The sequence below is a fragment of the Pongo abelii genome, chromosome 3 (assembly GCF_028885655.2).
Source record: "Pongo abelii isolate AG06213 chromosome 3, NHGRI_mPonAbe1-v2.0_pri, whole genome shotgun sequence".
Lineage (NCBI taxonomy): Eukaryota > Metazoa > Chordata > Mammalia > Primates > Hominidae > Pongo > Pongo abelii.
In genome coordinates this window covers 66,618,955-66,763,133 of record NC_071988.2, presented here as the reverse complement: position 1 = coordinate 66,763,133, position 144,179 = coordinate 66,618,955, and the positions used below count along the sequence as shown (strand labels likewise).

At 39.9% G+C, this 144,179-nt stretch overlaps 1 long non-coding RNA gene across 4 annotated transcripts; it reads right to left on the bottom strand.

Annotated features, from left to right (window-relative positions):
• Window positions 1-58,725: 58,725 nt before the first annotated feature.
• Window positions 58,726-121,004, bottom strand: LOC129058995 (uncharacterized). 4 transcript variants are annotated; one of them, XR_008524541.1, is made up of 4 exons: window positions 120,901-120,990; window positions 115,409-115,574; window positions 113,093-113,294; window positions 58,726-60,131 (listed from the first exon to the last, which is right to left on the bottom strand). It is a non-coding gene; the product is annotated as an uncharacterized LOC129058995 (long non-coding RNA). The 4 variants fall into 4 exon arrangements; XR_008524540.1 differs by lacking the exon at window positions 58,726-60,131 and adding an exon at window positions 77,915-77,971; XR_008524538.1 differs by lacking the exon at window positions 58,726-60,131 and adding an exon at window positions 80,573-80,978.
• Window positions 121,005-144,179: the final 23,175 nt, after the last annotated feature.

Here is a 144,179-nt window from a genome sequence, read left to right as displayed (position 1 = left end):
TAAATAAAAATTTTCTTAAAAAAAGAAAATCAATTATTATCTCCTAGAAGACAGGGGCAGAGATTATATCTTATTCCTCTTTGTACTTGCCATATCGTAATGTTGTCTGACACATAATAGTGTTAAACAAAGTAAGTGCTTTTGTGTGAATAAAGAAGTACCAGAAAGTGAGCTTCTATGAAGCCCACAGTGATATGTGGTTAGATAGCTGTAGGCTAAGGACAGATTGATCAGGTTTTAAAAATACACTTAGCAATTGTTTAAACTGAGTCCACAAGAAGCTGGTCAATAGAAAAATACATGAAAATGTCCCAATTTCAAGATGAAGGCAAAATTATAGGCCTGGAAGATTAGCTAAGGACAGCACAGCTTACATGCCATGAACCACGTATGCACAGAACATTCAGACAACATGCAACATTTAAGATCACCTGGTCCAATTCTTCTCAAATATTTGCATTGACATATCCCTATTGGCCAAAGATAGTGAACACATACTTTGAGAGAGGTCTATAGGAGAAGTCTAGCTGGCCAAATACCAACAGGGAGCTTCATTGAAGTTTTATATTTTATTCCAAAAGAAAAAAATCAGTTATATAATTGTTCCATAATATTCCTGAGTTTAACATAAAAATAATATTTTACATGTATTAGTTGACTGGCACAGTACTTCTGTTTGAGATCCAAAGCCTATTCCAACTCCTCCATTTAACAGTGGGAAAACTAACATCCACAGAGAGAAAGTGACTTTTTCAGGATCACACAGCAAATCTCTGGCAAATCTCATCTGGCCTCCTGACAGCCAGTTCTGACCTCTTTCATGGCTGGATGCAGCTCTCCCACCCCACGCAAGACTCACAAAATGGAAATTGACTCAGTAATTCCACTCCTAGGTACTAATCCTAAAGAAATGATTGCAGACACAAAGAAAAATCCAAAGATGTTGCTTACATTAGCATTAAACTGGAAAGGCTCTAGATTTCTAATAATGGGAACATGGCTAAATAAAATCCATGTGATAGAATATTTTGGAACCATTAAAATGATGCTTATAGGGAGTTTATACAGTATTAAATTTAAAAATATGAAAACAGGCTTTCCTACTCTGTAATATATATAATAACTATCTACTACTTTTCTATCTCAAATACAATGCTCAAAATATTACAAGTGACCATTGTTGAGCAGTGGAGAAATGGATGATTTAAATTTTCTTATTTATACTTTTCTGTTTTTCACATTCTCAGCAATGAAAACACAACTTTTATAATTAGAATTAAGTAGAGTATTATTTTAAATTTATTTGTAATTTAAAAAATATTGATGGGAAGATAAACACAATGCTTGGCTATTTTAGCTATCTGATGCTGAGTTTCTTTCCAGACCCTTCTTTCTCTGGAAGAGCTACCACAAGTTGCGTGTTGGTTGCACTGTTTTCACCCAAAGGTTCTGAGCCCACTGGTAAACCCTGGGAAGAAGATAATAGAGAATACCCTCCACAAATGTCTGAGCTGCCAGGATGAACCTTGGACAGAAATCCCCTTGCGTGGCTGGCTTTGTCCTGATACTTCTCTTTTCCACCTTTCTTCCCTGTTCCCTTGTTGGATTTTTACTCTAGAAAGAGACAGCATGCAAGTCGTGCCCAACCTGTGAGCACCTGGACAGTTCTTGCTCAATGTAGCATTTGTCAGTGAGAAAACATCATCCTTGGAGGCTGCAGACACTTGTGTAATGCCATCAAATGAAGCTGGACTCTTGTTTCCAAAGTGGAGGAACACAGTATCCCGAAAGGAAAATGTCTTGAAATAAACCAGGATAACACATCATTCTAGCACAGTGGTTCTCAAACTCTTGAGTGTGGGTTAGAATAACGTGGAGGGCTTGTGAAAACATCCAGCTGGGTCCCACCCTCAGATATTCTGATTCTGTATATGCAAAAGGTGGCTGGGGAGATGAAAATTTGCCTTTCTGCCAAGTTCCCAAATAATGCTGATGTTGCTGGTCTGGGGGCCACTCTTTGAGAACCACTGCTCAGGCAGAATCAGAGGCCTGTTTAAAACCAGAGAAAGGAGGGTCCCTGTGGCTGTGGACCTAAGGCTCTTAGCAGAGGAAACATTTGATTCATGAACTTCTTTCCTTTCTTTAGCCTAATTATTCTCTCCTTCTGTGCCTATTTAGGAGCTGTTCATGTGCTCATCCAGCAACTTAAAGAGCACCTAGAATACACTAGACAATAAAGACGGAGCAGTTACCAGGACAGATAAGGTCTAACTTGGGGGAGCCTCTAACCCAATGGGAATGGTCAGAATTGATCCAATTCTGATGTGCATTTCCAGTGTTATTTGAGAATGTTCTACTCTATTACAGTAGATGTGAAACTCATGCAATATGTTAACTATAGATAATGAGTAAGCAAGCATGTTGTGAGACAGTCAGGATTCATAAGATAAGTAAATATAAGTAAGTAGAGCACATCAAGAGAAATCTGATATTCCTGAGGCACCAAATATTTGTGAAACGCTAAATACACATGAGGCATCTGAGGCATTTAATATACAGTGTTAATTCAACCACCCTTGGTGATACTCTGGCCCCATGTGTCCTCTGCCCAAGAAACACAAGTAAAACCCAAAGGTACTCATCATGCTAGTTGGCCAAAGGTACTTGTTCCTGCATCTTCCATACAGCAGGTATATGGTCGGGGTTCCAGGTATCTTCCACTTTGAGGGGGCCTTAGTCAAATCTCAACTCTGGTCTTGTAACCATACCATCCATGTGAAAGGCTGAGGTGGCAGAGAGAGAAACAGAGCATGTGCACTTGGCTTAACCCAGGACTCTGGTGGTAGTGTGGTCCTTCCACCCTACTTGCACCCATCCTTTGTGTGTTATTCTGTTCCATCCCTTTCCCCTCACTTCTTGCCGTATGTTTTAAATTGGTTCAAACATTTTAGTTTTATCTGTGAGACCTTCTGTTCCATGACCTCTGGGATAGCTTGCCTTGTAATATACAGCATCGATGTAATTTCCTACAATACCCTAATAATCATGCAAACACAGTACAAGCACATCTTACTACATTTTCTCTCTGCTTTTGGCATTCCCTCTACCCTTTACCACAGCTTAACCCTTAAGCTTGTCTTTGGAAAGAGAATGGACACAAAACAGACTTGGGTAACAACTATTTGGCAGGCTTACTGCAAAAATCAGAATAAGTATGTATGAGTGTCTGGGGAAGAGTCTGGTTTGCAGTGTGTTCCCCACAAAAGTAGCTATTAGTATTACGCTTCTACCCTCTACAAGATAATACTGCCTTCTAAAAAACAATACAAAATCTTAAAAGCCTTCTTCAATTCTTAAAGGATTTTTTTTTTACAAAGCGGTACTAAATTATGCAGCAAAGTCACATCATCTAATGAGCTTGGTCGCAGCTTTATTTCTGTTTCTTTCCCCAGAACACAGGGTCTCCCTCACTCTCTGTTTTAAGGGACTGTTTCTCACATTGCTTGGGTATAATTACTCTGCAACTCACAAAACAAAGACCATGTCTGGGGTTCATCCATTGACGCTATCACTTTGTCCCCTGCTTGCAACTCCTATCACTTAATGACAAACATCATATATTTCTTCTGTAAAATCAATGCTTTGTAATTCATCAACCCCCAACAAAGCAAGCTCTCTTCTCATTTACTGAGAAATCATGGGAACCCCCTTCCTATTTGAAACGTTCTATAGCACTGGCTTCCATGAACTCCACAAAACAGCTGTCCGTATCAAGACAGGAAAAGCTGGGACACATTTAGTAAGATTTTGTTTAGGATTTTTAAAATGTAGCCTGGAGGGATCTCCCTTCTGCTAGAGCTGAGAAATTAAGCTGCAGAACCTGGCTGAAAGCAGCCATTCAGAGGAGCAGCTGAAAGTTATTTCACCATGAAGCCGGCCTTGGCAGGCCTCCGACACTCCATATGGTTGCAACTCTGGCCTCCAGGAAGCCCCCAGATCATTCTCTCCCCTTGGTTTGCATTGTTTATAATCCCAGCATGTGTGTTTGAAAGGCAATTATATAGAAAAGATGCCTCACTCTGAGTTTTTTTTCCCTATTAACTTTTATGTAAATAATCCACTGAGCTGTAATTTAATATTTCTTCCATGTATGTATTCTCTGTTCACCTAAGTTTTAAGACAATTAAACATGACTTGAACCAAGAAGGACTCAAGGAAGTAAATGAAGTTGTTACCCTCAAGGGGCTAAAGTGTGAAAAATATGTATACTGTCTTAGTCAGTTTGGGCTGCTATAACAAACTACTATAGACTAGGTAGCTTATTAACAATAGACATGTATTTCTCACAGTTCGAGAGGCTGGCAGTCTGAGATCAAGGTGGAGCATGGTTGGGTTGTGGTGAGGGCTCTCTCTTCTGGATTGCAGACAGCTGACTTGCTCCTGTGTCCTCACATGGCAGAAAGAGGGCTAGTGAGCTCTCGGAGTCTCTTGGATAAGGGCACTAATCCCATTCGTGAGGGCTCCACTGCCATGATGCAATTTCCTCTCAAGGCCACACTTCCTATATCATCACCTTGAGGGTTAGGATTTCAACATATGAATTTGGGGAGGACACATTCAGTCCATAACATCTATCTCTCTGTGCACTCTAGAGGCCTTAGAAACACCAAGTCCTCCTTCATTCCCCAGCTCTCCATTCTGCTTCCCTAGAAAGCTGCACACAGACTTCTCCTTCGGCCCCAAATCCAAAGCTTTTATGCATAAAGAGGTCAGCTCTGTGACCACATCAGACCCCACAGAAACAAGACAGTTTCTCTCCTGGCTCAGCCATGTGAAAGGCACCCTGCTAGCGAAATGCTGATACCATGAATTTGCTTAGAGTGAGAATCTGCTGTCACTTTTTATCACTTGATGGAAAAGCAGAGAAATTTTATTCCTCCTTCCCTGCTGAGCTCAAGAGTAAGGTTCATGCTGTCCAACAGAAATATAATACAAGCCACAAATGCTTGCCATCTTCAGACATATGCAATTTAAGATATGCTAGTAGCCACATTTTAAAAAAAAGAATTATAATAATAAATTTTATTTAACCCAATATATCCCAATTCTATCATTTCAACATGTAATCAATATAAAAATTATTAATAAAAAATTAAGTTATCTTTTTATAGCAAATCTTCAAAGCCTACTGTGCATTTTGTATTTACAGCACATCTCAATTTGAACTGGTCCCATTTCAAGGGCTCAATTGCCACATGTGACCAGTGGCTACAATATGGGACTATGCAGGTTTAGAGGCTCAAAAACAAAGTGAGTGGCATAAAGAGAACCTCTGAGTGAGAAATTTCCATGGAAATCACATGCTGTTTCACATTTTTGGGAATTTCCTTCTGTCTGATGAGTGCTACTGAAGAACACTTCCTCTGGAAGAGGCTCACCTGTATCTGTACCAAGAAAGCTTCCTTCTTTACCTGCTCCCTCTTCTCCAGAGCATTGCTATACCCACTCTCTGTGCACACAGATCCTCTGGTGCTGATTCAATAGATCTAGAGTCTCCCCTCCTCATTCCTCTCCAATCATGCCCTTCTAATAAGCTCCCTAGTGACTCTGCTCCTGCTGGTCCTTGAATCCCACTTTGAATAGTGAGGTGCTGGATACTGATGCTCTCCAGAGCTGTGCACATTTGATCCAATGGAGGCAGTAGATGTCATGGTGGGAAGAATGTGAACTTGTACTCAGACCACTAGGGCATAAGCTTCAGCCCACCATGTGCTAGCTGTGAGCTGGGCAAGCTACTCAACCTCTCTAGGCCTCAGTCTCCTTTTGTATTAAAATGGAGGCAATAGTAGGGCTACCACATTGGGTGGTGCTAGCACATAAGAAATGGTCAGCAAAGCTCAGCCATTTTAGCTTTACAACATTCAATTCAGCCTAAATTCAGACATTGAGAAAAGGAAGGAATTACATTTTCTTGATTTAAACAGAAATGTGTCTAGCTTAATCACTTCCTCAAGGAAGCCTTCCCTAACTGTCTAGTTTGAAGTAGATGTACAGCCATGCATTGTTTAATGGTGGGGATATGTTCTGATAAATGTGTCATTAAGCAATTTTGTCGTTGTGCAAATATCATAGGATGTACTTACCAAACCTGGATGGTATAGCCTACTACACACCTAAGCTAATAGTATTGCTCCTAGGCAATAAACCTGCACAGCATGTAAGTGTACTAAATACTATAGGCAATTGTAACTCAGTAAGTATTTGTGCATCTAAACATGTTTAAACATAGAAAAGGTAAAGTAAAAACATGATATAAAGATAAAATAGGATAGTACTGTGTAGGGCACTTACCGTGAATGGAGCTTGCAACACTGGAAGTTGCTCTGGGTCTGGCAGTGAGTGAGTGGTGAGTGAATGTGAAGGCTAGGACAGTACTGCACACTAGTGCAGACCTTATAAACACTGTACACTTAGGCTACACTAAATTTATAAGAAGATTTTTTTCTTTCTTCAATAATAAATTAACCTTGGCTTACTGTAAATTTTTTACTTTATGAACTTTTCAACTTTTAAAAACTTTTTGACTGTTTTGTAATAATGCTTAGCATAAAACACAAACACATTGTATAGCTATCCAAAAGTATTTTCTGTTGATATCCTTATTCTATAAGCTTTTTTCCCATTTTTTAATCTTTTTTAACTTTTAAAACTTTTTTGTTAAAACTAAAACACATTAGTCTAGGCCTACATAGGGGCAGGATCATCAGTATCACTGTCTTCCCCTTCCACATCAGGTCCCACTGGAAGGTCTTCAGGGACAATAACACTCATGGAGCTGTCATCTCCAATGACAACAATGCCTTCTTCTGAGGGACACCTGCCTAAGGCTGTTTTACAGTTAACTTAAAAAAAATAAGTAAAAGGAGTATCATCCAAAATAATGACAAAAAGCATAGGCTAGTAAATATATAAACCAGTAAGATAGTCATTTGTTATCGTTATGAAACATTATGTAACTGGTAAAGTGGTAGGTTTTTTTACACCAGCATCACCACAAACACATGAGTAATGTGTTGTGCTGTAATGCTGTGACAGCTATGATAGCACTGGTTGATAAGGATTTTTCAGCCTCATTATAACCTTATGGGACCACTATTGTATATGCAGTCCATCATTCACTGAAACATAGTTATGTGCATGACTGTGGATGCATCCCCTGTTCTCAGATGTGTATATCTCCAGCATAGCCTTTATCACAAATTACCAGTCTTAGTCCATTTGGGCTGCTATAACAGATTACTATAGACTAAGTGACTTATAAACCACATATATTTGCTTCTTATAGTTCTGGGGGCTGAGATGTCCAAGATCAAGATGCTGGCAGATTTGGTGTCTGGTGGCGGCCCATTTCCTGGCTCATAGGTGGAGCCTTCTCACTGTGTCCTCACAAGGTGGAAGGAGAGAGGTGGCTCTCTGGGGCCTCTTTTATAAGGTTGCTAATTCCATTCATGAGGGCTCTGCCCTTATGATCTAATTACCTCTCCAAAGGCCTCACTACCTAATACCATTGTCTTGGGGGTTAGGATTTCAATATACACATTTTAGGGGGACACAACATTCAGACCACAGCAGTACTATAATTATTAACTTATTTCTCTGTCTCCCCCATAGGAATTTCAGTAGTTTGAAGGCAGCAAGGGCAGCATCTCACTCATTGCTTTCTTATTGCTGGAGAGCCAATGATGGCTTGGCTGCGTAACAATCACTTGGGGAATTTGTTAATGATATCGATTCGTAGGCTACACCTCCAGATAGTCTGGTTCAGTGGGTCTCATTTGGACCCAGAAATCCATATTTTTTTAAAAGGCACCTAAGAGATTCTGCTGCGTAGTCAGGTTTGGAGACCAGTGGATTTTTCCTCTTTGTATCCGTGGTACCCACCAGTGCCTGGCATGTAGTCAGATCCAAATAAAATGTTTGCTGAATGAACACATCCACATCAGCCTTTCCATTGATACAGCAAGTCATAATCTCCAAAGGGCTTGCTTATATATAATCTTATCTGCAGGGGTGGATCAAGTTTTGTGGAATCCAACCCTTAGCCAATCTGAGGAGCCTCCTTAAAAAAGAAATACAAAATTAGAAGTGAACATTAATATTTATTTAAAATGAAAAAAATCACAACAAATTACAAACTGAAAAAATGACAAATGCTACATTACAAAAACCACTTACTACCTTTGCTAATTAATTGCCTGATATGCCTCTGTAGTACTTTTTAGCTTTTTTTTTGGAAAGGGAAGAAATACTATTTTATCACCTCTGTATGTATTAATGATTTTATTACGTTATTGATAACAAAATTTTCAATAGAGAAATAATGACATTTAGTTATTTCTCTAACGTAGTTCATCACATTTTGTTTCCCTTAAAATCTGTAGTTTTTTACACACTTGCTATTTGTAGTATTTCTACTAGTGTATGTTCTACAAACACAGAAATCTTAAAAATTATATTTTTTGTAACTGCCCTAAAAATATGTGTGGATAATGTGTATTTGTGTATTCTCCATTATCAAGTATAATCCTAGCAGAATCTTTCTTAACTAGGTGTTGATGAACTGAATTATCCAATCACAACATCATACAGCGGTGATTAGAATTTTCCACAAATCACCTTCTGGCTGCAAATAGTCCAAACCTTGTTTTTCCTCTTCTACCCACATATTTCCAGTGTCGGGGCTGTAGCAGGCCTCATATCACAGTGTAGCTTCTGTCCCACACTTTTTGGTCACAACACCACATGAGTCAACACAGTGACTACTATAGGGTAATAGGATGATCCCTGGAAGCCTTTTTTAAACTGGAACAACTTGCAATAACTTTACTGTATCTGAAAATGACTGACAAATCTAATGATTTCATTACACCCAAACTAAATGTATCTCCAACTCAGCTTTCTCTAAGCTGGATTCTCAAAATGCCTTTGTCCAGTCCATTGACAACCAATACAAGGGGAAATGCAATAAAGGGAAATACAAACTAGAAAGAAGCAGCAGTCTTAAACAATAGCTGTTAAAATCTTACTTTTGCAATGTAATTTAAAGATATGACCATGTGAACACATTGCCTGAACTCCTCCCAGGGTCGTGTAAGGGACTTATGCACGTAAAGGTCTCAATATCCAAGCTCAGAGAGCTTCACAGTCAATCTACCTCTGCCCATTTGATCCTCACAATCCCCGCATTAGACAGAGTTCCCTGGTTGTGTGCAACAGAAAAAACTCTGGGTCAGCAGGAAGGCATTTACTGGAAACATATCAGTCCCCAGAACAGAAGGAAAAGCTGAAAAACCATTTCTCTGAAAGCAGTTCTTGGATCCAGGAAGCAAAAACACATCAATAGGCTTTTCAGATTTTCCCCCTTAGGATAAGTGGGATTCAAATGTTTTTCAGCCATTACTTCAATAGTTCAAAAATGTGATTCCAGGGACATAATGAGCATGGCTCATGGGCCCACCCCCTTGTCTAGGGAGGAGATGGGTGGCTTAATTGACATTTTCACCAAGACTGGGTCCAATGGGAAGAGGCCTGGTTACCCAACACTGGATCAGGTGCTGCTATCAGAATAAGGGGAACATGGAGCCAGCCTCTCACTCAGAGAGAGTGAAGCCCACAGTCTTCTCTGCTATGAGAAGCTCATCAGCCAAAAAACCTAATCAAAACTGAGTGTGTGCCAGCTGGCAGCATTGCTCCCTCCAGGTGGTTCTCAGTAAGGAGTCTTGTAATAGGAGGTCTAAGTCATAATGACATTTGCTTTCTGCAGCTAGGAGTTGCCTAAGCTCCTTGAACCATGGCAGAGCTAACAGGGAGAGCCCTGGGATAAAAATCTTGCCAGGAGTTCCCACAGCTGGACCCAAACTAATGCTTTTTCCAAGTGCAGAACAGCAAAATCTGAGTTGTGGCTATCATTGGCAATGGTTCTCAAACAACGGCATGCGCTCGAGTCCCTGGAAGGGCTTCTTATGATGCCGATTGCTGGGCCCCATGACTTCAGCACGTCTAGGGTGGGATTTCAGACTCTGCATGTTTATCATGCTCCCAGAGGATGCTGAATATGCTGGTCTGAGGACCACATCTTGGAACCTACTGGTTTTAGAGCCTTCTCTATCTTCTCCACATGATTACTGCAAGGGATTCCACACTCTCTACCTGGCTCAGCTATCAAGGAGAAGCTTTCAAGTTTGGCATCAAAGGATAAGCAGCATATCAAGTCATCCAACAACTGATCACTGGCTTTAAGACACGGCGTATAAGCTTGTGTACACACCAGGGGTTCTCATTTTGGACCAGATAATTCTTTCATGTGAGCGGTGTCCTGTGCACTGTAGAATGTTTAGAAGCATCTCTGGCCTCTACCCTCTAGATGCCAGTAGTAACCTGTCCCTCTACCCATGGCCAGCTGTGACAATCAAAACTGTCTCTAGACATTGCCAAATGTCACTTGGGGAGTGGGGGGAGCAAAATTGCCTCTAGTTGAGAACCACTAAGATATATGAGAACCACTAATATGTATGAGAACATGCTTCTGCAGCATGAGTGGGTTCTAGGGGAGAGCATTCAAGATTTCTCCAGCTGGGCTCTATGCAGTCCCCTAGAGCAAACTGTAAGTTGACATAAATCATAATGATGCCTTTCCTTTGGCGCACACATTTTTAGGGCTATTTCACTTACTCAAGTTCCTCTGATTCCTAACCTGTGTGATTGGTACAACAAATATTACCATCTTCCCCATTTTAAGAATTTCATGCTCTGCTGACTGAGTGAGCTAGCCAGGCGCTCTGTTGTCTCTCTAAAACTCAGAAAGTCTCAAAGAGGTTTCAGATTTGCCCAAGTTTACACAGATAACAAATCTCGGAAAATGACCAGAATATATGCCTTCTAATTTCAGTCTCAAAGAAGTTTCAGATTTGCCCAAGTTTACACAGATAACAAATCTCGGAAAATGACCAGAATATATGACTTCTAATTTCTAGGCTGATGATTTGTCCATCACATGATGCAATCTGCATTCATTCTATAAACATTTCATAAATAGCACCAGGTAACAGATTTTCATAATTTTTGGTGGTCAAAAAGCCAGAAAAGACATGAAAACATTTGTTTGTACAGATGGTGGGCTTTGAAAATCCCAACCAGGGCCAATGAAATCTATGCATTACAGGTTAGTTGTTGTTGTTGTTGTTGTTGTTGTTTTGAGACAGAGTCTTACTCTGTAGTCCAGGCTGGAGCACAGTGGTGAGATCCTGGTTCACTGCAACCTCTGTCTCCCGGGTTCAAGTGATTCTCCTGCCTCAACCTCCTGAGTAGCTGGGATTACAGGCACCCACCACCACGCCCTGCTAATTGTTGTATTTTTAGTAGAGACGGGGTTTCACCATGTTGGTCAGGCTGGTCCCAACTCCTGACCTCAGGTGATCTGCCCACCTCGGCCTCCCAAAGTGCTGGGATTACAGGTGTGAGCCACCATGTCCGGCCTACAGCTTAGTTCTAAAGCTCCTCCTAAGGACAAGTTGATAGCCACGGAGACTTCTTGGTATATAGGATCAGGTAAACCTAAAGTTCCCTCGGAAATGTACCTGATCAAGCCAATGAGATTCTTCTGATGGCTAGTCTAGGCCCTGTAGCCATAAGCAGGGCAGGGACACCTTGTCTCAGATTTATCCAAGTTACCTCTACCCTTTCTAATATGTCAAATAATATTTTCAGTGGATAACATCCAGGCCTAAGTCATCACCTATGTAACAATCTCTCTCTCTCTCTCTCTCTCTCTCTCTCACTCTGAATTTATTCCAGAGAGGAGCTGAAGCCAAAGCTCATAGCGAAACATCAAACCACATAGAGAGTTCAATAAATGCTAGAAATTCAGGGTGAAGGCATCTCCACATGTACACAGTATATTGCCACCTCCCATCATATCTACCAGCTTGCACTGCAGTGTGTGACTCTGGTTTGTTGGAATGAGTGGTTGGGCAAAGACAAACCCCCAGGGGCTACGTGTATCTACAGGAAATATTTTTCCTATTACTTTAATTTAGCCTCCCTGCCTTTCTAATTTCCTTGTTTACTGTCCTAAAGAGAAAGCAATATCTACTTGAGTTTCAGCATACAACATGTCAAGAAACTACAGACAAGAACAAACCCAGGAAATTAAGAAGATAGCCCAGTAAAATGTAAGTATGGGAAACAACCCTTAGCCTTTATGTTTTTATGCTAATTTGAAAGCATCCCTAGTAAGGGGGTGTGTGTGTGTGTGTGTGTGTGTGTGTGTGTGTGTACGTGTGTGACCATTATCAGGGTCTTACCAGTGAGAAGACTAATAAATGCAACACAATTTGTCCGGTTTTCAAAGCTGGTTGTCATTTATGTCTTCTGCCTCTTAGGCTCAAAAAAACCTTTTAATATGAAGTTAACACGGTTGAGGGTTGCTGAGTGAGCCAGCAGGGCTATCCCAGAGAGGGCAACGGACTTCACTCCTAGTGAGATCAAAACAGAGCTCTTGGCTGGAAAGAACTCCCTAAATAAGCCTTAAAGTAAACTAATAATGAAAGCTTGGATTCTGCCAATCCCACCCTCCCTCTCAGTGTGAGATTGTCTCAACGTTCCAGCATGCTGTTGGAGGCTCTGGTGATGCCAGGCAGATGGAGTTACAAAAATAATCGCCCAGCCAGAATGCTCACTGCCATGTGGCAATGAATTCATGTCATGACTGCACATGCCCAAGTGATTTCACCATCCAAACAAGATGAACTTACTCTAATGGCTCCCACTAGCTCCATATGGCCTCTCGATGTTCTATTCCCTGCGGTGGGATTTTCTTTGGTCTTATTTCTTGCTATGAAATTTATTAAGAGGAAGAAAGGGAATAATAATGAAACACAAAACCCTTACTTACCCGAGTCTGTCTGAAGAAAAGGAAATTCTATGGAAAATATATGGAAAGAAAGACCAAATGAAACTGTAGCACCTTTTCAGTCTTTGACCACATCTTCAATAAAATAAGAACTTCTTGAACTAAAATTTTATGACTCTATTTTGTTCTGGGTATATTGTGTGTTTCCATTAATACTTTTGAAGATGGTTGTGTCAACATGTATAGAGATTTGAGGTAATTAACAATATCTATTTCATAAAAAATATTCAAATAATTGAATAGAAAGTTAAAAGCATGGGTATTGGGTTATCGGTTTATTACTTTCTAGCTGTGGAAGCTTGGGCAAATTACTTAATAGCTCCACTTCATTTTTCTCATTTTTAAATTTGCCATAAAAATGATGGTCTTGTTGAGTTTTATGAAAATTCTATATGTAAAGGGAAAACTAAAGCATGTTATCAAAAGTTGGTGAAAAAAAGTAGGGATGTAGAGTTATAAAGGTAACTATTAGAGACTAAAATTGTTAGTATAAATATCAAGCTTTAGGAGGGCAGGAGGAAGAGGTATAGTGTGTGAGAACTTAATCCTCATCTTTTTATTGAAAAATTAACAAAATGTCATTTGTAGGTGATAGGTTTAAAAATGGGAAGTATATAAATATTAACTAAATTTAGTGCAAACTACCAGAAAAGCAAAGGACAGCAATGTTAAAGGTTGATTCTGGGGAGTGGGGCAGGGATGAGTGAGTGTTGTATGCAAGACTATTACTTTTTATCATAGTCTCTTCCGTATTCTTTGATCTGCTTCCAAATGCAAATATATGCTTCTATTTAATAAAAAAAAGCATCTTAAAATTAATAAGAATTAAAAACATAAAAAGGTTTACATTAAAATAATACTGTGAAAAAATTAACAAATGATTTCTTTCTTTTTTTACAAGTCTAATATTTTATTAATTGTACACTATAAGAAAACTTTTCAATCATTTTTGATGTGTTAAAATTAACAATAGCACATAATTTAAAATATTAATCAAATATAAGGGAAAATACTTCCATCAGATATACATCCACTTAATGCCTACCATTTGATGTCTAAGGAGACATATTTCTTCAGATCTATTTTGAAGCATATTTAATATACATTGATTCAGGGAAGTACAAATATAACTATTTCAGTAAACATAATACACATAGTTATGCAACATTATCTTAAAAATTGTCTTTTTCTCTGGGCAAGAGAAACTTTTCCAATTATCCTTTAAATTTATAGTCTTAAAACAAGACAAAGTGTTTATTATCTAATGTTGTAATAGTACAGGTATATTATAGGTATATAAGTAGGAGGATGTGATCTGGAACCAGGCTGCATAGCTTCAAAACTTAGCCCCCTATGTGTTTCTGAACAAGCTATTTAGACTCTCTTAGAAACAGTTTTCTTTTCTGTAAAATGAAAATAATATTGACTACCTAATAGAATTTTCATGAGAATTAAATATATTTAATACCTGAAAGCTCCTAGAACATTGCCTCTCCCTATGCCATTGGCAGGTATCAATAAATGTTAGCTATTATTATTACTACCCACTATTTTCAGCAAAATTTATTTATTTATTTTTTTAAATTATACTTTAAGTTCTAGGGTACATGTGCACAACGTGCATGTTTGTTACATATGTATACATGTGCCTTGTTGGTTTGCTGCACCCATTAACTTGTCATTTACATTAGATATTTCTCCTAATGCTGTCCCTCCCCTATCCCCTCATCCCACAACAGGCCCCAGTGTGTGATGTTTCCCGCCCTGTGTCCAAGTGTTCTGATTTTTCAATTGCCACCTATGAGTGAGAACATGCGGTGTTTAGTTTTCTGTCATTGCAATAGTTTGCTCAGAATAATGGTTTCCAGCTTCATCCATGTCACTACAAAGGACATGAATTAATCTTTTTTGTGGCTGCATAGTATTCCATGGTGTATATGTGCCACATTTTCTTAATCCAGTCTATCAGTGTTGGACATTTGGGTTGGTTCCAAGTCTTTGCTATTCTGAATGGCGCCGCAATAAACATACATGTGCATATGTCTTTATAGTAGCATGATTTATAATCCTTTGGGTATATACCCAGTAATGGGATTGCTGGGTCAAATGGTATTTCTAGCTCTGGATCCTTGAGGAACCGCCACACTGTCTTCCATAATGGTTGAACTAGTTTACACTCCCACCAACAGTGTAAAACCGTTCCTATTTCTCCACATCCGTTCCAGCACCTGTTGTTTCCTGACTTTTTAATGACTGCCATTCTAACTGTTGTGAGATGGTATCTCACTGTGGTTTTCATTTACATTTCTCTGATGACCAGTAGTCCTAAGCTGAGCCAGAGTACATGAGGACTCTAAACCCTCACCCCTCCAACACTCACCCTGTGTGCAGTTTCTGTGGGTACCTGGGGTGAGAAGCCAGCTTAGTATGTGTGCCCCAGGCCTGTACCCTGGGAACAGAGAAGACAAAAAAATCTAGAAGATATTCCTCTGGAGTAATTTCTGGGCCATTTTGGGATCCACATATCATAGCTGAATGGGAAATGAGGGAAGGGGCATGCTGCCATTGCTTTGAAGAATTCCATAAGGCCCCAGCTCAGGAAGCGCCAGAGCCTGGAGGAGGATGGTGGGGGGGTGGGGGGCAGGATTTACTGTTTGGTGAGCAGTGGGAGTCACACCTTAAAGTGGGAAAGTGATGTTCCCATGGAGGGTAGAACCACAGTGGCACATTCTGGAGGGCTCACAGGCCACAGTGGGGTACATGGGACACAGCCCTGCATTACCTGAAATATTTGGGACAACTTTAAGGGTGGTGTTGAAGTTCTGAAGGTTTGTAGGTAGGGCTCTGAAATAACAAAATTTAAGAAACCATTTTAACATGAGCCCATTAGTGTCCACAGGCCTGATGAAAGGTGTATTTTATAAGTACTCCTGACTGAGATAATTATGGAAGCTGAAGCTTGTTCTTCATCCTTCCAACTACAGATGGATTCATATCATCTAATGATGGTTTAAGAGTGCACCTGCCTAGAGACATTGCTGGACAATAACTTCCCACATTCACTAATAGTTTCTGTTTCTATAATTATGTGGCAACTTCTCCTTTTAAAATGTCTCACAGCCTCTCTTTAAAATGTTGTTGGCCGGGCATGGTGGCTCATGTCTGTAATCTTAGCACTTTGGGAAGCCGAGGCAGGTGGATCATGAGGTCAAGAGATCAAGATCATCCTGACCAACATGGTGAAACCCCATATCTACTAAAAATACAAAAATTAGCTGGGCATGGTGGCGTGTGCCTGTAGTCCCAGTTACTCGGGAGGCTGAGGAAGGAAAATCACTTGAACCCAGCCAGGAGGCAGAGGTTGCAGGGAGCTGAGATCGTGCCACTGCCCTCCAGCCTGGCAACAGAGCGAGACTCTGTCTCAAAAAAAATAATAAAAATAAAATAAAACAAAATAAAATATTATTTTTCCTGTGTGTTAAGTATAAAATGTTTGACAATTATCTAGTCAATAATTGCAGTAAAACTATATATATATATATATATATATACACATATATATATATATCTAACTAATAATTATAGTAAGGCTATACATATCAAGAATCCACAATGCATGCCTACATTTTAAACGTCTTAAAATATGACCTAAACTTTGATTTGCCCTATATATTTATCAAATTACTCAGGGAATTCTAACAAAATATTTGTTAAGGCAGAAAAGCTATAGTATGTCATTTCAGGAGATAAGAAATCTGATCCCATTGATAGAAAATATTATAAATTGCATTTTAAATTTCTTAATACCTGTTAAAAATAAGGAAGTTATGCTTATTTTATTATTATCATTTGGATATATGACAAATTCCCTCAGAGATACGCAGATCAAGTTTGAAGTATATATATTTCCGAAAAAATCAGATTATGTGGCCTTAAGTAAGTTATTTAACCTGTCTTAGCCCCAGTTACCTAAACTAGGCATTCATTTATTCATTTATTTGTTCATTCAACAGATATTGATTGGGTTCCTACTGTGTGCTGAGCACTATTTTGAGTATCCTCAGTGAGTACTGAGTACTGAGCATATACTGAGTACTGATGATACAGTCTTTCAAGAAAGACAAGCTCCTTGCTCTCATGGAGTTGACATTTCTAATAGGAAAGAGAGACAATTAAAATATTGAAAATTCAATAAATCAAAAATAATGCCTGCTATTGAATAATACTAATAGCTCTTTCTGGCATCCAGATCACAGCTAAAATGTCACCCCCTTAGAAGAACGCCTTGTCCATTCAATCCTTCCCTTTGTATTTAATCTAACTACATTTGACTCAATACAAATAGAAGGATTGAATGACAAGAAAAAGCAAGCCATGAAAATGTTAGGGGAAGAGCATTTGAAATGGAGTGAATGAAAACTACAAAGCTACTTCAATGGAGGAGAGCTTGGTGTGTTCAAGAAAGAAAAAAGTTCTGCCTGGCTGGAGCCTGATAAGGAGGGAAGAGTGTGGTGCCGGAGTTGGCTGGCTGGATAGGTAGATAAACGAGAATTTGAAAGGCTATGATAAAATAAATTAATTAATTAAAGAAATAAAACCATTAGAGGTTTTATTCTGAATGTGATGGAAAGTTCATCTATTGCTGTGTAACAAATTAAAGATTGCTGCCAAAGATTTGATGTTTGTCGCAAAGCCATTTCTTAATCTTATCATCCTTTGCCATTAGAAGAAGCTGAGAACTTTCAGAACCTCCAAGTCTAGGCTCCTTTTGTTTAAAAGTCTTTCTTTAATCTTATCTCTTTCCTCTTGCTTTTTAATGTAGGCAGGAAGAAGAAATCAGGAGTCACCTTCAACACTCTGCTTGCAAATCTATCTTACCTAGGAAACCTAGCCCATTAGGCACATTTTCTGCTTTCTACATTATCAGCCAGGCACGATGGCTCACACCTATAGTCGTAGCACTTTGGGAGGCCAAGGCGGGAAGGTCACTTGAGCTTAAGAGTTCGAGGTTACAGTGAGCTATGATTCCACCACTGTACTCCAGCCTGGGTGACAGATACATTAGCACAGCTTAGTGTTGCTAAACTTTCTGCCCCTATATGCAAAGATGATCCTCTGTCCTCTAATTTCCCATACCATTTTCTTTTTGAGTCTTCACCAGTACCTCTTTGAAAGCCATTGGGCTTCTGCTAACACTTAGTCAAAACACCTTATGCTTTCACTAACACACTTTCTTAAAAGTTCTTTATACTTACACCCACTGCTGGATTCCAAAGCTACTCCCACAGTTTAAGTTTCTGTTATGGTAGCACCCAGTGTTCAGGTACCAACATCTATATTAGTTACCAATTGCCATGTAACAAATTGACCCAAAACTTAGTGGCATAAAGCAACAAATATTTTTAATTTCTGAGAGTCAGGTTCCTGGGAATAGTTTAGCTGGGTGGTGTTACCCTGAGTAACTCATGAGGTTTTAATCGAGGTGTTAGCTAGTAGGGTGGTAGTCATCTGAAGGCTTGACTGAAACTAAAGTATCCAGTTCCAAGATGTTTCATGTAAATAGGTGGCAAGTCTGTGTTGCTGGTTTGCCATGATTGGTTGTCATGCAGTCCTCTACACAGGGCTGCTTGAGTGTCATGACATGACAGCTAGCTTCTTTCAGAGTGTGTGACGTAGGAAGACCAAGATTAAAGCCACAATGTCTTTAATGTTTGAGCACTGAAATTTTCAAATAATGAGTTCTATGATATCCTAGTGTTTGTACAGTTCCAACCCATTTAGGGCAGGATGGGAATACACAAGGGGATGAATACAACGAGGCAGATATTGGGACCATCTTTTTCTTAAGATTCAGGGGGTTCGTGTGGAGGTATGTTACATGAATATATTGCATAATGGTGAAGTTTGGGTTTCTAGTGTACCAGTCACTCAAATAGTAAACATTGTTCCCAATAGATAATTTTCCAACCATCACCCCACTTCCATTCTGTTCCCTTTTGAAGTCCCCTGTGCCTATTATTTCCATCTTTATGCCCATGTGTACCCATTGTTTAACTCCTGCCTATTAAGTGAGAACATTCAGTATTTGATTTTCTGTTTCTGAGTTATTTCACTTAAGATAATGAGCTCCAACTCCATCCATGTTGCTGCAAATGACATGATTTCATTCTTTTTATGGCTGCATAGCATTCCATGGTTTATATATCCCACATTTTCTTTATCCAATAAACGGTTGATAGACAACTTAGGTTGATATCATCACTTTACTATTATGAATATTGCTGTAATAAACATACAAGTGCAGGTATCTTCTTTAAAAAATGGTTTCTTTTCCTTTGGCATATACCCAGTAGTGGGATTTCTGGGTTGAATGATAGTTCTATTTTTAGTCCTTTGAGAAATCTTCACACTGTTTTCCATAGACATTGTGCTAATTTACACTCCCATCAACAGTGTATATGCATTTTCTTTTCCCTGCATCCATGCGAACATCTGTTATTTTTTTTTTTACTCTTCAATAATCCATTCTGCTTGATGTAAGATGATATCTCATTATGGTTTTAATTCATATTTCTCTGATGATCAGTGATGTTGAGCATTGTTTTCATATGTTTGTTGGTCACTTATAGATTTTCTTTTGAGAAATGTTTATGTCCTTAGCCTACCTTTTAATGAGGCTATTTGTTTCTTTCTTGTTGAATTTTTAAGTTCCTTGTAGATTCTGGATATTAGTCTCTTGTCAGAGGCATAATTTATAAATATTTTCTCCCATTCTTCAGGTTGTCTATTCACTCTGATGATTATTTATTTTGCTGTGCAGAAGCTTTTTAGTTTAAGTCCCATTTGTCTATTTTTGTTTTTGTTGCATTTGCTTTGGGATATTAGTCATAAATGCTTTGCCTGAACCAATGTCCAGAAGAGTTTTTTTCTAGGTTTTTTTTCTAGGACTTCTATAGTTTCAGGTCTTATTTAAATCTCTAATCCTTCTTGAGTTAATTTTTGTATACGTTGAGAAATATGGGTTCAGTTTCTGCATATGGCTAGCCAATTTTCCCAGCACCGTGTATTGAAAAACATGGGTGCATGTTTTTGTTGACTTTGTTGAAGACCAGCTGGTTCTAGGTATGTGGCTTTATTATGAGGTTCTCTGTTCTGTTCCATTGATCTATGTGTTTGTCTTTGTACCAGTACCATGCTGTTTTAGTTACTATAGCCTTGTAGTATAATTTGAAGTTAGAGAATGTGATGCCTCCAGCTTCATTCTTTTTGCTTAGGATTGCTTTGGCTCTTCAGGTTATTTTTTTGGTTCCATATGAACTTTGGGATTGTTTTTCTAACTCTGTGAAGGATGACATTGGCAATTAGATAGGAATTCTATTGAATCTGCAGATTTCTTTGTGCAGTATGTTCATTTTAACAGTATCAATTCTTCCAATCCATGAGCATGGAATGTTTTTCCATTTGTTTGTGTCATCCATAATTTCCTTCATCAGTATTTTGTAGTTCTCCTTGTAGAGATCTTTCATCTCCTTAGTTAAATGCATTCCTAGGGGTGTGTGTGTGTGTGTGTGTGTACTGTAAATGGGATTGAGGTTTTTTGTTTTTTGGGGTTTATTTTTAAGCACAGTTTCACTCTGTGACCCAGGCTAGAGTGCAGTGGTGCAATAATGGCTCACTGTAGCCTCAACCTCCCAGGCACAAGTGATCTTCCTACCTCAGCCCCCTGAGTAGCTGGGCCTACCGGCACTCACCACCACACCCAACTAATTTTCTTCTGGTAGAGATGGAAGTCTCACTATGTTGCCCAGGCTGGTCTCAAACTCCTGGGTTCAAGCAATCCTCCACCTTAGCCTCCCAAAATGTTGAGATTACAGACAAGAGTCACCGTGCCCAGCAGAATTGAGTTTTTGAGTTGGTTCTCAGCTTGAATGTTATTAGTATATGGAAATGCTACTGATTTTTATACATTGATTTCTTATCCTGAAACTTGACTGAGGTTGTCTATCAAGTCTAGGAGTCTTTTGAAAGAGTCTTTGGGGTTTTCTAGGTATTAAATTATATCATCAGTAAACAGAGATAATTTGACTTCTTCCTTTCCCATCTGGAAGTCTTTTATTTCTTTCTCTTGCCTGATTGTTCTGGCTAGCATTTTCATTACTATGTTGAATAGAAGTGGTGAGAGTGGACATCCTTATGTCATTCCAACTTGTAGGAGAAATGCTTTCAACTTTTCCTCATTCAATATGATGTTGGCTATAAGATTGTCATATATAGCTCTTATTATTTTGAAGTATGTTCCTTGAATGCCTAGGTTGGTGAGGGTTTTTATCATAAAAGGATGTTCGATTTTATAGAATGCTTTTTCTGCATGTATTGAGATGATCATATGGTTTTTGTCTTCATTCTGTTTATATGGTGAAACACATTTATTGATTTGCATATGTTGAAACATCCTTGCGCCCTTGGAATTAACCACAGTTTATTGTGATGTCTTATCTTTTTGATGTGCTGTTGGATTTGGTTTGCTAGCATTTTGATGTGAATTTTTGCATCTATGTTCATCAGGGATATTTGCCTGTATTTTTTTTTTGGTCATGTCCTTTTTTTGCTTGTGTACTGGCTTATTGTCTAGTCTTCTGCCTTCTACTCTTGCCCCTCTACAATCAATTCTCCCCACAGCAGCAGGTGAACTTTTAAAGACTCATGTCACTCTCTTGCTTATAAACCTAATGGCTTTTTGTAGTAGCCAGCCTTTAAGATGGCTCCAAGGAAGGCCTATGTTTAGCCTCCTTAAGGAAAAGCAATGGGCTGGGTGCAGTGGCTCACAAGTATAATCACAGCACTTTGCAAGGCTGAGACAGGAGTATGACTTGAGCTCAGGAGTACAAGACCAGCCTGGGCAACAAAGTAAGACCCCTGTCTCTACCAAAAAAAAAAAAAAAAAAAAAGCCAATCAGGCAAGAATTTTATGTTCTGCCAAACTAAGCTTTAGAAATGAAGAAGTAAAGTCTTTGCAAGGCCAGAAAATATTAAGAGAATTCATCATCATAAGACCAGCCCTACAAGAAATGCTCAAAGTTATTCTAAACATGGAAACAAAAGGACAATACTCACCAACACAAAAGCACACATGAGTAGAAAGCTCACAGATCCTGTAAAGCAATTATACAATTGAGACTCCAAGGCAACCAGCTAACAACACTATGACAGAAACAAAATCTCACATATTAATATTAACCTTGACTCTTACATTGATTTGGGTAATATTTTTACCTTAACAATATATTTAGTGGTCTAATCCATGAACATTAGATTAGATGTTTTCTAATTACTTAGGTCTTCTTTAGTTGATTTCCACAATATTTTGTAGTTTTCATGTTAAAAGTCTCACATTTGTTTTATTAAGCTTATTTCTAATTATTTTTTAAATTTTTGACACCATTATAAATGGGATTGTTTTCTTAATTTTATTTTTGGACTTTTCGATGTTAGTGCATAGGAATAAAATTTATCTTTGTATGTCAGTCTTTTTTCCCGCAACCTTGCTGAGCTCATAAGTTCTTTTGTGGGTTTATTAGAATTTTCTACATATAAGATAATGCTGTCTGAGAATAGCTAGCACTTTCAACATTATGTTGAATTAGTGGTGACAGCAGACATCCTTGCCTTGTTCCTGATCTTAGCAGAACATCATTCTTTGTTTACCATTAAGTATGATGTTAGCTGTCAATTTTTTGTAAATGCCTTGTCAGTTTGAGGAAGTCCCCTTATTTCTAGTTCGATACATGTGTTTATTATGAAAGGGTGCTAGATTTCATCAGATACTTTTTCTTCATCTTTTAAGATGATCATGTGATTATTGTCCTTTATCCTATTAATATGGTATATTACATTAATTTATTTTTCTGATGTTAAAAAAACAAACTTGTAGGGGGGTTTTTTGTTTGTTAAATCCTACATGGTCAAGTTGTGTAATCCTTGTTTAAATATGTTCTTGAATTCACTTGACTAGAGTTTTCTTGAGGAATGTTGCATGTATGTTTATAGGGAGATTGAGCCATAGTTTTTTGTGATTTCTCTGTGTGGCTTTGGTCACAGGATAATATTGGCCTTATAGAATATGATAGAGAGTATTTCCTTCTCTTCTACTCTTTGGAAGAACTTATGAAGTGTTGGAATTAATCTTTTTAAAATGGCTAGAATTTGATGGAACATCTCATCTGGGCCTGAGGTTTCTTTTTATGTAAGGTTTCAAAATTACTAAGTCAATCTTTTTTTCTTGTTATAAGTCTATGTATTAATACATGTTCTAATTGTTATTCAGTCAGTTTAGGTAGTTTGTATTTTGTAGAAATTTCTCCAGTTTATACAGCTAATCTATAGATAATCAGTTATTCACAATATTTCTTTGCAATCCTCTTTATTTCTCTAAGGTCATTATTAACGTTCTCTCTTTCATTCCTGACTTTAGTAATTTGAGTCTTCACCCTTTTGTTCTTGCCAATCTAGCTAAAGTTTTTCAATTTTGTAGACCTTTCCAAAAAGCTAACTTTTGGTTTGTTAGTTTTTTTCTATTTTTGTGTTCTCATTGGGAGAAGCTCAGAGACTCCAAACTTTGCCCTTCAAGAGAGATCCAAATATACAACATCACAATGTATATAGCACTAGAGAATTAGCAATCAATCTATTATGGTTACTCCTCACATCTTGTATATGAGGTGAAATCTAAAGAATTTGTTTTGATCTGCTCAGAGGTCAAAAAAGATTTTTTAGAAGTCAATGGGAGAAATGGATTTCCATTCCTAACTTCATTTCATGCATCCTGAATGCTCCCAGTTTGTAACAGTTAAATATTTCCAGTGGGAATCCTTGTTCACTTCAAAGTAATAATTTCTCCAGACAATGGCTATAAAACTCCTCCTAATAAAAATGTAGTCCCATCCAACATTTAAGATAAATTTAACATGAGACAAAGTTTTAATTTAAGATTACCAGGTGCATATTTTAACAGTAGGAGCCAATACACAAAATCTGTGGTGCTGAGAAAATAACTGAAACTGTGATTACCCTTGAAAAAATATCAGCATGGTCACACTTTTTTGCATAGCAGGTGTTTTTAATTATCTTACCCATTCACAGACTGTCTCTCTGCAGAGTTCATAAGAATTTTTATGACAAAATGCTATCATACTTGCACCTACAGCTTTTGACTTGCTCTCCTACTCTAATTCCTGAATTGTTAATTAAAACTCTGAAATTTTGTCAGGAGACTGGAACATTTATTCAGCATTTACTGTATGCATATAGGATATTGGATTAGGCACAATAAGAAAGAAACTTTAAATAAATCAAACACTTCAACAATAAAGGTAGTGTTTTGGGGAGATGGTGTACTGGAGGATGGATTCAAGATGTGCTTCTCTCCAACTACAGAAAAGGAAAAAGTTTGTAATCCATGGAAGCATCCTAGAACTGTCAAAAGTATATTAAATCTATGAATGCTGTGATACATAAGGACTTGTTTTATTTGTTTCTTCAACAACATGAAAAATGCAAATTGTTCTTGGAAATAGAATAAAAACGCAAGGAAACTAGTTGTACTTTGCTATGACAACTGACAATGAAACTTCTTTTGAAACACATTGTAAAAATAACTAGCATTACAACTTCTGACAAGGCTGTATCCCCTAGTACTTATTGGCTCCTTCCCTAATCTCCAAATATTTTCTTCTCCTGTGCCCAGGATTGACCCTAGTGTCAACACACATCCCTGGGAGAACTTATTTACAATGCACATTCTTGCTTCAATGCTGTAAATATGATCCCAGATTCTGCATTTTAAACAAGTATCCATATTTTTTCTTTTTGCTGGTAGAACCAGGACCACACTTTCAGAAGCTTGGACCCATTGTGTTTCTGCTCTGTGCAAGGCATAATCTATCCTGGGGAAGCTTAAAATTTAGTCAGAGTCAAAACACAGTAACAAAACAAAACAAACTTTGAAGAAAGAGATAGCAATATTCATTCATTCAACACAATTTATCAAGTGCCTACTATGAATCTAGGAGTTTACCAGAAAAATAACAGGGTGTTTAAACTTTTCTTGTTTCCAGTTTGAGGTTTCAAGATATGGATACCACATTTTAAAGTGAGACCTGAAACCATCAGGCAGGACTTGCAATAGAAGGTTGTGGGAAACTGGAATTTTCCCATAGCTGATTGCCAATCTTCAGCCTTTGAGGCTGAGGAAAGATTTGGAGGTGTGAGAAAGAGTGTCCAAGAGAATAGCTGGTGGGCTGTGTGTCCCACCCTCTTTTATGGGAATGGAAAGGGAATCTTCCTTTTTTACTGAAAATCAACACAGAGTGACTCTAAGGTAGGTTAATATGGGTCCCCTACAGTTGGGGGACAAGATGGACTAGTTTCTGACTAATGACTGAGGAATCCACAGGGTGGGAGGGGAATATCTGGTTTGCCAGAGGGCTTTTCCCATCATACTGCTCTGCCTTTTCTGCCAAGGGGGGTTCTCTGTCCTGACTGAGTTTCATGACATTTTTCAACTAAGGGCCACAAAGTGATTAATTGTTGAACTCCTCAACACCCTGATGAGGCAGTTAGGTATCATTATCCCTAATGTCCAGCTAGACAAACAGAGAAGTTTGGCTGCACTGACCTAGATCACACAGGGGGTACGTTTAGGAAGAGATATGAGCTGTAGCCTCCTGAAGCTGGAGTGAGAACTTGGTCTGATCTCCCTAGGAAGATTCCCAGTTGGCCGAAATGTTCAGCATGCCTCCTTGAAGTGCAACAATGTGTGGGGCATTTTGCAATTGTCAGTGTCTATGAACTGAGAGCAGCTGTGTGATAAAATATGAGGGAGGGAAAATTTTTCTAAAATATCCAGTTTCCAATTTGTGCCTGACTGGCAGTCAGAGAAAATTGTGCTGATTTAATTGGCAAGGGAAATGTGCACCCAAGGCGCTTGCTGGGGTTTCCTTGCAAAGAAGGAAACCCCAGAAAGATAGTATATATACATATATATATATATATATATATATATGATTATCATGGTATTAATATATTAACATATTATATAAATATTTAATATTTTAATTAAAAAATATATGTTTTGAATGAGCTCTACACACCTTAGCATGCAAGCCTTTGGCAGCAACAAACTGTTCTCAGAGCTCTCTAGAAATGCTGCCCTATGCAACAGATGCTTAATAACCACAAAACCATTCAATTGAACAGACACTGAATTAGCCTGGGAGCAGATTTGGGAGATAGGTGGACAAAGAGATAAATATAATACAGCCCCCACCCTCTGGAAGATTACAACCTATCCTGAGACGTGGAGCTAGAAGGTAAAACACACAACCAAATAAACAAAATGCAAAACAGAAGTTTACAACCTAAGCATTGATAAATATAACAGAGTACCACTTTAATTGGGGTTAGGTTCTAAAATCAGAGAATAAATAGAAAATCTCATTTATTCAAAATTACCCTTGAAAGTTTCATTAACTTGTCCATAAAGTGTTACATATATGGGTCATAAATATAAGTCTGTGCAATAATTCTTATGTCCTTTAAAATTTTAAGAACAACTGGAGTTAAAATGTAAGGAGCATAAACAAAGGGCATGTGCTTTGTGTGAACATTCAAACTTGCCTACCAATGAGATAATTATCAAAGACCTAGCTGGGAATGGAGGTTGGAGTGTAAAATCATACAGTGCATCTGCTTGGTTTTTCTGCATCAGAAACAACCCCAAAACTCAGTGGCTTAATATAACAATCTTGCCTGGGCTTGGCTGGGACAGTTCAGCTTTGCTCCACAGTTTCCCCATTCTCCCTGTAATACTATTGAGCTATCCTGGGCATGTTTTTTTCCATGGCAATTACAGAAGCTCAAAATCCCAAGCCTGGCCGGGCACGGTGGCTCATTCCTATAATCCCAGCACTTTGAGAGGCTAGGGCGGGAGGATCATTTGAGGTCAGGAGTTCCAGACCAGCCTGGCTAACCCCGTCTCTACTAAAGATGTAAAATTAGTTGGGCTTGGTGGCAGTTGCCTGAAATCAACTCAGGAGGCTGAGGCATGAGGATTGCTTGAACCCAGGAGGCGGAGGTTGCAGTGAGCCGAGATCATGCCACTGCACTCCAGCTTGGGCAACAAAGTGAAACCCTGTCAAAAAGTAAAAATTAAAAAAAAGCCAACAAAACCTCAAGACCTTTCACTCAAGCACCTTTTAAGACTTTGCTTGGTTGGGCGCAGTGGCTCAGGCCTATGATCCCAGCACTTTGGGAGGCCGAGGCAGGCAGATCATGAGGTCAGGAGTTTGAGACCAGCATGGTGAAACTCTGTCTCTACCAAAAATACAAAAATTTGCCAGGTGTGATGGTGGGCACCTGTAATCCCAGCTACTCAGGAGGCTGAGGCAGGAAAATCACTTGGACCCGGAAGGCAGAGGTTGCAGTGAGCCAGGATCGTGCCACTGCACTCAAGCCTGGGCAACGAGCAAGACTCTGTCTCAAAAAAAAAAAAAAAAAAAAAAAAAAAAGACTTTGCTTACCTCACACTGGCTATGACTAAAGGAAGTCACCTGACAAAGACCAAAATCAAGTGATGGGGAGATAACTTCTACATCTTTAGTGATTGGAACTGTAAAATCACATGGCAAGCTGTATAGACACAAAGGAGGGTGGATTCAGTCCATCACTGGAATTTATTTCATTTTGCATTTCAGAGTTTGGTCTCTAGTCTTCTTATTCATAAAATGAGCTACTTTCCCAAAAGTTCCTTTTCTGCTTGAGTTGTAAACAGTGTTAGTTTCTCTTTGCAACCATGTATCCCACAAATAAAAATTAAATGTGCATAGCAAGTGTAGGGGCAAAGGGGATTTCCTTTCACCCCTAGCAGATTTGAGTCTTTAAGTCTGCTGAAAAAGCAGGAGGAAAAGCATACAAATTTATTACCATGCATCAGGACATCACAAGGAGGTGAGCACCCAGTAACACAATGAAGTTCAGAAGCTTAGAGACCCTTCTTCATAGGAGAGATGGAAGTGGGAAATGTAGGCAATAATCAATTGTAGAGGTGTAATAAATGATTTTTAGGGTAGATAATGGGCCCACAAAACAGACAGTGGCCTCAGACAAAGTTTGTCTGGGCTCTAGGTATAGTGTTTGGTTTTTACTCTCTTCTTCCGTGACTTGTATTTAATCTTCCCTGGTTAATGAAATTGCAGTTAGAAGGTTGAAGGTAATTCTGTTCCTTTTTAGCAGATTTGGTCTTTAGGTTGATAAGAGAATGCCAGAGAACAGACTCATGCAGCATCTACTGATCCCCATGTGCCTTTAATTTTAAATTGTCAGCATACCTGGTTGCTATATTTTGGGGTGACTTTCCTAGGACTTCTTCAGAAGCAGCTCCTCTGCCAGTCAGACTGTGAGATACACATAAAGTGAAATGGAGAGACATTAATTTTAGCAGGGAGAGGACATCCAAGAAGACTTTTTGGAAAAGTTGGGATTTGTCTTGAATTGTGGGGAATGGGTAGGATTTGGATATTCCAGGCTGAAGGGAGGTTTCAGAGAGAAGGTGAAAAGCTCACTCTTCTGTTTGGAAAGCAAGTCCTTTTTTGTTGTTGTTGTTATCTATAAAATCACCTGTAGCTCTGGTCTCAAATTATTTCTATAGATAGAAAATAAGAGCTTTAGAAATCACTAGTGTGTGCATATAAAGTATCACATGTCACCTACAAACATGCCAGAGCTCAGTTCAATCAAGCTTTCCTCTCAAAGCACAGTCAGAGCAGACATCAGGAAGGATCCAATGTGGGACTGAAGGAAAGTAAAGCTGGCTTCATTGTAGTTAGCTTATGCTGCCCTGAAACACAGTTCAGCTTTAACAGAGCCTCAGTTTCCATGTCTATGTGCTTGACAGTGTTGGCTAAGCTTGGTTCATGAGGAGATTGGTTCCCAGAGAGAAACTTGACATCCACCTTCACATCAGAATGGGACCATCTCCAGTTCACAATACTAAGAGTGGAACTAAACTTTGATGACTACAGAATTTAGCTAGACTTTAAACAAGAAGAGGAAAGGGATGATGGCTTTGGGAGATGGGGAGAATTAGAATAAAAGGATTCTTTTTCACTCAAACGGTGAAAAAGAGTAGATAAGGGAGGAAAATTCTAAAGAATTAATACTTAGAAAGTCAGTAGTGGGAATTCATGAAGGTTTTGGAGAAGGGGAGACTAAGTTTTATGAAGATCCAAATTATCTGTTTTGTTCATTGTTATTTTCCTAGTGTCTGGTATATGATACAATTATACAATGCAATAATGCAATATATGAATGAAAACAATTATACAGATAGACACATACATACACATACAAATACATATGTTCATATATGTATATAAACATAGTTCAAAATTTTTACTTATCTCAATGGTATGCAAATTGATTCTTGTGTAAAAGTCAAACAATTAAAAAGTATGTAAAGCAATGGTGAAAGCTGTTTTTCACTAATCCTGCAATTTCACTCTCTTCCCCGGAAGTAGTTGCAGCTATGAATTTGATATGTGACCTTTCAGATAGTTTTCTCTGACTAGATGGCCTAGAATGTGAAATGTAACTCACCCTCTACTGGATTGATCTAAATTACTGCTTAAATAATGTTAAAAGCAGTACATTTACTTGTAATCTACATTCATTCTTTCTTCACTCATTACATGAAACTTTTCATTCTAAGTGGAGTGCTATGCCGAATTCTAAGAAAGTTGTCTAACTTAAGGTGTTCAATCCCCATTTAAAAGGCCATACCAAACCATAAACATTTTCCTTTCCCTTGGATATACACTCAGTAATGGAACTGTTGGGTCATATGGTAATTCTATTTTTAATTTTTTGAGGAACGTGCATACTGTTGTCATAATGGCTGCACTAATTTACATTCCTACTGATGGTGTATAAGAGTTCCCCTTTCTCTACATCCTTCCCAGCATTTTTAATGTTTTTGCCTTTCTGATAATACCCATTCTAACTGGGGTGAGGTGATATCTCATTGTGGTTTTGGTTTGCAATTCCCTGATGATTAGTGATGTTCAGCATTTTTCCATTATATCTGTTGGCCATTTGTATGTCCTCTTTTGAGAACTGTCTATTTAGATTTTTTGCCTGTTTTTTAAATTGGATTATTTCTTTGTTGCTATTGACTTGAGTTTCTTATACATTCTGGATATTAACCTCTTGTCAGATGCACAGTTTGCAAATATTTTCTCCTGTTCTCCTGTTCTACAGGTTGTCTACTCCATTGACTGTTTCCGTTGCTGTGCAGAAGATTTTTTGTGTGATGTAATCCCATTTGTCAATATTTCCTTTCCTTGCCTGTGTTTTTGAGGTGCTATCCAAAAATTCCTCACTCAGACCAGTCTCATAAAGTGATGTTTCCTCTGTTTTTTTTTTTTCAGCAGTTTCATAGTTTGGGGGTTTTAAATTTGTCTTTAATCTATTTTGAGTTGATTTTGTACATGGTGAGAAACAGGGGTCTAGTCTTATTCTTCTGCATGTGGATACCCAGTTTTTCTAGCATCCTTTATTGAAGAGACTGTCCTTTCCCCAATGTTTTGGTGCCTTTCTCAAAAATAAGTTCGCTGTAAATACCTGGATTTATTTCTGGGTTCTCTATCTCTTCCATTCATCTGTGTGTCTGTTTTTGTGCCAGGACCATCTCTTTTGGTTACTATAGCTTTGTAGTATATTTTGAAGTCAGCTAGTGTGATGCCTATAGCTTTGTCGTTTTTGCTCAAGATTGTTTTGGCTATTTGGGTAATTTTTTTGTTTCATACAAATTTTAGAATAGCTTTATCTATTTCTGTGAAGAATGCCATTAGTATTTTGATAGGGATTGCACTGATTTGGTAGATCACTTTGGATAGTATTAATATATATGTTTTAACAATATTCTTCCAATTCATGAACATAAAATACCTTGCCATTTGTGTCCTTGTCAATTTCTTTCATCAATATTTTATGGTTTTCATTGTAGAAATTTTTCACATTCTTAATTAAATTTATTCCTGCTTGTTTTGGTAGCTATTGTGAATGGGTTTATTTTCTTGATTGCCTTTTTAGATAGTTCACTGTTAGCATACAGAAATGCTACTGATTTTTGCATGTAGATTTTGTATCCTGCAAGTTTACCAAATTTATTAGTTTCATTAGTTTTTTTGGTAAAGTCTCTAGGGTTTTTTATATATAAGATCATGTTGTCCAAAAACAGGGCTAATTTGACTTCCTCCTTTCCAATTTGGTTGTTCCTTACTGTTTTTTTCTTGCCTAATGGCTCTGGCTAACAGTGTCAGTACAATGTTGACTAGGTAGTAAAAGTTGGCATCCTTTTCTAGATTTATATCTTACAGAAACCTTTCAGCTTTTATCCATTCAGTATGATGTTAGCTGTGGGTTTGTCATATATAGACTTTATTGTTAAGAAGTACATTTCTTCTATACCTAGTTAATTGAGGGTTTTTAATTATTAAAGGGTGTTGAATTATCAAATGCCTTTTCTGCCTCTAATAAAATGATCTTATGGTGTTTTCCTTCATTCTCTTAATGTAATGTACCATGTTTATTGACGCATGCATGTTGAGCTATCCTTGCCTCCCTGGGATGAATCCCATTTGGATGTGGTGAATGCTCTTTTTAATGTGCTGTTGAATTTGGTTTGGTAGTATTTTATTGAAGATTTTTGCATGTATATTCATCGAGGGTATTGGCTTCTGGTTTACTTTTTTTGTTGTGTTTTTTTCTGGTTTTGTCATCAGGGCAATGCTGGCCTCAAACAATGAGTTTGGAAGAATTCTTTCCCCTTCAATTTTGTTGAATAGTTTGAGATGAATTTGTGTTAGTTCTTCTTTAAATGTTGGGTAGAATTCAGCCGTAAAGCTGTCAGGTCCTGGACTCTTCTTTGATGGGAGACTTTTTATTACTGATTCAATCTTATTACACATTTTTGATCTATTCAGATTTTCTATTTCTTCATACTTCAATCTTGGTAGGTTGTATGTGTCCAGAAATTTATTATCCATTTCCTCTAGATTTTCTAATTTGTCAGTATATAGTTTTTCATAATAGTCTTTTATGATCTTTTGTATTTCTGTGGTATCCATTGTAATGTCTCCTTTTTTATCTCTTATTTTAATTCTCTCTCTTATTTTTAGTCTAGCTAAAGATTTGTTAATTTTGTTTATCTTTTCAAAAATCCAACGTTTTATTTGTTTATTTTTTGTATTTTTTTAGTCTCTATATTGTTTATTTCTGCTCTGATCTTTAGCATTTCTTTCTGACTACTAATTTTTGATTATTTTTCCTTGTTTTTCTAGCTCCCTGAGGTACTACTTTAGGTTATTTAGTTGAGATCTTTCTACTTTTTTGATGTTGGCATTTACTGCTTTAAACTTCCCTCTTACAACTGCTTTTGCGTATTCTCTAGGTTCTGGTTTGCCATGTTTCCATTTTCATTTGTTTCAAGAATTTTAAAAATCTCCTTCTTAATTTTTTTATTGAGAAATATTCAGGAGAATGTTGTTTCATTTCATTTATTTGTACAGTTTTGAAAGTTTCTCCTGTTATTGATTTCTAGGTTTATTCTACTGTGGTCATAAAAGACATTTGATATTATTTTGATTTGAAAAAAAATTGTTGAGTATTGTTTTGTCACCTAAAATGTGCTCTATCCTGAAGAATGTCTCATGTGCTGTTGAGAAGAACGTGTATTCTACACTGTTGGATGGAATGTTCTGTAAACGTCTTTGGTCCGTTTGGTCTAGAGTCTGGTTTATTTCTGATGTTTCTTTGTTAATTTTCTGTCTGGATAATCCATTCATTGCTGAAAGTGGGATGGTGAAATCCCCTACTATAATTGTATTGCAGTATCTCTCTCCCTTTAGGTCTACTAAAATTTGCTTTTATATTTAGGTGCTCCAATGTTGGGTGTATATATATTTATAATTGTTGAATGCTCTTGCTGTATTCACCCCTGTATCATTATATGGCATTCTTCTTTGTCTGTTTTTACAGTTTTGGCTTAAAGTATATTTTATCTTATGTAAATATAGTGGCACCTGCTCTTTTTTTGGTTTCCATTTGTATGGAATATCTTTTTCCATCCCTTCCCTTTCAGTCTGTGAGTATCCTTACAGACGAAGTGAGTCTCTTATAGGCAGCATATAATTGGTGCCTTTTGAAAAAAATCCACTTAGCCACCTTATGTCTTTTAATTGGAGAATTTAATCCATTTACATTGAAGGTAAGTATTGTTAGGCAAGGGCTTCTTACTGCCATTTTGTTACTTGTTTTCCAGTTGTTTTATAGATTCTTTCTTCCTTTCTTCTTTTCTAACTCTTTTTCTTTGTAGTTAAGTGATTTTCTCTAATAATATGTTTTGATTCCTTTCTTTTTATTTTTAATTAATTTAATTATTTTATATATAATTATTTATGATTATTTTAATGATAGATTTTTGTTTTGTGGTTACCACCAGCTTACTAAGAATATCTTATAGTTATAACAAGTTATTTTAAACTGACTAGAGCTTAACTTTGGTAACAGATAAAAGAAACATAAAACCCTGTACAGTTTGCCTTCATTCTCCTTCCACATTTTGAGTGTTTGGCATCACAGTTTGCATCTTTTAGTATTGCCTATGTCTTAACAAATTGTCTTAGCTATTATTACTTTTAACAATTTTATACTTTAATCTTCATACTAAAGATATAAGTGATTTACACACCAAAAATTATGGTGTTAGAGTATTCTGAATTTTTCTGTATGTACACTTTTACCAGTGAGTTTTATACTTTCAAATGTTTTCTTGTTACACATCAGTATCTTTTTCATTCAGTATGAAGAACTAGCTTCAGCATATCTTATAAGACAGGTCTGGTCATGACAAATTCTCTTATCCTTTGTTTGGGAAATTCTTTGCCTCACCTTCATTTCTGAATGACAGCTTTGCTGAGTACAGTATTCTTGGTTGACAGTTTGTGTTTTTTTTGGTACTCTAATTATATTATTCCAATTTCCTCCTGGCCTGCAAGGTTTCTGCTGGGAAGTCTGTTGCCAGACGCATTGGAATTTCCTTATATGTTATTTGCTTCTTTTCTCTCACTGATTCCAGCATCCTTTCTTGGTCTTTGACCTTTACAATTTTGATTATAACATGTATTGGGGTAGCTTTATTTGGAATAACTCTGATTAGTGACCTTTAACCTTCTCTACCTGGATATTTATACCTTATTTTAGGTTTGGAAAGTTTTCTGTTATTTCTTTGAGTAAGACTTCTACCCTTTTGTCTTTTCCTGCTCCCACTTGAATTCTAGTGACCCAAATATTTGCTCTGTTAATGCAATACCATAGATCCTGTAAGCTTTCTTTGTTCCTTTTCATTATTTTTTCTTTTTTTCATCTCACTATGTATTTTCAAATAGTCTATCTTCAAGCTCACTGATTCTTCTGCTTGATTAATTCTGCTTGTGATGCTCGCTATTGCATTTTTTAATTTCATTCTTTGTATTTTTCAGCTCCCAAATTTTTGTTTCATTTTTTAACACTTTAATCTCTCTGTTAAGTTTTTAAAATAAAATTCTGAATCTTTTCTCTGTTTTCTTGAGGTTCACTGAATTTTCTTAATGTAGCTATCTTGAATTTTTTGTCTCCATCTCTTTAGGGTCTGTCACTGGCACCTTGTTTTGTTCATGTAGTGAAATCCTAATTCCCTGATTGTTCTTATTTTTGTGGACATATGTTCTTATTTTTGTGGGCTTATTTTGTGTGACATATGTCAATGTCTGTGCACTGAAGAGTTGGGTATTTATTCCAGTTTTGAAGTTTGCCTTTGTGTTGCTCTTTCTTCAGTAGGCCTGTCCAGAAATCTAAGCAGACTGACTGTTATCAGAGCCCATAATCACTGAAGCCATTTCAGCACTAAGTGGGTATCCTGAGCCCATGTTTGCTGTGAGTCTTGCAAGGGCTCTAAGATTGATGCAGCACCTTGGCCTAGATGGACATGGGGAAGACCCAAAGGGTGTACCCAGGCTGTGTAGGAAAACGCCCAGGGGTCCAAGTGTGAAAGCCTGTACTATTGGCCCAGACAGGCATGCATTTCATGGCAGGTCTCTGAACAGGTGGGACAGTTCTTTGAGTGTACCCTCACGATAAACTGTGGAATGGGAACCAGTGGGCTTAGCCTAGTGGCCCTGATGTGTATGCTTGTGAGCATTCTTCTGCTCAGGCAAGTTCTCCTTGATTGTGTCAAGAGAGTGGAAACTGGCCCCTTAAGATCTGCTGTGGGACAGACAACTGTGAGGCTTCTCCAGTAGCCCAGGCAACTATGCATTCCCCAGCAGTTCCCCACAAAGTTGGGCAAGCTCCCTGAGTGCAGCAAGCTGAGACTGGCCCCCTCAGTCTCTACTTTTGGATGGAGACCAGAAGGTACATTATGGAGGCTTAGATGGATGTGAAATATGAGTGAGTCTTGCTCTGGGTCCTTGTATGTGCAGTAATAAGTAGGAACCATGCTGAGGAAGCTGAGCCAAGTTATAGGGGAACTATCAGATCCAGTCTTGAGAATGATGGCAGGCAGAAAAGCTTTTCTGCTGAGGCAGTAGTGTGCATGATTCCTTCTAAACCTTTGGCAGATGGTTTTGGTGACAGGATTAAGGCCAAACGGGGCCGTAGCCAAGCCCAGTGGGCAATGGGTTTGAACCTAGGAGCACAATTGGCAGTTCTGCTACCTGGTTATTGGTCTGCTCTCTCAAATCAGCCTTCCTCGGTTTTTGGCTCCACCAGGATCTCAAAATCTCCTACTTGAATTCTGAGGCTCTCACAGAGAGACTTTTGTCTGTAGATGGGTGTGGAATTCTTGTTGTTGTTGGGGGATATGAGCACATTATATTCTATTCTGCCATCTTGCCAATGTCACTATAGCCCAACCCAAGTTTTAAGAGAGCATATGTCTACCCATCTAAAGACTACAATTCACAGGCCTTTCGAAGCTAGGCCATATGACTGTGTTCTGGTCAATCAGGTGTATGAAAACAAGTATACAGCTTCTGCATATAGGAGCCACATCTCTAGTAATGAGGATGTGAGGTAAGAAAGAGATCTGAGAGAAGCAGGCAAGAGGTTGGAGGTATAGCCAAATGGACTGCACTAAGGTTAGTCCCCAGGGAAAAATTTTAGCTCCAGTGTGGGAAACTGGTGTACTATTAGCAAATCAAGGCAGAAGCCAGATCATAGGCAAGTTCTGGAATAGTAAAACCAATATAATCAGACTAATACAGTTCAGAATAATTGAATTTAGAAGGCACACAAAGCTAAAGACAGTAAGATTAATTTCAACACTATGTAGTAGTAGTTCTTGATGCTGGCTTTCATAGGGACTGTCAGACTCTGAATGAGGATGAAATTGTAGTTCAAAGATGCTCAGGAGAATTGCGTGAGCAACGCTGGGGAGTTAGGGATTGGAAGCACAGGTGAGACTAAAACACAAAGGGAAAAAGTCACCAAAGCCTTCAAAACACTTCTAATGCATTCTATAAGGTTTTATCACCATAAATGCCACTATTGTAAAAAAATAAATAAATAAATAAATAAAATGGTTTAAACTAATATTTATTCTTTTTAAAAAGTAGATGGAGCCAGGTGCAGTGGCTCACACCTGTAATCCAAGCACTTTAGGAGGCTGAAGCAGGTGGATCACTTGAGGTCAGGAGTTCAAGACCAGCCTGGCCAATGGGGCAAAACCCCGTCTATACCAAAAATACAAAAATTAGACAGGCATGGTGATGCATGCTTGTAATCCCAGCTACTTGGAAGGCTGAGGCAGGAGAATCACTTGAACCTGGGATGCAGAGGCTGCAGTGAGCCGAGCTCATTCTACTGCACTCCAGCCTGGGTAACAGAGTGAGACTTCATCTCAAAATAAAAACAAAAATAAATTTAAAAAAAGAAAAGTAAATGGAAGTGATTTTCATGTGTTAAGTTAATATCTGATGGAACACTACCATTGCCTTTTCCCTCATCTCAGGTTTGCTGCCTCATCTGTTTTTCTTTGTGTGAGGTTCAAGTCCTATTACTGGCTCAGAGTGTGTGAAATTTCATCAGGTAAAGTGCAAAATCATTACACCCTCTGAAAGAACCTAAGCATTGAAGAAAATAATCTATGATCCATATTACAGATCAGCAGGCCCCAAATCAACTTTCCTCAGTCTCCCAGGGAAGGGAAACCTTGCTATGAGTCTTGCGTTTTGTAATTGAAAGTAACACATACTTTCTGTTTCCAATGGTTTTAAATCTTAATGAATATTGTGTGTGTGTGTGTATACACACTTTGTTTTAATCTGATGTTCTTCCCCAACTATATTATCATGTGAATCAAGAACACATCTGTTTGAGAAACGGAGTCTTGCTCTGTCACCCAGGATGGAGTGCAGTGGCACAACCTTGGCTCATTGCAACCTCCGCCTCCTGGGTTTGAGTGATTCTCCTGCCTCAGCCTCCCAAGTAGCTGGGATTACAGGTGCCTGCCACCACACCCGGCTAATTTTGTATTTTTAGTAGAGACAGGGTTTTGCCATGTTGGCCGGCCTGCTCTTGAACTCCTGACCTCAGGTGATCTGCCTGCCTTGGCCTTGCAAAGTGCTAGGATTACAGGCATGAGCCACTGCGCCTGTCCACTTCTCTACTTATACATAGAATTTTAATACTAAAATATGTATGCAGGTTTTCCAGAATTAATTATTATGTTAATTTAGAAAACTAAAGCCAAAAATAGTGAATGGATTCAGCCCAAATATGAAATATTACAGTGTCATACAAAACCAATAACTTTGCAGAAGAGTTTATAATAAAAAAATAGGCCAGACATGGTGGCTCACGCCTATAATCCCAGCACTTTGGGAGGCTGAAGCGGGCAGATCACCTGAGGTTGGGAGTTCAAGACCAGCCTGACCAACACAGAGAAACCCCATCTCTACCAAAAATACAAAATTAGCCAGACATGGTGGCACATGCCTATAATCCCAGCTACGCGGGAGGCTGAGGCAGGAGAATTGCTTGAATCCGGTAGGTGGAGGTTCCAGTGAGCCCAGATCGTGCCATTGCACTCCAGCCTGGGCAACAAGAGTGAAACTCCATCTAAAAAAATAAAAGTAAATAAATAAATAAAGTTTCTAAGCAACTAAATTAATCCAAATAAAAACAATAAGCCTATTAGAAAGTTTTTGAGAGAAAAATAAGTTTAGAAATGTAGTAAATGGAATCAAAATAAACCAAACTGTTTTAGTCTCATGTTTGGAAAACATTTTTAATTGTAAAAGTAAGACAATACATCCTTAAAATCACCAGAACCAGATGGTTCTACAGGTGACAATTTTTCAAAAGTTCAAAGAATGTGTAAGTCCTCTGTTACAAAAACTTATCAGAATATTAAAAAGAAATAAAACATATTAGCTCAATGTTAAAACTAGCCTAACACTAACTTAAAAACCAGACTCAGTTGGTACAAAGAAAGAAAATAGTTGGGAGGCCAAGGCAGGTGGATCGTGAGGTCAGGAGATCAAGACCATCCTGGCTAACATGGGGAAACCCCATCTCTACTAAAAATACAAAAAATTAGCCGGGTGTGGTGGCAGGTGCCTGTAGTCCCAGCTACTCGGGAGGCTGAGGCAGGAGGATGATATGAACCTGGGAGGCGGAGCTTGCAGTGAGCCCAGATCATGCCACTGCACTCCAGCCTGGGCGACAGGGTAAGACTCAGTCTCAAAAAAAAGAAAATAGCAAGTTAATCTTACTTTAAATACAGATGCAAAAGTTCTAAATAAAATGTCAGAAAATCCCTATCATAAATAAAGTGTTAGCAAATCAAATTCAGTAGTGTTCTGAAGGAATACTACATCATAGCTACATAGAATTTAGTCTAAAACTGCAAAAATATGGTTTAAAATGTTAAAAAAAAAAACTACCAATTGTGATAATAAAGAATAAAGGCCATATGATTATCTTAATCACTGCTAAAAAGTATTTACTAAAATTCAGCACTCATTCCTCATTTTAAACTAACACAGACACGTAACAACAAAGCACAAACTAAGAGCAGCAGGAACCACTGAAAAACAGCAGAAAGTCCCATGATGAAATATGAAATATACAAATCAATGATTTTCCTATGTAGCAACAGTAACCAGTTAGAAGGAAAATGATCCCAATAATAACAACAACAACAATACATGTACAAGATGTACATGAAGGAAACCATTAACTTCAGTTAACTTCAATGAAAATTCAATAAGTGAAGTAATATATCATGTTTCTAGAATGGAACATACAATATTATAAGTATGTCAATACTCTGAATTAATTTACAAATTTAATGCATTTCCATTGAAAATATTAACAGGATTTTTTTAACAGAAGTTAAAAAACTAATTCTCAATTTCATAATAGAGTTTTGGAAAACAGTAATGTGAGAAAACCTGGACTACCAGATATCAAAATACACTATCAGCGCATCAAATTCAAGACAAAATTAAGACACAAATACACAAATAGATTATTGGCCAGACAAAAAGTAAGAAAAACAGATTTGCATATACATGAAAGTGATATACCTATTCAATGACCAAAAATTAGACTCCATCATATGGTGTTGCAACAATTGGCTATCCTCTTGGAGAAAAAGGAAAGTAGGTCCTTAGTCTATCCCACTTACAGAAGTAAATTACAGATAATTAAACAATCAAGGTATCAAAGTGTAGCCACAGTCACCTCAAGGATCAATTGGAGAAAAACCCGTATTCAAGATCACGCACATCGTTTGTAGCAGGATGTGGCTTCCTGTGGACTGCTGGGATGAGGTCCTCAGTTCCTTATTAGCTGTCTTTGCCACTTGGGCCTTTCCAAAAGGCAGCTCACAGCATGGCAGCAGGCCTCATCATAGTGAGCAAATGAGAGACAGCCAGAGAGAGCTCCAGCAAGATGTCACATTTTTGTAATCTAATCTCAGAAATGAAATCCCATCATTTTGTAAATATTCTGTTTGTTAGAGGTAAATCCTTAGGTTCATCCCAGATTCAAGGGGAGGTGATTAGACTAGGGTGTGGATACTGGGAGGAAAGGATCATTAAGTTCTATTTTAGGAGGCAGGCTGCCACAATAAGCAATAGTTACAAATGGGGGATTCATAGAAGAGGGAAATGAAAGCCCAGCAAACTTAAAACACGGTAGAGGAGCTCAGATTGTCCAGAGAATTCAAATAGAAACAACATTTCATTTTTCTTCCATTTGACTGGCAGAAGGTAAGCTCTGGGGTCATGTTGCCTGAGTTAGCATTCCAGCTTCACCATTTGCTAACCATGTTACTTTGAGCATTTGCTTAATTTCCCTGGCCTCTATTTCCTCACCTGTAAACAGAAGATAAAAATAGTACCTACCACACAGCAGTGTTTTGATGAATAAGTAAGTTGATATATGCAGAGCACTTAGTGCCTGAGACATAGTAAGTGCTCAATAAACACTTTAAAAATATCATTGTTATCCAAGGCATAGAAAAATCACATACATTGCTGGTTAAGAATATGAATTTGTGAAGTATTTTTGGCTATGATTTGAGAGACTCTTTTATTACACTAGTTAATAGTATATAGTAAACCCTCACTTAACATCATGGACAAATTCCTGGAAATGGTGACTTTAAGTGAAACAACATATAGCAAGTCGTTGAATAAGATTTCCTTCAATGATGTTACATTATAACACTGATGAGAAAAAAATTGGTTTTGTTATATGTTGTTTCACTTAAAGTTGAAGTTTCCAAGAACCTATCAATGACACTGAGGACTTAACTGTATTCCCTTCCAACCAGCAATTCTACTTGTCTAGAGTTATAGTCACACAGTTGCTTGAAAATACATGTTTAAGAACTTTTGTTTGTAATAAAGAAAAATTTTTTATCAAAATGTTCATCAGTAGAGAAAGGGCAAATATAATCTGATACAATTTCATACTTTGCAATTCTTTACAGCAGTTAAAACCTTTTTTAATGTAGCAATCAAAGGCCTAAAGTTACAAAATATACAGCAAACACTGAAACCTGTCATCAAAGTGCTTAACATTTGTTGAATGAATGAATTATTACATTAAAAAGTAATTCTATCCATAGTGAAATGGAAAGGCTGCTAAGAAATATCATTACTGAAAAAATGAAGTGCAGAATAGTGTTCAGTGTGGTACTATACATACAAATGACCACAATTAACCCATGTGTAGATAAATGGCTTAAACGAGGATCTGGAAAGATTCATGCCAAACTGATAAGGAATATTAGCTCTGAGGAAAAAACTAAGATCTTTGGTGAAGGGAGCCTGTCTATTCATTTATTGTTTGATATTTTACAAATGTTTATGTATTCTATATTGTATAATTTCTAAGTAAATACATATGTTTATTTAAAATGTAGAAAATTATCAAAAAAATTAAAATGTCCATAGACCACTGCACAGAGACTTAGCATTTAGTGATATAGTCTAGCTTTCTTTACACATATAACTGTATGTGTGTTTGTAACTATATATGTATGCATGCATATAAGAAGAATCTTATAATTTCAAGAAAAGGTATAAAAGCTCCATTACCACTTTGCTACAGACTGAATGTGTTCCTCCAAAATTCATATGTGAAACCCTAATCCCCAATATGATGGTATTTAGAGACAGGGACTTTGGGAGGTGCAATGGTTTGAATGTGTCCCCTCCAAAATTTAGGTAGTGCCAATGTGACAGTATTAAGTGAAAAGTCATTAGGTCATGAGGGCTTCTCCCTTGTGAGTGGGATTAGGTTCCCTTATAAAGGAGCTTGACGGAGGGAGTTGGCCCTCTCTTGCTCTTTTGTCATCGGCCATGTGAGGATGTTGGCATCTTTGTCTTGGACTTAGCCTCAAGAACTATAAGAAATAAATTTCTGTTAATTGTAAATCACCCAATCTGTGGTATCCTGTTATAGTAGCACAAAACAGATTAAGGCAGAAATTGGTACATAGGGTGTTGCTATAATGCATACCTAAAACTGTGTTAGCAGCTTTGGAATTGGGTAATAACTAGAAGCAGGAACAATTTTGAAGTGAACATAAGGAAAAGCTGTCTTGCTGTGAACACAGCATTAAGGGTTATTCTGGTGAAGGCTCAGAAGAAGAAAGCTCTAAGGAAAGCCTCATTCTTTTTAGAGATGAGTTAAATTATTATAAACACAATGTTGGTAGAAATATGGACAGTAAAGGCCATTCTGATGAGGTCTCAGAAATGAGGAACAAGGTATTGGAAACTGCAAGAAAGCTCATTCTTGTTATAAAGTGGCTAAGAAATTGGCTGAATTTGTCTATGTCCTAGGACTTTATGGAAGGCAAAACTTAGCAATAAACTAGGATATTTGGCAAAAGAAAACGTTAAGCACTCAAGTGTTCAGGATGCTGTGTGGCTTCTCTTAACCACTTATAGTGAAATGTGAGAAGAAAGAAACAACTTAAAGACAAAATGTATAATCAAAAGGGAAGCAGAATGTAAACCTTTGGAAAATTATCCTGGCCATGTAAAGAATAAAAAACATGTTTGGGCCAAGGATGTGGCCCAAGTGACCATTTTGTAAAGAAAGCAGTATAGATATAAGGAAGCCACGTGCTATTCCTCAAGTCAATGGGAGAACGACCCTTAAGGCATTTTAGAGAGCTTCAAGACTGCTGCTCCCATCACAGGCCAGAGTGCTAGGTCCTTGAGGGAAGAATGGCTTAAAGGGAGGGGCCCAGGAACAACTGGAGCCTCAGGGCTCACTGCCCAGGGCCACCTCAGTCTCTGTTCCCTGAATTCTTGTGCAGTGCTCCTCAGCTGCCAGACCTAGATGCTGCTCGGGTCACTTCTCTGGAGTGTGCAAGTGGTGAACCTTGGAAGCATCTACATGGTGCAAATTCTGCAGCCCCAAAGAGCAAAACAGCTGTGGAGTCATGGCTTCCTCCACTTAGATTTCAAAAGATACCTTGGACAGTTTCGGGGCCTAGGCTGAGACATAGCACCGTGGCAGAGCTGCCACAGAAAATCCCCATTAGGGTAATGCCTAGTAGAGTTATAAGCAGGGTTGTCCCTGTACCCCAGACCTGTAGAGATACCAGCATGCAGCAACAACCTGAGAAAGCTGTAGGCATGCAATTTCAATGCATGAGATCTGAAGCATTAGCTGTACTCAGCAAAACTATGAGGATGGGGAGGGGCTACCCTGGGGACTTGGGGCCCAACCCCTGCCCCAGAGTTTCTAGAAGGTAGGATATGAAGTCTAAGAAGATTATTCTAAGCTTTAAGATTTAATGTTGCCTGCTCTGTTGTGTTTTGGACTTACTTGGGATGTGTTACTCCTTTCTTCTTTTCTATTCTCAATTTTGGAATGGAAACGTCTTTCCTATGCCTGTCCCACCACAGTATTTTGGAAACACATAACTTGTTTGATTGCACAGGCTCACAGTTGGAGGGAAATTTGCCTCCAAATTTCCAAATTTTCCATCACCATATAAGGATGAATCACACCTTCAGTCTCACCCATATGATGTTTAGATGAAACTTTGAACTACGTTTTAAAGTTGATGCCGGAATGAATTAAGAATTTTGGGAGCTATTGGGATGAAATGAATGTATTTTGTATATGAGAAGAACATGAATTTTGGTGGGTCAGAGATAGAATGCTATGACTTAAATGAATCTTCTCCAAAATTCAGGTTTTGCCAGTGTGATAGTATTAAGAAGTGGGACTTTAAGAGGTGATTAGGCCATGAGGACTCCTCTGTTGTGAATGGGATTAGGTTCCCTTATAAAGGAGCTTGATGGAGGGAGTTGGCTCTCTCTTGCTCTTCTGTCTTCTGCCATGTGAGAATGCTGCATCTTGATTTTGGACTTCTCAGCCTCAAACACTATGAGAAATAAATTTTTATTATTTATAAATCACCCATTCTATGGTATTCTGTTATAGCAGCACAAAACGTGTTAAGACAGGAAAAATTAGAAGTATGGAGCCCTCCTGATGGGATTAGTGACCATATAAGAAAAGGCAGAGAGAGATTGCTTTTTCCCCCTCTCCTCTTCACCATGTGTAGCCACAATAAGAAAGTGACCATCTGCAAACCAGGAAGGGAGGCCCTCACTGGACATCTGATCTGATGGCAACTTGATCTTGGACTTCTTAAGCCTCCAAAACTGTGCAAAATAAGTGTTTGTTGTTTAAGCCACCCGGTCTATGGTATTTTTTTACAGAAGGCTGAACAGACAAAGACATACTCTGAACCAATATGTCTTTCACCTTCTCACTGATGTTTCTTTTGCCTAGAATCATGTTAATTTCCACCATTATTTAAAAATCCCTCCTTATACATGATCCCAGCTATTCTCTCCTTCACTCCTTATCTTTGCTGTCACTTGTCATTCTGCTAATTAAATTATTTTAAACAAAACTTGCCACATTTCAGAAGTTAGCCCTCTCAACAATATTTTGATAGAAACATGCCCCACTTTTTGTATTTGTCCAAGCTTACATGACCCACATATCATCTGTTACACATTTATTTAAAAGTTAAATTTGGAGACTTCCTCATGGAGCCAGAAAGGCTTTCTTTACTTTGCTCCTGCTACATCCTCAATCTTGATGTCTTCTTCATCAAGATTCTTCATGGCTATCTTGTGATAGGGAAGGTGTCTGAATTAGTCCATTTTCACACTGCTGAAAATGAAAGAACTACCTGAGACTGGGTAATTTATGAAGAAAAGAGGTTTAATTGACTCACAGTTCTGCAGGTTTAACAGGAAGTATGACTGGGAGGCATCAGGAAACTTACAATCATGGTGAAAGAAGAAGGGGAAGCAAGCACATCTAACCATGGCACAAGCATGTCTTATCATGGCAGAGCAGGAAGGAAACAGATAATACAAAGTGGGGAAGTTCCACACACTTTCCAACAACCAGATCTCATGAGGACTCACTATCATGAGAAAAGCAAGGGGGAAGCCTGCCCCAGTGATTCAATCCCTCTCACCACGTCCCTCCCCTAACATGTGGGGATTACAATTTGAGATGAGACTTGAGTGGGGACACAAAGACAAACCATATCATTCTGCCCCAGCCCCTCCAAAATCTCATGTCCTTCTCACATTTCAAAACACAATCATGCCTTCCCAACAGTCCCCCAAAGTCTTAATTCATTCCAGAGTTAACCCAAAATCTCAAGTCCAAAGTTTCATCTGAGACAAGGCAAGTCTCTTCTTCCTATGAGCCTGTAAAATAAAATAAAATTAAAAAAACAAGTTAGTGACTTCCAAGATACAATGGGGGCACAGGCATTGAGTAAATACTCCCATTCCAAATGGGAGAAATTAGCCAAAACAAAGGGGCTACAGGCCCCATGCAGGTGTGAAAGCCAGCAGGGCGGTCATTAAATCTTAAAGCTCTGAAATAATCTCCTTTGACTCCATGCCTCACATCCAGGCCCCACTCATGTAGGGGGTGGGCTCCAAGGCCTTAGGCTGCTCTGCCCCTATGGCTCTTCAGGGTACAGTCCCTACAGCTGTTTGTATGGGCTGACATTGATTGCCTGCAGGCACATGGTGCAAGCTGTCAGTGGATCTACCATTCTGGGACCTGGAGGGCAGTGGCCCTCTTCCCACAGCTCCACTAGGCAGTGCTCCAGTGGTGGGGACTCTGTGTGGGGGATCCAACCCCACATTTCCCCTCCACACTGCCCTAGTAGAGGTTTCTCATGAGGGCTCTGCCCCTGCAGCAGACTTCTGCCTGGACATCCAGGTATTTCCATACATCCTCTGAAATCTAGGTGGAGATTCCCCAAACTCAGTGCTAGCTTTCTGCACACACACACACACACACACACACACACACACACACACACACAGAGCCAACAGCACATGGAAGCCACCAAGTCTTGGGGCTTGCATCCCCTGAATCAATGAACTAAGTTGTACCTTGGCCCCTTTTAGCTACGGTGGGAGCTGGAGCAGCTGGGATACAGGGTGTCACATCCTGAGGCTTCACAGAGCAGCTGGGCTCTGGGACTGGACCATGAAGGTAATTTTTTCCCCAGGCCTCAGGGCTTGTGATGGGAGGAGCTCAGCAGAGGTCTCTGAAATATCCTGGAGACATTTTCCCTATTGTCTTGGCTATTAACATTCAGCTTCTCTTTAGTTATGTAAATTTCTGCAGCCACCTGAATTTCTCCTCAGCAAATGGGTTTTTCTTTTCTACCACATGGTCAGGCTGCAAATTTTCCAAACTGTTATGCTCTGCTTTCCTTTTAAGCATAAGTTCTAATTTCAGACCATCTCTTTGTAAACACGTATGACTATGTGAACCCTGAGTACCTGAGACAGGTCTCAGTTAATTTAGAAAGTTTATTTTGCCAAGGTTGAGAACACAGCCTCAGGAGGTCCTGATGACATGTGCCCAAGGTGGTCGGGACACAGCTTGTTTTTATACATTTTATGGAGACATGAGATATCAATCAATATATGTAAAATGTACATTGGTTCAGTCCAGAAGGGCAGAATAACTCAAGCAGGGAGGGTGCTTCCAGGTCACAGGTAGATGAGAGACAAATGGTTGTATTATTTTGTTTCTGATTAGCCTTTCCAAAAGAGGCAATCAGATATGCATTTATCTCAGTGAGCAGAGAGATGACTTTGAATAGAATGGGAGTCAGGTTTGCCCTAAGTAGTTCCCAGCTGGACTTTTCCCTTTAACTTAGTAATTTTGGGGCCCCAAGATTTACCTTCCTTTCACAACTTATACTGTTAGGGGCAGTCAGGCCACATCTTCAATGCCTTGCTGCCTAGAAATTTCTCTTGCCAGATATCCTAAATCATCTCTCTCAAGTTCAAAGTTCCACAGATCTCTAGGATAAGGGCAATATGCCACCAGTCTCTTTGCTAAAGCAAAGCAAGAGTGACCTTTACTACAGTTCTCAATAAGTTCCTTATCTCCATATGAGACCACCTCACCCTGGATTTCACTGTCCACATGAGTGTTATCATTTTGGTCACAACCATTCAGCAAGTCTCTAGGAAGTTCCAAACTTTCCCACATCTTCCGGCTTCTGAGTGCTCCAAACTGTTCCAACCTCTGCCCATTACCCAGTTCTAAAGTCGTTTCCACATTTTCAGGTATCTTTATAATAATGTCCCACTTTCCTTGTACCAATTTTTTGTATAGTCTATTTTCACACTGCTATAAAGAACTACATGAGACTGGGTAATTTATGAAGAATAGAAGTTTAATTGACTCAAAATTCTGCAGGCTTAACAGGAAGCCTGTTAAGAGGCCTCAGGAAACTTACAATTATGGTGGAAGGAGAAAGGGAAGCAAGGCACATCTTCCCATGATGGAGCAGGAGAGTGCAAGCAAAGGGGAAGTGCCACCCACTTTCAAACAACCAGATTTCATGAGAACTCACTCACTATCACAAGAAATGCAAGGGGGAAGTCTACTCCCATGATTCAATCACCTCCACCATACCCCTCTCCTGACATGTGGGGATTATAATTTGAGATGAGATTTGGATGGGAACACAGAGCCAAACCATATCAGCTCCCATCCTCCCTGAGCTGGATTTTTTTCTTTTCCTTTCTGTTTAGTATGTGACTGATATAGTTTGGATATATTTGTCCAAGCCCAAATCTTGTGTTGAAATAGAATCCCCAGTGTTGGAGGTGGGGCAGGCCTGGTGGCAGGTGTTTGGAACAAGGGGGTGGAACTGTCATGAATAGCTCTTGGTGATAATTGAGCTCTGTCTGAGTTCTCACAAGATCCAGCCATTTTAAATGTGTGGTGCCTATCCCTGCCCCACTCTCTCTTGCTCACTCCTGCCCCCCTTCACCTTCTACATGAGTAAAAGCTCCCTGAGGCCTCCCCAGAAGCCACATAGATGTCATTACCGTGATTCCTACAGAACATGTTCTGCATGCAGAACAGTGAGCCAATTAAACCTCTTTTCTTTATTTCCCAATCTGTGGTATTTCTTTATAACAATATAAATAATTGCCTAATACATTGACTGTGTTATTATAGTTATTAGTTCTTTGAGTTTCTAGAGTCTGTGTATACTAGTATATAATCAATATTCCCTTCATTATTATTATTATTCCAAGATACAGGATTGTTTTCTTTCCAGACTCACTTTTACTTCCATGGTCACTTTTAAATTTTTGATTGGCACCAAGTGCACAGTTACCATTTCCCTGATTATTCCTGACTTCTGAGAGAGTTCACATTTTCAACATGGTAATCAAGAATTTGCCTAGTAATCTTTGAGCAGACCAAGACTTCCTGCAGGGATCTGCATAGCTGAGGACCCCCATCACCACTCCTTCTTGCTAATTGTGTTTGTGCATGTGTATGTGCTTCATTTGCATTATAATATCTCATTCATTCTGCTATTTAGTTGGATATCAGCAGTAAACTTCCACAATTGAACCATTGGGTTTGCTCTCCCCTCATAGCCTCTTTTGAAAAATGACCATTGAACTTACAATTTCATATTCATGGATTTACATCCAGATGTACATCTTATTGGCATGCAATGCTGATCTCTGTTCTCCTACTATACATGTTTCTTTTGAAGAATGTACTCAGTCATTCTTCAAAATGGACAATGAAATGTCCTACCCATGGTAGGAAAATGAAATCCTAAGGCCCCCAACAAACTGAATGAACACCATGTTGGCCAAAGGGACCCCAGAGAAACCTTGAAAACTGAGTTTCCAGCCATGATGGGATGGGAGGTCAGACATACCTCATTATATTTTCTCCTTGGGTCTTCCCTAAGAGTTAAAACGAAAGAAACCAGCCCTTTGGAAAGACTTGCTGCATCTCTGATATCAACCAACTGTCTAATGCTACCTCTCCCTTTTGCAGTTTTAACAAAACAACTGACCAGCATTCCTTCCTGATAGGAGGCCAACGACCAGGAATGTTTCTGGCTGGTTAATGGAGGATGTGCAGTGAGGATTTTTGTGTCCTCTGCTTCACCCTTTGATGTCAGAGGGCTGAAAACACCTCCCTTGGATCATGCTACAACTGCCATTTTTTTTTTTAACGTGGGTCCCAAGGAGAGGCTTCAGCTCAGTTGTAAATACACACATTTCTCCTTTCACAAATATTCATGATTCATCATGTAACTAATTGAATAGGTATATTTGCCCACCTGATTCAGCATAAATCTCTGTCTTATTCTTCTCACCTTTGAGGTGTCTGTTTCTGGCTTCTGGCCAGAGGCTACACCACCCAGCCTGTCAGAATGGCCACCCTGTAGGCTCAAACCCTTATTGAGAAATAAAGTTCTTTTTTCCAAATGTATAAACCTCATTCTTCAAGTGACAGTCATATTATAGTTATTGTTTTGGTCCTTAATACAGATCATACCTATTTCCTTGTGTTAAGACTTTAATGTCATTTTGTCATGTTATGCCACTTATTTCCAATTTGCTTTATATAATGATACACATAGCACATGATACTCATTTATAATACACAAGAACGGGAGCATATCGAGATTCTGACTCAACACCTCACTTTTGTGGGAGAAGTAGAAGCCTGTAACAATTTATAATTGTTGTAACTCTTAAAAGAAAGGGGTCCCAATCCAGACCCCAAGAAAGGGTTCTTGGATCTTATGCGAGAAAGAATTCAGGGCAAGTCCGCAGTGCAAAGCAAAAGCAAGTTTATGAAGAAAGTACAGTGGTGAAAGGACAGCTACTTCATAGACAGAGTAGGACGTACGTGAAAGTAAAAGGAAGAACAAATCCACCATAGGTACAATGCTTGTATATATGGGGAGATGTGCTCTGCTACAAGGGTTTGTGATAAAAAAATTAGTTTTCTTAATTACTATATTTTGCAAGAATTGATATTATTATCTTTAAAGCAAAATTAGTAATGCCTTTGTTCTGAAGATATTGGGATATTAGGACACTCCCAAGTCCGGGTCTATTTAGTAAACATTATTAATCTGCTCCCTTAACCATAAACATCTAGAGGCTAGGAATACTTTTCTTTCTGAGAATGCAGCCCAGGAAGTGTCAGCCTCATTTTCCTAGCCCTCACTCAAAATGGAGTCACTCTGGTTTGAATGCCTCTGACATATCTCCCACTCCCTTTACAAGAGGATCCTTAATCCTAAGGGTTGCAGAGGGATGAAGATCCATCTTCTGTAATTTCTTCAGGCTGAATAGGGGCGATGATATTCCTGACTAACTATTAGGGTCTCTTGCATTCAGGGTAGAGAGAAGCTCAATCAGAGAGTGTTGGTATGGTGAAGGTCATTCATAACTCCAAGTTCCGAAAAATGGTGATATCTGAAAGATTAATAAGTGTCCAATTTAAGAAAGCATTGAGTGAGTGTGTCTTGCATTCCTACACAAAGAATACAACTGCAATATATTCCACAACAGCAAAGCAAAATAAGTAAAATCATTCCAAGTAAACTAAACAGAAAGGCTTTCCAAGAACTGGGCAGTTGTTGGAACCAAGCATATACAGGGTCAACTGATAGTGCATCAGTGGCAGAGATATGAGTGTCTACAGCTTTCATAGCCTGGGTAATATTATGTGAATAGTTTGGAGCATACACACAACATTCAGTTTTGATCAAAGCACAAGTTCCCCCTTGGGCCGCTGTTAAAATGTCCACATACCCAACAGTTTGTTTGATTATGTAGAGAGGCTAAAGTCTATGCCCATCAGTAAATAAGTTACTGTCTGCATGATTCCAAGTTATATCCAAAGGTGGAATGCCAAACCATATCTTTATGTTACCCATCCCTTTCATTTTTTCTGAACAGGAGTCAGAGATCACTGATTGGCTCACAGGAATAAACAGAATCGGTCTCTTGTGTTCTGTTGGCCTGTGGGACTTCATAAGAGACAGGTTTAATTTGAGTTAAGTGGACCCAGCTGTTTATTCCCAGAAGTTTAACTGCAGTTGGGATGCTAAGGAGAACTTGCTGGGCTCACTTACATTTTGGGGAAAGCTGATCTACTGGCATCCTTTCTTCCAAGTTTTTAATAGGACGCAGTCTCCCAGCTGGGTTGTAACCACCACCTTAGTTCTTCCTTAGTGGGAAAGAGAGTCTTTGATTTCCATATTCAAGGAGCGCATTTTTCACTTGTCCTAAGTTGATCACATAATTCTGTAGCTTGAAAATATCTATGTCTATTAAGAGGTCTGTAGTTAAGAAAGGCCTTCCATACATTACTTCGAAAGGGCTGAGCTGCAGATTTCCCTTAATGGCCACTCGAACCTATGATAAGGCTACAGGTAATAAAGACAGTCTGGTTTCTGATGTCTCTTGGCATAGTTTAGCAAGAGTCCTTTTTAGAGTTTGATTAGCTCTTTCTACTTTTCCCAAAGACTGTGGCCTCCATGGTGAGTGAAGGTGGTACTGAATTCCTAGGGCTGAAGAGATGTTTTGGGTAATTGTCACTGTGAAAGATATGCCATTATCACTCTGTAAGCTCCTAGGCAGCCCAAATCTAGGAATTATTTCCTTTAGTAGGAGTTTAGAAACCTCATTTGCCTTTTCAGACCGGGTAGGAAAAGCTTTGATCCAACCCATAAAGGTGTCAACAAATATTAATAAATATTTAAACCCTTTACATTGGGACATCTGAGTATAGTCTGTTTACCAATCTTCATCAGGGTATGTTCCCCTATGCAGAGCAGGCCTTACTAGAGGAGGAAGTAAAGACTGATTATTTAGGTTATTCTGGGCACACAGTTCACAGGCCTGAGTTACTCACTTTACTGTTTTAAGTAAGCCTTTTCTTACAAAAAGCTGGGACATTAATTGAAACAGGGAATCTCTTCCCAAATGAGTACAGTCATGCAAATGTTGACTATTTTTCACTGACGAGCACCTGGTATTAACCGTTTGTTGTCATTGATAAGCCAGCCAGAAGGATCTTGCATTAAACCCTGGCCTTTAGCCCATTCTTGTTCCTCTTTAGTATACCTAGGTTCTGTCATTATCCTGGCTTAGGGCATTAGCATGCGGACAAGTCCAACTAGCTCCTTTAATGCTGCTGCCTTAGCAGCTGCATCTGCAAAAGAATTTCCCTTAGCCACACTGGAGTCTCCTTTTTGATGTCCTCTGCAATGGATTACAACTTCTTCCTTGGGCAGCAAAACAGCACCCAATAGATTTAGAATTTCTAAGTGATGTTTTATAGGAGAACCCTTAGCAGTTAGGAGTCCCTGTTCCTTCCAGATAGCAGCATGAGCATGAAGTACCAGAAAAGCATACTTAGAATTAGTGTAAATGTTAATTCTTAAGCCCTTTCCCAATTGCAGGGCTCTAATAACAGCTATTAATTCTGCCTTTTGAGCTGAGGTAGAAGCTGGTAAGGCCTGAGATTCAGTTACCTGTTATTGCCTGACAACAACATACCCAGCTTTCCTGTTTCCCTAGTGCACAAAGCTACTTCCATCTGTAAACCATTCTACCTCAGGATTATCTAGAGGCTCATCCTTTAAATCTGGATGGCTGGAGCAAACTTGCTCCATAACTTGTATACAAGAATGATCTAGGGTGCCTGTGGGTTCAGGCAAATAGGTAGCTGGATTCAAAGTTTGACATACTTTAAGTCTTATATCAGAAGCATCTAGCAATAAAGCCTGATATTTATTCACAGGAAAGGAGAAGGAGGAATTTCTTGTCTGCCTCGTGATTTCCAAAAGATACCACTGTTTGCAGTTGAGTCAACAAATCCCTTCCCAACAAGGGAATGGGGCATTCAGGAGAAAACCAAACTCCCTGAAGATCAGCTTAGAGGATAGGTAAAATGACTTCTATGGGCTTGTCCATCTATCCCCTTGACCATACAGTTTTGGGGTGACAGAAACCCATTATAATGGGTCAAAACAGAGCAAGCAGTCCAAAAGGAAGTTAATGTTCTTACCTGCCATGTCAAGGGTTACCAAGGCTCCTCTGGATATATGTTGTCTGACAGGAACTGTGATGGAAGGTCTTGGGCCCTGTTACTCTTGGGCTTGCCTGGCTATTTCAGCCATCATTGGTTTGGGTGCCGATGGCTCCCTTCAGAATGCTGGGTAACCCCTCTTCCAGTGGCCAGTTTTTTTACAGTGTGTACACTGATTTATGCTCAAGGTGCAGTGACTTAGATGCCCAGCTTTGGGCTTCCCACCTTTCAGCTCCCCTTGTTCAAGCCAAGAGCCAGGAGGGTAACCGCATGTAGGAAGTGAGCTTAAGGCTGCAGCCAAGAGCTGCACCTTGTGGGAAGTCCTTCTTTCTCTTTCGGCTTCCTCTGCTTTGTCTCTGTCATTAAAAACTAAAAATGCCATATCCAAAAGTTGTCCTATAGGAGTTTGGGGACCCATAGCTGCTTTTTGTTATTTCCTATGAATATCAGGGGCAGACTAGGTTCTAAAAATGTGCTCCCAAAAGGGTCTGTCCTTCCCTTGAGGCAAGATCAGTGTTAGTATATTTCCTGATGGCCTCAACTAAACGCCCTTGAAACAAAGCTGGATTCTCATCTTTGCCCTGAGAAACTTCCTTAACCTTTTGATAGTTAATAGGCTTTTTCATACATTTCTTCATCTCTTCCAACAAATAAGTGACCCTACGATTTCTCCTCGCCAAGTCCTCACTGCTCCGTTAACAGTGCCAGTCTGGATCTTGATCTAGAACTCCTGTACCTCCTGCTTAATATATCATATAGTTTGGGTTGCAAGCCAATACCTCATCTGTGTGGGTCCTAGCTGTCCCCAAAATGCATTGTTTCCCTTCCACTGTACAACACAGAGACAACAAAACATGCAGATCCTGCCAAATTAAACTATAGGTCAGAGTTAATTTTTCAAACTTATATATGAATTTTCTTGGATCTTCAAATAAATGACCAAACTTCTCTTTACATAGAGCCAAATCAGACATGGAAAAGAGAACACGTACTCTCACAGTGCCTTCTTCCCCATTTGCCACCTCTAAGTGGACAAAGGTTTCGCTTTGGAGGTTGATAGGAGGCTCCACTATGAGTAGTACTCACTGGGTTAAGTTCCTTAGGGAGTGGTGGGTGTAGAGTGGGACTACGTGGGTAAGAAGGAGGAGACGAATGGTTCTCAATACAACTTTCAAGTGGACTAGAGGGAGAAAGGACCAACACATCTGAACCTTCAGAGTTGATGGAAGTGTTGCTCCACCCGAAACTGCCTGCCAATTCCGGGGTGGGGGGTGGGAGGGGGCACGGGATGGCATTGCATTAAAGGATCATCTAGTATGTCTAGCTCTTTTTCTTCTTTTCCTCTCATCAAACATGATTCACATTATCCATATAATATTAGTGAGCTGCGACATGAATCTTAAATAAATCACAAGGTCTTTGAAAAAATGCTGAATAAGGCAAAGGAAATGAAGAGGATTTAGATGGGAATGACCAGAGCAAGCAAGTTCTGGCCAATAGTAGCAGTGTGGATTGGACAGTAAAGCTGGTTTGCCCGAATCCAGGAAAGGAAAGAAGTTTTTTCATGTGCAAAATGAGGCAAAACAGCAAAGAGAAAAATCCCCTGATTTCCATCCTAGTGCTTCTCAATCACACATAGTCTGCATAGCAGCAACAAAACACAGCTACATCTATCTAATCTTATTGCTCATAGCTGTTAAATATCGATCTCAATCAGCAATTTTAGAGATGGAGCCTTCAATTATTTTTTTTCCCAATGTTTCACAAGCGAGTGGACAGAAATCGGGAGGCACATAGGAAATGAGTAAGGTAAAATCCCTAAGACTAGTTAAATAAAGTCTCCTGAAAATGACAGTGAAACAGACAACAACCAAGAAATTGATTTATGCAGTAAGGAGGACAAGGCAGATTAATATGAAGAGCATAGCCTGTGGTGCCAAACCCATTTTCAGCCAAGAAGGACTTTACTGAGAGGAGCCTCTAACCCCCTAAATCTTAGAAGGGACTCTAACCCTCCTAAGTTGGGCCTCTAATCTGAGATCAGTCAAGCGTCCCTGCCTTTTTTATTAAGAGGGGCCTCTAACCCATTCTGTCTTAGGAGAGACTCTACCTCCCCTAAGTTGGGCCTCTAACCCCATCCCATTCTTTACCCAGGTACCCCTGCACTTATCCAAAGTCGTCCAATCAGTGCTGCAGTCTATTTCCTTTGGGTTGGGGGGGTTTCTTCAGTATCATCTCTTCTGTGGTCTCCAGAAATACGTTACAGAAAAGGGGTCCCAGTCCAGACTCCAAGAGAGAGTTCTAAGATGTCGTGCAAGAAAGAATTCAGGGAGAGTCCAGTGTGCAAAGCAAAAGCAAGTTTATTAAGAAAGTACAGTGGTGAAAGGACAGCTACTCCATAGACAGAGTAGGACATTCCTGAAAGTAGGAGGAGGAACGCATCCACCCTAGATACAATACTTGTATATATGAGGAGATGTGCTCTGCTACAAGGGTTTGTGATAAAAAATTAATTTTCATAATTACTATATTTTGCAAGAATTGATGTTATTATCTTCAAAGCAAAATTAGGAATGCCTTTGTTCTCCAGATATTGGGATATTAGGACACTCCCAAGTCTGGGTCTGTTTAGTAAACATTATTAATCTGTTCCCTTAACGATAAACATCTAGAGGCTAGGAATACCTTTCTTTCTGAGAATGCAGCCCAGCAAGTCTCAGCCTCATTTTCCTTGCCCTCACTCAAAATGGAGTCGCTCTGGTTCGAACACCTCTGACATAACTATTAGCAATACATTTCAGACATAGAAGCTCATAACTGGCCCTAGTATAGATAATATCAGCCCTAGGCTTTATAAAATAGCTTGAACTCTATCTCTATATGCCTCACAGAAATGACTTAATTGACTTGATATGGATAACTTGAAACCAATGTAACTTAAAAAAAACTCACAAAATTTATATTGTATTGAAACCACCTTTGCAAAATTATGACTGAGACAGTGAAAAAGATCTAAGTTAATCAACTCCATCTTGCTTCCAATCTCCAAGTTGTCCTTGTTCATTCCTGGGTGTATGCTGACCTAACTTTGGGAGAAACTTAGTTTATAGTTTAAACAAAGACGGTAACAGCCCTTTCTCAAAGCAGACCTCCTTCTTGCCTGGAGACTAGATTGCCTTTGTAGGACCAACACTAGCCACAAGATTTGAATTTATGGTTTAGGAGGCAGGCAGTTGGAGGCTACAAGATTCTGACCCTCCCTAAACTGCTCCTAAGATCAGTGCTTAAGATATTTTGCAGATCCTGAACTTGACGGATGAGCTGGCACCACCCAGATTGGCTCATTTGATCTCGTGAGCCCACCCAGGAACTGACTTAGTGCCAGAAGACAGCTTAAACTCCCTATGATTTCATCCCTGACCAATCAGCACTCCTGGCTCACAGGCTTCCCCCATCCACCAAGTTGTCCTTAAAAACTGTGCTCCCTGAATACTCGTGGAGACTGATTTGAGTAATATTAGAACTCTGATCTCCCACACAACTGACTCTGCGTGAATTACTCTTTCTCTATTGCAATTCCCCTGTCTTGATAAATCAGCTCTCTCCATGCAGTGGGCAAGGTGAACCCATTGGGCATTACAGTATTATTAGTAACAAAATATAACTTACCTCATGATAAATTAAGATATACTGATGTATCACTGAAGAACTGCTCTGTGCCTTGGTATGCAAAACCATGAATATTATTCTTGACCTACTTCCTTATTAGTTTCACCTGAAAATTATGAGCACTTCCTCCTTTTTCACTTGTTCTTCTTGTATGCCACTGATTACCCCTGCCTTCATTATCCATTACCCTCTTTTCAATGTTAGTAATATAATGTCCTCCAAGATTTCAGCTGGGCACATGGCTGCTCAGCTGGACTACATTTCCCAACCTCCTATGCAGCTAGGTGTGGTCATGTGACTGGGTACTGGCCAATTACATGTGAGCAGAAGTTATGTTACCAACTTCTATGCCAAATTTCAAAAAAAGGAATTATTTGCATTTGGTACCACTTTTAGACCCAGGCAACAGGATTGCCTTCCATGAGGCCTGTACTTTTCAAGGCCCTATTCTGGATGTGTCCCTCCCTATAGGGTGAGAATTCTTCAGGACCAAAGGGACCTGCTCACCTCCACATTGTTCTTCTAGACCAAGCTTTAAGTCCATGGAACCTTAGAATTCCTTGCCCAAATGTCTCTAACCTGCTTCCAGAGCCTGCGTGAGCTTCTTCTGTGGATCTATCCTCCTGAGTGTAAACCATGCCACCAGTTCGTTCACTCCTAGGATGAAGGCTCACTGAGGAACAGCTGTATAGCGGGGAGGTGTACAGACAAAAGAGTGTCTATACCTTGTACACAAGGATGCTGGCTGTGCAGGATGGAGCTGGAGTGGGGGAGAAAATGTGGTCAGCCATAGGCTCAGGGTCAGGTGTGAATTCTCCCTACACTGTCCTGTCCAGCTCAGAATTCCAAGAGGTCTGAGAATCCTAAATTTGCCCCTGGATTTCCAGGCAGTTAAGAAGGTGTATCTGTCAAAATAGTAGGTTCGTTGGCACTGTTTTTGCTTGTTTAATAATTTGGAAATATTTAGACAAATAGCATGTGGGCCTATAATTGTATCTCTGTCCTGGTCTCCTGAGTGCAGAAAAAGGCCTGCTTACACCTTTCTTCCTTTTTTCCTTAGGCTGGAATACAGATGCGTTGCTGACCAGCAAGCTCTGACCTTGTATGAACAAATACAGTATTTAAAGGGATGGCAGAGCAACCCAGTCAAAGGAACTGACTTCCTGAATGAGCCTGCATCCTAGAGCCACCCCAGCTCTGGAATGCTCATACCTAACTGTTCCCTGGAGAAATGCCAACTTCTCTCTTGTTTGAAACACTGTATTTTGGAATTTTTTTTTAATCAGTATGATCTGTATTCTAACCAACACAATGAGTTTCAGTCTCTTCTTCCCACTCTGCACACCACTGGTTCTATTTGAAGACCTTCTTTATAAGATGAATAGATTCCTAGTGAAGCACACTCTTTCTACTAAATATAAGATTCACTTTGTCTCATACTGGGTGCTCTGCAGCCAGACTGCTTGAGTTTGTGTCTCAGCTGTCCTTTTACTTTCTATATGTGACCTTGACAATGTTAGTCAACTTCTCTGTGTCTCATGTTTCTCATTTGTAAGATGGAGATTAAAATAGTTTCTTCCTTCTCAGGTTGTTGGGAGATTAGATGAGAATCTTAGTCTGTTCAGGTATAACAAAATAATATCAACTGGGTGGCTTATAAACAGTAGAAATTTATTTCTCATAGATCTGGAGGCTGTAAGTCCAAGATTAAGGCAACAGCAGATTCAGTATCTGGTAAAGACTGGCTTTCTGGATCATAAATGACAATCATCTCACTGCATTTTCACATGGTGGAAGAGCAGAGTAAGCTCTCTGAGGTCCCTTTCCTAAGGGCACTAATCCCATTCATGAGGGCTTTACCACCATGACATAATCACCTCCAAGAATCCCACCTCCAAATGCTATCACATTAGACATTAAGAATTAGCACGAATTTTGGGGGAAACAAACATTCTGTCTATACATACACAAGACCAAGAACAATATCTGGCAAAAGTAGGCTATCAATAAATTTCAAATTTTTTATTATTATTTGTTTCAATTGGCTTTCATTTTTTATTAGATTGTGCTACAGTAACAAACAGTTCCCAAATCTCAGTGGCTTACAACAGAAAAGCTTATCTCCTTGCTCACCTTGCATGGGAGCTACAGCTCTGTTTCAAATATCTCCATCTTCCCATGATCAGGCTGTTTGAGACACTGGTGTTTGTTCTTGTGGAAGAGGTAAAAAATATATAGATATAGCAGAACAACGCAATAGCTTCCAAGAGACCTACAGAACTTCTGCTCACATTTCACTGGACAAAGCAAGTCACATGGCCAATCTTGATATCGCTAGGGTAGAGAAGCATAACCCACTCACATAGAGGGGCAGTGAAAAGTGGGAAATAATAATGCAGTCTACCACATTCTCAATCTAGTGCCAAAGCTGTGGTGCATAAAACCACATTCTTTGACAGCTGCGATTTTGCTGGCTCAACACCACACCTTCTTAACTTCCAAAGTGACAAATGGAAAGGGAAATGTTTGATCCATCTGGCCCCTGATTTTCCACATCCCTGATTTTTCTACCCCTGATTTAAGTGACCACAACAGCATTTTATATTTTCCCTTTCTTAATCCTTCCTTCTCCTACAACTAGGGAGGCAGGAGAAATGGGTTTGATGGTTTTTAGGCTCCAAGGCCACAGAAAAACTTTGGGGTTAGATTGTGTTATTGCTCTCAACTCTTTACTCTCCCTTTGTACAAAAGATGTATGTATCCTGCCTGTTGCCATGAATATTCAGTGTCTTTTATGAGAAAAAGAATATACAGCCCGGTCCTATTGACATAGGGCTTGGCCATGTAACTTGCTTTGTCCAATAAAGTGGAAATAGATATAACTTATGCCACATTTAAACAGAAGCCCTTTGCCGTAAGAGTAGCACGTTGTTAACAGGGGTTCCTTCAGCCTGTATCCCAAGCAAAGTCACATCCAACAGAAGCGAAGCTTTGTTGCCGCATACCACAGAGCATTGGGCATCATTTGTTACCATGGCAGAGAGAATCAATGTGCCTTTTGATTTAGCACCACCTGTCATCACACACCCACCTCAATACTTTGAAGATGGGAAGTGCAGAGCTCTATTTCTTGTCCCTCCCTCCCTTAATGGGCATCAGGATTCTTCACAGGGAAAATGTTCCACAGAGCATGGGAGCTTAGTTCTTCTGAGTGGCCAGTTTTGCCTCCTGTAGAAATAGGCTCTTGTGAATAACACCAGCAGTAGTGTCTTCTTTTCTTCCCCTCCAGTATCATACATTCATATTCAATCCTTGATATCAAATTTGATTCTCCCTTGATTTCTTGACATACTAATTTTTTTTCTGTTTCCTGCTTGGATAACTTATCTCATGCTCTCCAGAAATACTTCATGAACTAGAGCAAAGAAAGGCAGGTAAGAGGGTACAATAGTGACAAACAGGCAAGATCCTGCCCTCATAGAGCTTACATTCTAGTAGGAAAGACAGACAAGAAATGATAAACAAAAATGCAATGTCAGATGGTGAAGAGTGCTATGTAAGAAAAATAAATCAAATAAGGGGAATAAGAATGACAGAGAGTTTTACCTTAGCCTGGGTGGGCTGGAGCAACTACATGTGTTAACACGCTTTAGCATGGTACCACTCTGTCCACACACTGTAGACCATGTCTTTGGCTAAACCATAGGATGTCGCTAGCAAAAATCCTGAGTGCTTACCATTTTCAGTATCTTTAGCACATACGGTATCAGTCACACTTGAGAATATCCCACTGTGTTCTACTTGCTGCTTTGAGAACCCCAATGCTGTCTTCTTTCTTAATTGTAGACCAATGTGTTGATGACTCACCTCAGGTTTGCGTATTGCATTGTTTTAAAATATTTCTCTTTGTGCCTCAAATTGAGAAGGGAACTCAAGACGTGAGGGAACAAGAAATAGGAGAAAATATTTGTTTGCATTTGGCAAAAGAAAAGCCGAAAAAGAGCCTGGGCTGTTACACTTTACAACTTTGCTGCCTTCTTCCACCCCTCGAATTGAGGTTCATTTATAACAGAGAAGCAGCTTGACAAGAAGCAAATATGACTTATCTGTAATATTTTATTTATTTTAAAAAAGAAAGAAAGACTAGAACCAAATCTGACTAAACTTAAAACTTACTAATTTTGCATGGTAGAAAGATGAATGTTTGTCATGTGGGTCTTTATTCCCTTCTATGTTTAAAATGTATCTTTAAAAAAAGATTCTAAAGGAAAAAGAAGAACAGAAGATTCAACATTTGGTCAGAACATTTGGTACCAGCCCTTGCATTACCATGTCAGTCTATGTGTCCCTGAGCAAGTTATTGAAGTTCTCCAAGCCTTGTGATCATAAGACCTGTCTTTTAGGATGTGGTTAATATTAAATCAGAACATGTATGCAGAACACCCAGCATTGGACCTAGATTCATATGTTCTTAATTCATGGCGGCCTCTATGGCTACTTCCTGATTTCCCAAAATGTGTCTGCTACAGTTTTAAATGTATATTCTCTCCGAAATTCCTGTTGAAACTTAATCCCCACTGTGGTGGTGTGTTAGTCTGTCCTTATACTGCTAATAAAGACATACCCAAGATTGGGTAATTTATAAAAGAAAGAGATTTAATGGACTCACTCCTCCAGATGGCTGGGGAGGCCTCACAATCATGGCAGAAGACAAAGGAAGAGTAAAGGAACATCTTATGTGGTGACAGGAAAGAGAGCTTGTGTAGGGAAACTCTCCTTTATAAAACCATCAGATCTCATGAGACTTATTCACTATCATGAGAACAGCACAGGAAAGACCCGTCCAATGATTCACTTACCTCCCACTGGGTCCCTCCCATGACACGTGGGAATTATGGGAGCTACAGTTAAAGATGAGATTTGAGTGGAGACACAGTCAAACCTTATCAGGTGGTATTAAGAGACAGGGCCTTTGTGGGATGAATTCAAGCGCTTATAAAAGAGGCTTCAGAGAAAGTCTTCCCTCTCTTTTCCTTCCATCCCCTCTGCCATGTCAGGACACAGCATCCCTTCCCTCCTAAGGATCCAGCCACAAGATGCCATCTTGGAAGCAGAGAGACAGGACCCTCACCAGCCAGCACCTTGATCTTGGACTTCTCAGACTCCAGGACTATGAGAAATAAATTTCTTTTGTTCATAAATTACCCAGTCTGTGGTATTTTGTTATAGCAGCATGAACAGACTGAAGCAGTGTCTATGGAGCAATAATACCACAAAAGGTTCCCAGGTATTCTGAGGTCAAGAAAGTTTAAGAAACTCTACACATTACATTTCCTTCTTGAAGATTCAGAGTGACAACAAGATATTAATGACACAGAGAATTTTGACAGTTAAGAAATCTGTTTTGTTTATCTTTGTTTTTTCATTTACATCAGTGTTTCCCAGGTTTTGAACATGAGACACGGGCCTACAGTACTTTTGCCTAAAAAGAAGAAATGAAGCTACACTTGGGGTTCCTAAACTTTGTGAGAAAGGCTTTTAATTTCTTTCCCTCGAAAAACATGATGCAGAAGTTGGAGGGGCAGCTACAAAGTGACCATATTCTTCTCACTACTGGGACATGTGGCAATCTGTAGAGAGGGAGAGCTCAAAGCTGCACCTGACATGGGGCCAACCAATAAAGCCCTGAAGTCCACTGCTGGGTACTCATTAACTGGTTGGAAAGCTAACCCTGTTATCCTTTACAATTAGAAGATTATGGGCCTGGCCAGGTGGCTCACGTCTCTAATCCCAGCACTTTGGGAGGCTGAGGAGGGCAGATCACCTGAGGTCAGGAGTTCAAGACCAGCCTGGCCAGCATAGTGAAACCCCGTATCTACTAAAAATACGAAAATTAGCCAGGCACAGTGGTGCGCGCCTGTAATCCCAGCTATTCAGGAGGCTGAGGAGGGAGAACTGCTTGAACCTGGGAGGCAGAGGTTGTAGTGGGCTGAGATCGTGCCTCTGCACTCCAGCCTGAGTGAAAAAGCAAGACTCTGTCTCGAAGAAAAAAGAAAAAGAGAAAAAAGAAAATTATGTAAAATTTTGATGATTTCACAAAACAAACAAGCAAACACATTTTCAATGACTAGGTTTTGTTAGCTGCTAATAATTACCCAACGGGCAAAAATCTGCTTCACCCTAAAGTATATCGTGCCCTGTTTTGCAGGGAAGAGACTGTTAATAACAGCCCCATCACAAATCCTATTGGCAGATTGTCCCTCAGCATGAAAAGGCCAAATATAGACGAGTTTCATGCTTGAAATTAATGTTTAAGATCTGTTCGAGCACTTAAGCATTTTACCATGAGGACGATATGTACCCCCTACGCTAGGCTACATATTCAAGAAGAGCTTAGCCAGAGACGCTGGGAAGAGGCTGAGCAGGGGCTGGAGAAAGTCTGCATTATTACTGGCAGTGTGTCCTGGGGTCTGTCAGCTGGGTGTGACCACGGAGGATGCAGACAGACCTTTAAAATCGATGACAGCATGTCTCCAAAGAGGATGAGCGGCCAAGGAGAAAAGCAGCCCGCCCAGCAACCCAGGCAGGAGCCGAGGTGATGCAGGCAATATCTCCTTCCTAGAGAACACGGCTTCTCTATCGTTGTGTTTCTTTTCCATACATTCATGTTTTCTAAACAAGGCAGGATTGAGAGTGAGAAGAGGTGGAGGGGTCTTACTGGGTGAGCTGAGGGGGCCTTTTCAGGGTCACGAATTTATTAATTCAGCTCTCCAAGGCCAGATTTCCAACTATAAAATAGGGACAGTAATAGTATTTACCTAATGGTGCAGATCAGATGAGAGTCTTATCACAGTACATGGCCTGTAGGAGGAGCTCTGTTAATGTTGCCTTAATTTAGACAATGATAGTACAGTGTTTACCTCCTTGAGCTCATGTCATATGCTGACCATATTTCACTTCCTTCTCCTAAGAGGGCCTGTGTCCCAGCAGGCGCTTGGCTGAAGCATGCTCATGGTAATTGAATCTAAGTTCTGGTGGTGTTGTGTAAAGAATAACTGATATGCAGAGATTCTGAAGGGAGCTTTGGGAATGGAACATCTGGTTTGGAAGGAAGCCTTATAGGCCAACCCCCTGTAGGCCAGGGTAGGAGAGGAAAACAGGAAGTTTTATTCATCTTACTTTCTTGGTTTTTCAAGTTACAGTCTCCAGCTGTTTACATCAACTTTGTGTTTCCTAAAGAGCACAGAGAGTATAAAGCACTGTTAAGTCACAGCCTTTCCATGAAGTAGCCCTTTGTGGAAAATCGGAGTTATTCTTTGACTTGGCTAGTTCATCTTTTATTTTTCTTTTCTTCGCCCAAAGCAAATATCTTTTCCCTGGCTTCTTTTCAGGCCCAAATAAGTTGTAGAGAAGGACGAGAGGAAAGAAGTTTGGGAAGAAGAAGGTGGGGAGGATCAGGAAGGTGGAAGAAACAGGAGAAAAACCCAGGGGAAGAGGAAAGAAAGGAAAAGAGTTCATACCCCAGAAATTTAAGATACCAACATGTTTCCAGGGTTGGAGGGTCTGCACATGGATCAGTATGAATTCAGTGGGGCACCACAGATGGGGATCATTGTCCTCAGAACTGAAGAAGAACAACAGGAAACAAACCCTCAAAATGAAGACTATATGTTCCTCGAAAATAAATTATATTCAACTTATTGACAAGTATAACTGCAAACACTTAACATGACATTTTCTAATCTTCCTGTTGCCCTCATATCTCTTCCCTCTAAGGTAGGGGTGAATGAATAGTCTCTGGTGCTAGACTACAAGGGTTCAGACCCCAACAGGGCTACTCGCCAGTCAGGTGACCTTGGAAACCACTTAACTCTCTGGGCCACAGTTGACTCATTTGTAAATGGGGATGATGATGATGATGATGATGATGGTGATGGTGATACCTAACCTGTAGCCTAGGCTATCCTGAGGATTAAATGAGTTAACATATGTAAAGTGCCTAGGCACAGGGTAACTGCTATGTGAATGTTAACTATGATTATTCTGGCCACTCTGTTGAGATACTTGAATCCTACAACACAAAGTGGCATGCACTGTTTTTTCATAGCACTTACTGCATGCTTTGAACACTTCATATATAAGACACTATTTTATGCCCTAGGAGGCAGGTACATTATGAATATGACCCATATTATAGATGAGGAAACTGAGGCACAAAGATTAAGTAACATGCTTAATTTCCTGTATCTCATAAATGACAGAGTTGACTTAAACCTAGGTAGTTTAGCTCTAGAGAAGGGTTCAGCAAAAGAGGGCCTGCCACCTGGCTTTGTAAATAAAGCTTTATTGAACCAAGGTTATTCCCAATCATTTACATATCATCTAGCTGCTTTTGCATTAAAATGGCAAATTTGAAAATATTTGTTATCTCGTCTTGTTACACTAAACCTTTGCTGACTCCTGATCTACAGTCTAACTACACTTATAACTATTAAGGTAGGGTTGCCAGATTTAGTAAATTAAAATATGAGATGATCAGCTAGATTTAAACTGCAGATAAACAATGAAGAGTTTTTTTCAGTATAAGCGTATCCCATGTAATGTTTGGCAACTCTACATTAAGGTAACCTGCCTCTCTGATCTACCTTTGAATACATGGCCAACATTTTTCAGAAACCAAGTTCCCTTTGTCTCTCCTGAATCATGGTGAGCTAGAGCTGCAAGGGACCTAAGATGGTCAATAACTTGCCCAGCATCCACTCAGGAGTTCATGACAGAGCTGGCCTGGAGCTGTCTCTTTGTAAAACAGGTGGCCTTGTTAAAGTTTTTAAAGTGTGGTGGTGGTGGAGAAGTATGGCATTTGTGGAAAAGACCTGGACCAGAAGCATGGCTGAGCCTAGGAAAAATCATGACACAGAAAGTCATCTCTGTTAAGCACAGACAGACAAAACCACATGATCTCACTTATATATGCAGTGTAAAAAAGTTGAACTCACTGAAACAGAGAGCAGAATGGTGGTTACCAGAGACTGGGAGTGGCAGTGGCTAGGAAGATGTAGATGTTGGTCAAGGGATACAAAATTTGAGTTAGACAAGCAGAATGAGTTCTAGAGATCCATTGCACAATGTGGTGACTACAGTTAATAACAATATATCATATACTTGAAAATTGCTAAGAAAGTAGATTTTAATTGTTCTCGCCACAAATAAATAAGTGTATAATGTAACACATATGTCAATTAGTTTGATTTAACCATTCCACAATGTATCTGATATGGTTTGGCTATATGACCCTGCCAAATCTCCTGTTGAATTGTAATCCCCAATGTTGGAGGTGGGGCCTGATGAGAGACGTTTAGGTCGTGGGGCCAGATCCCTCATGGCTCGGTGCTATCCTCATGATAGTGAGTGGGTTTTCCTGAGATCTCGTTTTTGTAAAGTGTGGCACCTCCCCATCCCCCAACTCTCTCTTCCTTCTCCTCTGCCATGTGAGATGCTGGCTCCCCCTTTGCCTTCTGCCATGAGTAAAAGTTTCCTGAGGCCTACCCAGAAGCCAAGCAGATGCCAAGCACCATGCTTCCTGTACAGCCTGTGGAACGGAGAGCCAATTAAACCTCTTTTCTTTATTAATTACTCAGTCTCAGGTATTTCTTTATAGCAATGCAAGAATGGCCTAATATAGCATCTCTGTTTCAAAACGTGATGTTTTACGCTATAAATATATACAATTTTTGTCAATTTAAAAATATATTTTAAAAAGAGGGAAAAAAGAGAAAGTCATCTCGTGACTTCCTGTCCACTGGTCACCTCACCAGCCTCAGTTTCCCCCATCAGCAGACTTGATGTACATCTTTACAGCTGACATTGCCTGAAACCATATTAACTGCTTCCTTTCAGCTTCTGTGAAGTATAATAAAACCAGCAGTGCTCTTCCCAGGTGAACTGAGACTTCTCTTCTCCCTCCTGTGACCTGGAAAAAGTCTTGGAGATTGGAAAGAAGCAATTCAGAGTCAGACTAATTTGTTGTCAGGGGTAATGACAGCTAATATGCAGCCTGTCTGGGCTGGAAGAGGGAAATGCCTCCTGTCGCCCAGGCCTTGCCCTCAGAGGGATGAATCTTGTCCTCTGTATATTCAGGAGAATGAGGAGATCAGGATCCCATGCCTGATTCCTTGTCTTCCACTTCTAGCTCTGTATAACTTTGAAGCAATTACCTAAATCCATCCACATGCAGATATTCATGCCAGAGTTCAGTAGATATTCTATTCTTGTATTCAGGCGAGGTGGTACTTTAAAGGTTTATTCCCTTCATGTTCCTCTCTTCAGAGGACAGTCAGAGACACACACCCTGGGCCTGAAAGGCAGGGGCCTACCCTGTATGTTAAATTACCAACCTACCTCCTATTTCCTGAGAATACATTGATTCATGCCTCTTAGGAGTTTCAAAATCTCAAGACATGCATGCAAAATAAAAGTCAAGATCGATTGGTTTTAAAATACGGGCACAAATTCTTCAATGCTCTTCCCATCAAGAGGTGGGTGAGGGTCTATATATACTCTTTAATCTGTGTAAGGTTATGTCTGCTTTGACCTATAAAGTGTGGTGGAAGTAATGCTATATAGTTTTCAAGGGTAAGTTACAGAAGGTCATGCAGCTTTTTAATCTCTAAGATTGTTTACTAGAATACCTACTCTTATAGCCATGCCACGCCATGTGAGAAATCCATTGACCCTGAGAGGCCCTAAAGGGAGGAAACCCAGCCACATGGAGAGACCACATGTAGATGCTCTGGTCAACAGTCAGCTGAGCTAGCCTTCAACTTAGAGATACAAGGCATTTGTGTGCAGAAGCTTCCATAGGTACCAACACCCAAACTTTCATGTCACTTCAGGCTGTCTGAGTCTTCAGAGCTGAGACCTCAGATGTCATAGAGCAAAACATCCCCTATTGTGTCTTGCCTAAATTCCCTATCATCGAACCTATAAATCTAACAAAATGGCTACCCCTTATGCCGCTAAGTTGGAGTGGTTTGTTATGCAGCAACAGATAAACTGAAACAATCATAAACTTGAGAGAGAGAGATAGCATTGTATTATAAGCCTTTGGGGTCTATATTAAAATTTACATTTTAGGATCTTAAAACTGTGAGGAAAAGTAGATAAATAGATGTATCACTGATCAAAACATGAAAATAATTTTTACAACTCAAGATGGCTCATTTAATATTGGCCAATTATCTTCAAAGAGGTTTGCTCAAGTATGACACCACAACTTGGAACAGCTCATTCGTGAAAAGGTAGCATCATGGGGTTTTCAATACCCAAGATTTATTTTCCAGGGGGATGTTTACTTTTACTTTTACTTCCCCATAGGCCCCAACTCCCTATTATTCTTTTATTCTTCCCTCCTTATATATAACCTTTCAGCAAAAGATCAAACTCTGGCCCTATTTCCCCTGACACCAATGGAGAAAAGAAAAAGGGAAAAATTTGGATCTAAAGAAGTCCATGGAGACCCTATGTAACTGGGAAATGTGCCATTTGCATTTATTTATTTTATATATTGTTTCAAATTCTTTGAGATCCTCAAGGACTTTGGTTTGCCTGACTTTGGGGCAAAAGTAAGTCTGTGTAGTCCAGCATTTAGTTGGCTGCCTCTCTTGATCTATGCTTTGCTCCAGTAGCATAGCAAAGACTTGCTTTGTGTTGTAGACAAACAGAAGTAGATGTTTGGAAATTTGGCATCAGGGTGGAGCCCAGAAAGTAGGTAAAAATTAAAACAGACAAAAAGTTGAAAAGATGAACTATTAATCTTGATAGCAGGCATATAAGCTCACTAAAGAAGAAAGTACTTTATATATGAAACCACTGCATAGCAAGGAAGACCCAATACCTGAAGATTAAATTAAATTAAAGCATAATTGCTTCTAAAAATAGTAATAATGAGAAAGCTATTGGAGTTGTATATTAAATTATAGATATTTGGCATAAACCTTGTAACCAGATGAGTTTTCAGTGTCTCTGTAGGCTCTTTCTCCTCTCAAACCATTTTGCGCACTGTCATTATATTAATCTTCCAAAAAGTTTATTTGCATCAAAAAGTGCCAGAAAATATTTTCTCCTACTGTCCTATTTTGGATTTGAGAAATTGAAAGCCAGAAAGGTGATTTATCCAAGGTACACAACGGCTTCATGAACTGGGGCCCAGATCATCTAATTCCCAACTAAAACTATATACTTTCTTAAGGCACAGACATTGAAAGGCAGTAGAGAAGATATAAGAGAGGTGGCGAGGAAGCAGCAGCCAAGAGACTTGGGTTATCACCCAGGGAAACAGAAAGAAACTCACAAAAACTGTGAATGCTGTTCATCGAAAGTGAGTATAGGTGATTAAAACAGAACTGCAATTACTCTTGTAACTTTCTGTTTCAACAATCATAATAAAAGAATTCATGATTGAAATAACCCACATTAAGCATCCTATATGTGCACTTACACCCCATGTACATCAGTATTTATGACCAAATGGATTTGCTTCTTGCAGAATAATTTATGTCATCTATGTAAGATTGATTAAAAAATCCTCACAGAGAATAATATATATCTAAATAGTTTATATATTTTGACTTCATGGCACTCGTATTAGAGAAACTAATCTCACAGAGGTATGTTGATAGGAATAAAAGAAAATAGGCTGGGCACGGTGGCTCACGCCTGTAATCCCAGCACTTTGGGAGGCCGAGGCGGGTGAATCACGAGGTCAGGAGATCGAGACCATCCTGGCTTACATGGTGAAACCCCGTCTCTACTAAAAATACAAAAAATTAGCCGGGCATGGTGGCAGGTGCCTGTAGTCCCAGCTACTCAGGAGGCTGAGGCAGGAGAATGGCGTGAACCTGGGAGGCAGAGCTTGCAGTGAGCCAAGATTGCACCACTGCACTACAGTCTGGGCGACAGAGCAAGACTCCATCTCACAAAAAAAAAAAAAAAAAAAAGATATATATATATGTAATTTGACTTCACAGCACTCAGAAACACCAGGGCCGAGCATAGGCATGGTGGTTCATGCCTATAATCCCAACACTTTGGGAGGCTGAGTTGGGCAGATCACCTGAGGTCAGGAGCTCAAGACCAGCCTGGCCAACATGGCAAAACGCTGTCTCTGCTAAAAATACAAAAAGGAGCCAGGCAGGGTGATGGGCACCTGTAATCCCAGCTACTCGGGAGGCTGAGGCAGGAGAGTCGCTTGAACCCGAGAGGCAGAGGTTGCAGTGAGCTGAGATCGTGGCACTATGTTCCAGCATGTGCGACAGAGCAAGACTCCGTCTCAAAAAAATAACAAATAAATAAAAAACCAATCTCACAGAAGCATGTTGATAGGAATAGAGGAAAGGATTTTAAAGCAATTTTATTGAGCTCAAGATACCTATTTTTAGATTTTTGTCTGAAATGAAGAAAGAAGGTCTATAATTTCAAAACTTTCATCAATTATAGCATCATATTTGTGCCTAAATTACCTTGAGTTTTTGCAATGGTTGTCCTTAAATTGCAACACTTAATACCAAAATCCATGCTTCAGATATGGGCTATTAAAACTAGAATATACAATCAGTATCTTGAAGAGATATCTGTACCACATGTTCAATTGCAACATTGCTACAATAACCAAAATATGGAAACAATCTAAGTGTCCATCGATGGGTGACTGGATAAAGAAAATGTGATACACACACACACACACACACAAAATGGACCATCATTCAGCCTTAAAAAAGAAGGAAATCTTGCCATTTGCGACAACATGGTTGAATCTAGAGGACGTTATATGCTAAGTGAAATAAGCCAGGCACAGAAAGACAAATACTATATGACCTCACTTAGATCTGGAATCTAAAGAAGTTGAACTCATATAAGCAGAGAGTAGAATGGCAGTTGCCAAGGAATAGGGAGAGGGGTGAAAAATGGGAGATGGTGGCCAGAGAGTGCAAAGGTTCAGTTATGTGGGAAGAATGGGTTTTGGAGCTGTAATGTACAGCATGGTGATTATAGTTAATAACAATGTATTGTATACTTGAAAATTCCTTTAAAAAGTTGATCTTGAGTCTTATCCCCCCCACCCCCACACACACAAAATCATAACTTTGGAAAGTGATGGATAGTTTAATTAGCTTAGTTGTGGTAATCATTTCACAATTTATGTCATCACCTTGTACACTTTAAATATATACAATTTTTGTGTGTCAAGTCTACTTCAATGAAGCTGGAAAAAAAGAGTAGGAAAACATTCCCCACAAAAGCCTTCCTCAGTAACCAGATCCCACCCTTCCTGACCTAAGTCCAACGGAATGAGAGTTCAGAATCCGAAATGAAGTTGAATCACAGAAAATGCACAACGTTTTCTTTCTTTTATGCTGGAGTTTGTGAAATGAGAATCATACCCATGAAGCATTTCATATATCAAAAAAGAGTCTCTTAATGGTGTCCTTAGAACCTTATAGACTCTCCCAAAGACAACTGTTTTATTTTACTTAATCGGTGAACACAACCTCTCTGAAATGTAGCATCTTCAAAGACAATCAGTTTTAGTAAAATTTCTTCCTTTAATTGATTCTCTTTCTTGTATGTTTAATATAAAGAAGAAACGTATGTTCCTGGAAAGATCTATTTTACAAGGCGTTAGATTGGGTCCACAGCCAGATGGAACAAGGCAAGACGTAGAATGTGCAGCAGCCAGTGTGACAGGGCTTGCAGCTCAGACAGTCATCGAGCGCCTTCCTCAAGGTCTTATTAAAGCCTACATGAAGCCCCAGTGCCAAGCATTGCAAAAGTGAAAGAAATAACATGCTGTTTTTCCATCACCTCTTTCGGTTACAACTGAATTCACTTAGCAAATAATGGAAAAGTAAATGGAATGGGTTTTACATTCTTTAATAGCTGACATTGCTATGTTGATCTTTTCCCATACAATAGTAGCGGCCCTAGCACCAACAATGGATTTTATTCTGGTCAGTGACATTTTCTTGAAGGAATCCCAAGTTTAATAAAATGGAGAAACATTTCTTACAATTGACATAAAGCTTTGTGTCTCTAAGTCATAAAATCTGAAAGAAAACACCTTGGTCCAGTGTTGCTGTTTTTCCCCAAGGTAGTTAGTTATTAACAAACACACAAGGCTAGCAATAAAATTCAATGATGTTTCTAACAACAGGAGAAAAATTATTGCTGAATCTGCTGTAGTAAGTAATTAATATAAGGCAAATAATGACACTATGGGATTAGGAGTAGGAAAAATTCATTAAAATGCTCTTTGTGTACTTAAAGCAGTTTGCATATCCAAGTGAATTACTTGAATGCTGGAAGACATTTACCCTCAGCGTCTGTTTTATTATCCACTAGGAACCTGTGCACATACCTTGGCGAACCTCATCCTTGCTCCACCAAGATAAACATGCCAGAAAGGGATTGGGTTTGGCCAAGAATGAAGCATTCACTACACCATCAAGCATTTTCTTCTTTGTCATAAGGGAGCACTCAACTGGTTTTCCAAAGGCACACGTGCAAAATAGAATTATCTCTGTCTAGTTGTGATGGCTCTTCCTCTTTCCTGTGGGGACAACCCTGCCTCAGTGCACTTTCATAAGGGCAGCGTCTTTCTCCCATGGGAACTGTGTGATTTATAACTCTGAAGTAAAGCTTACACTCCATCTAATTGGGTGGTCAACATTTGGACTCAATTTTGAAATTCATTTTCTGTTACTCTTTGTAAACCTAACAAAATTAACAAGTGTAGTTAATTTAGATGTCTCTAGGCAATTTTCATCCATATGTACCTTGCGGCTTAAATTAAAAAGCAATTAAACCAGAGGACTCTATTTTGCTGTCAGAAAATTGCTCTCTTTAAGGGGTGGTGTGTGTGTGTGCGCGCGCGCGTGTGCGTGTGTGTTTCCAATAAATAAACATAGTGAGTCATTGGATTGTAAGCTCGTTGAGGGCATAATCTTGTTTAAACAAAATATTTAATTCAGTTATTTTTATTTATCCTTTTAATCAACAAATATTTACTATGTGCCTGGCACTATCAATCAGTGGATAAATGAATGAAGAAATAAATGAACAAATGAATTAATAAACCATCCACTTCATGGCCTTGTCATATCTCTCCAACATTATATCCTCTTGTTTTTCATGCCCTGAAAAAAATACAGCAATTTACAAAAACCCCTTGCAGCCCACAGATCTTATACTTGGGAGTGAACAAGCAGTACCGTTGCTAGTATTATGGAAAAAAACATTTTTTTAATGTAAAGTATGTGTACCTCCATGGTAATGAATGATTCACCTGAGTACCTTCTGGATTTACATACACTATGGGTATTTTAATAATATCAGTTAACATGAAGCCTTTACTTTGGCTGGAAAAATATTCTAAGTTTTAATATACAGTAGTTCCTCCTTATCCACAGGGGATACATTCCAAGACCCACAGTGGACACCTGAAACTGTGAATGCTAGCAAACCCTATATATACTATGCTTTTTCCTATATATACATACCTATGATAAAGTTTAAGTTATAAATTAGGCACAGTAGGAGATTAACAACAAAAACTAAAAATAGAACAATTATAATAATATACTGTAATAAAAGTTATGTGAATGGGGTCTCTCTCTCAAAATATTTTGTTGAACTGTACTGATGGGTAACTGAAATCTTGGAGAGCAAAACTAAAGATAAGGGGGACTAATGTATCTTCTTATTTAATCCTCACAACAACCCTATGAGGTAGGTATCACCCCTACTTCATATCTGAGGAAACTGAGATACAGAGAGGTTGAGTAACTCCTGTAAGGCTGCACAGCTATTCAGTGAGAGTGCCGAGCTCTTGGTATCCACAGTCTGACTCTAGTACTTCTGCTCTTAAACTCGACACACTCGCTCCCATCTCCACAGTGCTACAGCCCAGCCCATTTATAGTAAAGAGGCTGGCAGGCCACAAAGGACTCTATTTGCTTAGAGCAAATTTTCATCTTCACCCACTTAAACAAGGAAACAGAGGATTGTTTGAGCTACACTGACCATCAAACAAGAGCTTCAGGAGCCATCATTCATGTAAGAATTCTATTTATGCAACATTGTGTGTGCACATGCATGCATACATAAACCAATGCAAAAAAGAATAGTTACCAAAATATGAATGTTTGTTATCTCAGACTAATGAGATTTCTGATGAATTGACTATTTCCCCTTGCATTTTCCTATGTTGTTTGAATGTTTACAAGAGCAATAGACAATTGATACAATCAGAATAAATATATTAAATCATTTTTATTGTGAAATAGTGATGGCTCTGGAGTCAGCTTGGGTTTAAAACACCTTGATCTGAGTTTGGGCATGTTTCTTACCCTCCCTACTTTGGGCTTCCTTATCTGCAAATTGAGGTTAATAAAAATACTGCTATCACCAGACCTGGAGAAGATGACAATGAAAGACACACCATGCCTTCATAGAGTGTGGCAGGTCCAGAGCCACATACATATGGCCTCTGGAGATGCAAATGAAATTTCCACCTTGAAGACCTGCCATTGGCTCTCATTTCTAACAAGAAAGGCCAGGCTACCACGTGGCCACAGCTCAAACAGTGAGATGTGCTCCAACTCCATTTGGGTTGTCAAATCCTCTTTTCTGTTTTATATCAGAAGTTCAGAACAGCCCCAGGCAGCAGCACTACAAATGGCTTCACCCTTGGCATTCCTAGCATGAGAATCAGTGTCTAAACAACATACTGGAATCTTGAGTCTATTCATCTCCTTTGATCTGGCCAAAGAGGAAGCATTTTCACATAAGACAGGTACAGTAGTTCTTTCATGCTGTCTCTATGCATATTGACTTTTCGAAAGAACAGTGATTGACAGTGAAACCCATCCATGAAACAGAGAATGGAAATAGCTGGGAACACTGGTTTCCCTGCTGCTTGTGGGATAGAGAAAACTGATAGAGGCCATGGCAGCTCAGAAGAGAAGAAAACAGGAGCCAGTAGCCAGTGGTCTGTGGAACAATAATAATGATGATTACACCTTGTCACCTTCCCTGGCTGCAGAAGACCTTTGCTATAATATATTTGGAGGAATTCCCAGCCATACATGGCCAGATTCAGTAAGAACCAGTATCCCTGGGTTTCCCAGCCAGGGAAAAGCATGTGACAGGGACTCCTCTACTCAGAGCCACTCAGCTGAGACTTATGTGACTATAACAGGTCCATAGCCCAATGCTCAGTAAGTCAATATACCGACACCTGAGGCTGCAGCAGAGAACGTTTTAATCGTAAGGCTGCCAAATGAGGGAATGGGAAGAAACCTCAAATCCGCCTCCCTGGGGAGTTTGGGGATAGGGACTTTAAGGGGTTTGGAGTGGGTCAAGGTGTAGGGATCGTTGATTGGTCTGAGAATGCAGGGTGAAGTCATGGGATGGGGAGATGAAGAAACTGCATTCTCATGCTAATTTAATTCCTCTATGGGCGTCTTCAAATTGTGTGACAACAGCTGTTCCACTGGAATTCAGCATCTGAAAAACATCTTAAGCAATGTTTAAAGAAAAAGCCTTGTGATTCCAATGTGTGATCCTATCTATAGGAAGAAGGGATGCAAATGATCAGTGTCTACAGTTATGTGACTTTCTGTTATAAGAAGGTGGGCCAGAGTGTGGCCTGATGAATGCTTAATGATAACTGTACATCTGCCCAGAGCTCAGTATGTAATTCTTGTTAACCCTGTGGGGACAGTTTCACTTCCAGTTAGAAGGAGGCTCCCTGGAGCTCCTATTTTACTAGTGAGGGCAGCACTAGAGGTATCTGGCTTCCAGAAGTGCCAGAGAGTCACAACGTCAAGTTCCTGGCGGGGCCACGGTATTGGTAGGATAGTGGCCACAGTGGTTTTTCCAGTGTTAGGCAGGGAAGCAGTGGCATTGTCCTTCTCAAAGCATTCTAGTGTTGGTTTGTCCACCCCTCCTGGAAGCCTAGCCTCAAGTCTCCCAATATTCTTTACCAAAATCATTTCCTGCTTAGTTAGTGGCAAGTTTCTTATGTATGACTAAGAACCCTAAAAATTACAAACGCCTACTGTAAAGGAATATTTTTAGCCTTCCAGGAGCCTGAGAACCATGGCTGGTCAAAGTTGTTGCTAGCTAGTCTCTCACGTGGAGACTGAGCACAGGACTGCTCTGCCCATCTGCTTATCCCCATCCAGGAAACCCATCATGTGAAGTGGCCCTTCTACCACTCCCTGCGCTCTGGGTCTCCAAAGCCCTCATTGTTCTTAACATGATAGGCTTACCCCCTCCCCCGTATCAGTGCCTTTCAAAGTCTGCTATATGACAATCAACTGGAGAGCTTTTAAAAAAACACTAATGCCCAGGTCGTACTCCATACAAATTAAACCAGAGTCACTGGGGTGGACTCCAGGCATCATTAACTTTTAAGCTCCCCAGGTGATCCTGATATGCAGCCGAGTCTCAGAACCAATGGTCTAACCAGTGGTATTCAAACTGTGCTCCCCAGACCAGCACTTCCAGGGAGCTTGTCAGAAATGCAAATCTTAGGCCCGGCATGGTGGCTTAAGGTTATAATCTTAGCACTTTGGGAGGCTGAGGTGGGCGGATCACTTGAGCTCAGGAGTTCAAGACCAGCCTGACCAGCATGGTGAAACCCCATCTCTACTAAAAATACAAAAATTAGGCAGGCATGGTGGCATGTGCCTGTAATTCCAGCTACTCAGGAGGCTGAGGTGAAAGAATCGCTTGAACCTAGGAGGCAGAGGTTTCAGCAGGCTGAGATCATGCCATTGCACTCCAGCTTGGGCAACAAGAAGAAACTCCATCTCAAACAAACAAACAAACAAAACGAAAAAACAGAAATTCAAATCTCAGACCCCACCCCAGACCTACTGAATCAGAAACTCCAGGGAAAGTTCACTGCCCCACAAGCAGCAATCTGGGTTTTCATAATCGCCCTCCACGTGACTCTGCTGCATGCTCAAGTCTGAGAACCACTGGACTAAATCACTCCCAGGCTGAAATTTAGGCAGTTATAGAATGTACTCTTTCTGGCCATTGCTTAAGAATACTTTTATTCTTGCAATTAATGTGTCATGATGCCATCTTGAATTAATTTTTGTATAAGGTGTAAGGAAGGGATCCAGTTTCAGCTTTCTACATATGGCTAGCCAGTTTTCCCAGCACCATTTATTAAATAGGGAATCCTTTCCCCATTGCTTGTTTTTCTCAGGTTTGTTAAAGATCAGATAGTTGTAGATATGTGGCATTATTTCTGAGGGCTCTGTTCTGTTCCATTGATCTATATCTCTGTTTTGGTACCAGTACCATGCTGTTTTGGTTACTGTAGCCTTGTGGAGACATAGGAACACTTTTACGCTGTTGGTGGGACTGTAAACTAGTTCAACCATTGTGGAAGTCAGTGTGGTGATTCCTCAGGGATCTAGAACTAGAAATACCATTTGACCCAGCCATCCCATTACTGGGTATATACCCAAAGGATTATAAATCATGCTGCTATAAAGACACATGCACACGTATGTTTATTGCGGCACTATTCACAATAGCAAAGACTTGGAACCAACCCAAATGTCCAACAATGATAGACTGGATTAAGAAAATGTGGCACACATACACCATGGAATACTATGCAGCCATAAAAAAGGATGAGTTCATGTCCTTTGTAAGGACATGGATGAAATTGGAAATCATCATTCTCAGTAAACTATCACAAGAACAAAAAACCAAACACCGCATCTTCTCGCTCATAGGTGGGAATTGAACAATGAGAACACATGGACACAGGAAGGGGAACATCACACTCTGGGGACTGTTGTGGGGTGGGGGGAGGGGGGAGGGATAGTTTTAGGAGATATACCTAATGCTAAATGGCGAGTTAATGGGTGCAGCACAGCAGCATGGCACATGTATACATATGTAACTAACCTGCACATTGTGCCCATGTACCCTAAAACTTAAAGTATAATAATAATAAAATTAAATTAAAAAAAAATATGTCATGATGCAAATTTCTACGTAGAGAGAATTTTTCACGTGTTCCAGGGTGGATACAGACTGCAAACCAACTTTATCCGCGCCCCCACCCCTCAACTCAAGATCAGAGTGAATCCATTTTTTAGAAAAGTCTAAAATACCTATTTCATGATGTTTATTCAACCAGACTATGTGACTTCATTTTGAAAGATTGAACTGAAAAAAAAAAGATGGGATAATTAGCATATAGAACCCTTAACCAGAGACTTGAATTACAGCAATGAAACACATAAACACACACTTGACTTGAATTATAGCAATGAAATACAAAAACACACACTTGTGCCTGCATGCACATTCCCACACACATGCACATACTCTCTCACACACACACACAATTCCATGAAGTGAGTATTGGCTGTCCCTAGCAGCACTTGTGGATCTCAGGGACAGGAAGAAATTGGTGGTTGACCAGGAGAGACCTAATATGCAATACTGTATTGCGTGGCACAAAAATCATACAGTCCCAGGTGAGGAAGGATTATCCTGTGACCTTTTTTGTGTAAGAGAAGATTAGACAGACCTGTCTTCAAAGCCAGCTTCTTCCACCCCACCTACCAGCAGCAAAATGAGAATAATCATTTTGATCCTGTAGTAACAAGTGCTATCAATAAATGGTTTTATGGTTGCTAACTTCATTATTGCTATTCTCATCATCATGGCAGTGGCCACCTGGAGTTCTTCTAAATACAGTCACCCTCTTGAGACTTGTAAGCACAGAGAAGGATGACCTTATCAAACTGATTTTTCTATCCAGTCCTGACAAAGGGAGCTTCAAGAAAGCCTGAAAGAGAGGAGAGGTCTGATAAATTTTAAGCACAACTGTCTCCTCCCCAGGCTCCAAAATAAAGTAGAGCATCTGGGCTTCAGGAAATCATAGAAGACAGTAATTGCTTTAAGAATGTTATGTCTCTTTTCTTTGTGATATGCTCATTTTTTAAAGTAACATGATGAGTAGCAGCCAACACCCTAGTGGAAGCCTAAAGAGAGAGAGAAGGTTGCAAGAGCTTGTAAGTAGAGAAAGCAAAATGCAGGGGGCTCAGAAGTGATGGTTAATAATCACAACTAACATTCATTAACTAGGCATTTACAATTTGCCAGCCACCCAAAGGACTCCACCTAGTTTTATCCATATATAATCATGAGCCCCATGTTGCAGATGGAAACCAAGCACAGGATGGCTAAATAAACAAAGTGAATGTGGAGATTTCAACCTGAGTTTGCCTGGCTGTGGAGTTACCACTCTTAACGTGCCGAGGAATGAGGGGTGACCCCTATAATTAGAACCGCTGGAGTCCTACTTGCCTCTGCTATAAAGACACCATCATGTCCATTGCCATATTTGGGGGTGGCTATGATGGTGTAGGTGCAGGCTCAACTTCAAATGGAAATACAGAAAAATAATTTCAGCATATTGCAATTAGCGTCACCCTGGGGATGTCTCAATGGGAGTGACAGCTGAGCTGAGACCTGAAGGAGTTACCACTGATCAAGAGGGGGCAGAAGGGAATTCCAGGCAGAGGGAACAGCCAGCATGGATGCCTGGAGGCCTGCAAGTATGGCCCTTTAGTAAGACTTAAGTGTTCAGTGTGGCTAAAATGCAGACCAAGGGTTTTGACGTTACCATGGCAACTGAGGAGTCATTAAATAATTTTAAATAAGGAAGGGTCTTGATCAGATTTGAGTTTTAGAAAGATTGTTTTGGCTGCAGCCTGGAAAATGTGTTGGGTTTGGTAGTTGCTGATCAGAGGCAGAGAGACCATGAACAAATAAGTATTGAGAACTTACTATATGCCCATCATTGTTCTAGCATTGCGCTCTGTGGTAAACTAGGCAGCTTGAAGCATGCTCTCCTGGAACTCACATTCTAAGGGTGGAAGGAAAACAAGCAAGTTGCCACAAACACAGAGGCTATGGAAATTGTTCAGGTAAGAGGTGGAGGTCCTCCCTCCTGTGCTTCTCAGGCTATCTACAGTATAGGGAAGGATTAGATTTCCCTAGCTCATCCCAGACCCATATGTGATCCTAATGGGTGTGATTAGTGCACCCTCACACAACATGGGACCCACCACTCAAGTCTGACAGCACATGAATTGGACTTTCTTTATTCTGGGAGACACGTTCATTGATTCTGTGTGTAGATGTTTGCAATAAAAGTTTCTAGAGCTCTACTCTCAACTACTTTTTGTATGTTTGTTTGTTTTGTTGTTTTGTTTGTTTGTTTTGAGACACAGTCTTGCTCTGTCATCAAGCCTGGAGTGCAGTGGCACAATCCTGGCTCACTGCAACCTCCGCATCCCAGGTTCAAGCGATTCTCCTGCCTCAGCCTCCCGAGTAGCTGGTACTACAGGCATGCACAACCACACCCGACTAATTTTTTTGTATTTTTAGTAGAGATGGAGTTTCGCTATGTTGACCAGGCTGGTCTCAAACTCCTGAGCTCAAGTGATCCACCCGCCTCAGCCTCCCAAAATGCTAGGCTTGCAGGAGTGAGCCAACATGCCTGGCCTCAATTACTCTTAATCAGGGTGGACTGTGATGCTTCTCCCTGAGATAGAAGCGGATGTGGAGGAAGGCACAGCATTGGAGATATTGACAAGATGGGCAGCTGGTGGAATACAAGAGATATCTGAGCAGGTGAGTATGTGGGCTTGAATTTTAATCCACAAACAGGTGGGAAGTGCAACACACATTGTCATTTCAGTTCCTTCAACTTAAATATGATTCCGATTCACTGTCCTACATCTTAGATCAACCTGTGTAGATGGTAAAGTCCATTGGAATTGACTCACAGTGAAAAGCAAATACTGTTGCTAACTGAATTATGTTAGAGCGCCTACTGAGAATGTGACAGGGAAGGGAGGAGGGAGGAACGGATATCAAAGCTGCATGGTTCCTGGGATACACAGCATGATGAACTCGCTCTTGCTGGTAGGAAACTGCATTTTCCCAAAAGGCCTTGACTCTCCAGGGTGAGGCCTTTGGTCTGAAACCCTGAGCAGAAATCCTTGTTCCAGTAGCTGCAGTAGCCCAGGAAGCAGCAGCAGGCCCCGGCTTTCTCGTGTTGGGCAGCCTGCTCCATGGAGGTGGTCTCAGTGGTCTTCCTTCTGCTCTTGCAGCCAAGTTCTTGGGTTCAGGGGTTGGCTTTTGATGGCCTTCTGCCCTGGAAAACGCACCAACCCAGAGAAGCTCTGAACAGAGGCACTTCACAGGCCTGACTACCCCCAAAAGATGTTTTTTGACACAGATGGCTTCCAGGGGAAAAGGGCACACAGGCTTTCACCTTGAATTGGGTGCGATTGTGAAGACTGATCCCCAGAGACTTGGCCCTCCCCACCTCCCACCCTCTTCTATCTTCCCTCCCCCACCTCATCCCTGGAGGCTCTATCAGGGCCAGTCCAGGTCACACCCTAGCTCTATGGTAGGAAACCCATCAGAGGGTTGCAAAGTGCCTCGCTGTCATCCCAAATGCAGTGCTAAGTGCAGTGCTGGATGCAGTCGCAGACCCTGACGTGCTAAGGAGATTGAAGGAAGATTGTGACCCATCACTAGGCCATACCACCAGCAGTGCATGTTGAATTGATAATTTCAGAAATCAAATGATCTGGGGAAGCACCATTATAGTATATTGTATTTGTGTGTGTTTAAAAAGACCAATTAAGCTGGGCGTGGTGGTGCATGCCTGTGGTCCCAGGTACTCAGGAGGCTGAGTTGGGAGAATGGCTTGAGCCCAGTAGGTGGAGGCTGCAGCGAGCTATGATCACACAACAGCATTCCAGCCTGGGCAACAGGGCAAGACCCTGTCTCTTAAAAAAATGTTAAAAATTAAAAAATAAAAAAAAGACCAATAAGCTAAACATGTTTTAAATATCACAATTGCCATTTCTTCATTAAAAAAAAAAAAACTGAGAACCTCAAATAATGAAACCTGTCTGACATTGTCTCGTCATCTAGGACACTTGCTTCTCCCTCACCCACCCATCCCTAGGAACTTGTCCATTGATCTCCTGAGTTAAACCGGAAAAAGAAAAAAGAAAAAGAAAGCAATAATTTGACCAGCAGGGGGCAGCAAGAGACAAATAATAAGACAATCGATTTCGCTTCCCCAGCCCCCAACTTTGCCTGAAATTCTGGATTAGAATGGTTTAAATTGGGAAAAGGATGGTGGAGGAGTGGGGATGGAATCCAAACCACAGAATCCAAATTCATAAAGTTAAGTGGATGCAGAACTTGCTAGAACAAGATTTACAGAGGACAATAGCCAGACAGTCATTTTTTTTCTTGAATTCTATGGAAGAAGGCCACCCAGCAGATATTTAAAGAGGACCTGGCTCTCTTTGACAATGTCCATGAACTCAGTAACATACATGTTATTTGGGAAATAGCCTATAGATAAAGATGAAAGAAAGTGGTTCCCTTTGAAAATTCACCCCACCGTGAGTTGAAAATGTGGGTCTCACGACGGGCCAGGAGTACCTGGGCAGCCGGGGTGTCTGGCATCCAGCCCTAGGCATCTCGAGACCCACCTGACCAGGTGAGGAGAAGTGGAAGACTCTGGGAAGAAAGATGGGTAGGCCTTGTGGTCCTGGATGGAATCTCTTACTTCCTGATGAATCCTTAATGTGTATTGAAATGTCAACCCTGATACAAAGAAACGTGGACCCTGAGGAAGAGAGTAAGAGGACACAGGGAAGGAAATTGTGGTCGTGAAAGGGTTCTTCATGGGAAATGTTTATTTGGGGTCCTTGGCTGAAATGGTGGAATTAAAAGTCTTGTAGCCTTCAGGACACGCGAGCTTGTGCCTATTACAGGGACTCTGTATTAGTTTCCTAGGGCTGCCATAACAAAAGTACCACCAACAGGGTGGCATGTGACAACAACAAATTATTCTCTCACGTTCTGGAGGAAAGAAGTCCAAAACCAATGTGTTGGCAGACCACGTTCCTCCAAAGCCCCTAAGGAAGAATTCTTCTGTATTAGTCTGTTTTCACACTGATATAAAGTACTACCTGGGGGGGGGGCCAGGATGGGTGGGTGACTAGAAACAGCCCTGATCGGAGGTTCCATCAAAAAGAACTATAATAAGTGTGTGAGTGCTTCACTGGCAACCAGGGTATCCAGATTCTCTCATCAGAACTGACTAGGTGGCTGGAGTGATCCACGGAGAAGAAGGAAGAGCAGTGTGGTGTGGTGGCCCACTTAAGAGCCTCCCAGGGCACGGGAGTACCCATCCCCCAGCCAAGGGAGGCAGTGAGTGAGCTGTTACCCCTCTGGGGAAACAGTGTTTTTTTCCATGGAACTGCCCAACTCATGGATCAGAAGATCCCACTTGGGAACCCACACCACCAGGGCCTAGCATCCCCACCCCGGACCCTCGCAGATTCTCATCAGCCTCTCAGCTGGAATCTGCTTAAGCCTAGGGAGCTCGGAGCTCCAGGGGGCAGGGGGAGGAGTGAACAGCACCACAGCTGTGGCTACCTGCTGTCTAAGTCCTTTGAGCTCCTTGGGGGAGGGGCAGCAGCCAGCACTGGGACTCACAACAGCCTAACACGCTAACCTTCCTGGGCTGGGGAAGGACAGCATCCATCTCTATAGCTCCAGGCTGTGCTTTTCTCCTGCTGGAGCCAGGGAGGCTGGACAGCTTGGTCCCAAGATGTATCCCCCACAGCCCAACACATCAGCTGTGGCAGACTGTGGCCAGAGGTTTCTTCAGGCCTGACCCTGACTCATCCTTCCTCACTGGGTGGGGGTTCCCTGCAGGAACTCCAATAACTCCAGCCAAAGACTCAGGGACAGAACCCAGATCTCCCTGGGCCTGAGGCCCTAGCGGGAGGGGTGGCTGCAGTCTCTGTGGACCAGCAGACTTAGCCTTTCCTCCTGGTAGTTCTGAAGGATCCTGGCAGCCCAGATGAGTGGGTTTCCCCCCAGCGAAGCACACCCCTTCCACCAAGGGGTAGTCAAAGTGCTTCATTAAATGGGTCTTGTTCCCCATGCCACCCAACTGGGTGACATTCTACAAAAGGGATGTCAGACACCCTATACAGGAGTGATCCTACTGGCATCAGGTCAGTGCCCTTCGAGGTCAGAGATGCCAGAAGAAGGAGCAGACATGCATCTTTGCTGTTCTCCAGACTCTTGAGTGACATCTCTAGGTGTGGAATGAACCAGACGAATAGGGCCTGAAGTGAACCCCCAGCAAACAACAGCAGCCCTGCAGAAGAGGGACCTGACCATTGAAAGAAAAAGAAACAAACAGAAAGCAACAACAGCAGCATCAACAACAACAACAACAAAAAAAAAAACATAAAAACCCCATCCAAGGATCAGCAGCCTCAAAGATCAAAACTAGACAAACTCATGAAGATGCAAAAGAATCAACAAAAAAACGCTGAAAACCCAAAAGGCCAGAGTGCCTCTTCTCCTCCAAATGACTGCAATGTCTCTCCAGCAAGGGCACAGAACTGGACAGAGGATGAGATGGACAAATTGACAGAAGTAGGCTTCAGAAGATGGGTAATAAAAAACTACGCTGAGATAAAGGTGCATGTTCTAACCCAATGCAAAGCAGCTAAGAACCTTGATAAAAAGAGGAATTGCTAACCAGAATAAGCAGTTAAAAGAGGAACATAAACGACCTGATGGAGCTGAAAAACACAGCACAAGAACTTCGTGAAGCATACACAAGTATCAACAGCCGAATCAACCGAGCAGAAGAAAGGATATCAGAGTTTGAACACTACCTTGCTGAAATAAGGCATGCAGACAAGACCAGAGAAAAGAGAATGAAAAGGAATGAAAAAAGCCTCCAAGAAATATGGGACTTTATTTCTGAAAGAGATGGGGAGAACAAAAACAAGCTGGAAAACACACTTCTGGATATTATCCAACAGAACTTCCTAAACCTAGCAAGAGAGGCCAAAATTCAAATTCGGGAAATGCAGAGAACACCACTAAGATACTCCATGAGAAGATCAACCCCAAGACACATAATCATCAGATTCTCCAAGGTCGAAATGAAGGAAAAAATATTAAGGGCAGCCAGAGAGAAAGGCCAGGTCACTAGGCTTTCCCTACAAAGGGAAGCCCATCAGACTAACAGAAGACCTCTCAGCAGAAACTCTACAGCCAGAGGACAATGGGGGCCAATATTCAACATTCTTAGATAAAAGAATTTTCAACTCAGAATTTCATATCTAGCCAAACTAAGCTTCATAAGTGAAGGATAAATAAAATCTTCTCCAGACAAGCAAATACTGTGGAATTTTGTTATCACCAGGCCTGCCTTGTAAGAGCTCCTCAAAGAAGCACTAAATCTGGAAAGGAAAAACTGGTACCAGCCACTGCAAAAACACACCAAAATATGAAGACCAATGACACTATGAAGAAACTACATCAACTAGTGTGCAAAATAACCGGATAGCATCATGAAGACAGAATCAAATTCACACATAAAAATATTGACCTTAAATGTAAATGGGCTAAGTGCCCCAATTAAAAGACACAGACTGGCAAATTGGATAAAGAGTCAGGACCCATTGGTGTGCTGTATTCAGGAGACCCAACTCATGTGCAAAGACACACATAGGCTCAAAATAAAGGGATGGAGGAAAATTTACCAAGCAAATGAAAAGCAAAAAAAAGCAGGGGTTGCAATCCTAGTCTCTGACAAAACAGACTTTAAAACAGCAAAGATCAAAAAAGACAAAGAAGGGCATTACATAATGGTGAAGGGAACAATTCAACAAGAAGAGCTAACTGTTCTAAATATATATGCACCCAATATAGGACCACCCAGATTCATAAAACAAGTTCTTAGACTCCCACACAATAATATTGGGAGACTTTAACACCCCACTGTCAATATTAGACATATCAACAAGACAGAATATTAAGAGGGATATTCAGGACTTGAACTCAGCTCTGGCTCAAGTAGACCTAATAGACATCTACAGAACACTACACCCCAAATCAAAAGAATATACATTCTTCTAAGTGCCACATGGCACTTATTATAAAACTGACCACATAGTTGGAAGTAAAACACTCTTCAGCAAATGCAAAAGAACTGAAATCATAACAGTCTCTCAGACTACAATGCAATCAAATTAGAACTCAGGATTAAGAAACTCACTCAACCACACAATTACATGGAAATTGAACAACCTGTTCCTGAATGACTCCTAGGTAAATAATGAAAATAAGACAGAAATCAATAAATTATTTGAAACCAGTGACAATGAAGAGAAAACATACCAAATCTCTGGGACACAGCTAAAGCAGTGTTAAGAGGGAAATTTATATCACTAAATACCTACATCAGAAAACTAGAAAGATCTCAAATCAACACCCTAACATTACAATTAAAAGAGCTAGAGAAGCAAGAGCAAACTAATCCAAAAACCAGCAGAAGACAGAAAATAACTAAGATCAGAGAAGAACTGAAGGAGATAGAGACATAAACCCCACTCCAAAAAATCAATGAATTCAGGAGTTGGTTTTTAAAAAAAAAAAATTAACAAAATAGACCGCCAGATAGACTAATAAAGAAGAAAAGAGAGAATAATCAAATAGACACAGTGAAAATGATAAAGGGGATATCACCACCAACACTGCAGAAATACAAACTACCATCAGAGAAGACTATAAACACCTCCATGCAAATAAACTAGGAAATCTAGAAGAAATTGATAAATTCCTGGACACATACACCTCCCCAAGACTAAACCAGGAAGAAGTCAAGTCCCTGACTAGACCAATAACAAGTTCTGAAATTGAGGCAGTAATTAATACCCTACCAACAAAAAAAGCCCAGGACTAAGTGGATTCACAGCTGAATTCTACCAGAAGTACAAAGAGGAGCTGGTACCATTCCTTCTGAAACTATTCCAAACAATTGAAAAGGAGGGACTCCTCCCTAACAAATTCTATGAAGCCAGTATCATCCTGATACCAAAGTCTGGAAGTGACACAACTAAAAAAGAAAACTTCTGGCCAATATCCCTGATGAACATTGATGCAAAAATCCTCAATAAAACACTGGCAAACTGAATCCAGCAGCACCTCAAAAAACTTATCCACCATGAAAAAGTGGGCTTCATTCCTTGATGCAAAGCTGGTTCAATGTACACAAATCAATAAACATAATCCATCACATAAACAGAACCAAAGACAAAAACCACGTGATTATCTCAATGGATGCAGAAAAGGCCTTTGATGAAATTCAACATTGCTTCGTGTTAAAAACTCTCAGTAAACTAGATATTGATGGAACTTATCTCAAAATAATAAGAGCCATTTATGACAAACCCACAGCCAATATCATATTGAATGGGCAAAAGCTGGAAGCATTCCCTTTGAAAACTGGTGCAAGACAAGGATACCCTCTCTCACCTCTCCTATTCAACATAGTATTGGAAGATCTGGCCAGGGAAATCAGGCAAGAGAAAGAAATAAAGGATATTCAAATAGGAAGAGAGGAAATCAAATTGTCTCTGTTTGCAGATGACATGATTGTATATTTAAAAAAAAACAACCATAATCTCAGCTCAAAAACTCCTTAAACTGATAAGCAACTTCAGCAAAGTTTCAGGATACAAAATCAGTGTGCAACAATCACAAGCATTCCTTTACACCAACAATAGACAAGCAGAGAGCCAAATCATGCATGAATTCCCATTCACAATGACTACAAAGAGAATAAAATACCTAGGAATACAGCTAACAAGAGATGTGAAGGACCTCTTCAAGGAGAACTATAAACCACTGCTCCAGGAAATAAGAAGGACACAAACTAATGGAAAAAATTCCATCATCATGGATAGGAAGAATCAATATCACAAAAATGGTCATACTGCCCAAAGTAATTTATAGATTCAGTGCTATTCCCATCAAACTACCACTGATATTCTTCAAAGAATTAGAAAAAACTACTTTAAATTTCATATGGAATCAAAGAAGACCCCATAAAACCAAAGGCAATCCTAAGCAAAAAAAAACAAAACTGGCGGCATTATGCTACCTGACTTGAAACTATACTACAAGGCTACAGTAACCAAGACGGCATGGTACTGGTATGAAAACAGACATATAGACCAATGGAACTGAACAGCGACCTCAGAAATAACATCACACATGTACAACTATCTGACCTTTGACAAACCCGACAAAAACTAGAAATGGGGAAAGGATCTCCTATTCAATAAATAGTACTGGGAAAACTGGCTAGCAATATGCCTAAAACTAAAACTGGACCCCTTCCTTACACCTTATACAAAAAAGAGACACTTCTGAGCAAATACAGCAGATATTACTTTTAAACAGAAAACAGAAACTGGAACCCTTCCTTACACCTTATACAAAAATTAACTCAAGATGGATTAAAGACTTAAACATCACACCTGAAACCATAAAAACCCTAGAAGAAAACCTAGGCAACACCATTCAAAACATAGGTATGAGCAAAGACTTCATGACAAAAACACCAAAATAATTGCAACAAAAGCCAAAATTGATGAATGGGAACTAATTAAACTAAAGAGCTTCTGCACAGCAAAAGAAACTATCATCAGAGTGAACAGGCAACCTACAGAATGGGAGAAAATTTTTGCAATCTACCCATCTGACAAAGGTATAATATCCAGAATTTACAGGGAATTTAAACAAATTTACAAGAAAAAAGCAAACAACCCCACCAAAAAGTGGGCAAAAGATATGAATAGACACTTCTCAAAAGAAGACATTTGTGTGGCCAACAAACCTATTAAAAAAGCTCAACCTCACTAATCATTAGAGAAATGCAAATCAAAACCACAATGAGATACCATCTCACATCAGTCAGAATGACAGTTATTAAAAAGTCAAGAAACAATAGATGCTGGCAAGGCTGTGGAGAAATAGGAACGCTTTTACACTGCTGGTGGAAGTGTAAATTAGTTCAACCATTGTGAAAGACAGTATGGCAATTCCTCAAGGATCTAGAACCAGAAATATCATTTGACCCAGCAATCCCATCACTGGGTATGTACCCAGTGGATTATAAATTATTCTACTATAAAGACACATGCACACATATTTTTATTGCAGCACTATTTACAATAGCAAAGTCATGGAACCAGCTCAAATGTCCATCAGTGATAGATTGGATAAAAAAAAAATGTGCCACATATACACCATGAAATACTACACAGCCATAAAAAGGATAGAAATCATGTCCTTTGCAGGGACATGGATGAAGCTGGAAGCCATCATCCTCAGCAAACTAACACAGGAACAGACAACCAAACACCACGTGTTCTCACTCGTAAGTTGGAGTTGAACAATGAGAACACATGGACACAGGGAGGGGGACAACACAGACCAGGGCCTGTTGGAGGATGGGGAGTGAGGGGAGGGAACTTAGAGGACAGGTCAGTAGGTGCAGCAAACCACCATGGCATACATATACCTATGTAACAAACTTGCACACGTTCTGCACATGTATCCTGGAACTTCTTAAAAAAAAAAAAAAAAAAAAAAGAACTACCTGAGACTGGGTAATTTGTGAAGAAAAGAGGTTTAATTGACTCATAGTTCCCCAGGCTGCAAAGGAAGCATGTCTAGGAGGTCTCAGGAAACTTACGATAATGGCGAAGGGGAAGGGGAAGAAAGCATGTCTTACCATGGCGGAGCAAGAGAGTAAGAGAGCAAAGGGGGAAGTGCCACACACTTTTATACCATCAGATCTCATGAGAACTCACTCACTACCACAAGAATAGCATGGGGGAAGTCCTCCCCATGACCCAATCACCTCCCACCAGGTTCCTCCCCTGACACGTGGGGGTTACAATTCAACATGAGATTTGGGTGGGACACAGAACCAAAACATATCACCTTCCTTTTCTCTTCCCAGCACCTGGTGGCTCCCAGGAGTCTGTGGCCTTCTTGGGTAGCAGACTCATCACTCCAGTCACTGCCTCCCTCTTGGCATGGCTTTTTCCCTGTGTATGCATCTGTGTCTGAATCTCCATCTCCTTTCTCTGATAAAGATATCAGTCACTGGATTGAGGGCCTACCCTAATCCAGTATGCCCTCATTTTAACTATTTACATCTGCAAATACCCTGTTTCCAATTCAGGTAATATTCTGAGGTTCCAGATGGATGTGAATTTGGGGGTGAGGGGTCACTATTCAACCCAGGACAGAAGAGACCCCAAACAGGAATCATGTTGTGGCAATCAAGCTAGATGATGCTGCACTCAAATCCTGTTATTTGGTCTCCCTAAGCCTTGGCTTTCTCGTCTGTGAAATGGTAGGTAGCATCTCCCCTAATGGGATTGGGAGATGAATCTGAGATTATATGCTTAATGCAGTTGATATACAACAATGGTCCAGTGGAAAAGCTGGCTGAGCTGTGGTGGAGGAGGCTCTTTGCCCATTCATAGCCCCAAGGGACCTACACAGCCATACGGGGCATTCCACACATCTCCCCAACTCAAGACCAATGACAGAAAGGGGAGGCTTTTGAGCAAGACAGTGATTCCTCAGCCCTCAGATGACATCCAGTGGTGACCACCGTGAGGGAGGAATGTAGCATTTTTATCTTTGTAGCTGTCTTATTTAGGACTAAAATGGGAGGTAGGTTTCCCTGATGCAGTTCTCAGCTTGACTTTTCCCCTTGGCTTAGTGAGTTTGGGGTCCCAAGATTTGTTTTCCTTTCACACACCTAACCTCACTACTGGTAGGGCCAGTGCTGACTGTAGCAAGGATTGTTTTGGAAATCTGGCATAATCAACAATCAAAATCCTGGGAGGAAGATGGGACATTGGGAGAGCTGTGCTGCAGAATTTTTTAATTAAAAAACTTCTTTTAAAGTTTTTTTCCAACTTTATTTATATGTATATAATTTCAACTTTTATTATAGATTAAATGGTACATGTGCAGGTTTGCTACATGGGTATATTGTGTGACACTGAGGTTTGGGTTCCAAATGATCCCATCACCAAGATAGTGGGCATAGTACCCAATAGGTGGTTTTTCAGCTCACACTCCCCTCTCTCCCCCATCCAGTAGTCCCCAGTGTCTTTTGTTCCCATCTTTATGTCTATCTGTATTCAATGTTTAGCCCCTACTTATAAGTGACAGCATGCAGTATTTGATTTTCTATTCTTGAGTTAATTTGCTTAGGATAATGGCCTCCAGCTGCATCCACGTTGCTGCAAAGGACATGATTTCATTCTTTTTTATGGCTGCATAGTATTCAATGATGCATATGTACCACATTTTCTTTCTCCAATCCACCACTGATGGGCACCTAGGTTGATTCCATGTCTTTGCTATTGTAAATAGTGACATAATGAACACATGAGTGCATGTGTTTTTTTGGTAGAATGATTTGTTTTCTTTTGGATATACACCCAATAATGAGATTTCTAGGTCAGATGGTAGTTCTATTTTAATTTCTTTGAAAGATCTCCAAACCATTTTCCACACAGGCTGAGTTAGTTTGCATTTCCCTCAACAGTGTACAACCATTCCCCTTTCTTCTCAACCTTGCCAGCATCTGTTACGTTTTACTTCTAAATAATCATCATTCTCACTGGTGTGAGATGGCTTCTCACGGTGGTTTTGATTTGCATTTATCCAGTGAGCATTTTCTCAATTTGTGTTCATCACTTGTATGGCTTCTTTTGAGAAGTGTCTCTTCATGTCCTTTGCCCATTTTTAAATTGGATTATTTGGTTTTTGCTTTTGAATTTAAGTTCCTTGTAGCTTCTGGATATTAGACCTTTGTCAGACACATAGTTTGCAAATATTTTCTCTCATTCTGTAGGCTGTCTGTTTACTCTGTTAGTAATTTGCTGTGCAGAAGCTCTTTAGTTTAATTAGGTCCTACTTGTTAATATTTGTTTTTGTTGCAATTGCTTTTGGGGACTTAGCCATAAATTATTTTCCAAAGCTGGTATCAAGAAGTGCATTTCCTAGGTTTTTTTCCTAAGATTTTTATCATTTGAAGTCTTACATTTAAACCTTTAATCCATCTTGAGTTAATTTTTGAAAGATAAGAGATAGGGGTCTAGTTTCATTCTGCATATAGCTACCCAGTTATCCCGGCACCATTCATTGAATAAGGAGTCCTTTTCCCATTGCTTATTTTTGTCAATTTTGTCAAAGATCAGATGGTTGTAGGTGTGCAGTTTTATTTCTGGGTTCTCTATTTTGTTCCATGAGTCAATGTGTTTGTTTTTGTGCCAGTACCATGCTGTTTTGGTTACTGTATCCCTGTAGTATAGTTTGAAGTCAGGTAATGTGATGTCTCAAACTTTGTTCTTTTTGCTTAGGATTGCTTTTACTATTCAGGCTAGGGATCTTTTTTGGTTCCAAATGAATTTTAGAACAGGTTTTTTTCTAATTCTGTGAAAAATAATACTGTTATTTTCATAGGGATAGCATTGAATCTGCAATTGCTTTGGGCAGTATGGCCATTTTAACAGTATTTATTCTTCCAATCCATGAGCATGGAATAGTTTTCCATTTATTTGTGTTGTCTCTATTTCTTTCAGCAGTGTTTTGTGGCTCTCCTTGTACAGATCTTTCATCTTCCTGTTATATGAATTCCTAGATATTTCATTTTTTTGTGGCTATTACAAATGTCGTTGTGTTCTTGATTTGGTTTTCAGCTAGAACATTATTAGTGTATAGAAATGCGACTTATTTTTGTACATTGATTTTGTATCCTGAAACTTTATTGAATTCGTATCAGTTCCAGAAGACTTTTGGCAGAGTCCTTAGGTTTTTCTATATATAGAATCATATCATCAGTAAAGAAAGACAGTTCGACTTCTTCTTTTCCAATTTGGATGCCTTTTCTTTTGTTCTCTTGTCTAGTTGCCCTGGCTAGGACTTCCTGATGCAGGCTTCTTATAGGAATCTTTGTTTCAGTGACTCTCACTTTGAGGCTGGCTCAGGCATGATACTTAGCATGGTTTCACAGCATATTTTCTGAATGCAGTGTCTACACTGAGGTAGATAACTGCAAAAGTTATTTCATATTTGCCATTGGCATTCATTCATTTAGCAGCCAGAAGTCTTTATTTTATGTCTATTGGATAAATGTATTACTTCAAAAAGCACATTGGGAGGGTGCTAATAACCTTTTTTTGTTTAATCAAGGAAAGATTTTGTATATGCCTAAGATTTTTGTAAGCCTGAATCTTCTTGAGTGAGTCAGTGACAGTTCACTGGTAATATTTGCCTTCCACGTCCAGGTTGGCAGAACCCAACCAGACACAAATAAACATTTTAAGGAAGTGCCCTTCTTGTCCCACTGACTCAACAAAGCTACAAAAATATCTAACTGTAGCAGCCATATCCTTTTGAAAGTGGATCTCCACTGAAATGTACTTTCACCTGTAAGTATACAATGATACATATTGACTTTGTCTGGGATGCCATAGTTTGATCCTTCATTATGATTGGCATCAGACTATATAACCTCATTTATGCAATTATTCATTCATTCAACAAATATCCATGCATCAAGTGGCAGGACTGCCTCTAAAATGTCCCCCAACCGTCTCTGCCTCCTGGTACTTATATATTCTCCTACACTTGAGTGTAGGCTGGGCCTAGTGACTTGCTTTTGGCAACAAGAGTGCAGCTAAAGTGATGGCATGTCACTTACAAGATTGGTAGGTTATAAAAGACTAACTTCTGTACTGTTCACATTCTCTCTCTCTCTGTCTTTCTCTGTATCTTCTTGCTTGCTTTCTCTGATGCAGTAACTAGTCACGTCATGGGCTGCCCTATGGAAAGACTCATGAGAAAAGAGACAGAATCCTGCCGATCCAGTCAGTGAGCTTGGAAGCATCTCCTACCCCAGTCTAGCCTTGAGTTCACTGCAGCCCAGGCTGATATCTTTTTTTTTTTAATCCATTTTCCTGTTTTTGTTTTTTGTTTGTTTGTTTGTTTTACCATACTTTAAGTTCTGGGATACATGTGCAGAATGTGCAGGTTTGTTACATAGCTATACACGTGCCATGGTGATTTGCTGGTCCCATGAACCCATCGCCTATATTAGGTATTTCTTCTAATGCTATCCCTCCCCTAGCCCCCCACCCCTCGACAGGCTCCAGTGTGTGATGTACCTCTCCCCCTGTGTCCATGTGTTCTCATTGTTCAACTCCCACTTATGAGTGAGAATATGCAGTGTTTGGTTTTCTGTTCTTATGTTAGTTTGCTGAGAATGATGCTTTCCAGCTTTATCCATGTCCCTGCAAAAGACATGAACTCATCCCTTTTTATGGCTGCATAGTATTCCATGGTATATATGTGCCACATTTTCTTTATCCAGTCTATCATTGATGGGCATCTGGGTTGGTTCCAAATCTTTGCTATTGTGAACAGTGCTGCAATAAACATATGTATCCATGTGTCTTTATAGTAGAATGATTTGTAATCCTTTGGGTATATACCCAGTAATGGGACTGCTGGGTCAAATGGTATTTTTGGTTCTAGATCCTTGAGGAATCGCCATACTGTCTTCCACAATGGTTGAACCAATTTACACTCCCACCAATAGCGTAAAAGCATTCCTATTTCTCCACATCCTCTCCAGCATCTGTTGTTTCCTGACTTTTTAATGATCGTCATTCTAACTGGCATGAGATTGTATCTCATTGTGGTTTTGATTTGCATTTCTCTAATGACCAGTAATGATGAGCTTTTTTTCATATGTTTGTTGGCCGCATAAATGTCTTCTTTTGAAAAGTGTCTGTTCATATCCTTTGCCCACTTTTTGATGGGGTTGGTTTTTTTTCTTGTAAATTTGTATAAGTTATTTATAGATTCTGGATATTAGCCCTTTGTCAGATGGATAGATTGCAAAAATTTTCTCCCATTCTGTAGGTTGCCTGTTCACTCTAATGATCGTTTCTTTTGCTGTGCAGAAGCTCTTTAATTTAGTTAGATCCCATTAGTCAATTTTGGCTTTTGTTGCCATTGCTTTTGGTGTTTTTGTCATGAAGTCTTTGCCCATGCCTATGACCTGAATGGTATTGCCTAGGTTTTCTTCTAGGGTTTTTATGGTTTCAGGTGTTTTGTTTAAGTCTTTAATCCATCTTGAGTTAATTTTTGTATAAGGTGTAAGGAAGGGGTCCAGTTTCAGTTTTCTGCATATGGCTAGCCAGTTTTCCCAAGACCATTTATTAAATAGGGAATCCTTTCCCCATTGCTTGTTTATTTCAGGTTTGTCAAAAATCAGATGGTTGTAGATGTGTGGCATTACTTCTGAGGGCTCTGTTCTGTTCCATTAATCTATATACCTGTTTTGGTACCAGTACCATGCTGTTTTGGTTACTGTAGCTTTGTAGTATAGTTTCAAGTCAGGTAGCATGATGCCTCCAGCTTTGTTCTTTTTGCTTAGGATTGTCTTGGCTATACGGGCTTTTATTTGGTTTCATATGAACTTTAAAGTAGTTTTTTCTAATTCTGTGAAGAATGTCAATGGTAATTTATTGGAAATAGCAGTGAATCTGTAAATTACTTTGGGCAGTATGGCCATTTTCACAATATTGATTCTTCCTATCCACGAGCATGGAATGTTTTCCCATTTGTTTGTGTCCTCTCTTATTTCCTTGAGCAGTGGTTTGGAGTTCTCCTTGAAGAGGTACATCACACCCCTTGTAAGTGGTATTCCTAGGTATTTTATTCTCTTTGTAGCAATTGTGAATGGGAGTTCACTCATGATTTGGCTCTCTGTTTGTCTATTTTTGTTGTACAGGCATGCTTGTGATTTTTGCACATTGATTTTGTATCCTGAGATGTTGCGGGAAGTCAGGGACCCCGAACAGAGGGACTGGCTGAAGCCACGGCAGAAGAACATAAATTGTGAAGATTTCATGGACATTTATTAGTTCCCCAAATTAATACTTTTATGATTTCTTATGCCTGTCTTTACTGCAATCTCTGAACATAAATTGTGAGGATTTCATGGACACTTATCACTTCCCCAGTCAATACCCTTGTGATTTCCTATGCCTGTCTTTACTTTAATCTCTTAATCCCATCATTTTCGTAAGCTGAGGAGGATGTATGTCCCCTCAGGACCCTGTGATGATTGCATTAACTGCACAAATTGTTTGTAGAGCATGTGTGTTTGAACAATATGAAATCTGGGCATCTTGAAAAAAGAACAGGATAATAGTAATGTTTGGGGAACAAGAGAGATAACCTTAAACTCTGACTGCCGGTGAGCTGGGCGGAACAGAGCCATATTTCTCTTCTTTCAAAAGCAAATGGGAGAAATATCGCTGAATTCTTTTTCTCAGCAAGGAACATCTCTGAGAAAGAGAATGCATCCCTGATGGTAGGCCTCTGAAATGGCCACTTTGGGAAAGTCTGTCTTCTATGGTTGCAGCTGTAGGGATGAAATAAACTCCAGTCTCCTGTAGTGCTCCCAGACTTATTAGGACGAAGAAATTCCTGCCTAATAAATTTTAGTCAGACTGGTTGTCTGCTCTCAAACCCTGTCACCTGATAAGATGTTATCAGTGACAATACGTGCCCTAAACTTGATTAGCAATTTTAATTTCACCCCGGTCCTGTGGTCCTGTGATCTCGCCCTGCCTCCATTTGCCTTGTGATATCTTATTACCTTGTGAAGCATGTGATCTCTGTGACTCACACCCTATTCGTACACTCTCTCCCCTTTTGAAAATCACCGATAAAAACTTGCTGGTTTTAAGGCTCAGGGAGCATCACAGAAACTGCCGACATGTGATGTCTCCCCCGGACACCCAGCTTTTAAATTTCTCTCTTTTGTCCTCTGTCCCTTTATTTCTCAACCCAGCTGACACTTAGGGAAAATAGAAAAGAACCTACGTGAAATATCGGGAGTGAATTTCTCCCGATATCTGGCTGAATTTCCCCTGATACTGAGACATTGCTGAAGTTGCTTATCAGCTTAAGGAGATTCTGGGCTGAGACAATGGAGTTTTCTAAATATACAATCATGTCACCTGCAAACAGAGACAATTTGACTTCCTCTCTTCCTATTTGAATACCCTTTATTTCTTTCTCTTGCCTGATTGCCCTGGCCAGAATTTCCAATACTACGTTGAATAGGAGTGGTGAGAAAGGGCATCCTTGTCTTGTGCCAGTTTTCAAACGGAATGCTTTAGGCTAATGTCTTCATCCTGCTTGTGATAGCTCTTGAGTCAGAAGACCCAGCTAAGATTTCTGACCCATGGAAACAGAGATAATCCATGTTGTTGTTTTATGCCACCAAGTTGTGGGCTAATTTGTAACACAGAGATAGATAACTAATACATCTTTACTGGCACTGAAGTTATATTATATATTATATATGATATTAATATATTATATATAATATTATATATTGAGAGCAGAGGCAGAATGTGATGTTGTCTCAAGACATGCAAACAAATTCCACAGGAATTGGCAAATGGCCTCATTGCACCTCTGTTCTAAATGTGGTGATAACATAAGTAAGGATGTTCTTCACTTTTTAGCTTAAATACATAGGATTCATAAAACCAACCAAACTTTAAGTTGATTTGGAATGACTTTTAATTACATGAGGTATTTCTGACTGCTTGGAAATGGTTTGCTGTGGACTAGAGAATAGGCATACATCTCAGAATAAAATATGTTTGGAGCTTGAAATAGGAATTATTTCACAATATGATATCTCCCTCTGCAAAACTCATTTATATTAATGGAACCACCATTTAAAAAAATCAGAAAAGGAGATAATAAGGTCATTTCATCCATTCCATTTCTGCTTTCTTCATTTTCACCCAGTGTTATATTTTTCCTCTTTAGTAGCTGCAAAACATGGACTATAAATAAAGTATACAAAAAGATGTATATCAATAAAATAGACAGTATTTGAAGGAAACTTAAAAGAAAGGGCCTTGTTAAAATTTGGGGCCAGGATGCACCAACTCCTATGAAATCAAAATACATTCATAAATTTTAGGATCTGTTAGAAACTCCCTGCATTTCTAAGGCTGGGCACAGTGGTTCATGCCTGTAATTCCCAGCACTTTAGGAGGCCAAAGCAGATGGATCGCTTGAGCTCAGGAGCTCAAGACAAGCCTGAGCAACATGGCGAGATCCCATCTCTTTCTGTCTCTCAATCTCTCTCTCTCTCTCCGTATGTATATAAATATATATATATATAAAATATAGATATAAAATATACATATATAAAAAACTGCATTTCTACTCTATCAATACCTATATTCCCAAATTTAATTCAAGAAAATTAGGTAGATACCCGAATGGAGTGAAGATAGGCAGTTGGATATAAGAGTCTAGAGCTCAGGAGAAGGGTTCAGGCTGGGTTAGATCTCCAAGGGAGTGGTAGAGATGAAGAAGAAAAGAGCCTCAAGGCTATAGGCTGATAAGCTCCAGTATTAGGATGGTGAGAAGAAAAGGAGCAACTCACAAAGAAAACTAAGGAAGTCTGGCTTAGTCTCATTCAAAGCAACCTTCACTGGGAGGGGTAGAACATTCCTACTGACTCCTAAAGATTTTGTCCTTGGTTTTTCCTATCCTCTCTGCATGCTCTCACTCTTACTTATCTCATTTAGCCCTACGACCATTAAACATTCATCCTCATGAAAATTACTCCAAATTCTGTCTCTATTCCTACCTTTGGGACAGCTTTACCTGGCTATCTATACCCAGGTAGTGTCTCAGTGAAACATGTCCCAAATCAAACTAATCATCTTAAATCTCCACAGAGATGTCATCTTCTCCTGAGACTTCCCTTGAGCAATTTTGATGTGATCTTCTCCTAAAAGGCTTCCCTTGAACAATTTATCTATAAAAGCCTTCTATCCTTTCTCCCAAACATTCTCTATCTCCTTAGGTTGTTTTATTTTTGGTAATAGTATTTCCTAATACTCAACATTATATTATGAATTTTCATCTTTGTTAACTCTCTCAATTGCTCTAAAATAGATGTCCTATGAGGACAGGGATTTAGATTCTTGGATTCCTTGATGTATCCTTAGCTCCTAAAATGGTCTCTGGCCAAAGTAAGGGCTCAATAAATACTTCCTGATTCCGATTTTTTTAAGCTTCTCATTACCAGATTTTAAAAATTAAACTTATAATTTTGGAGCCCAGGTAACAAAACCAAAAATAGACAAATGGGACTGCATCAAACTAAAAAGCTTCTGCATAGTAAAGAAAACAACCAACAGCATAAAGACAAATTATGGAATGAGAGAAAATATCTGCAAATTACACACCTGATAAGGGGTTAATATCCAAAATATTTAGAGAACTCAAACAACTCAACAGCAAGAAGACAACCCAATTAAAATTGTAAAAATGGGCAAAGGAATAGACATTTCTCAAAAGATGACATACAAATGGCCAACAGATGAAAAAGTGCTCAACATCACTAATTGGGGAAATGTAAATTAAAACCACAATGAAATATCAACTTATGCCTGTTGCAATGGCTATTATCAAAAAGACATAAAATAAGTATTGGCAAAGATATGGAGAAAAGGAACTCTTGTGTAATATTGGCAGGAATATAAATTAGTATAGCCATTATGGAAAATAGTATGGAGGGTCCTCAAAATATTAAAAATAGAACTACCATATGATTCAGCAATCCCACTTCTGGATATATAACCAAAGAAAGTGAAATCAGTATGTCTAAGAGACACTCGCACTCCCGTGTTCATTGCAGCACTATTTACAACAGTCACAAATGGAATTAACCTAATGTTCACGGATGGATGGATGAATAATTTTTTAAAGTACTATTCAGCCTTCCATTGGCATTCAGATTTCCTTGACATTTTTAACAACGTGGATAAACCTGGAGGACACAAGTGAAATAACCCAGGCACAGAAAGACAAATATTGCATGATCTCACTTATACGTGGAATCTTAAAAAGTCAAACTCATGGCCGGGCGTGGTGGCTCACACCTGTAATCCCAGCACTTTGGGAGGCGGAGTCTGGCGGATCACGAGGTCAGGAGCTAACACGGCGAAACCCCGTCTCTACTAAAAATACAAAAAATTAGCTTGGCATGGTGGCGGGTGCCTGTAGTCCCAGCTACTCGGGAGGCTGAGGCAAGAGAATAGCTTGAACCCGGGAGGCGGAGCTTGCAGTGAGCCGAGATGGCGCTACTGCACTCCAGCTTGGGGGAGACAGAGTGAGACTCCGTCTCAAAAAAAAAAAAAAAAAAAGGCAAATTCATAGAAGCAGAGAGTAGAATAGTGGATGCCAGGGGCTGGGGAATGGCAGGAGGGGAGAAGATGGAGAGATAGTGGTCAAAGGGTACAAAGTTCAGTTAAGATCAATAGGTAGTTCTGGAAATCTAATACACGGCATAGTAACTAAAATTAATAATGTACTTGAAAATTGCTAAAAGACTAAATCTTAAATGTACTCACCACGAAGTATGACAGATATGTGAGGTGATAGATATGTTAATTCGCCAACCATTTCACAATGTATACATATATCAAAACATCACATTGGACACCATAAATAAATAGTTTTTTGTCAATTATACCTTATTAAAGCTGGAGAATAATGAATAGATTTATTATTTTGAGATAATTTTAGATTCACTTGCAGTTGTAAAAAAAATAATAACACAGAGAAACCCAATGTGCCCATTACAGTTTCTTCTAACGATAACATCTTGTACAATATTACAATCATGGTGCTGACATTGATGCAGTCAAGATACAGAACACTTCCATCACCACAAGGATCCCTCATGTTGCCCTTTTATAACCATACCCACTTTCATCTGCCCCCACTCCCTTCTTTACCCCAACAACTAATCTGTTCTCTATTTCTATAATTTTATTACTTCAAGAATGTTATATACATGGAATCATATAATATGTAATCTTTTGGCATCTGAACTCACTTAAATTCATCTAGGTTGTTTCATGTATCAACAGTTTCTTCCTTTCATCACTGAGTAGTAGTATATGCTATTAATGCATCACTGTCTGTTTAACCATTCAGCCACTGAAGGACAGGTCCTCTAGGTTTATTCATGTAGTCACAAGTGACAGGGTTTCCTTTTTTAAGACTGAATAACATTTTGTAAAAAATGTATTCATACATCCATCCATGAACATTAGATTAATTCCATTTGCAACTATTGTAAATAACACTGCAGGGAACATGGGAGTGCAGATATCTCTTGGACATACAGATTTCATGTGTAAGCTGTATTCCAGTTTGGGCTATTTCAAATAAAGGTGCTATAAATATTTGTGTACAAGGTGTCTGTATAAATGTAAGTCTTCATTTCTCTTGGATAAAACTCCCGAAAGTACAATTACTTGGTTGAATAGTAATTCTGTGTTTAATTCTTTTTGGAAAATCAAATTGTTTTCCAGAGTGGCATACCACTTTACATTCCTACCAGCAATGTATAAATGCTTCATTTTCTCTGCATTCTGTCCAGCATGTTATATTTTCACTATTTTTAATTTTAGTTATTCTGATAAGTGTGTGGTGATAGCTCATTGCGGTTTTAACTTGCATTTCTCTAAAAGCTAATGTTGTTCAGCATCTTTCCGTGTGTTTATTTTCCATCTGCATATCCACTTGGATGAAATATTTATGTCTTTTTCTTATTTTCTAATTAAACTTCTTGGGTTTTTTTTTTTTTTACTGTTGAATTATCAGAGTTCCTAGTATATTTGAAATACTAGCCTTTTGTTGAATATGTGGTTTGCAAACATTTTTAGCTCATCTTCTCTTCTTGATAGGGTCTTCCACAGAGCAAAAGTTTTTATTGATAAAGTCCAATTTATCAATTCTCCTTTTATGAATTATGCTTTTGGTGTTCCATCTAAGAACTCTTTGTAGCTCTAGATCCTGGAGGTTTTCTCCTATATTCTTTTTTTCTATAATTTTTATAGTTTTGCATTTAAGCTCATGATCCATTTCGACATAATTTTTTTATAAGGTGTGAGACTTAGGTCAAGATTCACTTTTTTTGCTTATGGATGTCCAATTGCTCTAGCACCATTTGCCGAGAAAGCTCTTTCCTGCATTGAATTTCCTTTAGACCTTTGTAAATATCAACCGAATATTTTCTTGGGGGGGGTCTATTTCTGGGTTCTCTATTCCAAGGTTCTCCACCCCACAGCCCATTAGGAACCCAGCCGCACAGCAGGAGGTGAGCAGCAGGCCAACGAGTGAAGCTTCATCTGTATTTACAGCCACTCCCCATCGCTTGCTTGCATTACCACCTGAGCTCCACCTCCTATCAGATCAGCCAAGGCATTAGATTCTCAAAGGAGCACAAACCCTGTTGTGAACTGTGCAGGTGAGGGATCTAGGTTGCATGCTCCTTAAGAGAATCTAATGCCTGATGGTCTGTCATTTTCTCCCATCACCCTCAGATAGGACTGTCTAGCTGCAGGGAAACAAGCTTAGGTCTCCCGCTGATTCTACATTATGGTGAGTTGTATAATTACTTCATTATCTATTACAATGCAATAATAATAGAAATAAAGTGCACAATAAATGTAATATGCTTGAATCACCCCAAAACCATCCCTCTACCTCACCCCCATGGTCCATAGAAAAACTGTCTTCCACAAAACTCATCCCTGGTACCAAAAATGCTGGGGAACCACTGCTCTATTCTGTTCCCACCATCTGTGTGTCTATCCCTTCACAATACCACACAGTCTTGACTACTGTAGCTATATAATAAGTATGGCTATTATACCTCCTCCCATTGTGCTCTTATTTTTTAGAAATGGTTTTAGCTATTCTATTTCTTTTGCCTTTCCACATGAATTTTAGAATAATGTTGTCTATGTCTATTAAAAATCTTGCTGATATTTTGATAGGAATTGCATTAAATCTGTATATCAATTTGGGGAGAATTGACATCTTTGCTATGTTGAGTCTTATAGTCCATAAACATGCCACAACTCTTGTTTATTTAGATCTTCTTAGATTTCTTTCAGAGTTCTGTAGTTTTCAGCATACAAGCCCTGTATACATTTTGTTATATTTATACCTGAAAGTTCCTCTGCCTTTCTCTTTAATTTTAAATGGTATTACATTTTTGAATGTTACATTTTGAACATTTTTATGTTCTTTAATATGTTTTGCATATTATCTTAAGTTTTGTGACATTGATGAATTCACCTATTATTTTTGGGAGTTTTTTTGGTAAATATCTTGGCATTTCTATGTAGACAGACACATCATTTGCAAATAAGAACAGTTTTATTCCTTCCCTATGGTCTGTATGTCTTTTATTTCCTTTCCTTGCTTTATTGCACAACCTCCAACATTAAGTTTAATTAGAGTAGTGAGAGTGGACTTCCTTTATTAAATAAGTTTTGCAACTATATATCAATGAGGAATATTAGTCTGTAGTTTTCATGTATGATATTTTTCTGCTTTGGGTATCAACACTAACTTCATAAAATGAACTGGGAAGTAGTCCTTCCTCTTCTATTGTGTGGAGAGATTGTATAGAATTGGTGTTAATTTTCCTTTAAAGTTTGGTAGAATTCTCCAGTGAAACAATCTGGGCCTAGACATTTCTTTTTTTTTTTTTTTATTGAGACAGAGTCTCACTCTGTTGTGAGGCCGGAGTGCAGTGGCGTGATCTTGGCTCACTGCAACATTCACCTCCCAGGTTCAAGCGATTCTCCTGCCTCAGCCTCCCGAGTAGCTGGGACTGCAGGTGCATGCCACCACGCCCAACTAATTTGTGTATTTTTAGTAGAGACAGGTTTTCATCATGTTGGCCAGAATGGTCTCTATCTCTTGACCTCGTGATCCGCCCACCTTGGCCTCCCAAAGTGCTGGGATTACTGGCATGAGGCACTGAGCCCTGCCGGGCCTAGAGATTTCTTTGGGGAAAATTTTAAATTACAAATTCAATTTCCTTAATAGTTATAGAGCTGTTCAAATTATCTGTTTCATATTTGATGACTTATGGTAGTTGGTGTTTTTTGAGGAATTGGTCCATTTTATCTAAATTTACCAAGTTATACCAACATAATGTCAAATCTGCCACCAACAAACATCAAGTTTATGTTTGTAGAGATGCTCCGAGTATTCTCTTATTATTCTTTTCAGGTCCATAAGGTCTGTAGTGATATTTTGTTTCTTTCCTGATGTTGGTAATTTGTACCTTCTTTTTTTCATTGTCAGTCTTGCTAGCGGTTTGTAAATATGATTGACCTTTGCTAAGGCCCAGCAATTTCTTTCATTGGTTTTCTACATTTTTTTCTGTTTTCAATTTCATCAATTTCTACTCTTCTTTTTATTATTTCTTTCCGTCTCCTTGCTTTGGATTTAGTTTTCTCTTCTTTACTTAGGTTCTTGAGATGATAGCTTATATTATTTATTTAACACTTTTGTTATTTTCTAATGTATGCATTTAGTGCTATAAGTTTACCCCTCAGCACTGCTTAACTGTGTCCTATAAATTTTGTTGTGTTGTGTTTCCATTTTCATTCAGTTCTATGTATTTTATTTTCCTTGAGACTTCTTTTTTGATCCACGAATTATTTAGAAGTGTGTTGTTTCCAAGTGTTTGGAGATTTTTTTGTTATCTTTTCTAGTGTGATTCTTTTGTGGTCATAGAACACACTCTGTATAATTGCTATTTGTTTAAATTTTTTGAGGTTTGTTTTATGGCCCAGGATATGGTTGATCTTGGTATATATCTCATGAGCACTTCAAAACAAGAGGCATTCTGCTATAGATAGGTGGAATGTTTTATAAATACTCAATAGATGTCGTTAGTTGATGCTGGTGTTGAGTTCTTCAATATCCTTGCTAATTTTATATCTAGTTGTTGTTATATAAATTGTTGAGAGTGTTGAAGTCACCAACTATAACTATAGACTTATCTATTTCACCTTTCTGTTCACATGCTTTATAACTCTGTTGCATACACATTTAGGCTATGAATTCTGTGTGGATTGGCCCTTTTGCCATTACATAATGTTCCTTTATGTCTCCAATAATTTTCTTTGCTCTGAAGTCCACTTTATATGATGTTAAAATAGCCACTTCTGCTTTCCTTTAATTAGTGTGTACATGATGTAACCGTTTCCATCTTTTTGCTTTCCACTGGCCTATATCATTATATTTAAAGTGAGTTTCTTTTAGCTTCTTGGCATATGTTGATGCTCCTCAGCTTATTATGTTCTGATAAACCCATCATAAGTTGAAAATATTCTAGGTCAAAAATACTTTAATACATGTAACCTACTGAACATCATAGCTTATCCTAGCCTACCTTAAACATGCTCAGAACACTTACATTTGCCCACAGTTGGGCAAAATCATCTAACACGAAGTCTATTTATAATAAAGTGCTCAATAGGTCATGTAATCTGTACTGAAAGTGAAAAACAGAATGATTGTATAGGTACTCAAAGTATGGTTTCCACTGAATTCCTACTGCTTCACACCATTTTAAAGTAAAAAAATTATAAGTCGAACCATGATAAGTTGGGACCATCTGTAGCTGAGTCTTATTTAACCCACTACACCGATCTCTCTTTTATTTGGTCTATTAGGACCATTTACATTTAACGTAATTAATGTTTATGCATAAATGTGCCATTTTAAATTTTGTTTTGTTTGATGTCTATTTTTCTTTCTTTTTTATTTTACTTTAAGTTCTGGGATACATGTGCTGAACATGCAGGTTTGTTACATAGGTATACATGCGCCATGGTGGTTTGCTGCACCCATCAACCTGTCGTCTAGGTTTTAAGTCCCACATGTATTAGGTAATTGTGATGTCTATTTTTCTTTTTCTTTTTTTTTTTTTGAGACAGAGTCCCGCTCAGTCACCCAGGCTGGAGTGCAGTGGCGCAATCTTGGCTCACTGCAGCCTCTGCCTCCTGGGCTCAAGCCATTCTCCTGCCTCAGCCTCCCAAGTAACTGGGATTACAGGCACCCGCCACCATCCCCAGCTAATTTTTGTATTTTTAGTAGAGATGGGGTTTCACCATGTTGCCCAGGCAGATCTTGACCTCAGAGGATCTGCCCACCTCGGCCTCCGAAAGTGCTGGTATTACAGGCGTGAGCTGCCACACCCAGCCTGTGATGTCTATTTTTCATGTCTCTTTCTCTTTCCTGCTTTCGTGTGAGTTACTTGAACATATTTTAGAATTCAATTTTGATGTGCCTATAGAATTTTCTACTGTTATCTAAATATTGCTTTTTTAGTGGTTGCTCTACATATTACCTTATATTAGTAGGTAATAATAATAGGTAATAAATATACATAAGACATTCTACAGGTGTTGTCATTTTACCAGTCCGAATGAAGTATAGAAACTTACTTCTCTTTATATTCCTTTATCCTTCCTCATCTATAGTGTAATTATTGTAACAATTTCCTCTACATTTAAAACCACAGTAGACAGTGTTATACTTTTGCTTTCACCACCAAATATATTTTAGAAAGCTTAAGGGAAGAAGAAGAAGAGAAGAAGCTCTATCTCCAAGCTGAAGTGCAGTGGCGCTATCTCAAGTGATTCTCCTGCCTCAGCCTCCCGAGTAGCTGGGATTATGTGCCACCATGCCCAGCTAATTTTTGCATTTTTAATAGAGATGGGGTTTCACCATGTTGGCCAGGTTGGTCTCGATCTCTTGACCTCGTGATCCGCAAGCCTCAGCCTTCCAAAGTGCTGAGATTACAGGTGTGAGCCACCACGCCTGGCTAATTTTTTATATTTTTAGTAGAGATGGGGTTTCATTGTGTTAGCCAGGATGGTCTCAATCTCCTGACCTCGTGATCCGCAAGCCTCAGCCTCACAAAGTGCTGAGATTACCAACTGAGCCACTGCGCCCAACTGTCCTTTTGTATTTTCTTTCTTTCTTTTTTTTTTTTTTTATTTTTTGAGACGAAGTCTCGCTCTGTCGCCCAGGGTGTAGTGCAATCTCTGCTCACTGCAACCTCCGCCTCTTGGGTTCAAGAGATTCTCCTGCCTCAGCCTCCCTAGTGGCTGGGACTACAGGCGCATGTCACTATACCGTGCTAATTTTTTGTATTTTTAGTAGAGACGGGGTTTCCCTACGTTAGCCAGGATGATCTAGATCTCCTGACCTCGTGATCCGCAGGCCTCGGCCTCCCAAAGTGCTGGGATTACAGGCTGAGCCACCGCACTCGGCCTGTCCTTTTGTATGTACATGGAGACTTCATTACATAGATATGATTGATTACATCATTGGCCTTTTGTTACCAAGTCAACCTTCAACCCCTCCTCTCCCTTCCCTGGAGGTTGGGGGGTGGGGCTAAAAGTTCCAACCCTCCAATCTCATGACTAGTTTTCCTAGCAGTGAGCCCCACATTTTGTGTTTTCTGTGGGCTTTCCAAAAATCACCTTGTTAATATAAATTCAGGTGTGGTTGAAAGCAGTTTGTTATGAATAACGAAAAATACATCTTTTACTGCTTGGGAGCTGTTTCAAGAACAGGTGACAAAAGGCCAAATACTTTAACAAAAATACTCCTATTGCTTCAGTTACTCGGGATTTTACAAATGTTTTAGGAGCTCTGAGCCAGGACTATAGATAAAAACCAAAATATATACAGTAGTCCCCCTTATCTGCAGTTTCACTTTCCAAGGTTTCAGTTACCAGTGGTTGACTGCAGTCTGAAAATGTTACATATGATAAGATATTTAGAGAGAGAGAGAGAGACCACATTCACATGACTTTTATACAGTATAATGTTATAATTGTTTTATTTTATTATAAGTTATTATTGTTGATCTCTTACTATGCCTAATTTATAACTTAAACTTTATCATACATATTTATTAAATGCTTTCTTTTTTAAATTTTTAAAAATTTGTTTAGTATTTTTATAGAGAGGAGATCTCTGTATGTTGCCCAAGCTGGTCTCAAACTCCTGAGCTCCTGCGACCCTCCTGCCTCAGCCTCCCTAAGTGCTAGGATTACAGGTGTGAGCCTGTATGTTTGTATATGAAAAAACACAGTATATATGTATATATAGGGTTCAGTACTGTCCACAGTTTTAGGCCTTCACCAGGGGTCTTAGAGAATATCACCCAAAAATAAGGGAGGACTACCGTATGCTTTATTGTATCACAATATCATGCTTACTGTGTTTTTTTCTTCCTTCTTGATGATTCAGGGTTTCTTCCTTTATGGTTCCCTTTCTGCTCAGAGAAGGTCAGTTTGCTATCCTTTTAGGGCAGGTATGCTAATGACAAATTATCTTCATTTTACTTTGAGAATGTTTTGATTTCTGCTTCATTCCTGAGGATATTTTTGCTGGGACTATGAGTCTCGGTCGACAGTTTTTCTCTTTCAGCATTTGGAAAATGTTGTACCACTTTCTTCTAGCCTCCATGGTTTCTGATGAGAAATGCATCGTCATTTGATTTGTTTTCCCCTCAGGTAAGGTTTTGCTTCCCTCTCACTACTTTCAAGGTATCCTTCTTTGTCTTTAATTTTTAGAAGTTTGATATGATGTGTCTTGGTGTGATTTTTTTTTTAAACTTACCCTGTTTGGGGTTCACTGAGCTTCTTGCAACTGTTAAATTATATCTTTTGTCAAATTTAGGAAGTTTTCAGCCATTATTTCTTCAAGTACTTTTTCAGCCCCATCTTTTTCATCTCTCTTCAGAACTCTGATGACGTGAATGTTAGGCCTTTTGTTATAGTTTGACCAGTTTTAATGTAAGAAACGTCATTCTAATAAAGTGCAAGGATGGAGTTTACCATTTTTCTTATAGTTACAGCGAGGCACTGCTGCCAGCATATGTACAAAAAGAAATCTGTGCCCACTGTGAATCTATTTTTCTCACAATCCAGTGACCTTCTATTAGAGCTCCCATATCCCTCCCATATTAAAGGCAGGCGGGGACTTCACAGCATTTAATGGGTTCTTTATCTCTTAAAGAAAAATTTACAAAAGAGGTATAGCAAAGGCAAAATGAAATTTGGAATAATGGAAATAATTTTTAGAGAAAAAGGTCAAAAAAGTGATAAACAGATTAAATATAGTGCATTGTTAAAAGGCTGGCTCTGAACATAATACTCTCTCAAAGAGGCTTGAAGAGAAATCAAATGGTGTTCAAAATTCCTAATACAGCCTTCACAACAGTGATTTCCACTTGATTAATAGCTAGAAAGCCCTCTTATGCAAGCAGTTTGAACCTCCCTTATTGAATACAGTGCTTACAGCTAAACAGTTTATTCATGTTTACAAAGATGACCACGTCCCTCACTTACATAAGCTCTGTTCCCTGCATTTGTGGGTTTGTGCCATTGCTGCTGCTTGATTGACAAGCGCAGAGGCTAGTGAACACTCCTGGACCATACCACAGAGTGTCCTCCAACCCAAAGTGCTTCTAAAATCCCCTGAACTTCCTCTGTGTTAACAATTTTCACATTTTGCTGATAGTCTTCCTTGAACATCTGTCTCCCCAAATTGACTCTGTGTTCTGTGAGGTCTGATGCAAATCCCATCTTTTTTACTGAGCCCCAGTGTCTGGCACACAGGGGACACTCAATAAATGTTGTCTAATAAATTTGTGAATGAACAAGATCTCTCTGCACATATAGAAAAAGATCTACGCACTCCAAACTCTATACATTCATTCATTCAGTCATTTATTTCAAAAGGTTTTTACTGAATGTCTCCTATATGCCAGGTGAGGTGCCAGACACTGAAAGTATAAGAAAAAAAAGAATGTGATTTATTTTCCAATGAGGAACTCCCATGTCAGACCTGTGCTCCCAAATATTGGCTTGAGTTCCCACATGTGCCCCTAGATCAGGGACTGGAAAACCTGACCACTTCCTTCTTTTGTAAATAAAGTTTTGTTCATGCTACAATGACCTGCAATGCTTAAAATACTTAATCTCTCTCTCTGTATAGGAAAATTTTACCAATCCCTGCCCTAAATCACAAATTGCAGAATATCATGTGGATACACCCACTGCTTGCCTGGAAATACCTGCAATGCCAAACAGACAAGGTCATGGCTCAATCCTTCAGCCAACACTTGCAGTCAATTTTATTGGGGGATATTAAATTAATAGACAAAATATAAGCATTTGCCACCCCCCAAAATCTTCAGATCACATATCACTCACTGCTAATCAAAGCCCATAGTTTTATTGCGATGTGTTCTATCTGCATTTAAACTCACAGAATAGAGACAACCAAATGTGGTCTGCAGTCAGCATTCAGGAGAATTGTTTGGGCTCCATCACTTAGTAGTGGGGAATACTTTATGTCTAGGCACGTGCAATATACAGCTCACATTCCATTGACCTTGAAGTCAGAGCGTGTTTGGAACGTTTGAGGAACAGCCAGGGGTTCAACATGGCTGGAAGAGAGTGATATGGTTTGGCTGTGTCCCCACCCAAATCTCACCTTGAAATGTAACAATTCCCACATGTCAAGGGTGGGGCCAGGTGGAGATAATTGAAACTTGGGGTGGTTTCCCCATACTATTCTCACGGTAGTGAATAAGTCTCACAAGATCTGATGGTTTTATAAGTGGGAGCTCCCCTGCCCATGCTCTCTCTTGCCTCATGCCATGTAAGAGATCCCTTTGCTCTTTCTTTGTCTTCTGCCATGATTGTGAGGCCTCCCCAGCCATGTGGAACTGTGAGTCCCTTAAGCCTCTTTCCTTTATAAATTACCCAATCTTCGGTATGTCTTTATTAGCAGCATGAGAACTGACTAATACAGGGAGTGAGGGGGTGCAGTGGGAGATAAGAAGGGGTGAGGGGCAGGCTCCCGTGAGGACTTGGGTTTGCACTCCAAGTGAGATGGAAACCACTGAAGGATTTTGAGCAAAGGAGTGATCTATCTGACTTGTGTTCTGAGATGATCACTCTGGTTGATGTGTGGGGATTAGATAGTAGGGGTGAGAGTGAAAGCAGGGCCACAGGGAGGAGGCCAGTGGAATGATCCAGATGAGACTCAGCACTGAACCTGTAACACAGTGAGTGCTCCCAGGATGGCAACTATAATTATCATTATGAACTTGACATACGAGCCTGGATTACTTTTCACTGCTTGCTCGTCAAACTGGTGAGTATCTCTTGCGGAAATAAAAAGATAAATTGGGCTGGATGTGCACCACTTTGGGAGGCTGAGGCAGGTGGATCACCTGAGGTCAGGAGTTCGAGACCAGCCTGACCAGCATGGAGAAAGCCCACCTCTACTAAAAATACAAAATTAGCCAGGCATGGTGGTGCATGCCTGTCATCCTAGCTACTCGGGAGGCTGAGGCAGGAGAATCTCTTGAACCCGGGAGGCGGAGGTTGCAGTGAGCCAAGATCACACCATTGCACTCCAGCCTGGGCAACAAGAGCGAAACTCCGTCTCAAAAAAACAAACAAACAAACAAAAAATGAATAAATAAAAAATAAAATTAGTCTAAGTTTCCTTTTGTAGTTTAAAAACTGGCCATGAATGCAATTCCCTAAGAAAGTTTTCCTGTTTAAGCAATTATACGAGAGGTTCCCATGGAAAGATCTTTGAAAGATGGGCTTCTGTTTGCAGGTAAGAATTCCAGTGTGTGGCCATCAGAGAAATGCAAATCAAAACCACAATGAGATACCATCTCACACCAGTTAGAATGGCAATCATTAAAAAGTCAGGAAACAACAGGTGCTGGAGAGGATGTGGAGAAATAGGAACACTTTGACACTGTTGGTGGGACTGTAAACTAGTTCAACCATTGTGGAAGTCAGGGTGGCGATTCCTCAGGGATCTAGAACTAGAAATACCATTTGACCCAGCCATCCCATTACTGGGTATATACCCAAAGGACTATAAATCGTGCTGCTATAAAGACACATGCACACGTATGTTTATTGCGGCACTATTCACAATAGCAAAGACTTGGAACCAACCCAAATGTCCAACAATGATAGACTGGATTAAGAAAATGTGGCACATATACACCATGGAATACTATGCAGCCATAAAAAAGGATGAGTTCATGTCCTTTGTAGGGACATGGATGAAATTGGAAATCATCATTCTCGGTAAACTATCGCAAGGACAAAAAACCAAACACTGCATGTTCTCACTCGTAGATGGGAATCGAACAATGAGAACACATGGACAAACGAAGGGGAACATCACACTCTGGGGACTGTTGTGGGGTGGGGGGAGTGGGGAGGGATAGCATTAGGAGATATACCTAATGCTAAATGGCAAGTTAATGGGTGCAGTACACCAGCATGGCACATGTATACATATGTAACTAACGTGCACATTGTGCACATGTACCCTAAAACTTAAAGTATAATAATAATAAAAATAAATAAATAAAATAAAAAATAAAAATAAAAAAAAGAATTCCAGCAAGAATTACAAGCAGTCCAGAGACTGCTTGCAAAAGCCAGTCTCTGGTTTTGTAGTCACACCTAGGTCTATGAGATGCAAAACCCAGAAGAGAGAAAAGGAAAACCCTCTATTACCATTATAAGAGTTCACATATCCAGAGCAAAATAGTTTTGCTTCAGAAAAATTCTAATCAAGGCAGCCTTGGAGTTAATTTTTCCCACATGTGCAGGCCACATGGCTACCTCAGCAAATGCCTTTTAATTCTTTTTAAGGAGATGCTGCATCTACTGACTGTCTAGCCCTCCACCCTAAGGATAAGTCTGCACAGGCTTCATAACAAGGCATCCTCCTCAAACCGCTGGCTTTCTAAATTAGCAGAAGTGCTTCTGCAAAGCAACATGGTAGTAACGTAGCAGAAGCCACAAAGATGTCAGAAACACTATTCCTTTGCATTCATTCTAAGGCAATAATCAGAATAAATAGTTATATGCAAGAAGATGCTTTTGGCAACATGTCCTAAAAAATGGTAAAAATGTGAGAAGTGAACTAATTACCTAACAATGTGGGAATAGTTTAGTAACGTATGAAATGTTAGGCAGAGGAACATTTTACATATGAAGCCTTCAGAAACAGAAAATATTTTTGGCATGATGTTACGCAAAAAAGCAGGACACAAAATAGACATTGCTTTGTGGTCACAAGTATATAAAATGCTTATGTGTGGTTAGACATGGGTGGAAAATGAGCAAAAAATGAAAATTATTACTTGAAGGTGCTGGAAATAGAATTTTTCACTTCAAAATATTTGTTGATGTTGTTGCTATGACAACTTTTCCATAAAAATGTTTAAAATAATTAAATAAATAAAAAGCACCAAAGATGCAGACTCCCTAAGGCTGGGCAAAATGATGCATTCTCTCATACACTGCTTACCAAGTGTTTTCTTCCCCCAGTGCTTAAGCACAGATTATAGATCACCTGCTGACATTTGTCTTCTCACTTGCTGCTCCCTGGTAAGTCTTCAGAACGTGACCCACAGGCATCAAAGCCTCCAAACCAACACAGCCAGAGCTGGAAACACTTGACGCCTCCACCTGGAATTTTATGACTCATCTCCTGTCCGTAGAAACGGGGTCTGGATGGATAAAAAAGTTTGAGTTAGATCCCTTTACCTATGGGAACCATACAGTCTATGCTTTTGAGTAATGAGTCATTTAAGCCAGACTAAGCTTGTAAACAAATTCATTTTTTCTGCCCCATGATAACACATTCATTTATTTATTCATTCAGTCCCCAAGCCTGGATGCAACAGCTTTCATTTGTCCAGAATTTGCTCTGCATTAAAGAAGTAAGATTCATCAGAAATAATCTTAATAAGAAGCTCAAAAGGGAACTGGGAAAGAGAAATACATCTTCAATTTTGTAAAATGAATTACAGTCTTGCTTTCACCACTTGGGAAATGGATGAAGCGGTTCCTACTTCACAAAGTTAAGGGAGGATTTAGTGCAATGTCACATGTAAAAAGCCTTCAGGAAATAGATAATGACTCAGGAAATGTGTCTTTTTTTCCTGTTGACATTTTATGCTGAACTGCTGTCATCATTCTAACATGGAGGAATAAGGGAACTCCGGGGATTTTGCTGATGACAGGCAGGGAAGTGTCCTCAGAAGCAGAAATGTTCATGCTAAGCCTGGGAGGATGGGTAGGATTCCTCCAGGGGGAAGAGAGGGGACAAGACCATTCCAGACTGAAGAAACTGGGTGCACATGTATGGACGGGGTGGGACCGTGCTACATGCATGCCCCTCCATGGGTATTGCTCTAGCATGCTTTACTTGCTTGGAGTTGAAGATTAGGTTACATTACTTTCAAAATTCTGTGAGAATAAACAGAGACCAATCAAATGAAAACAAGCAAAAACTACTTATTCAAAATTTGCAATTGCAAGACAGTCAGCCACCATGACTCGTATTTGGCAGAAAATCAAAGGCAGGCAGAGGAGTGGGAAAACTTTATGGGCCCAGCACGCTTCCGCTGCGCAGCTCTGAATGGAAAAACTTCATCATGGAAGAAAGAAAAGGCTTCAGGTGTCCCCTGATCGGAGGCTGTTGGCATAGGGAAGCTGCAGTTGAGCTAATTAGAAGCAGGGCATCCTAGGAGGTTGGTTAGGAGTGTATATTTGGGTTTCTCTAGTTGGTCCTAAGTTGGGGTGAGGACAAAAATTAGGGAAGCTGTCAGTTTTAATCAAGTCTACTTGGGGTTACTGTTTGGCTTCCTGGATTATTGCTAGAGATGGTAGTCTGACTTCCTATAAGTCTGACATAGCAGGCTGGCTTCCTGGGGCTGGTTACTATAGATAACCCATTAGTTTCCTGGGCTGGTTACTTTCAGTTGGTTTCCTGGATTGTTACTGTAGATAACCAGTTGGCTTCCTGGGCTGGTTACTGTAGATAATCAGTTGGTTTCTTGGGCTGGTTACTACAGATAATCAGTTGGTTTTCTGGGCTGGTTAGTATAGATAATCGGCTGGTTTTCTGGGCTGGTTACTATGGATAATCAGTTGGCTTCCTGGGCTGGTTACTATAGATAATCAGTTGGCTCCCTGTGCAGGTTGCTGCAGATTATGAAGGAGTCCTATTTTTATGTATGGTCTGGCCATTGTCCATTTATATATTCACTCTCTCAAGTTAAATTAAATGCCCTGCATCCTCCATCTCACTTGGAGGAAAAATGTCATTTTTTCTCCCTGGAGCTCACCAAAGGACCCACTTGTGTCTAAAGGGTTAATTTTGAAAGTCTCCAGGGAGCCAAAACATGGGCATAGCCCTCCTGAGTATGGCAGATGCCCCCATCCCCACCCCAGCCCCCAGGCGTACTCTGTCAGCCCAGAACATGCTTCATTGCTTTGCCTCTAGTCCTCCCCAACATCCTGGCAGCCTGGTAAGATCTGAAACTTTCCCTCTGGCCTTTCCTGGTGCTGTGCTTGGAACCAGTTTGTTTGCTGTCTGAAGGTACATGCTTGGTCCTCCTGCCTGGCTGCCAGAGCCAGAACTCGATTCATTCTTAGCAAATGGACTCGGATTATAATTGGCAGCAACTTTGACCATGATTTTGCAAAATACATATTTTTTTCCACAGATGGGTATTTTTTTATTTCCCTCTACCAAGAAAAAAAAATGAAATAACAACTTTTTCCCACCAAATGCACTTCTGTGAAAAGTTTGATTAATAACAGAGTCTGGACCTACTGTTTTCTGATGAGCTGACTTTGTGCAGGGGCAGAGCTTAGAGAACTGAGAGAATCAGGAGTTGATGTTCCCTTTAGATGGTCTCTCTGAAAATCAGATGTCTCAACTGCAATTTTGGCAAATGCTGGGCTGCAGTCAATTCTGGGATGAATTCTCTGACAGGTGCCTAAAATGATAATATTCTGGGCTGTTGATTAAAGCATAATCCATATGTTTTAGATGCCAGATGTGCGAGCAAGCAAAGTCAACATGTAGTTGAGAAAATGTGGGACCCTGACTGATACTTGCCCCAGATAGACTCCTGGGGGATCTGCAAGTAAATGAAGTATTATTTTGGGAGGGTTAGGTCATAAAGCACGAAAGAGGTCATTTTGTCCTGAAAAGATAGAAAGAGCATTCAAAAATATTTTTTAATCTGCTTGGGTCTCAATCAGTTTATTTTTTAAAAAGTGACTTGACCTTCAATTTGAGAAAATAATTGTCTACTAAATGTCTCCCTGGCTTTAATATTAAAAATAAAAGGCAGACATGTTTAAAGTAAGCAAAATATAAAATAGAGGGTAACTATTGTATATTGGCTGCTCCTCAGAACACTACTCTGAAGCAGGGCAGAACTGTTGGCTGATGAAATAGACCCTCTGGCTCAAAGGAGATGTGTCCTCAGCTTACACATGGACCCACTGTCTGCAAAACACTTGTATTAGTCCATTTTCATGTTGCTGATGAAGATATATTCGAGACTGGGAAGAAAAAGAAGTTTAATGGACTTACAGTTCCACGTGGCTGGGGAAACCTCACAATTATGGCAGAAGGCAAGGAGGAGCAAGTCACATCTTACATGGATGGCGGTGGAAAAAGAGAGCTTGTGCAGGGAAACTCCTGTTTTTAAAACCATCAGATATCCTGAGACTTATTCACTATCACAAGAACAGCACAGGAAAGACCCGTCCCCATGATTCACTGGGTCTCCCACCCAGACCCTCCCACAACATGTGGGAATTCAAGATGAGATTTGGATGGGGACACAGCCAAACCATATCAACCCTATGCTTTATTCTATGGTAGATGAGAGAAAGGTGACATTTGTCTAAAACAGTGGTTCTCAAGCAGGGCCGTTCTGCTTCCCAGGGCACATTGGGCAATGTCTGGAGACATTTTTGGTTGTCACACCATAGGAAGTGTTTCTGGCATCTAATGAGTAGAGGCAGGGACTCTGTAACCCTTCTATCATGCACAGCACAGCCCCCACCACAAGGCATTATCTGGCCCCAAATGTCAATTATGCTAAGGAGGCTGAGAAGCCCTGGTCTCAAGTAAGCTGTCCACTCCATTCTCTGAGGAAGCTAAAATTACTGGTGAGAACAGCTGACTCTGGAATGTGTTGGACAGAAGGGGGAGACAGCCAGAGACTGCAAGTTCTGGCAGGAAGTGGATTGTGGGCTGGCGATTGCTACCATCCTCCTCCTCACTATCACATCACCACTCCTGCCTCACCTTCCTGGGATGCCCATGTATCAGGCACCACATTCCTTGCCTGGAAAATCCATGACTCTTGACCTCTGTATGTTGGTCCCTCTGCCTGAATATCCCACTGCCCCTTTCTCTTTGGAAAAATCCTATCTCTTAAGACCCTACTCAAATGCTAGACATCTCCATTTTGACACCTTCTCTGAACCCCTCTTCCCATCCTCCCTGCCCTTTTAGGCAGAGAAGATTCTCCTTCTCCTCTGTCTCCCACGATAGCACTTATCACATTTTATTGTGATGATTTGTTTGCATTTTAGAGAAATCTGAGCTCCTGGAAATTAGGCATGGAGTCTTTCCCATCTTTGTCTTCCTAAGACCTGGCATCATGTCTAGCACTTAGTAGGTGAATGGTAATTTTCTGCCAACTTACTTCTTTAAAAAGATCCCCACATACTATGCCTTTCCCACAGGGAGCACAAATTTCATAAACAGAGAGCAACAGCTTTTGTTTTGACTCAAAGAAAATGTGTGTTGTCGGGGTTGCATGTAAATCTCCTAGCACAATGCCTGACACATGGATTTATTAAATGAGCATTGTTTCCTTTCAGCTTCCCTTCAAAGCAGCTAGGGTAGCTCAATGAGAAGCATGGCACAGCCTTAGGGCACATGCAGGGATGAAGGTGTCCTCACACACTGCTATGATTAAGACTGGCTATTGTCACTGAGCAAAGTATCTTCTGCCCAATTCTTACCATAGCATGTCACCCCTATCCTCGACCCGTACATGTGTGGCAAAGGAGACCACAGAAATGCACAACCAGATCCATCCTCCCCTTCATCACACACAGGTGCAGCTAGCAAGTGGCTGCCCAGGCAGGGACTGTGTCTCCAGCCTCCTTGAGTCTAACCATGGGTACAGGACTGGTTCTCAGCAGTCCAGTGTGAGTGGATGTGATCTATATGCCACTGGCCCAAAGCTTTTAAAAAGCAGGCATGTCTCCTCCCTGCTCTGTCTCCTCTTCTGCTGGCCAGGTGCAGATAGCAGCGAGGCACTGGGAAATGGCAAAGTCACAGGAAAGGTAGAGTCTGGGTGCCTGAATCCCTGCATTGAGGGAGGCCACTGCCAGAAACTTTGGACCATTACACTAATATGAAAGAAGCTGCTACTATATCTTATATGTTTTAGGGTTAATTTGTTACAGTTATTTAGCCTACCTTAATTAATTCACCATATTTTTATAACTAAAACAAGTAGATCCGTGTTCAAGGTGACAAATGGCATAATGCTTCTCTCCTCTCCCTCACTAAAATGATGCCAAGAAATAACAGCAAGGACAGGAGGGGGCCAATCAGAGTAGGAGAGTGCTCAGCAGGTTCCCAGGAGGGAGGAAGCAGATGAAAAAGCACTGACCACTGAAGCAGGGTGGAGCATGCCACATCCAGACCCATTGCCCTGTGTGGAGAGAGACTGGAGTGTCTTTAGGGTTCTACCTGCTAGAGTCCCAGGGACACTCCAGACTTGGAAACTGCATGTGGTTCAATGGAGAACAATAGTGAGGAGTGAGGTATAAAATTGGAGTGTTATTTAATGGTCAGTCTGTGGAACAAAAGGACCCACAGCAACCCCTCCAATCCAGTGCTCAGAATGGCCAGCAGCCAGGCATTTAGCATCCCCAACCCCACTAACATAAAGAAGGTTATTCTCTAATGAGACCAAACATGCTGTCTAAGATTAACCAGGATAGTTAGTGTGAGTGTTAATGTCTCCAATAAACTGCATTCTGATGTTAAGAGGGGCTACCAGCAGAAGGGACAGCTCCCTTCCCACTCATCCTAAAGTGAAGCCCGTTGGCCAATAAGCTCTACTCCCCTAGGCAGAGCTCTGAGCCCTGCTGTTTGTTGATTTTGATATGAATACGAATAAGTAAGCAAGGGTCTCCAGAAATTTGAAAACAAACTGTAATATCAGAGAAATACTAAGAGAAGCAAACTGTCAAGGAAAAAGAAATTTAGAGAACGAAAGAGGTCCTTGCTGCCAAAATCCTACAATGACATTGTCAGAAAAATTAGAGAAGATACAGCATGTATGAATAGGATGCTATGAGAAAGAGACAATCAAAGAGCAAGAACGGAATTTTGGAAATTAAAAATGTGGTTACTGAGACAAATCTCCCATGGAGAAGAATTTCAGATAAATTATGTAGATGCTTCACCCTCAAGTTGGGGAACATAAATTCCCATTCCTTGAGTGTGGACTGTGCATAGTGACTTCCTACCAAAAAGTACAGTGTGGAAAGGGTAAGAGTAGGAAAAGCGTAACTCTGAAGTGGAGAAACTTAACAAACACAGTCTCAGCCAGGTGATCAAGGTCAACATCAAACATCATAAATCAGGTCGATAGAATGTTCTGTTGACATGGTGTGATGCAAATGGCACTTTACCACTGTGATCCTCCTCCCAGTAACTCACTGACCCAGTAATATCATGAGAAAAACATTAGATAAATTCAGATAGTGGGCCATCCTACAAAATATCTGATCGGTATTCCTCAAAACAGTCAAGGTCATCAAAAGCAAGGAAAGTCTGAGAAACTGCTATAGCCAAGAGGAGCCTGAAGAGACAATGCAATTACATGTAATGTGGTAGCTTGCATAGGGTCCTGGTCAAGAAAAAGAACAGTAGTTAAAAGCTAAGGACATCTAAATAATCCATGAGCTTTGGTTAATAATAATGTATCAATATAATATAGGTTTATCAACTGTGACCACTGTAACTTACTAACGTAAGATGTTACTAATAGGAGAAATGGGGTACATGGTATATGGGAACTCTTTGTATGGTCTTTTCAATGTTTTGGTAAATCTAAAACTGTTCAAAAAAATAAAGTCTGTTTTAAAAATGTGGTTACAGAATTCAGAAAGTTAATAGACAAACTGAAAGAGAAAGCTGAGAAATTTTTCCAAACAGTGGTACAAGAAGATGAGGAATAGGGAGATAGTAGTGAAAAGGTAAGCAATAGAAATGATTAATTTAGTTGATTGACCTTTCTACTAATATGGGTTCTAGAAAGCAAAAATAAGGAAAAATTGATGGGAAGAAATTGTCAGAGAAAGAGTGCACGAACATTTATGAAATAAGACATGAGTACTCAAAGTGAAAGTCTATCCACTGAAATATATATGGGTATATATATATATATATATATATATATATCAGGATAAATGAAAAAAGGTTAATAACCAGAATGTCCAGTTGCATTGTTTGAAAAGATGCAATTCTGCTATAGGAGAAAAGAAAACAAATGGGATGGGAATGAAACACTTAAGATATCTTAAGTACAGATTATGTAGTAAGTGGAATATGTCTGTGTTATACATAGAAGGAATGGAAGAACCAAAAGATAATTAATATTCATGAGGCATTAAATATACATAAGGCACCTGGATACAAAATAGTCATGATATATTGAATATTCACCATGCTCGGTGAATACTCAGAAATTGCTGAATATACATGAGACAAGATGTATTTAGTATTCAGAGGCCTAATCCAACCACCCATTAGCAACACCATTTTGGCTTCACATGTCCTCTGCTCAAGAAACAGTACTGAAACCCATAGCTACTAAGCAGGTTAATTGGCTAGCTATAGCTATGGCCAGACATACCTACCTGCCCTGCATCTCTCCAACAGGGCAAGTCTGTGCCATGGCCCTGGGGGGCTTCCATCTCTGGGCTCCCTGGCCTAAACACAATCCAACTTTGGTCCTACTAAGCTACCATCAGTGGGAAAGGCTGATGTGGCAGAGAGAGAGAGAGAGAGAGAGGGAGAGAGGAGAGAGAGAGAGAGAGAGAGGGAGAGAGAAGAGAGAGACACATACAGATTGTGTACCCAGGACCAGTAGTGTGGTTCTTCTACCCTGCTTGCAACCTTACTTAAGGGTTAACTTACATAATTGATTTCCCTTAGCTTTTGTCTTTATGCATTACATTTTAAATTGATTTAATAAGCTGTGTGATCCTCACATTTTTATTTGGTCTGCGAGTCTGTCTCTTCTGTCAGCCATGCAGGAAGAAGTACACTGATGCTTTCTCTGCCAGGAAGTGTGTTTGAAGGCTACATTGCATCTGAGCAATTATTGACATCACAATTCCCAGGCACATCATTGTGGAATTTCAGAACGTTAGAGATAAAGGAAAAATTGTAATGCTTTCAGAAAGATGAAAGAGTTCGCTTACAAATAAACAAGAATTACGCAAAAGGCTTCTCATTAACTGCAACTGAGGCTAAAAGACAAATAAGAAATGCCTCCAAAGAACTGAAAGAAAATTATTTGCCACCTAAAATTCTATATGTTACCAAAATATTAGTAAAGTGACATAATAAAATTTTTGTCAGGTTTGCAAGGATCCTTAAAGTTTACCTCCTCCACATTCATTGTCAGAAGATACTTGAGGATCTGATCTGGCAAAATGAAGGAGTAAACGAAAAGTCAGGATGACATGGGACACAGGAAACTGGAAAACAAGGGGCAAGGTTGTTTCCAGAGATATGATACTATGTGTGCGGCTTAAAAAGGCAATAAACACAAAAAGCAGGGGGAGAAGAGGCAATCAGAACAACAGAAAAAAAACAAACCTACATAAGGTACAAAAACGTAATCAAAGCCAACTATTTGACCCCGTAATGAGCAATCTGTATGTACTCTTAACAATGTAACCGTGATTTACTAACTTTGTACAGTTAGACTGAACCCCTAAACAAATCTTCATTATGCACACAGAAAGCAATCTAAATATTTCAGCCATGATGATGTTAGTGGAAAACTACAAATGGCAAAGTAGGGGATAAAATGAGAGATAAACCCTGCAGTAAGGAGTAAGGAGACTAATATTTTCAACTTATAAAAAGCAAAGTTGAGAAACAATTCCTGTATTTGATAACTCAAGAAAAAGTGATGTAAATATTTAAAGTTTCAAAGGTAACCAACATAGGAAAGAAAAAAGAATATCATAACTATTTGGGAATGAATGGCAGAAGAACTGCTTCAGGTGAGCTAATCCCTCATCTGTCAGAGCAGGAAATTAGTAGATAATTTCTAAAATTGATAAGGACTATAGTCATATACTTACTGACATGGAGGAACCATGAGAAGAATTCAAAACAGATACTATTAAATGAATTACAAATAATCGTCTCCTCTTCCCAAGCTGAACTTGGGAAGATTTTTGGCCAGAGACTGATGCATTGTGTTCCAAGTCCTTGTATATGATACTTTCTTTCTTTTTCTTTTTCTTTCTTTCTTTCTTTTTTTTTTTTTTTTTTTTTTTTCGAGACAGAGTTTTGCTCTGTCACCCAGGCTGGAGTGCAGTGGTGCTATCACAGCTGACTGCAGCCTCAACCTCCCAGGCTTAAGTGATTCTCCCACCCCAGCCTCCTGAGTAGCTGGGACTACAGGCACATGCCACCAGGCCTGGCTAATTTTTGTATTTTTATAGAGACAGAATCTCACTACGTTGCCCAGGCTGGTCTTGAATTCCTGTGCTCAAGTAATCCACCCGCCTAGGCTTCCCAAAGTGCTGAGAATACAGGTGTGAGTCACTGCACCCAGCCCCTTGTATATAATTTTTATAAAACAATATGTTCATATTGCTTTGATAGATATTTGTATCCTCCTCACTCTAGGCTGGCACTAGGCACCTGGCTCAGCATCTTCCCACTGAGCCAGCCACAAGGACTGGAGCTGAGATATTGTGCAAGCCCTCACATATGCAAGCCTTGCTTAAGTTTAAATGCACAGCACAAAAATAATTTTCTAGCTGTCAGGATTTTACACTTATAACTTCAGTCCCACATTCTGTAAAATATTGGTTTCTATTGAGAGAGAAGACACCAAAAAATAAAATAGAAAAAATAAATCTTGTTCAACCTCTTCATCATGCATCACAAGTCCTTTCCTCTACTGAATGTCCTCTTCTATCCACACCCAACCCCCCCCCCCCCACACACACACACACACACACACACACGCTCAATCTGTTCACTCTTCCAAGCCTTTTCACAATGTTTTCCCTCTCTGAAGGCCTTCTCATGCCCATGCCCACCAGACACACACACACACACACTCTTACACACACTCACATACACACACACATTTGATCTGTTCACACTTCCAAGGCTTTTCACACTGCTTTCCCTCTCTGAGGGCCCTCTCACACCCATGCTCACCAGACTCACACACACATACTCTCTCACACACACACTCACACACACACACTCTTGCAAACTCCTAGTCCTCTTACCATCATTCTTATGGCACTTAGCCCATGGTAGAGCCTTGAAAAAATATTTACTGTGTAAATGTGTCAGGCCCTGCCCTGGTGTACATGTTTGTTTCCCCACCATGAGTGACCTCCTCAAAGCAGGGCTTGTGTCTTTTCAGCCGAGACTGCATGGCAGAGTGATTTAAGGCTTACTAGCAATGAATGGAAATCTGAAAATACATTTATGAAATTGAAAATTAGTGAATATTAAATGTAATTATGTAAATCAAAAAGATTTTGAATTCAATAAAAATTACATAAATGCCGATGATTTAACCCACTATTAATTCATTCATTTTCACTGTCATTGTGTCTTAAGTCAAATTCAATACTTCTGAACGGAAAACAATTTTTTTGCAAAACTACCTTTGCCATGTTTATACTTTGAAAGAAGTTTGCTTCCTCCATAACTTAAGCAGGGTGTATTTTTTTGGTTTGATGGTATAGGCCCAAGCAAAGCTAGAGTTGCTAAGAACTTGGGTTCTTGACTGAGATTATCTGGGTTCAAATCCTTTTACCATTTAATAATTGGGTGTTTGGGGGTAGATGACTTGCCCTCCCTGTGCCTCCATTTTCTCAGTCTTTTAAATGGAAATAAGTTATAACACCTAATGTGATTATTGAGCGGATTAAATTAACTAGTGCATGTATTAGTCTTCTGAGGATGCCATAAAAAATATCATAACAAAAAAAAGACTGGATGGCTTAAACAATAGAAATTTATTTTCTCACAGTTCTGGAGAGTGGAAGTCCAAACTTAAGGTGCCAGTAGAGTGGGTGCCTGGTGAGTGTTCTGGCCTAGGTTTGCAGATAGCCATCTGCTTGCTTTTCATGGTGTGTGAGCGCTTTGCTGTCTCTTCTTATAAGGACACTAATCCTGTTGGATCAGAATCCTCCTCCTTATGGCCTCATTTAACCTTATTACTTCCTCAGAAGCCCCACCTCCAAATATAGCCACACTAGGCACCAGAGCTTCAACAAATGAATCCTGAGGAAACACAAACCCTTAGTGCATAATGGATATAAGGCAGTTGGCAGAATACCTGGTGTACAGGGTCAATACCTGTTAACTGTTTTTGCAAGCTACTTTCTGTTCATGTGAATATACACGCTTGGAGCTCTTAGGAACAGAATATGACAACAGGACCAGTAGGGACTAGAGAAAGCAGAGACTAGGTGTGGCTTCTGCCTGGCCTGAGAAAGGTCAGGAAACCAAGTGGGGGATATGCTGCACCTGTGCAGGCCAGCAACCAGGTGAGGGCCAGTCTCCAGGTGAGGTCTAGGTTCCAGGTGAGGACCCTCCAGGTGAGGGCCAGCCTCCGGGTGAGGGCCAGCCTCCAGGTGAAAGTCAGCCTGCAGGTGAGCTCCAGCCTCCAGGTAAGGGCCAGGCTCCAGGTGAGGGCCGGCCTGCAAGTGAGGGCCAGCCTCTGGGTGAGGGCCAGCCTGCAGATGAGGGCCAGCCTCCAGGTGAGGGCCAGCTTCTGGGTGGTGGCCAGCTTCGGGTGGTCTCGGGGAGTCTTCAAGCATGCTCTGGAGGACAATACCCACTGCTGGACCTCTCAGATTCTGTCCTGCAAATATTTGCTGTGTGTCTCACCTTGTTGCTGCCTTAAGTTGGACTCATAGACTAGACAAAACCACTGGAAGTTGAAGCAAGGAGATGGTGCAAGGTGGTGATGGTGAGGGGAAAGCAGGAGCCAGGAGCCATGCAAAGCAGATAAGAGCAAAGCAGAGAACCTGAAAAGAGCCGAGAGAGGAAGGAAAAGAACCAGAAGACAGGGAAAGCAGTAGGCACTGACAGGACAGTGGACAAGGAGGACAACAGGCTCTCTGTTATCTCAGCAGGCCTTGTGTCTCTCTTGGTGTTTCCCATCAGAGAATGCTCTCAGCAAGCAAAACATCAGGTCAGAGAATGGTCTAGAATTGTGTTTCACAAGGAAGCATAGTGAGATTACAGAACAGTCCTCACTTGCTTCCAGCATACTCAAGAGTGTTCCTATAGCATTTCTCCCTTACTTTTCTTGCTCACTGTCTCTCAGGCGGAAGAACTAAAGCTCTACATCTAAACCCATGGAAAATGTGCTTCAGTCTCCTGGAGGTAAGACCAGATAGCCATTTAGAAAAGTCAGACTCCTGTCTAGAGATTTTTAAAGGAATGGAAGGAATCAGCATATATTTACATATAGACTACGTTTTAAAATATTTTATGATATTTAATTCTTACAATAACATTTGTAATCCTCTAATTTTCAGATGAGGAAGTTAAGCTCATAGACATTATTTGTGACCTTAGCAAGGCCACATGTTAGGATGGAATTTGAAAGCAGGTCTAACTATGAAACATAATAGTTGGAGACTTCCACACACAAAGATGTGCAAATATTAAAAGCCCACTGCCATCGTGGGAATTTTGTGTTTGCAGAATGTTTAGATAGAATAGAATTATCTGCATTTTAACAAATACTATTAATAATAATCGACTCCAATTTTAGTGCAGTCTTGATGTTTCTTATATTTGAACTCTGAGATGGAATGAAAACCTCAACAATTTGCCACAAAGCAAAAGGCAGTTATGATTTAAAGATTATTAATAACATAGGCTGTGTCTCTGTGATACAGCTAAGGAGTCCCAGCTGATTCAAAATAGATGTCTTCTAATTAAAAACAAATGCTACTCTGACAAACATAATTAGTACAAGTTACACTCAATAGAAGAAAAGATAGTCTGAGATTGTGTAATGGCAAACATCTGGATTTGGGGGAATGGATGGCTGGCTGAACTCAGTTATCCATGTTTGGACAGCTGTATTATATCATATTTAGGGAAGTGTCTTCTCACCAGCCTTGCCCCTGTTTCCTACCAAAGAAAAATAACTTATTTCTCCAAACCAGTCCCAGGACATGCTTCTAATCTCCACTGGTGTACAGACAGTTGGGGCTAGAGGCTGTCACTTCATCAGGCCATTGACCTGCAACCTGAAGCTCCTGGGGTTATGCAGGAAGCTGAAAGACTTCCAATCACAATTTCAGCATTTGTGAGACTTGGGTAATAAATATCTCTGTTGGCTTCTGAAAGGGCAAAGCCATGTCATCTTGCTGCTGTTCTACTTCTCTTTGCTCAGAAAATGAAACAAGGTCATCAGATCCAAATACATTTTTTATTTTCAACAATTCAAGATTCTTGTTTAAAGGGACATTTCAGAATGTCCTTGTTTTCCCTTAAGCTTTACTTGATCAGTGATTATTTGTTTGGCTTCCTGCAAGATAAAGAAGTAAGAAAGAGATAAAAGCTGTGATCCTTGTTTACATACAAGAATTTTCATGGCAGCATTGTTCATTATAGTAAGAAAATGAAAATAACTAAAATATCCAATAATAAAGGGTTAAATAGATTGTAGAACATTCATACTTCAGAGCTATTAAAAATTGTGCTTTTAGAGAAATATTTAATGGCATAGAAAAACAGTCACAAGAAAATTATGGCAACCTAAATGAGAAGGGGGGTCATTCTAGAGAGAAAACAGAAAAGAGGAGAGAAAGAGGAGAGAAGGAGGAGTCGTGAAAGGTAGGTAGAAGAATTTAGATTTGATCAAGTAGTTCAGTGGGAAGGACTGTCAGTTCCACAGTAGGAAACTAGTGGAATGAAAGGGGGTTTGTATGTATGTATAGGTGAACTAGAAGTAAGAAAGACTGGAAGTATGGACCCTAGGCAGGAGGTTGCTGCAGTAACAGAGGCCTGTGGTGGTAAAGACCTGGGCTATAGCAGTGTGGACAGAGGGATGGTGATGAAGGTGGTAAGATGTTAACACAGTGCATAGTTGTATGTAGATGATAGTGGTGGCAGTTATGGAGGTGATGATTGAGGGACTGGTGACGGCCATGGTGATGATGATGACAGTGGTGGTAAGTATCGGTGGAAGAAGAAGAGGAATAAATGGCTCCTATGTTTGCTTAGAGAAACCAGCCTGTTCTGAGTAGCACCTATCTGCCTCCCTGCCACATTTTACGTCTCAATGGCTTTGAACTAACGGACAAACTTTAGCCATCTAAGTACCACCCTCACAGTTTTAACATATTCATGTACTACCCGTACTATTGTTTGCTTCTTCAAGTCACCTACTTTTTGAATTCAAGGAATATTATTTTTAAAAGGAGATTTCCGTTTATTATTACTAATGAGAAATTTATTTTTGAAAGGGAACACAGTTGTTTATTATTGTAAATGGAAAATGATATATCAGCTGGCATACATTGAAAATGTTAGTAAAAATTAAAAACTGTAAAAACAAAACTTTGCTATTAAATTCTTATGTGCTGAAGACTCTGACCCTGAGATCTGCTCTTCTTTGTTAAAAATGAAGATTGAGAGTGTTAGAGAAGCATTAAAAGCATAATAGTACTAAACCAAAGCTTTCCCTTTCATGAAATCTAAAGGACTAGAAGAGAATTAAAAGGGAATGGCTTTTTCAGTATGTAGCAAAATGTCATTTAATGGCACATCTATGTGTCACCTAAAATCACCTAGAATCATGTCCCATGGTTTGGAAATGCTGTTCTAGGGAAAGATTGTTTTTCTTCATCTGGAACTCTGGGGACTCCTTTATTTTAGGAGCGATGAACCCCTGAGGGAAGAGACCATGGGGAGAGAGGGAAGAGACCATGGGGAGAGAGAGAAGAGGAAAGAGGGAGACTGGGGGAGACAAAAGGGCAGGCTCTGCTGAAGCAGGAAAGGCCCTGAGAGCTGGAGCCAGGTGGTTGGTAAACATACCCCTGTTTAGAATTTTTATATCACAAAAAATTAGCAAGAAAGAAACTACAAATAATCACATAAGTATGTTAAGGAACTGAAAGAGAAAAAGAACTTCGATACCACAACCTTTGTAAGATGCCCACATAAACAAACGAATTGGCACAGGCTGACTCACAGAAGGCCATCTGGGAAGAGGTGGTGTGACTTAGATGTTGTCATCTGTGGAAATGTAAAAGTGCTGTATTTCTTTTCGATCTGGAAAAAAACTAAAAAAAAAAACCAGTGTCTTGACATATGTCTCCCAATGTATGTGTTTGATTTCCTATACTTCCAAAAATGTTTTTCCTCTGGGAAGTTAGTAAAAGCATTTTCGGGTCTCTTTGTGTCCTCCCCTACTCTCCACAGATGTTTACATAAATATTCTCACTTTTATCCTCACGACAGCTCTAAGACGTAAGTAATACTACCCCATTCTTACAGAGATCTGAGGATCTTAGAGATAAAGTAAGTAACAGCCAGCGAGCACTTATCTGAGATTCACCTGTGACTCCCCATTTCTTTTTTTAAAAAATTAGGCCGGGCGCGGTGGCTCACGCCTGTAATCCCAGCACTTTGGGAGGCCGAGGCGGGAGGATCATGAGGTCAGGAGATCGAGACCATCCTGGCTAACACGGTGAAACCCCGTCTCTATTAAAAATATGAAAAATTAGCCGGGCGCGGTGGTGGGCGCCTGTAGTCCCAGCTACTCGGGAGGCTGAGGCAGGAGAATGGCGTGAACCTGGGAGGCAGAGCTTGCAGTGAGCCGAGATAGCACCACTGCAGTCTGGCCTGGGTGAAAGAACGAGACTCCATCTCAAAAAAAAAAAAAAAAAAAAAAAAATTTTACTTTAAGTTCCAGGATACATGTGCAGAATGTGCAGGTTTGTTACATAAGTATACGTGTGGCATGGTGGTTTGCTACACCACCCTTCATCTGGGTTTTAAGCCCCCCATCCATTAGGTATCTTATCCTAATGCTCTCCCTCCCCTTGCCCCCCACTCCCCAGCAGGCCCCAGTGTGTGATATTCCCTTCCCTGTGTCCATGTTCAACTCCCACTCATGAGTGAGAACATGTGGTGTTTGGTTTTCTGTTCCCGTGTTAGTTTGCTGAGAATTATGGCTTCCAGCTTCATCCATGTCCCTGCAAAGGACATGAACTCATTCTTTTTTATGGCTGCATAGTATTCCATGGTGTATATATGCCACAGTTTCTTTATCCAGTCTATCATTGATAGACATTTGGGTTGGTTCCAAGTCTTTACTATTGTAAATAGTGCTGCAATGTGACACCGCATTTCATGCCTTCATCATTATCCCTCTTGCTCCTAGGTAAAGTGGCTTGATCTTTGGTGATTAAAAAAAAAAAAATTCTTCTTTGTACTCATAAAACTCCTATTCTTAGCTCAGCATTACCATTAAATGAAAAAAAAAAAAGCATCCCTCTTCCATGTGATGGTTATGCTCTACCCAGTTATGAAGCTGCACACAATCTTGGATAAGTGGGAAGAAAGCACATGCCCACCACCAGGTCCAAATAAGATCCAGAAAACCCACTGAGCCACTGGCTTCTCAGTGCTAGTTTCCACACTCCATATACAGTTTTCTTTAAAAGAGGTTGTTATTCAGGAACTGGAAAATGTTTTTTGGTTTGATAAATAGACATTAGTGTCCTCAGATCACGTTTATCAAGTGCCCGCACAAGCCTGTGAAAACTGCAGTATTGTTTAATATGTATGAAAATTAATTAGTGGCTTAAATGTTAATAAATATCTTAGGAGTACCTCAAAAGAATATGCCAAATAAATGTCTGAGATTGATTCAAGATGAAGTCCTGGGATTATAATCAGCACAGAGGGATTGAGCCGCTTCCTGTGTTGCAGGGTAATTTTTACTATCCCGGGGGCACTATTTAAAATACTCATGAAGCAAATGTAATGTCATATAATGATTTGCCTTCTATCCATCCACACAGCTCTACTAGAAGACTTTTCTTCTTACTCCTGAAGGTACCACACAACGTGAGAGTTCAGTCAATGAGCCAATGTTTAGGGACTGGCCATGTGCCCAGATCTGTCTTCACAGAGGCTCCAGTTTTCCCAGTTCGGGTGAACGAGTAGATAATCACAGATGATTAGTCAAGGTGGTATGTGAATGGGGACCAAGAAGACAGATTTCTATTTCCACTTTTGCTAACATGCTGGGTCTTGTGAGATATATTACAGTTTTCCTCTATCAAATGAGAAAATTGGTTAGGGTCCCTCCACTTAAAAAGCAAACTAACATTAAAAAAAAGAACTTATGATTCTGTTCTCTGGAGCTTGAATGTTGATATAGAAAGATCTGTAAAGTGCATTGTTTATCTGTGTGAACTACCATAGCGAAGCTGAAATGATACAGAGATTTTGTGACTCATCTGATCTACAATAAGCTGGAGAAATGTCATTGCCAAGCATTCACTGGGTATGGTCATTGCCTGTTCCACTATAGGGTTTATAGAAGTAGGAGGAAGTAAATTGCAAGATCCTGACTGGAATCTGTTTCCTCCAATTCCACCTTAGACTCGGCCTCATGTAGTCATCTTAAGTTTACTTCATGAGCTGATGTGTTGGTCAGTTTACAAATGAGCCTTGGGAACGCAGGTTATTTTATAAATTGATGCTCTCTGCTGAATTTGGAGTTATGAAAACCTGTGTTCCTGAATCAGCATATCCTCACCAGACTGCAACGTCCACCTCCATTGTTAAGCTGGACACCAAGATTAAGTTCTACCTAGGTGTCAAATATATGAAGAGGGAAGGGTATTCATTAGAATTAGGTGTGGTCAAAAGACAACCCCCCCACCCCCCCCCCCCACACACACACACAAGCGTTGCCTTAAACAAGATTAAAGTATATTTCTCTTTCAGGTAAATAGAGACAGTCCATGTGCAGAAGAGTTAAAATAGCAGGCCTGAGGCTGTTCTCCTTAGAAAGGATTGCTTGCAAGGTCAGCCTTGACTAGCATCTGGGAATATAGCTCTTGGGGTGACCCTAGTCAACAATTAGCTGATATTGGGAAACAACTAGCAGTCTGCCACAACATGCACTATTTTCTAATAGACGAGGTGATTTTTTAAAAATTGAGATAAAACATTAAACACAGTGGCGAGACTGCTTTCCTTGTGGCAGTCTGGAATTTTGGTACATGGCTAGACAGAGGGTATCTAACATGACCTTAGCTCCTGCCTGGGTTTCCCTGCACAGAAACGTCACACACAAGTTGCTGCATTTTTGTTGATGGTGGAAGAGTGAGCTCCTTGCGGGAGGCAGAGAGCATAAGGAATCCTGCACATGGATTTCTCCAGACCCTGCTTATGTGTTTTCCCCGTGTGATCTAGCCATGTATCCTTACCACATTGCTGTATAAATCTTAGGCATGAGTGCAATGACATGCTGAGTCCTTCTAGCAAAACTTTGAATGTGGGGGTGGTCTTGGGGAGCCTGAAATAGTTTAGGACCAGTATGGCAGCTCCACAATGACAGGCACCCTGGCTCCTGCCACCTTTTGGTCTGCTATCTTCAAATGCATCTGGACCTTATAGTCCAGGATGGCTCTTTTTTATACCCTACATTCTCACTAACAGAGACAAGCGAAGTAACAAGAAAAGGGAAGCCTTCATTCCACACCACTGTTTAAGTACAGTTCCTAATTTTTACAGAACACAATTGCATCCCATTGGCCAGAATTTAGTCAGATGGCCACACCCAGCTGCCAGGGAGGCTGGGAAATGTCTTTATTCTGGGCAATCCTGTGTCCAGCCAACATCCTGGAGTTCTCTACTGAGAAAGGAGAAAATGGGTACTGGAGGACAACTAATAGTCTCTGCCACAGAAGGCAAGAAAATGGTGGGGAATTATTTTTTTAATTGAATCAAGTTAAGGATCTTTGTGCCAGTAAGCAAAATTAATTAAACAGCTCAAAGTATTACATCAGTTTTAGGCTGAATCTCCTAAATAGTGTAAAAGAGGCAGGCTTTTTGCCTATAAAAAGATTTATTCTGGGACCAGTGATGAGCTGCTAAATCATTTGCAAGCTGTTAAATGATTTACATATGGACGGAATTGAGAGTTCCCAGACATTGGGTTCCTACCACTTTCCTCACTCTCTCTCTCACCTCATTTTCTCAATATTTCTAAAAATAAAGCATTTGAATGGAAATATTTAGGCCAAATGGAAAAATCTAGGCTATGAGACTTGGTTTTCTATACATCTCCTAAAACACCTACTACACAGAACTGTACCAAGTCAACATACTATAATTCTTGTCTTCAAGGAATTTTCAACTTAGTCCATGATAATATTAAATATTGTGATATATTTTTATGTAAATTCCCAGTGTCCTAGAAACTGGTGGTGAGGGGAAATTTGCCAGCCATCCAGAGCCAGAGGGATAAGCTGGACAAGAAGCAGAGCAAAATAGCAGGCCTTGGAGGGTTAGAATGAGCTGGGTCTTAATTATAGAGTAGCTCTACCAAACAACACATTCTCTTAGAACAAGTCATACCTAAATAACATGTCTGACTTTCATCTAAGATGGCTTGTAGTCACCCAAATCAGCAGCCAATGCCAATCCAGGGACATCCATTTTCCATATAAATCCAAGGCATCTTTGCATAGGCCTCCTGTAGCAGTCTCATATCCTAAGTGTGACTTCTGCTGTGTCCTGGTGAGGGCTACAATGAACGACAGGGGCAATTAGAGCAAAATTCAGAAGCCCAAGTTCAAACAGGTAGTACACCACATCTACTTAGGTATCTTTCAGTAGCCAAGGTCAATGAGCCCGGATAACGAACAATAAAATCCGTGTGTTTGAGAATATGGGTGATGAGATTTCTCACATTTGTTTTGTGTATTTCCTTCACTTGATTGGAAGGTTGCAGGGCATATGTCATGGTGATAGGACCCATTTTGCTCAGCTATGGGAAAGCAGATTTATTCTCATGAGATTAGCAGTTTGGATGTAAGAGTGATTAAGGACTCTAACCATGTGATTTTAGGTATATGCAGAATTCAGTCTGCATCTGACGGCTGCAGCAGACTTTTAAAGCAGCAGGGACAGCCAGATCACACTGTTTAGAGATTAAGCCTCATAATGCCGGAAAGCAAATCAGCTTTTTTACAGAGTGCTTTAGGGGGCAGCCCATCACAATGTGCAGTTTTTATGTATCTGGAATGGGGCAGCTCAAACACTCTAGGAAATGTTGACTAGTGCTCTTGAATTATGGAAGTTACATTAGTTAGTAAATAATTTAAGTTACCAAAAAACTACAGTGACTCAAATGAGATAGTAGTTTCTTGCTAACTGCTCAGTAGTAGATGGGTGGTCCAAACAGCACTCCACCAAATTGTCCAGGGACCCAGGCTCTTTCTCCCTTGTTGCTCCATAATATCAGGGAAGACCACCAGCAGCAGCACCTCATTCCAGCTTCCAGGAAGGGGAAAAGAGAGAATGTAGACAGCAGGCACTCTCTCTTTAAGGATGTGATGCCCAGGCAGCTCACAGTACTCTGCTCACATTCCATCCTGGAGAACAGCACAAGGTCACACCTAGTTGCAAAACAAGCTTAGAGATGGAAGTCATAGCCATGTGCTCTGCTGAAACTGTCCAGGGGTAAGAAGGAGTCCACTCTATTATTAGAATTTTTAAAAGGAGAGTGGATTCTGGGGAAGAAGGATCATGGTTGATATGTGATAGTTAAATATCCAACATGCCAAAACTGCCCATGCCAGTTAATGCCACGAAAAGAATCACCGACACACTACTAGTACTTCTTTGATCCTGTTTTATGCATTATCCTAGGAGAAGCCTTCATCTTCGGAGAATCACTGTACCACAGTGTGATTCTCTTTCATAGAATTAGCCCGAGGCAGTAGAGCAACCTAGAAAGAGCATGGGCTTTTGAGTGAACCAGAAACCTCTCATTCCTGTGTCGCTCACTTAAATCTGTGTAATTTTGAACATATTACTCTACCTCAATAAACTTCAGTTTTCCTAACTGTAAAATAGGCCTATGGAGATTAAATCATTGTTATACATGTTCACAGTGCCTGATACATAGGGAAAAAAAGTGTATGTGTGTGTCTGTATATGACTTTTACCAGGTTATACTAAAAGGAAGGAGACAGAGAAAAGATTAATGATCAAGGTTGCATTGACCTTGAAAACTGAAATGAAAAATAACTTTCCCTTGTAAAAATTCCATTTGTTCTGTGTGCTTAACTAGAGGACACACTCATTTTAGAGAAGGAAAGGCAAAATGCTTCCGTTCTATTAATAAGGCAGTGAACAGTAACCCCAGCACTGTGGGAGGCCAAGGTGGGCAAATCACTTGAGCTCAGGAGTTCAAGACCAGCCTGGGCAACATGGCAAACCCCATCTCTACAAAAAATACAAAAATTACCCAGGCATGGTGGTGTGTGCTTGTGGCACCAGCTGCTCAGGAGGCTGAAGTAGGAGGATCACCTGAGCCTAGGAAGTCCAAGGCTGCAGTGAGCCATGATTGCACCACTGCACTCTAGCCTAGGCAACAGAATGAGACTGCTTCATAAAGAACCAAAAACTGGCAGCGGTTGTGCAGTCTAAGATGCTGTCTAATAACGAATTGAGAGCACCTAAGTTGATGTTACACTGAAAACTTTGGGCAGAGCTTCATCAGGAATATTAAGAGTTTGAAGTGAATGTTTCTTTCTTCTCTATGGTAAACTTCATCTTTTCTGTTTCTCCGAACCCTGCTCCTTCCAGGCCCAGTTTATATGCAGATTCCTCCTTGACGCAGACTTCCCCACTCCCTCACAGGCAGAAGGAATTGCTTCTCTCACTGTAGTCCTCAAACTGTCTTCTGCTCCTTTCAAGCCCTGCTGCCTTATGTGACTGTTGGTAGCTTACCTGTCTGTGTCCTCTAAAAGATTATAAGCAATTTGAGGGCAAAGACCACATTTTATATTCATCACTGTCTCCCTTCCCTTCAACCCCTAGTATAAAACTTCACACATAGCACATGCCAAATAATCAGGCTGCTTAATGAATAAATGAAAGAATTCCTACTTGGCCACTCCAGCTCAATGTTCTAGTGACTGTATATTCTGACTAAAAAGATTGACTCATTATCTGACAAAGGAACATATTGAGGATAAAGAACAGATAGTTTTAAATCTTAATTGTTCTGGGGAAATCAGAAACATTTGGTTATATTCAAAAGTCATGCATCTCTCAGTGAATTAATACAGCTCTAAGTTTTGTTTATCTTAAGCAAGTCACTTAACCTTTATAGCTTTGCATTCTTCCTTAGCCCAGTGCGGGTAGTAATACTTGACCTGCCTGCTACACAGGGTCACTGTGATGAGGAACAAATGGTATCACAACGTGGTGAAATCTCTGGGAAATTCTAAATCACTGTAAGATCTGAGGTCATAGTTATAGAAGTTGCTTTCCATTTTATGGAACATAAAAGTGAAGCTCCAAATTTTGACCTTCTGGCACCACAACTACATAATCCTTCAAGGCCCAGGCTAGCATTACTTATTTTGGAGGAGTAACCTCTCATCTCTCATTACTTAAAAGTTTCAAGACTTGGAGGTCACTTAATAAACAATTCCAAGTTAATCCAGCAAATCATAGAATTAGATGATCTGACTCAACCTCTCATTTTACCTCATAGAGATCAAATCTGCTATGTTTCCTTTTCTATCATGGACAGATTCTCCTTTCTCACTTTCTGCCCCAGAATGTACAATAATCTACCATCTTGAAAGAAAATTCTAGAAAAATAAAGTTTAACTGGAATGACGAATGAGGGCCACCCTCATTGTTAAGATGTTGTTTCCACAAACGCAGAGCCGACTGTAAATTTTAACCTTAACAGGGGTAACATCAATTTAAGATATGGTCTGGTTTCCTGAAGCTACAGTCTACTAACATTACAAAGAGAGTTTGATTAAGGACTGGCTATATGGCTTTAGAATTATGCCAAAGAGGAGGAAGGAGAGAGAGCAAAGTCCTGCAGGAAATAGGCAAAGGCCTGGAAGATCAAAGGTTCTTGTCCCTGAAGTAAGCTTTCATTATTCATATAGTCCTTTTTAAAAAACCAAAAGAGTCCAGAGGAAGCACAGTAGATAAGTGACATCTGAGCAAGGGAGACCTCCTCTTGTGTCAAAGCAACACAGAATACAAAAGAGTAATTCAGCAGTAGGATGTAGGATTGCTGCTGGTAGGGGAAGGAGAGCTGGGGACCCTCCAAAGCTATGAAAGTCTAGAGATGTGATGCATTTGTAGTATTTTCACTTTTTTGGTGCAGAGTTGTCAGCCTCAGCACTCTTGACATTTCGAGCTAGGTCGTTCTTTGTTGTGGGGAGCTGCCCTGTGCATTATAAGAACCCCTGGCTTCTGCCTGCTAGATGCGACGTCTTCCAAGATGTGAAAATAAAAAATGTTTCCAGACAGTGTCAAATGTCCTCTGGCAGCAGAATTTCCCTGCTTTTGAACCGCTGAGTTGAAATACGTATATATTTGGCACTTGTTGGGTATAGTCTCCTACACTTGCCAGTTAGGTATGGAGGATGATCATTATTCAGATCTTTTATGTCGTTGTTGACTTCCCCCCAACTTTTCTATCAGTTGCTGAGAAAGAGGTGTTAAAATCTGTAACTCTGTGGAATTGTCTGACTTCCTCTTCCAATTTTGTCAATTTTTGCTTGACAAATTTTTTAACACTTTTTTTTTTTTTGAGATGGAGTCTCACTCTGTCGCCCAGGCTGGAGTGCAGTCGTGCGATCTTGGCTCAGGACAATCTCCGCCTCCCAGGTTCAAGCGATTCTCGTGCCTTAGCCTCCCAAATAGCTGGAATTATAGGCTCCTGCCACCACACCCAGCTAATTTTTGTATTTTTAGTAGAGATGGGGTTTCACCATGTTGGCCAGGCTGGTCTTGAACTCCTGACCTCAGGTGACCCTCCTGCCTTGGCCTCCCAAAGTGCCCAACAACTTTGTTGAGGTATAATTTACTTTTTAGGGTGCTAAGCAGCCTCTCTTAGATTCTCCCTGTGAGATCAGTAGCATCCCCCAGTTGTGACAACCCAAAATGTCTCCAGACATTGCCAAATGTCCTCTTGGGAGCAAAAGTCCCCTTCCCTAAGAACCATTTTTCCAGAGTCTGTGACTACTGGGAAGTGTGAGGGTCAGTTTGTAGCTCCTCATACTCATGCTTAGTTTAGAGTAAATGTGGCTCAAGAATGTAATAGGTCCCCTTAGTTTTACTCAGACAAATAGAGTAGGCAAAGCTTGTGCAGAGTGTACAGAATTGGGAGAAGGGCAGCACTGTTCTGGAAGCAACTATAGCAGATGAAGGATGAAATTCTGGGGCAGGGTAGGCTGGGGGTGGGAGAGGAGAGGTCCCACTAGTTATTCTGCAGAGAAGTTCCTGGGCAGGGAAGACTACTTAGGTGAAGTCAGCTCAGGTAGGAAGGCATTGATCATTAACATAGGCCAAGGCAAGCAAGATTCAACAAGAGTCCCAAGGCTAATAGCTGGGCATAGTGACATGCACCTATAGTCCCAGCTACTCGGGAGGCTGAGGCAGGAGCATCACTTGAGTCCAGGAGTCCAAGGCTACAATGAGCCATAATGGCTCCAGGGCACTCCAGCCTGGGTGAAGAGTGAGACGCCACCCCAAAAAGGAAGAGCCCTGAGGATGACAGAACCAATACCAATGGCAGTAATGAGCAACAGCCAATGAAACCAATTTCTGGCCCAGGAGCTGACACTGGAACTGTGTCTCCTGCCTCCACATATTATGCACTGTTTCCCAGCTCTGCTTTATAATTACATCTTTACTGTACACTAACAGCTTTCTGTGGTGGTATTCCCAGAGGGATGCCTTGGGCTGCAAAATTGTAGAAAACCTGACTTAGAATGACCTAGACAACAAGAACATTTATTATCTCAGATTACAAAAAGTCCAGAGGTAAAGTGGCTTCAGGTTTGGCTAATTCAGGGGATAAATGATGTCGCTGGGCGTTCAGGTTCTCCTCTTCTTTCTGCTCTTCTATGGTTGGAAGGTTGGCTTGCCTTTGCCCAATTCTCTTTATGGCTCTAGAACGTCTGCCACAGCTTTCAACATCACACATAGAGACAGCAACTGGCAACAGCAGAAGGAATGAGTTCCTGTATGTCTCTAGCAAAAGGAGGGACCTCTTGTGATTGACCTCCCTGGCCTGGAGCTGGAGCTCAGCTACCCTGAGCTTGGGTTCTGCAGATCTCCAGACAAAAATGGGTCCTTCAGCAAGGAAGAAATAGAGAACTACTACTGCTTAGGCATCCAAGGGTAAAACTGAACTTCATTTAAACACTACAGTTCTATGGGGAGGCACTATTTTTTTTCCTTTTTTTTTTCTTTTTTTAAAATTATTATACTTTAAGTTCTGGGATACATGTGCGGAAAGTGCAGGTTTGTTACATAGGTATACACATGCCATGGGGGTTTGCTGCACCCATCAACCTGTTATCTACATTAGGTATTTCTCCTAATGCTACCCCTCCCCTAGCTCCCCACCCGCCAACAGGCATGTATGATGTTTCCCTTCCTGTGTCCATGTGTTCTCATTGTTCAACTCCCACTTATGAGTGAGAATATGCAGTATTTGGTTTGCTCTTCCTATGTTAGTTTGCTGAGAATGATGGTTTCCAGCTTCATTCATGTCATTGCAAAGGACATGAACTCATCCTATTTTATGGCTGCATATTCCATGGTGTATATGTGCCACATTTTCTTTATCCAGTCTATCATTGATGGGCATTGGGGTTGGTTCCAAGTCTTTGCTATTGTGAACAGTGCTGCTATAAACATACGTGTGCATGTGTCTTTATAGTAGAATGATTTATAATCCTTTGAGTATATACCCAGTAGTGAGACTGCTGCATCAAATGGTATTTCTGGTTGTAGATCCTTGAGGAAACACCACACTGTCTTCCACAATGGTTGAACTAATTTACGCTCATGGCGCTGTACTATTATTAACTTTGTTTTATAGGTAAGAAATGTTGGCTAAGTTAAATGTCACATCCATGGTCAAGGTCAGCAGGGAAGTGGTAAGGTGAAGATTCAGATAAGTGGTCTGACTTCAGACCCCATGTCCCTTAAGAGTCATTCTATGCTATAATAATTTACTCCCAACCTCACCACCACATTATGTGTTCTGGACTGGGCTGCTGCTGGCACCCTGTCTTATTAGTTTTCAGAAATAAACCACACTTCAAGGTCCTATCTGAAGAAGATTTCACAGGTTTTTAAAAAATATAAACACAAAAACTACTAGGAGACTTTTTCCTTTCTTCTTCCTTTCTTCCCTCTCTCCCTTCATGTCTCCTGACTTACCCTTTCTTGTACTCTTTTTAAGCACCTAAGTCAACAAAACAGATCCTTATGAGGATATCACTTCTCTTGTCTTAACACCCCACACAGAAATCTGTGGAAATAACTCCTAGGCCACCCAAGAAACTGATACCATTTCTCCAAGGTGCAAATAGTTTGATCATGATGTGTTAAAAAGGAGTTTCATTCAGCAAAAAAGAAAACCCAATAAACATATATTCTGCAACAAACCACAGTAATGTGAAATCCTGCTGTCTTTGATTTTGTTTATTATTTATTTATTTATTTTAAAAGAGCTTTAGTTTCTGCATATGTTTAAAAAGGAAGCAGACCAATTCACCAAAGCTGATTCAACAGAAGCTAATTCATTGAGTTTACTTGCTTCTGTTAAGTACTTACAGAATGTGCAATGCCATTTTATAACATAAGCCAGCTTTGGGCAAATTAACAGTTCGAGCCTTGTCTTTTCTGTCTGAACTTAGTGACAATGATGCCTAGTTCTGTGGGCAAAGCTCATGTTCAATGCTAAAGGAGATTATGCAGATTGTATATGTAGATATACTACAGGGCCAGACTATACTGCATACATTGCATATAGTCTACTGTCTACAATGGCCCATTGCATACTATATATGCCATGTGTGTAGTGCTGTCTGGCCCATGTAGAAACTCAGTTTACTTTAGTTCTTCTCATTCTCCAGCTTGGTAATAAGTTACCCATCAGGGATTCTCTTCTCTTGAGTTTAACCTCTACCCCTGCCCCTGATTTATGGTGCATATGTCTGGGAATACCAGATTTCAGTTCTGCCATACTTCTTCCTGACTGTCTCTGATCATGCTACTCTGTGTGTGTGGACCCCCTTCCCACCACCCACTCCTGAGTCCCCTTCTCTTAAATAACTCTTGCTCATCCTCCATGTCTTGGCTTAAATCACTTCTTAAGAAAGACTTCTTTGCCCCTACACCAAGTCAGGTCCTCCTGTTGAATGCCCTCTTGATACCCTGTGCTTCTCCTTCACAGCACTTACTACATTTGCGATCAAAGTATTGGCATGCTTTATGTCTGCCTGACATTGGGACCTAAAGCCACACGAGAGAAAGGACTATGTCTGTCTTGCTTGCAGTTGTATCAGCAGCATATACAACAACTGAATGAGCCCCAGGGAGTGCCCTGCCAACTTTGTCATTTCTGTAAGACGTGAGCTTCAGTTTGAAATACATGAGCATTCCTGTAAAACGCCTTGGGCCAGGCACATGTGCACTCTGCTTAGAGTGCCCTGCTCTGGCCAACATCTGGTTGCATCCCTGCCCACTAGGCAAGGAATCTGTGTGCCAAAAGGATGTGCCCCCAGGAGTCTGTGCTCTCAGAAGGGACTAAGCTACAGTAAGTATCCATGCAGCCCTATACCTGGGGAACAATCAAGGAGTAGCTGTTTGCAGTGCAGTGACAGGAGCTTGGACAGAAAGGCTGGGGGTGTGGGGTAAGACTGGGGCTGGAGGAAAAGTGGGGTAGGCTTCAGTTTGTGCCTGGGAATTGATCTTCCTGTGCTGCCATGTTCAGGCTCAACCTTCCGAGGCGTCCGGGAATTCTAATTCACACCTGGCCTTCCAGACCTTAACACAAGTATATCTGGGAAGGTCAGAGGATATGACCTTTTATTTAATAGTTTGTTAAGTTGATTTATAACTTTTAAATGTTTAGACTGAAAGTATACAAACCTCCATTTGTACCTTGCCCTAGTCCTGCAAATGTTGAGGCGTGCCTGTCTAGCAGGAGATGGGAGGTTTCTGGGTCCCATTCCTATGTCCCCATTGATCTGGATGCTTCTCCATTGGCCCCATGCTTACTTGGGCAGTGGTTGGCAATGTCCCCCAAGGTCTCCCTCTGTTTACAGTTGCCTCTGAGGTAAAGAGTCCCCTCTCAGAGCCAGGATGCGGTGGCAAGCTTCTATCTTTCCTAAACCAGATTTTCATTAGTAGCTAAAGTCCTCATCATAGCAGTGGGATAGGAAAGTGGGAGGAGGTAGGAGGTCACTTCAGTGAACACCAGGAGACAGGAACCACTGCTTAGAATCCACAGCTGCAAGAGAGCTCAGGGGTCTAAGAGAGCCCTTCTGTCTTGCCTTGAGACAGACAGAAAAAGGCAAGACCTTATTTTTATAAGTTAAGACCAATCAGACAGGAAAAATTTTACGAGACCATCCTCAATGGTAAACAGAGGTGGTCAGGGCTCACTACTGAGTAGAAGTCTAGGGGAAAAAATTGGACTTCCATGAAATGTATCGGATGTTAAACCCACCGAGAAAATGCTATGCTTGTAGTTAGGTCAAACATGGAATTAGCAAAACAGACACCAAGATGATTTGCCTCTCAGCATTCTCAAAGCTTCTTAAATATTTTCTCCTAAAAGTAGACTTATTCTGATGTGCTCAGAATGCCGAGGGACAAATCAACTAATTCCTCATCACATGGCCACTTCTTTATTATATTTTGGTAGTGGGAGTGCTAAGAGCTTTGTTTTCTCTGGCACTTGGATTTCTATAAATTACTAGAAATAGCCTGTGGCAGCCAGCCTTTCACTTACTGGGGAGGTAATTGGCTTGTTAGTAAATTATCCAGAATGCTGAGACAACAGCCAGGCCAGATGAAGAACTTCTGTCTTTGTAGACTGAAACCTCTCTTCCATTTCTTCTGCCTTTGTCAAGATTTAGCTATAGGGAGATACAGAAAGAGAGAGAGAGAGACACACACAGAGAGAGAGAGAGAGAGAGAGAGAGAAATGAAACCTCTACAGCCATATTAGAGATGGACTTTGGAGATAAATGCCCTTCTTGGGGGATAAACAACTTTATAAGCCTTCTTCCTGTTGGTGAAAATTTCAGGGCTTAGAGATTTGTTTTGTACCATCATCATAAGCTGTGCCATCAATGTGTCTTTACTTTTCTGAGCTTCAGATATAAAACACTGAAATTTATCCAAGTGTTGAATTGCAATTACATTATTTTTTTCTTCAGAAATCCAAGGACTTTATTTTCCTCTCCAAATAATGTGATTTTTAAGTTCTTTTGCTAATAAAAGATTTTCACCACTCTATTTAATGTTATACATGCTGAAGCCCTTGAGGGGAAGTACATTGATGTCTGCAACTTCCTTTGAAATACATAAAAAAATAAGATAGATTGGTGAATGCATAGGGGACTGGCTAGCTGGAGAGAACAGTGGTAAATCCAGAATAGGAAAATGCTAATTCTAGAATCTGGGTGTTGGATATGTGAGGGAATCACTGTAAAATTCTTTCATTTTTTAATATTTTTACTATTTTCTTAATAAAATAATGTTAAGTAAAATTTAAAAAGACTTTTACAAACTCCCTTATTGTGAACAGGCCAACTATTCCCTAAGTCAAAGCATTTGAACTGTTATTAACCTCAAGCTCCATTACACAAATAGCAAGAAACAAACCAAAAATATTTGAATATTTGGGTCTGGTTTAAGATAATTAAAAATGACATTGTGATTTGTCTTTTAATAAAGAAACATTTAACATTTTTATAAGGTCAAAATATGTAGTGATTTCACACCCTTGAATGATATTCTCAAAGTTATAGTATTGTGTAATATCTTAAAAGCCAGAATTGCTGTAGCAGTAAGGGTTCATCTTATATATTTTCTTGTATTAGTAACCTGTATAGATTTCCAAAATAATGTAAATCCAGAGAAGTGATAGTCTACATTTCTTCACAAGTTTCCTTTTCCAATATCTAGCCTGCTTTTAATATTTTAATATTTTAAAGCTCACATGTAAATTAAGATTTATAATCATGTATCACTTTCTTTGTTAAATTTAATTATTATATGTCCATGAAAGATGAAGATTTTATAGACAAACCATCATGTATTTTTTATTTCATTAGCATGATCTTTTCACGTCTCTCAACCTAAAAATCATGATAATCTCAATTCAACTGGAACATATAAAAGGGAAATTATTTTCAATTCCCCACACACTTTCAAAGTAAAACCTAGGCATAGAAAAACTAAAAGAGATACTATGCTCTGCAAAATGAATTTCTATTTTGTTAAATAAATAATTACTCAATAATTATTTTTCTTAAGATGGCCTTAAACTAATTGAATGGTCTATTAAAAGTTTGATTAGTGGTAAAAAGACACCTAAAAAATAAAAGAATATATTTTCTTTGGCTCAAAGTTATTAAGAAGAATTGATGTATTTTTTAAATAGCCAAGGTCATTTCCTTCTCCATTTTTAAAAAATGTCTTTTGCTCACTGAAAGAAAGATCCAGACTTGACAATTTTGTCTGGGAAAGAGAAAATTATACCTATTGAAAAACCTGATTCAATTAATTTGCCAAGAAGAGTTAGTCAACTAAAACAATACCTCCTGCTCACAGTATCTATATCTTTAAGTGAATAGCTTTATAATACTGAGGAGTTTGAGAACGAGTTTATATGAGAATGGAAGCAGATCCAACACATGCACATATGAAAATCACACGTGTATCTTGAGGGCGCCACATGCATCCTGAGAAAGGGAGTATATAGCACCTGCAGGTTAGCACTAATAACATTCATACACTGTACAGACACTAATTGCATACAAATTAATAAAAGTGGTATAACAGGAAAAGAGACTTGTTGTTTAATACTTGTTCCACCTTTATAGCATGAAAGCAGTTCAATCAACTGGGTTTTATTTCTTTTTTGCAGTCATTCCTTATCAATGATTTAGAATTTCTATGAGGGGCATAAAAATGCTTGCATTTA